Below are 120,341 nucleotides of genomic sequence, written 5' to 3'. Positions count from 1 at the left end.
TGGTGGCCTCAGTCACAGATGTCCCAAAGGAGAGTGGCTCACAGAACAAAGTTGGCTCCTCACAGCTGATAATGTAAATTCCCACTCACCTACTTGGTTTGTTTTTGTTCTTGTTGTTGTTGCTCTTTTAAACTGCCTTGCTTTCCCCACCTGCCAACCTCATCCCTCTCCTCAGTTTCTGAAACCCAACCCTGCAATGCTTTCTACTAAAAATATTTCGTATCTGCCAGGTGTTTGGGACAAAGGGAAAATAAAAGTCTTGAGAGGCACTGTCCTAGTTCACTGAAATGCCTTCTGCAATGCTAAGAGTCTGTTAGTACAAGAGAAAGCATTGGCTCAGCATAGCTTCCCCGCCTCAGCAGACCTCTTGTCCCCTGATAGTTCCTTCCCTTTCCAGGGCCACCAGCAAGTCCTTGTGGAATATTTCCTCTCACAACAGAAGACCTTGTTTCATAATGAAGGCAATTTCACCATGCTTGGAATCCTCTCTTACTGGCTTTTATAAAATGCTTGAAACTCCTCCTACATATTTTAATCCAGCTACCTGGGAGATCTGCGTAAGAAGCCTCCCTAAATTCATAGTCTTTTTTTGGTGAGGCAAGGACTGCTTTGCAGATTGCAGCGTTAGAATTCAGAAGAACTCATTTCTCCCCTCAGTTGGAAGGAAAGCCACAGGCACTGAGTACACACAGCAGTTTTCCATCCTTTAAGTGATGTGTTGGTTGAAAGCCACAATGCACTCATTACAGATAGGCGTTCCTAGAATAATGGCTTTTTCTCTGAGACCACAGTTCCTTCCCAGGCCAACAGTGAAAATTAGTAGAGAACAAATCCACTTGGAAGGCAACCTTCCTGAAGTGTCCTGCCATTTCACATTTTCCCTAACAACTCACAAAACAAGCAGATGAAACATAGAAGATGGCCTCATAGAGAAAGGACATAATCTGTACCATTTCTTTCTAATTTCCTCCTGGTGAGAACAAAGCTTGAGATCACCCTATTGCAGTCTAATACTGCAGAAAACACAGTCTCATCAGAAGATATAAACATCAAAGGACAGTACTTTTTAATTTTTGTAAAACAAGTTGAGTATCTGCTTTAGTTTATCAGTTTCATTGATAATAAGAGCAAGTATCAGCAAACACCTCCCATCTAAGTCACAGAATATTTTACTATCAGGTTTTTTTTTTTTTCAAAGATAATCCAGGCAGTAAAATAATGAACTGAGTGACTGAGGAAAACCTGAATTATCTTTAGATAGGTTTCAAGCCAAGTTTATTGTGAGTTATCTGTGTCTGACCAGCCAAACCTGTTGCTGAGTACTCACAGCTACTGCAAGGCTCTTCATCTATTTAATCCATTCAAGGGGCTCCTTCCTCTCTTGGGAGGACATTGCCCAGAGAGCTGCCACGTTGATGCTTTTGTTATACTCAACACCAGCCTTTATTGTTGTTCTTATGACCTTACGTGGAAATCGTACGTTTTTACAGGTTTGTCTCCTCTACTACACTGTGAACTCCTTGAAGACTGCAAATACATCTTATTTATCTTCACTCAGAATTTCAAGGCCTGGAGCAAAATAACTGTTTAGTGTGTGTTTGTTGAAGTGACCAAAGCGATGACCTGCCATCAGACTGAGGCCCAGTGGTTAAGAAGATGTACTTCCAATAGCAGGTGTCTGTGTGTTTCTTTTTTTTTTTTTTTTATGTCTGTGTTTTTCATCTAGGGTCCCCCACTATTCAACTGTGTGACATTGTACAATTAACCCATTTGCACCTCAATTAATCTGTTGAATGGGGTAATAATAGGATTTCCTTTGTAAGATTGTTATGTTGTTGAAGCATGTGGAAAATTGCAAGCACAATAATATTTGCTACATGTTTGTTGTGGTTGATATTGTTATTATGGCTAGGCGATCATAAGACCCCTATTAATACTGGAAGAATTTCTGGCATGGGTTCATGGGTCTTTGCCTCAGAGCCTTTGAGCAAGGAGGCAAGTCAGGAACATACCGCATGGTAGACAGACAGTAGATGATATATCAATGTTCTCTGTCATCTGTGAATGAAATGTAGCTAATATTGGGCAAGTACTCCCTGTTAGATGTTTTATATATGCAACCTCTTTTATTTTTTATTTTACTGATAGGCTTTACTTTTTAGAGCAGTTTTAGGTTCATAGAAATGGCATTGAGATTTTTCCACTCATGGAGAGCCTCCCCCATTATCAACATTCCCTGCCATAGTGCTACATGTGTTACAATTCATGAACCTACACTGACACATCAATCACTCAAAGTCTATAGTTTACATTAGGGTTCACTCTTGGTGGTATACAGTCTATTGGTATGGACAAATGTATAATGACATGTATCCACCATTACCATATCATACAGAGTAGTTTCATTTTCTTAAAAGTCTACTGTAAGTGATCTCTACATTTTCAAAAACAATTATGAGAGAGATATTACTATTATTATTCTCATTTTTAAAAGATGTGGAAAATGAGGCTCAGACAGTATAAGCGAATTGTCAGAGATTTTATACACCAGCAAGTGGATCACTGGCCCCAGAACCCATTATCTTTCTGTTCCAAGTTGCCTCCCAGTGGAATATGCAGAGAGCAGATGAATCACAGGAATGTAATTAAATGTTCCCTATACAGTCCCCCTGCCCCAACTTATGAGGATATAAGCCTGTGTCACCAGGCTTCCTCAGCCTAGGGTGCTAATGAGGTCTCAAAAACAGTAATATCCAAATAATGGCAGTTTTTAGGCCTCCCTCCAGCCCTGAATGTAGTTCACTGGATATATTTCTGGGAGTTAAAGTAGAATTAAGAAAAATATTTTTTCAGACAAGTCATTATGAAATTATTACATTGTCCTAATCAAATAATTAATAATGCATAAAATTTCTCCTGGGAGTCCTCAGTCAAAACTATGCTATGCCCAACTACAAAACTCTAGGGATGGATTTCCTATTTCCTCACCCACCACAGGCAACAGTTCATTTCCCAAAGAAGCACCAACATAACTCCATGCTTTTAAATCACAACACTACCCATAAAGTTGCAAATACTATTCTTCATTTTCTGAGTGAAGAAGCTAAACTTTTCAGAGTTAAGTGACTCCTCCAAAGTCAGAGTTAATAAAAAGCAGAAGACTGAAACTCAAACATTCACCTTCTACACAGCCTCTCTGACAACCGGCTCTGAGCCAGGTGCTGTGGAAAAGCTTTGTGAAGGGTGCTCTGCCATGTGAGGGCTGCTAGTGGAAAACAAGACAGTTCCCACCCTTGTTCGGAAGACAGACCCATAAATAATTATAATGAAATGTAAAAATGGTGATAGAACATATACATAAAATGCCACTGGAACACATGGAATTCTTAAAAAAAATAAAAGTGACATGTGAGCTGGGCGTCAGAGAGGGAGTCGGAGTTTGCCCAGGAAGGGAAGTGCACACTGTAAGCAGAAGGCAGTGCTTGGGCGTGGACTACGTGAGAAATGTGAGGGAGTCATTTCTTGATTTTTGCTGCATTTTAAAAGGTGAGACATTTTCAGTTACATTATTCATAATACAGCAGCAGTAATGAACCTTGCCAAAGTGTCCTTTAACATGGCTACTTGTTAAGTCCATCTACATATGGACTAATATATATATCATTGGAGTCCAAATATATATATTTAAAGTTACTTAATGCTGGTGTGCTTTGGGACTATTATCTTAAATTCGCCCTTTATCTCAGTGGTTCTTGTGTCTGGGGCCATTTTCACCCCCAGGGGACATTTGGTAATGTCTGAAAACATTTCTGTTTGCACAACTTGAGGACAGAGATGCTCCTGGTATCTAATGACTCTAGACCAGCACGCTGCTAAACATCCTACACAAAGGCCAGGCTCGCACAACAAAGAATTGTCCCACCCAAAATGTCAACTGTGCTGAAATTGAGAATCCTTGCTCATCTGCTTGGAAGGCCATGATTCTCTCTCAGACTACCAGCAAAGTCCAAAGCAGGAGCTCCCCTGCTCCAAACCACAGATATTTCCATTTCAGAGGAAGTAGCCCTGGAGCTAATAAACCCATTAGCCTTGCCTCCCAACCTGGCAAAACCCTGCTCTGCATTATCTGGGCAGAGAGAGAGCACAGAGAAGACATAAAAAAGAAAGTTGATCAGGGGTCCTGAGGACAAACCAACAGTATCACTTAAAAATAATTCACTAATTTTTACCTAACCAACAGAACCACCAACCTAAGTTTTAAAGCTTTGCCTCATTCTGTGAAGGGACACCATATATATATTTTTTTTTTCCTGTGTTGTTTTGTCTTTACTCTGCTTACTTCACAGTCTTGACAGCAGGTCAAGGTTACTGAGCACTTCCTGGACACCAAGCACTGAGCTGACTGCTTCATGTGAATTATCCCCCATTGCAGTATTACTTCCAGAACGTACATTTTCTCCTACTGGACACTTATCCTTATGAGAGAAAACACTGGAGTGGTTCCAGGCAGTTACATCACTTAGGAAACAGCACACTCAGGTTTCAGTTTGGGTATCAGTTTCCGCAGGGCAGGCCGGGAGGGGAAATCCAGTCATCAGAGCAGGGGGCGTTCAGTAAGCAGCTCCTGACAGCCTCTACCTGTTAGGTCGGTGCTATTCTCTCAGAAGGCTCTTACCCTCAAGGAGCTAGTGGAGAAAAAAATATGTATATTTATATTTCTTCTATTTCTTCTTCTATTTCACCACATTTCAATACCCTTATGATCGATGAGCCACTCCTATTTCTCAATGATTCCAGGCAAGAAAAGTATTATCTTGTAAGCATTAGGTGTTAGAGAACTTGGCTTAATCCAGGCTGGGTGCTGGGGTTCAGGCAGGAGGAGTTTTGTGGTGAGAGTTGCTTTGTTAGAGAACTTCGGGGTGGAAGGAGGTGGGCCAGGTGAGAACAGAGCAGAAGGAAAGCATAATGACCTCCTCCAGGGCCCCCTCTACACACCAGTCTTAGCCCTAGAGAGAGATGACTTTTCCAACATTTCTGTCTTTCACTCCAATAAGAAATGCTCCTGGCAAGTTTCATAAAACACTATTCGTAATTTCAAAAATGACACACTGATCCTTTCTGTCCTGATTCCATCCCGTTCTCTTTCATGTTGGTCTCAAACTAGTGGGTGAGTACATACATGTCCTGGTTTGTCCGGAACAGTTCCAGCTCACACCTGTTGTCCTTGTGGAATTATGAATACCACCCCCCTCCCCCCTCACTGAATTGCTATCATAAGCCAGCAGCTCATGTTTGGAAAATTCCTGCTTTAGAGAAAAAAAAAAAAAAGCCTCAAGCAGCAGGTGAAGGACCTGTTTTCACAAGGAGAAAGAGCTGCCCCGGGGCTGAGTTAGCAGAAAGGAAACAGCCCCATACTGGGCTGCCCACTCCCAGATTTCTCAACCAAGGTTTGGGGCTTTGGGAATCCAACACTCCCTTTGGCAGGGCTCACAGGCCATGGGGATTGGCGTGAGATGTCGCCCCCAAGTGGTTTCTCAATGGGTCATCAAGCGACGGGCCCTATTCCATCACTTAACAGAGATTATAAGGAAGGATTATGGGGTGCCTGGGTGGCTCAGTGGGTTACACGTCTGCCTTTGGCTCAGGTCATTATCCCAGGACTTTTGGATGGAGCCCTGCATTTGGCTTCCTGCTCAGCAGGAGCCTGCTTCTCCCTCTCCCTCTGCTGCTCTTCCTGCTTGTGCTTTCACGTTCTCTCTCTTTCTCTCTCTCTCTGTCAAATAAATAGATAAAATCTTTTTTTTTTTTTTAGATTTTATTTATTCATGAGAGACAGAGAGAGAAAGAAGCAGAGACATAGGCAGAGGGAGAACAGGCTTCATGCAGGAACCCCAATGTGGGACTCGATCCTGGGACTCCAGGATCACACCCTGAGCTGAAGGCAAAGGCAAAGGCTCAATTGCTGAGCCACCCAGGTGTCCCAATAAAATCTTTAAAAAAAAAAAAAAAAGGATTATGGCCTCAACCTACAGATTCACTAAGACGCTAAAAAAGACCTTGTAAAAGGACTTGGGGTCTATAGAATACAGATTGGGGCAATATTCAGTAACTTACAGTTATTTTTGATAATATTTAAGTCCAGAGTTTTAAGAAATTAATTAAATTAACTTTCATAAATATCTGTCTAACCAAAATATGCTAGAAATAGATTAGTTGCTTAACAAAGCTTCTTATTCATAATAAGCTATTCAAACATCTTTTAAAAACATAAATTTTTGTTTCCTTTAACTTTAAAAAGAAATTTTCTCAAAGGTATAACAGTTTCAATAACTTTCCTGTGAATGAAACTTAAATTTGAAAAGAATAGCATGGAATGCTTTAAAAGTCTTTTCTTTTAAAGAATTTCCATGTTATTTTTATTTGCTGGGGCTTCTGAGCACAGCTTTAGCCGTGCTCCAGCATAAATCCAGCAATGGATGTTGTCACATTCTTCTCATGTATCGTGCTAGGCTGTAGGCTTAAAACAACAGACAGCTTCTGGCTTTTTTTAGCTTTCCAGGCAAGGGCCCAAAAACAACTTGTTAAAATAGGTGTTTTAAGAAAGATAGAAATGAAAGAACTATAGTCCTGATTGCGTGCTTTGAAATGTCTTCAATGCCTGTGGATCCCTCCTCTAGAATACCAGACTTGCTCTGAAAATGATAAGCTGGACCTTTATTGTCAAAGTTCCAATGGGATGCAAGAACACACATGCCCTAATGCTGCATGGCATTAGGCATGGCATGGCATTTTCTAACACTATTCTAAATATGGAGATTTAAACAGTCCAGAGAACCAACCCTGATAAAAGTCCCCAAGAACTTATGCCTGGCTACTTCATTCCTTCTGTGTCTCTTCTTCAAGCACCCTGTTCACTTGGCTTCCAAGATGGCTCTCTGGCCTGGATTCTCCCATCTCTGAACTGCTCCTGCTCCGTCTCTTTTGCTGGATCCTTCTCATTTGCCCGGATTCTGAACATGGAGTGCATCTGGTTCAGTCTCTGGCTTGGTCCAACCATCACCATCTCTTACCTTATACCTTTAAGGTTACAGCCTTGTAACTGGTATCTCTGCTTCCCCCTTTTCCCTTTTGGTCTATCCTCAATAACATGTCATAGAGATTCTGGTAAAACCTAAGTCATATCATAGGATTTCTTACCTCAGGATTTTCCAGTGCTTCCTCAGTTCACTCAGAGTACAAGCAAACATTTTACAACAACTTCTAAGACCCTACATGATATGGTCACCTATCACCACTCTAATGTCATCCACTGACACCATGCTTCTCTTTCCCCACTCTTGGCACACTGACCACTTCATGCCAGGAAGACTACTACCACAGGCCTGGCACTTTCTGCTCCCCGAGTCTGGAATAAAATTACCCTAGATTTCTCTCTTCCTTTAGATCTTTACTCAAATGTCACTGTTAGGAAAGGCCTGCCTAGGCTACTCTACAATTTTAACATTCCATCCTATACTTCCCTCTGCCTCTCTGCTTTTTTTATTTTATTTTATTTTATTTTATTTTATTTTATTTTATTTTATTTTATTTCTTATTAGCACATATCACTCTCCAAAATCTTGGAAGATAGGGCAGTATCCTCCAGGATCCTGCAATAAACATTATCAGATGACTTATATTGTATTGTGCCCCCAATAAGTAGACTACACGGGTCCAGGAATCAAGGGATGAAAGCAGAAATGGCCTATTTGCTATAACTCCCAGTAATCCACTTGGAGAATTTGTGCTTACTGTCCTGCCAGTTCTGGGTTCTGCAGGTTTAGAGGTCATAATTTACAAAGGGCAAACCTTCCCCACAGGACACAGCAAGAGTCCCATAAGTTATAGCTGACACTTTGGGACCCTCTTGATGAGAGACTAGCAAACAAGAAATGGAGCTACAACCTGGCTGAGATAACCAACTCCAATCATGAAGAGGAGGTAAGAGCTACTGTTACATGATGAGCTCCTCTGTGTACTCCCTTGTTCAATTTTGATAGTAAACGGACAAATATTCAAGCCACAGCCTGAGGAGGTCATGGTCACCAGAGACAAAATCATGATGGTAGGCAGGCTGTCAGCAACCAGCAGAGAAGCTGAGAATGAGAGTCACCTAGACTGGATCACAAGGGAGCAAGAGTGAATTCCAGTTGCAGTTCTAAGACCAATGACAGCAACAGGGGCTGTCATTCACACCCCGACAATCTTCCTCTTTTAAGTTTCCCTCAGGAAAGAAGCTTAACAAAATCCTGGAAGATCTGCTCCCAGAACTTTCATAATGAAATGAATCTGAGCAGCCCAAAGGGAGGATTTCAGGGGAGGCAGTGGTGTGCCATTCAGGACCCCTTTGAGACAAAGGACTTATTCCCCCAGAATTTCAGAGTGTGGTCAGCAGAGAGTCAAGCTGTCAGCCCTCTGTGGGGATTACCTCAGCTAGAGAGTTGCCTTGCCTGAGGTCGTGCACCCTTAGGAAGTCCACATCTAATGACTGGTTAATGTACAGTATAAAGTTTCCACCTCACCCACAAAACCATCGCAACTTGAGACAACTCTGAAGGCCCACCCCAGTTTTAGAACTCCTTGTGAGGTTGGGTGAGTCCAGACTACATTATGACTCAAATTTTCTTTGTGCTCGATCATGTTCCTTTCCCTTCCTTTTGCTTCCCTTCCATAAGTATTCACTCCAAGGGCTCTCCTAAGTAAACTTCTTATATACCCATCTCCATCTCAAATTCTTCTCTCCAGGGAACCCGACCTACAGCCCCTTGAAACCCAGGAATCTTGGCTGCTTCATCATACCATATAACTATGCTGGGAAAACTAGTTGATTAGACAATGTATTATGTGTCTATATACCAAACCTAGTTATGGGGCTTGTCTAAAAACTTGTAGTGGAAGGGGAAGAATATGGAAAAATTAGACTCTACATATCCTATGAATACATATGTATTCAAAAGTAAAATTTAAAAAAGGATTTTGCTGAACATAATCAATGGCTACTGATCTCCAGCTAAATTTGCTTTTGCGTTGACTAATATATAATACAGAAACACTATGTGTAGGACCAACTACCATTGTTCATGGATAGGTAAAATGGCCTGGTAAAGATTTCACTGGTACATCACATAGCCATTGTTAGGTTACAACAAATGATCCCAGGATCTCAGTGACTAACAAAAGAGATTTGTTTCTGCCACATAAGGATATGCTGTGGCTCTGTTTCACATGATTTTCTCCCCCCAGGATCCAGATGGAAGGAGATGTTGTTCTCATTGCAGAGGGGAAGAGCAGGGAGTAAATGGTGAGGTGGCTCTTAAAGCATTGTCTTGAATGAGGCACGTGTCACATTGGCCAAAGTAAGGTATGAGGCCAAGGCTGACAGATTCAACTCCCTCCCCAGTGAGGGATTCTGTAGAAACAATGTTTTGAACAAATAATACAGTCTACCACAACTCGTAACATGAAAGTCATAGAACATGGCATTTTCAATAAACATTTGACCTCCCTGAGTTAATCCTATATTGAAATCACATGAAGAGGGGGATCCCTGGGTGGCGCAGTGGTTTAGCGCCTGCCTTTGGCCCAGGGCGCAATCCTGGAGATCCGGGATCGAATCCCACATCGGGCTCCCGGTGCATGGAGCCTGCTTCTTCCTCTGCCTGTGTCTCTGCTTCTCTCTCTCTGTGTGACTATCATAAATAAATAAAAATTTTAAAAAAAGAAATCAATGAAGATAATAAGTTCCTGTGTCAGTCATGTTGACAAAGCATTCTGCAGCATCCTGCCTGCAGATATGTACTAATTCTAACATCTCAAAGATACTAGATAATAAAGAATATAAAAGGGGGGTGGGGGGGAGTAAAAGAGAGCTTGAAATAAAACTATAAAGCAGCAATGCACTTCTAATTGTGCTAATGTGCTAATTCACCAAAATGTGTTTCCAGTCATCAGAGTCGTTTCTGTTTTGAGTTTGGCAAAAATTCAGGATGTCTGAAGATAAAGAATGGGCCCTGAATCAAGATCCTATGAACTAACATTCTCCCTGGCTTCTTTTCATATGTCATTTTTCATCACCATCATTATTAATATTATTATTATAAATATTAATAGTATAGTTTTTATTAGTCATGCTTTTCTCCTCTCATTTGTGATGATCTTGTATGAGAATGGTTTTAAATTTGTTCTAAAAGTTGCAGGACTGCTATATACATTAGTTATTTTTAAAACAAAAAAGTCTCACAACATGAACAGTGTGGAAATAAGAAAGTTGTCTCATCAGAAAGGTTTAATTTAGGAAGGAGTCTGGAGTTATCATGAAAGTAAGAGTGAGTGTAATCCTGGGAATTGAAGAAAGGGCATTACCAAAGGCCAAAATCTGAGCCCTGTTTTTGTAAGACCATGCTTATTGGAAAAACAGCCAAACTATTAATAAAAACAAATATGCAAGGCCCAGATGCAACAAATAGAAGTGAAACATCACAGAAGATAACCACCTGGAAATCCCAAGGGAGACATTCATTGAAGAGCTCCCTATTGGCATGTCTACTCTTTTCCTGTCCTTCTAGAAATCTTAATGCCAGTCTCTCAAAACTGACTGTGGGATAAGTGTGCCACATTTCCCAGCCATGGCTGTGTTCCTTAATGTCATTTTTGTAATTAAAAACATTGATATATATTAAAAACTGCACAACTTGTGAAGTGAAACCTGAATCTTCAAAGGCAGTATTTTTCCCCAGGGGCCATTGTAGGCGAGTCCACAGTTCTTGGGAGACATGTTTTCTGTCCCTCCTCTGCCACTGGGAACAAATGTGAGGAGCACCAGCCTAGGAAACCCTAAACTATGCATTCATAGAAACCATTAGAATTAATAATAACTGTAAATCTAAGGATGTTTATGCTCAAGGGTGGGTGTGTGTAGAGTTCCAACATGTAGAAAATCTTCAAAACAGTGCAATGCTCCTGAGAAATTCACTTTCTGGTATCTTGAAATACTTAAAATGTGCTTTTACAAAAGAAATTTGGCTTTGATTTAGAAAGGTATTTTACCTATTAAAATCACAAGCAGACTATTCCAGGTGGGTCCCCACACAATTGCACTGAACCTGTTTACTGGAGAGTTCTTTATAATCCCAATACTCCCACCTGGTGGCCATAAGAGCTCATGCGCTGAATAGTTTAGATCAGAATGGCAATTTGTCCCCCAAAGGGAGGCTGCCAAGTCTTCTGGTCACAGCAGAGAGCCCCGGGACCCAAAGCCGAGTGATTTGGGGACGTCATATGCTGTGGGTGCAAAGGAGGAAAAGGAAAGCAGGTTTGGGGAAAACAATCAGCATAATAACAGCACTCTCCTCAAGGGTATTGTCAGGACTGGTAACCACAAATGAGCACAGTGCCTGCTACATGGTAAATACTGAACATTACAGACACTCGTATTATCATTCCTCTAAGAGGAAGACATGTGGTGGGTGCCAGTGGAGATCATCAAAAGACTATGCAAAGCCCATTTTTGAAGGGAACTGTGACTTTTGAGGGCAGATCTAAGGGGTAAGATGAAATACTCAAGGCAGCCTCCCTCTCCTAGCACAAAAGTTTCACATATGAAAATAGAGAGGCTAGAAATTTAATGAATGTGGTGAGAAGCTCACATCTGAGGTTTGAGCTCTCGTCTTGTTATACATCATAAATTCCTACAGGAGAAAGGACTTGGTTAAGATTATACATATGGAAAAGGTGTCTATTATAATTCACAGACTCTCTACGTGAAATAAAAGCTCTAGGTATAATGAATATGAAAAACACCGCAGTCCCTGCCGCCCTTGTTCTTCATCACAGAACCTACACTGGAGAGGGCAGATGTGTGGAGACCCTGGGAGCACCTTCAGCTGCCGTGGTAGGCAGAAACCTCACAAACATAATGAGTGGATAACCCTTCAGACCCTCCCGAACATCAGAAAGTTCACACTGGAAATATTTAGAACCTAACCTTGCATCTCTCTCCTTCCTGACTACTCAGATCCTCATTATCCATGTGCCCATGTATTTTTGGCTCTTGATTATATCCAAGTTAGGTCAAAGTCTGCCAACAATGATTAAATCCTCTTAGTACTACTAACTGCTAATGGTTCATAGAATACAGGTGGAACTCTCCAAAATGTCTTTCTGTGCATTTTAAAGTTCTGGACAGAAAGCTGAAAAACCCCAGAGCACAGGATGCATTTTTATCTCGACTTCCAGATAAAAGCTGTGACTTTGCAAGATAAAGAAGGATGTGAGGGATGACCAGCCAGCTTCCTTTATGAGTAGGAATGAATTTAGATTTCTGGGACAGTGGGCTTCTGCAGGCTGGAGTGGGTTTGCATGGGGTGGAAGGAATACACTTGGCAGGAAAGTACCAATCGGACATGTGGAAGGGAAGATAAAACTATACACCTACAGAGAATAGCAGGTATGACATGAGAAGGGCAATAGCATTGGAGCAGACTAACAAGTCTTGGCAAAAACAAAACAAAACAAAAAACCCACAAGATATTGAAGTGGGGACAGTACTACAAACTCACATGTCTACATACAAATTAACAAAACATAGGTTATAAATCAACTTGAAATTTCAGCAAGGAAAAACAAATGCTTGTATTAGACAAAAGCAGCTATTGTGAGATGGGGCAATCACCTAAAATAAAATGATGGAAGAAGTATACCTTGTTGAATAGAAAGACTAGCTAACATTTGTTGAGCACGTACTATATGTCACATATGGTCACATATGTTCAAGGTATTTTGCAAGTATTATTGTCTCTACTTTTCAGATGGTAAGCTGAAGCACAGAGAGGTGATGGGCCTGGGATATAAATGCAAGAGTCTGGCTCCATGGCTTGTTTTTAAGTAATACCTCTTAAACAGGTTAGAGCTACCCAATAGAGGATGAGAGAAATTCACAAATTATCACTGGGAGATCATTTAAGTTGAAAATGAGAAAGAAAAATGAAATTCTTGGGATGCCTGGGTGGCCTAGTGGTTGAGTATCTGCCTTCAGTTCAGGTTCTGATCCTTCAGTCCTAGGATCGAGTCCCACATAGGGCTCCCTGCGGGGCGCCTGCTTCTCTCTCTCTCTCTCTCTCTCCCTATAAGATATATGGACATATTGATTCAAGATTTATGTCAAAAAATTATGTAGCATTGTTGGTAATAGCAAATGCCTAGAAACAACTAAATATCTATTAAGAACGAGTTGGATAAGTAAATTATGCTTCCTGTACACATGGAATACTATAGAACAGCTAAAAACAGGCAGCCCTACAAACAGAATGTAAGTAAGCTCCATGAGGGAAGGAATTATTTTTTTGTTGTTCACTGATATATACCAAGTAACTAGGATTGTGCCTGGTATATAGTGAGTGCTCAATAAGTATTTACTGAATAAATGAATAGGGAATATTTGTTACATTTTTTAATGTAAGATACAAAACAACATGCAAATAGTGTAGCTTCATTCGTGTGAATAAAAAGGATATATATGCATGAATATATATTTCATAAATCCAGAAGTATACATAAGAACCTAGTGACCATAAAGAAGAAATGGAGAATGGAAATTAGAGAGGGGAGTGTGATTTAGCCTCATTGTTTTCCTATTTATAAATAAAATAACATTCTCCAAGGGAATAAAAGTAAATATCAACAAAAAATCAATAAGGAACTAAAGAATGCACCAATAGGAAGAAAGGGCAAGATATGAATAGCAACTCACAAAAGAAGAAAGAGAAATTATCAATGTTGAAACTAATACCAAAATTAATGCTAATAAAAGCAACAAATAATCACTTTTTTACCTATCAAATTTGTAGATTAAAAAAATCCTCAAAACACAGAGTTGACAGGGCTAGAGGGAAATGGGCATACTCATTCATGTTGATGGCAGCATAAATTGGTGTATCCTTTCTGGAGGGCAATTCAGGCCTTAAGAATTTGTACAATAAAGTTAGTTAGATAACTACATTTACACAAGCTATCCAACTGCCAAGAATCAAACAAATGTGAACATTGTTTGTACAGAGATTTTAAAGCAGTGTAGCTTATATATATTAACATATTACATATATATACTTGTTTATTAATACAATGTTAGGTAAATAAATGTTAGTATGTGTATTCAATGAAATATTATGCATTTAAAATTATTTATTTATATACTTCTGGATTTGGAAAGCTGCTCACAACATATAGTTGAGAAAAATAAAACAGGTCAGAAAAAAAAAAAAAACAAGCATTCCCAAGAAAAAATGAAAAGGAAAAAATGATGAGAAAATATATGAAACCTGTAGCAAATATAATACTTAAAGGTTAAGCATTAGAAGTATAATCATTTAAATTAGTAATAAGATAAAAGACAAGAATGCCCATTATCACCAGTAGTATTCAACATCATGCTAGCTGTCCTGGTCCTGATTAAATGAAAAGAAATGAAATAAACTGCATTAATTCAGGTTGCAAAGAAATAAAACTCAGTATTTGTACAGTATGACTGACTACCTAGGAAATCCAGGTGAAAATCAGTGAAAAATTATTATTACAATGAACAGAAGAGTTTAATGAGGAGCCAGATATAAGATGATGTACAAAAATCAATTGCTTTCGGGATGCCTGGGTGGCTCAGCAGTTGAGCGTCTGCCTTCGGCCCAAGGCATGATCCCAGGGTCCTGGGATCGAGTCCCACACCAGGCTCCCCACAGGGAGCCTGCTTCTCCCCCTGTGTCTCTGCCTCTCTCTCTCTCTCTCTCTCTCTGTGTCTCTCATGAATAAATAAATAAAAACTTTTTAAAAAATCAATTGCCTTCTTTTATGAGCAATAACTACTAAATATCCTCTATATATTATCAACCAAAACTATAAAATGCTTAAACATAAACTTAATCGGGAATATCCAAGATTGCCCATATGAAACAAACAATCTAAGCCATCACTAAAGTATACAAAAAAGATGTCAATTTTTTTCCCCAAAATTGAGGTAGAAATTCAATGCAATCCGAACCAAAATCCAAAGGAATTTTGTTTAACGGAAATTGATAAATTGATTCTTAACTTCTTATGTGAAACACACACACACACTGCACAATAGTCAAGAAATTTTTGAATAATGAAGATAAAATTAGGGAGATAATTGTTCTACTACAGTGTATTGTTATGGAGATTAAACAGTATGTATATACAATTTTAAACTTCAGGACGATGAAATAAAAAACAAAGTTAAACTGATATAGCCACTCTGGAAAACAGTATTGAGGTTCCTCAAAAAGTTAAAAATATAACTATCCTATGATCCAGCAATTGCACTACTAGGTACTTACCCAAAGGATACAAAAATATTGATTCAAAGAGGTACATGCACCCCAGTGTTTATAGCAGCATTATCAACAATAGCCAAACTATGGAAAGAGACTAAAATGTCCATTGACTGACAAATGATGAAGTTGTCACACACACACACACACACACACACACACACACACACACACACTGGAATATTACTCAGCCATCAAAAATAATGAAATCTTGCCATTAGTAATGATGTGGATGGAGGAAGAGTATATTATGCTAAGCAAAATAAGTCAGTCAGAGAAAGGCAGATGATTTCACTCATATGTGGAATTTAGGAAATAAAACAGATGAACATATGAGAAGGAAGAAAGGAAGGAAAGAAGGAAGGAAGGAAGGAAGGAAGGAAGGAAGGAAGGAAGGAAGGAAAGAAAGAAAGAAAGAAAGAAAGAAAGAAAGAAAGAAAGAAAGAAAGAAAGAAAGAAAGAAAGAAAGAAAAGGGAGGGGAAGTAAGGGAGGGAGGAAGGAAGGAAGGAAGGAAGGAGAAAAGAAAAAAAAGAAAGGAAAAGAAGGAAGGAAGAAGAAAACTATAGGGACTTAGCTATGGGAAACTAACTGAGGGTTGATGGAGGGAGATGGGTATTGAGGAGGGCACTCATGATACTGGGTGTTATATGTAAGTGATGAATCACTAAATTCTACTGTGGAAACCAATATTATATGTCAACTAACTAGAATTTAAATAAAATTTTGAAAAATAATAAATAAATAAAATAAACAAATAAAACAAAGTTAAAACATACACAACTCACCAGGAGAAAACAATTTCAACTTTCAACTGACAAGTGACTAATAACTGTATGTATATATTTAATTATTTGATATCTATGGTCTTTTGAAATATTCATTCTATATCTGTATTATAGCCATTATATATCTGTACTATATATATATAAACAACCTATTAAAAATGGGTAAAGGATTTGAATAGACATATAGAGAAGGAGAAATTAAAGTGGCCAATAAACATAAAACATGAGAAACAGGGGTGCCTGGGTGGCTCATCAGTTAAGCGTCTGACTCTTAATTTTGGTTCAGGTCATGATCTCAGGGTGGTGAGATAGAACCACACGTTAAGTTCATGCTGGGCATGGAGCCTCCTTAATATTTTCTCCCTCTCTTTCTCTCTCTTTCTGCCCCTTGCCACCCTTAAAACCAAACAAACACAAGAGGAACAAATCCCTCATAATGTTTCAAATCAAACCTATAAGGTTTTACTGTATTTTTTATTCACTATAATGGCAAATTTTTAAAAGACCCATACTGTCAGTACTGTGGAGAGTGGACTGATATATTCTGGCACATTTAGGATGGAGACTGTCTGTATCTACTGACTCTTAAGATTTCCAAACCATTTGACCCAGAAATACTTCTGTGAATACAATCTTAGAAAAATTTGCAACAGACTTAATGTTCATCAATAGCCCATCTGTTAAATGAATTGCTGAGGATTCTCTGCAACAATTTAAAACAATAAGGATGATTCTATTTTCATGAAAAGTTTTAAAACATATGTTCCAGTTACTATTGTTGTAATGAACTCTCCCAAACTTAGTGACTTAAAACAATTAGGATTCAGACAGGGTCCAGTCTCTACTGGGGTCTGGCTGGTCTCTACTCCATAAAGTCTAGGGCCTCAACTGGGAGTTATTCATTAGCTGGGGCTCTGGACTAGAGCACCTACACAGGGCCTCTCCGCATGGGCTTCTTCAGAGAATGATGATGGCCTCAGGATAATTCAATCTTAATGGGAAATCAGGGCTCCAAATGTGGGTATTTCATCAAACAATGGGGAAATTGCATTGCTTTTCTGACCTAGCTTCTTAAGTCAGACAGTGTCATTTCTTTCTGTTGTCACAAGCCTGCCCAAATTCAAAGAGAGGGGATATAGATTCTCCAACTCAATGTCAAATCATATTGTAAGAGCGTGTGAAATGGGAGACACTGTTCTGGTCACCTTTTGGAAAATACAACCTGCCACAACATATTAGAGAAGAAAGCAAATTGTAGACTCTCAATACTCTGACATCATCTATATTAAAAAAAAAAAAACCTTTTGTGTATCTGCATGCAAATGTGAATGAATGTGACTGGATAACTATGAGTGGCAAATACACAGAAACTCATTTCAAAAGATATACCTCAAGCTGTTAACAGTTAGCTCCAAGGAGGGACTGAGATTACATAGTTGGAGATGGAGGGGACCATTCACTTTTCCTCTAATGGGTTGAGACTCTGCAGTGAGTTCCAAGTTGAGATGTGTACAGGACAAGAAGTAGTGTCTGGAAAACTGCGTGCAAGTAAAAAGGGGCATGCGTCATGGTACCAATCAAATTACCCTAGATAAATTTCTAAGACGCATGATCAGATATCCAAACATTCAAATATACCGCTGAGGTTAGGGTAAACATCAAAATGGATGTCCTAATACTGAGCCAGGCAGTTCAATCTGTGGTTAATACTATATTCATAACAAAGATGAGATTTTAGCAACACATGAATTTCTGTGCTTTGTTTTGCTTTGCATCACTTTAGCTTTCTATATGGTAGAAAATGTGGTCCCTTTTAAAAGTAGTTTGCTCTCAATTCTAAAGACAGGGAAAAAAAGATATTTACTAGTTAAGCAGGTAAGTAGAAACACAAGGACATCCCTTTTCACCACGTACTACTCCAAATCTAGAATCAGGGTAGAACTAGGATCAAGAATAAAAGAAGCGTGGTATTGGGGTGGGGTTCTCTTATTGCATTTGACCATTTTCAACTGAAATTACTGGAGCCCCTTTTTGCACGTAGACTGAGACTTTAGTAGTTTATTATTAAAGTTCAGATTCGATAACATTTTGTAGTGAATACCAAGACTGATTATAAAACGACAGTAATCAAGACAGTGTTGTAATAGATGAGAATGACCCTGTGGAAGTCAACAGAGAGCCCAGAAATATTCCCACGCTTACATGATCATTTTATTTTTTATGAGGATGCCAAAGTAATCTAATGGGGAGGGAAAAGTCTTCTCAAGAAATGGGTAGAAAAAAGAATTTTAATCTTCATCTCATTCTACACAATAATTAATTTAAGATGGGTAGCAGATATAGTAAAAATTAAAGCTGTAAAGCTTCTAGTAGAGAAAAAAAGCATAGACTATTTTTGTGACCTAAAGATAGGCAAAAGTCTCTTAGAGAGCAACTAGAAAGCAATAAACATAAAAAGGTGGATACAGGGCATCCTGGGCGGCTCAGCAGTTTAGCGCCACCTTCAGCCCAGGGCTCCGTCTTGGAGACCCAGGATCAAGTTCCATGTCAAGGCTCTCTGCGTGGAGCCTGCTTCTCCTTCTGCCTTGTCTCTGCCTCTCTCTCTCTCTCTCTCTCTCTCTCTCTCTCTGTGTGTATCTCATGAATAAATAAATAAAATATTTTTTTAAAAAGGTGGATACATCTAATTTCAAAATTCAAGCTATCTCTTTTAAAGACTTTGCTAAGAAAATGAATAGGCTAGCCACAAACTAGGATAAAATTGCTTTAAAGCATATATATCATTGGGACACCTGGGTGGCTCAGGGTTGAGCATCTGCCTTTGGCTCAGGGCAAGATTCCAGAGTCCAGGGATCGAATCCCATATTGCGCTCCCTGAGAGGAGCCTGCTTCTCCCTCTGCCTGTGTCTCTACCTCTCTCTGTGTGTCTCTCATGAATAAATAGATAAAATATGTTTTTTAAATGTACATATGCAATAAATCAATAGTATCTAGAATATATCAAGAATTCCTATAACTCAATAATAAAAGACAACCCCAAACAGGGCACTGTAGAGAAACAAGATCCAAGTGATGTTTGGCATAGAAAAACAACTAGGAAAAAATTACCCCAATACCATTACCACCCTAATATTTTACCCAAACTCTGAATATGATGAAAATATTATTTAATATTTTTAAAAGATAAATTGACATACAGACATGCCCATTAAAAAATCTGATATAAAAATAAATGTTTCCTTCTGTCCATTAATCTCATCCTCTCTCTTTAAAATTTATGGGTAAGAATAATTCACACACACAATAACTGAGTTACATATATTTTTTTATTTCACAGCCTTTTAAAAAATATAAACCACTAAGTATTTTGAAAAACACACATGGAATAATCATTTAGCAGCCACAATATTACAAAAATAAACCAGAATGAATTGTGCAACAGAGCAAAATGATTCCTGCTGACTCACTCTGACTAGGAACACATAATATTCACTAGGAATGTTAGGTGGACCAATACAACCACCATTTTTCCATCATCAATTGTCACAAAAATCAATCACAGGACCTATTCCCAGGAGATCATTCCATTTATACAGAAATACATACAATGTATAGATGTCAAGTTAACATCTTGAATTTAGTTCCAAGATTCCATTTTTCCTTTTCCCTGGGACACAAGTTCAAAGACCAAGTAGAATAATGAAGACCATGGAACATCAAGCACATGACTGGCTCAAACCCTTCCCAGGTGGTTATAAAACACAAGAAAAAGAAGGTTGTGTACTGTGCTGCACAACACAACAGCCACTAGCCACATATGGTTATTAACATTTTAATGTTTTAAAATTAAGTAAAATGAAAGTTTACTTCCTCGGTCACACTAGCCACATTTCAAGCATTCACTAGACACACATGGCTAGTGGCTACCATATTGGACAGTGAAAATATAGAACATTTCTGTCATCACAGAAAGTTCTTTTGGACAGCCTTGGGATGTGGGAAGTGTTTCTTCTTCCTTTGCTTAGGCAGGATGTAGGCTGATTATGGAATCAGCTTTGAGAAGCAATTCTTCTCCCAGGATATTCCTAGATGGGTGGTGGAGTCACAGAAGGGAGTAAAGTAGCCTTTCTTTACACAGATTACCTTCTCCTATGTATGAAAGGGATGATCCCTTTCCAGGGATCAAACACAAACTAGACGCTACCAAAAATCTGTAAGGAAAATTAGAGATACATGAAGCAGATGGGAAAGCAGCAAGGTAGCGCATTCTTTCTCCCATTCCAAACTTCTATAGATTATGTCCTTCAAGGAAGTGTACAGGTTCCCAGGGTCCTCTTCTAGGAAATCCTGATGTGGGGCAACCATACTGGCTGGCTGGGAAAGCCAGTCCTGGCAGGTGTTTCAAGAAAACAACCTAGGATGTCTTCACTCTGCTCACCCTCTGAGCAGAGCAGTGTTGCTTGGAGTACTATTAATTGTGAATGAGTTACAATTTTGTTCTCTTTCAATCATCATGTTCCTTTAAAACTGTATTTTGTAGCCAGGGCACAGATTGCTAGTTCGTTCCCCCAAAGATCCACCATCGATCTTTTTTCCTTAGATCTCCTCAGATTTTTTTGTTGAAGGCAGTCATATGTCCAGCTACAAAAACAACAGTTCTCATGCAACCTTGCAGATATGACAGTCTAGCCAATGAGATGTAAGTAAAAGTTGTCAGGCTTCTGAGAAAGCTCTTTAAGAGGAAGCAGAATCAAAATGATGCGCCCTGTTTTCCCTTTCAGTTTCCTTCAACTTCTTGGGGGAGCTGCAGCAACCATCTTGGAACCTAAGGGAAAAGCCAGAGGAACCTCAGGGGCTACCTTGACCCTGACATCTGTGAGCTAACCTCCTTGACACATGAGAACAAAACAAAACTCCTATTATACTATTCTTATATGTATAAGCTACAGTTTGGTCCAGTAACTTCCTCCTCTATTACTGAGATAGCAATCCATCTTAATTCCCAATAGGAAAGCAAGATTTCCATTTTAATGTAAAACAAACAAAACAAAACAAAAAACCCAACTTGCCTGAAGAATCTATATATATTCAATAAAGTTCAAGTAACCTCATAGAGTCATACTAATAAAACAAAAGTTAAGTAAAAAAAATTATCTTCAGGGGCTCCTGAGTGGCTCAGTGGTTGAGCGCCTGCCTTCCATTCTGGTCATGATCCCAGTATCCTAGGATCCAGTTCTGCAACAGGCTCCCCGCAGGGAGCCTACTCTCCCTCTGCCTATGCCTTTGCCTCTCTGTGTCTCTCATGAATAAATTTTTTTAAAAAAAATTTAACTTCAACCTACCCATGTCTATACAGCACAATGGTGGAAGAAATCATTAGGGTTATTACATAAAATAGCTACTATTAAAGGGAATAAGAGGATTTTTAGCTTAATTCATCAGGAAGTCTTTTTCTGAGTGCTTATTATGTTCTGACTATGGTTCTAAGCACACGTCTGCCCTCTGATTGCCCCCATTCCTACGAACTAAGATGCTAACTACTCAGATAATTAATCAGGTCATTATTTAATCTATAATTTTATTTTGTGTGGACACAGTAAGAAATGTAGAGTTGAGAATTTATTCCACTGATTCAAACCTCCCCACCAAAAAATTAACCTCAAAGATCTGCAGATCTTAATTTCTAACTTTCCCTTGTATGTGACACAGACACCTGACAGTGATTTGCTAATGATACCAGAGTTTTAATTGTGGTTTTAGCTTAAATAAGCACATCTACCTCAGAGTAGCTATAGAAATTAAAACCAAAGTACAGTACTCTGTAAATATGTTCCATGTACTGCATTAGTACCATTAGTATTCTAAAAGTCCCTAGCTTAGTAGTTATGAGTTAGAAAAAGTAAACATTTCCCACTATCCTAAATGTTTTTTTTTTTTCCTAAATGTTTTAACTAGTTACAATGTTTAAATTTGGGGGCATTTTTTTTATTTGGGGGGGCATTTTTAAAAGTTAACTCTTTTGCACTTATTTTGAAAGTATAAACAAAATTGGAAATACAAAATGTCAAGCTATAAATGGAGATATTGCATGTATTTTACTCACCTAGTTCCAAGTTTCCACCCCTGCAAATGAACCAAAAACAAATCCTGGCACCTTGTCATTCCCAGAAAAGCCAGTGCATGGCACACTCTGGGTAAATTTTATCTCTTTTTCTGTGGAACTGCACCAGATGGCATCCGTCCTGCATCTACAGCTGTGCCCCAAAATTGAAGTTCAAACATAGGAATCTACTTTATTAGACATTTCAGACTTTGCAGGTGTAAGTGTGATGTCATTCTCATTCAACTTAAAATGGTTATCTTTCCAAGCGGAACTGCTGATTCATTGCACTTACAGGTTTGGAAATCAGAGAAACAATCAAGATTATCTTAATAAAATTTGAAGTCATTTCAAACAACTGAAATTTAAAGACAACAATGAAATAAGGAAACTTGAAGTAATATACTAGTATTTCCTAATAATTGAATTATGGCCTATTTCCTTATAATGTAAGAAATTCAACTCAGCTTCTAACATTGCTGAAGAATCCCTAAAAACTGTTCATTGGAAATAGAACATAAGAATTTTCTATGATCAAGTTATACTTGTATAATGAGCAGTTATTTTAAACATTCCTGACTTTTCAAATGTTTTAATGTCTAGCCCACATGCATACCATCTTCAAAAATAGACTTGGTATAGTGATAGTCAGGATCAGAATGTGGTCAACAGATAGAGCAGCCAACACATACAAACTAGGAATCTAGACCATTGTGGGTGTCAGAGCATTATATCAAGAATACACAGATAGAAAAAAAAAAGTGAGGTCAAAAGTAGTTCTAATTTAGGAGATCGGTCTTTGCTGAGTTTTGGAAAAACGATAGTTGAATAAATGAATAGAAAAAGGCAGCTTATATACGGGTGTCCAAAATTCAAAAGCAGAGTGCCTAACTAAGCAAAGGCAAGGCAGGAGATTAACAGCAGCAAGTTCTGAGAGCAAATGAGAGGGACTTTAATTTTCAGAGTTTAGGGCCAAGTTCCAAGCAGAGATTGAATAACAGGAATAAATATTCTTTTTTTTCTTTTTTGGCTGAGACAAATGGGAATTTAGCAACTAATAATTAGATTACACGGGGGTTATAAAATGGCAGTAGGCACAAGATAGAAAAGTGACCACTCCTTTCACAGAAAGCAGAGTCAGTAGAACCATACAGGGCTTGGCTTTATACAGGGATGGCAGCAAACTACTCACCCTGAGTTCTCTAGTCTTGTCTCTAGAAGAGTAAGGGTAGGTTTAAACCTCTGGATGCCAGCTGCACCACTGGGAAGATTAAAGTATCACAAACTCAAGAAGTCAAGGAGGTAGTTAAAATAATTTGCCTTCTGGTTATTTATAAAGTATGAAGTGACTGTTTTCCATCCTTGTAAACAGCTGTAATTGCTAATAAACTACTCCCACACTCATCTTCAATGTCCATATTAATCATCCAACACAATAACTAAAAGTCACTGCAGGGGTCTCAACCAATTAGAGAACTATTGTTCAAAATACAAGATAGAGTCACTGCAGTTGATTCCAGGATTCAAACTGGAAATTCAAAACAAATTGTACTATGGCCCGGATAAAGAGAAGTATAGACAGGTAGATAGAGATATAGAATTATTTATATAGAGAGAATTACATATATGCTTCTATATATAAAGAGAAATATATATACACACATCCCTATGCTTCATTAAAAACACAAAAATGAAATAGAAGTAGGGAAAAATATCTGAATGTCTCAGCCAAAAAATTTTTCCCATAATCATTTACCAACATGACAGTATTTTTCCTCCCCTTGAATTATCAAAATTATCTTCCACTTCACTTTCATATTGTCAACTTAGGCAAAACTTAGTATTTTGTTGTTTTTATCCTCTCTACATGACCCCTGTACCTAAAATTAATAAATGTTTTCAATATCCAGTCATGACATGGACAGCTTATCCCACCTTAACATCACTGAACCGGAATCTTCCCTTACTGAAGACAAATTACGTCTGCATTGTGTATTTCAACTAACTCCAAGACCCCCTGTACTGTTTTCCAAAATGATTATTATAATTGTAAACATTCCTCACATCCCATCCTAGTTTCTATGCTCCTCTGCATAGACACTGATTCTTGCAGTTAGGAATCAGTAGGGTGCCTCAGTTCTAGTAGAAAGCTCATTGGGTTCTAACAGGGAGAGAGAGAGAGACTCCTTTCATTGCACCCACTTCCTCCATCCTAACCTCTCACTGTTTTAGGCTCTGGGTCTTTAGAAGTTCAGCTACAACCAGGGACGAAGTGAAATCAAGGAGGCCCCCCTGCTTACCATTGCAGAAAATGTCCAACTCGGGTGGTTGGGGTCCTCTCTGGGCAGGGGCGCTCCTTGCCGGCTGTAACTGCAGTGGCGGCCTTCAGTGCACCAACCCAGGGCAACAGCTCGACTCCAGAACTCGAGACGACATAAATTGAGGAAAAAGCATCTGAAAGATGAAACTGTTATTCCCCCCAGCTGACATTGCCTGGAGGATGCTTAGGGCACATTAACATGTTTAATGCTGCCTGCCAATATTCTGGCAAAGGGTCTGGTCTTACAACCTGAAACCACAGCCTCGCTCCTCCCTGTCCTCTTTTTTCCTGTTGCCCTACAATGTGTAAACAGCACCTCTTTTCACCACCCCATGGCATCTCCCAAATGACTCGCTAACGCTCACCCTCCCGCCTGCTCCAGATTCTAAATCCACCTGCTGTGGCAGCTCTGAAGGCATCAATGAGTCGGTGGCTACAAGAGCAGAGATTACGGGGAAGAAGGGCCACTGCATCCCCTCGGGCACCGTCACAGGAACCCCAGTTAGCGTCTAGCAAAGCGCAAAGACATTGGAAGCAGTATTTGGCATACTTCGAGGGGTGCACGGTTTCCTCCCGCTTCCTGTCCCAGAGCCCACACTCTCTCAATAATTTGGACATTTAGGTTGACACGCGATTTTTGGAATCGAATCTGGTCTGGCAGTGGCTGGATTGAATTAACTGAATGATTTAGTTCTCATTCTTTCCGGACAAGCTAAAACGCATGGGGCGGGGAGGAAGAGCTTGCAGGTGCCCGAAGCCATCCCGGCCCCAAGGGCTGAACGTCTGTTTCTCCCTCGCTCCCCACCCCGGAAAGGCGGAGGGTCGGTGCCTGCGGGCACAGCACCAGGACAGCACCAGCCTCGACCCCCTCACCCGCCGAGCCTGGCCGCCGAGCAGGCTTCCAGCCCAGAGCCTCCCCGAGGGGCCAAGCAACTCGCCCCACCGCCGACCCCTCCCACACCCGAACGCACCTGCCGGAGTTTAAAACCCGGCCCGGCCCCGGGACCTGGCGCCGGGGAGTCGAGGCCGAGAGCCAGGCCGGCGGCCGCTCGCGCCTTACGGGTCACACCGCTTGCTCGCGGGAGAAGCCCCAGGGCTCCCGGTGCACGGAGAGACGCCCGGGCTGCAGCGCCCCGGCCGTGCTGGCCACGGAGTTCTTCAGCTGCTTGATGACCACGAAGAGCAGGAGGAAAAGTAGGAAGAGCAAGAAGAAGAAGAGCGCCAGGTAGAGCAGAAAGTTAAGCTCCCACTCCATGCTGGAGGCGCCGGCGCTCCGTGGCAGTGCCCGCAAGGCTCGCCGCCCGCTCTCCCCACCTCCCGGTCTCCTCCGCCCGCGGACGGGCCCCCCGAGTTGGGCGCCTACTCCCCGTCGGTGCTCGACCTCCCCCAGCTCGGAGGAAACGCGCCAAGGAGCTGGTTAATCTCAGCTCCGCCTCTCCCAGCAGGCACAAGAGCCTCCCGCTTCGCTGAGATCCTCTCCTGAGCTCTTGGAGAGGAGAGCGGATTTTTCTGGGAGCCAATGTAGCGGGCGGGGACACCTGGAGAACGGGTCAAGGCTCAGGTTCCCAAGGGATGTTGGGGCTGGTGGTTTGCAAACGAGCATAAGATTTCCAACCCCAACATCCAATGGGTCCCTAGGCCCCCTCCCTTCCAAATTAACTTCTTTGATTATTTTTCCCCGGTCCTGGTTTTCCCAAAGGGAAAAGCTGCCAGGGCCCAGAAACCCTAAAGAATTAGAAATAGTAGTGAAGGTGGGGGTCTAAGGGGCTATGATGAGATGACTTAACAGTGCCAGTGAATTCCAGTTCAGGTTGCCTTGCCCTTCAGAGTTGCAGATGCACTTAAGAGAGTGCTCTTCTTGTGGACAACAACAGGTCATTTAGGAAAACATTAAGAACAAAATGCATTTCAAAAGTTATATTGTACAAAGCTTCAGAACGCTGACTTGAAATTGAATTTCTTTGGTGGAAAGCAAAACCGAAACAGCGATAAACGATTACTTGAAATGTGCCTTTAAATCCCTAACACCTCTCTGTATTTAAGATCACCCATAGCAGATCTAATGCAGCTTGTAAAGAAATTCAGTTTATCTACTGCTGTGTAACAAATTACCCAAAACTTAGTGGCTTAAGACAACATAAAAATTAGTTCTCTCACACTGTTTGAGAAACTCTCAGAGTCAAGAGTTTGGTAGAACTTAAGTTGGTGATTCTGGCCTGGGGTTTCTCATGAGGTTACAGCTGGATGTCGGGCAAGACCATGTCACCTGAAAGTTTGAATGGATCTAGAGTATCCACTTCCACCTTTCCCAGGTAGCTCACTTATATGGCTGACAAGTCGTGCTGGCTGTTGCTGGTAGGCCTCAGCTCTTTGCCATGTGGGCTGTGTGTGTGTGCTTACAATACTGTGCTGGCCTCCCCCAGAGCAAGTGACCCAAGAGACCAAAGCAGAAATTGCAGTGCTCTTTGCAGCTAGCTTAAGAAGTGGTATACCGGGGCATCTGGGTAGCTCAGTGGTTGAGCGACTGCCTTCAGCTCAGGGCCTGATCCCAGGATCCTGGGATCAAGTCCCGCATCAGGCTCCCCATGAGGAGCCTGCTTCTCTGTGTCTCTCATGAATAAATAAATAAAATATTTTAAAAAGTGGTATACCATCACTTCTGTGATGCCCTAGTAGTTGCACACATAGCCTTCCTTATTCAGTGAAGGAGTCCAAGGACATGAACACCGGGGTAAGGATGGCTAATGGGGCCACCTTGGAGTCTGGCCATCAACACTGCTAATGCAACACATTACCATTGTCCATTCTGTGGGCCTCCGATTTTATTTCATTTTTTTATTTGTAAAGATACAGGAGGGCCCCCTGGGCAGAATTCAGGAAATAAGGCCTGACATACACTTCCCAGATTATTTACTGGTCTGCCCATAATAAATGGCTGTTCCAGGGTGTCAAAGGGTTCAGAGAAACAGGATGATATGGAATACGCTGTGAACTGGAAGTCTCAGGGACCCAAATCGAGTTTCCACTCCATCTGTCAGTGGTCACTTCAGTTCTCTCAGTTCCTTCACCTGTAATATACCTTGCTTACCTTTTCCCTGGGTTTGTTGTGAGAATAAAAAATGAATGGGATGTTGAATAAGAATATGTTTTGTTAGATAAATGTCAGATACTATTATTAATCTGTTACTGAGGATCCCCAATGAACAAAAATGTACTGTACAAAATGTCCAGGTCCTAGGCCTCTCACCAAGCCTTGCGCTGTGTAAGAAATCTCTCTCTCGATAACATTATTGATCCATCTCATAGGCAGTGGTGAGCTGGTTCACAAAATTTTTTTGAAAATTTTGCAAGCCATTTGTTAAAATATAGCTATTATTAAAAATTAGATCATACAAATTTACAATTAAATAAATTATATTAACAAAAAAGGTAATAAATACTTAAAACTCATTACTTCTGAATTATTTTACATTTCCCTATCATCTGTGCCCTTGAAGTTATGTACATGTGCTGTAGCTGTATGGCTAAAATATTATATAATAGTATGTTACTGTACCTCTCTTCTCAACTGCGTTCAGATGTCATGCAGGTAGCCTGAAATTGGCCACAGTAGGAGTGTTTGCCCTTGGAAATATACAAATGCTACAAATCAGGGCCAGCGAGCCAGTTGTTATTTACCATTATACTATGGCTCATGGAGCTACTGAGGAAAATTTGAAGTCTTATATAAGTAAAGCAGAGATTTGTGATTTTTTTTTTCTATGCAGAAACACCACATGTTCCTACTGGTAAGAATTCTCCATTTTATCTAATCTTGACAGAAGGATGGATTCCAGTGACTGCTTTCCACTGCCACCTCCTGTTATGGAAACCAAGAGGGTCAAATATATCTCTTACCCACTCCTGATACAGTGCAGGGAGAAGGGCAGGAAAAGCCGTGCAAGAAACTCAACCAAACATCCTTGATTCCAGGACTCTCAAACTTGGGAGCAGATAGAACAGGAGAAAATGTTTGGAGGTCAGAAGCATCCCAGTAGCAGAGGAGCTCTGAAAGCCAGACCAGTCCCAGAAGTGACCTGGGTGTGGCTCTTGTTGCCTGCCTCCGTGGCATCTTTGACTCCTGCCCTTTTCCCAAACTTGGCTCTCTGCCTGTCTTCCATTCAGTAAGTTTCCATTGGTTTTCCAGTAGATCTCCTTATTGTACAAAGTATACTGGTTAATGGCAGCTTGCATATGCAAATACTAACTGCTAAAGCATTACTTACACACTTTGCATATATTACTCAAAATCAATGAAGTGTTTGGTAGAAAAGGCATATACCATTTGGCACATTGCCATCCAAATACCTAAGCAATCAAAGGATGGAAATTGAAACACAGAGAATTTAAGTGACCTGCTTAATGCCACACAGTTAACAGGTGGCAAAACTGGGATGTGAACTCAGGGAGTATGGCTCCAAAGCTTTCACTCTCAACTCCCATGATATACTGCCTCACAGGGTAAGCACCCCTTTCTTGTGTATGGCCATCAAATTGATGACTATATTTTTTTCCTTTGAGTGTCAAATTTAAAGAAAATAAATTTCAAGAAACCCATACCTTCTGCTTACTTGCATCTCAGCTCCTTCCTTTGAAATCTTCAAGGTCAAAACTTCAGATGAGTGAGTGTTTGCCTGCAGACATTGAGGAAAGAGGCCAACAGATGAAAGTTTTATGTCACCAAGCTCAAACTCATTTCAGCCTTTCTGACCATAACTGTTTAGATTTTCCATTTATCTAGGCAGCATAAATAGATTTATAAATATTAACTAATAAATCCTCAGTCACTCTCAATAGAATTTGTATTCAAAATAATGTTGCTATAACAAAAAGTAATGTATTACACTTATTAGATGCTTTCAATGCTTTTTAGCCTCTGATCATATTTATACAACTCATAAGATTATCTGAATTTCAGTTTCTATTATATAAATGACTCCAAAGAAATAAGATGAACTCTTTCTCTACCAAGATATACATATTAATGAAAATCCATAGAAAGAAAACCCAAGCATTTTAAAGGGCAGAAAGGACACATACCAAATATAAGAGCTTGGTTGGTTCTAGCATCTAAAAAGAAAGCCCTTGTGCACAAATGGATAAAGTAGGCAGAGGGCTACGTCATTATAATCTCATACCACTGCCCTCAAATTTGACCCCACATATGCTTCCATTTAATACGTCCACTACTCTTAATCAGACTTTATGTATCCCTCACCTTCTCAGTTTCCTCCTTACAAGTCTCAAAACAACTGTATATTGCCCAGGGCTGTGCCAGGTCCTGACCTAAAGACAGCCATGGTGTATATCAGAATAGGGTTCTCCATTCCTTGGCCTGCTGTGTTCCTACTCACCCTCTGTTAGGGATGAATCTTTTATCACAACAAGCAACAAAACTATGAGAATTGATTAAGAGTAGCAATTGGAGTTTGTCTTATAAATGTGCTTCTCTAAAGAGTCTAAAGACCTAAGAAAATACCAAGGAGGGGCTGTAAAATTCTATTGTCACCATCCCTGGGTGAAAACTACTGGGACTTACCCATTGGAGGTACCTGGAGGATGGAAGCAGTTTCTGCAAGACAAAGGAAGGACAAAACTAGGAGAATAAAAAAAAATTAAAAAAAAAATAAAAAAATAAAGATTTCCAGGTATCTTTCTAAGGCTAACTCAGTTTGGTCTAAAATGAAACAGAAGAAATATTTTGTGCCATGCTCTGGCCTCAAAATGTGCTGTTGACCATGACTGTCAACACTGGCTTGTTAAGTAACTGCATACCCTTCCAGGTGTTCTGGACCTTAAGAACCGGGTTATAGGTAGATGCTTTCTGCTCAGATGGAATCTCCTGTAAAGCACTCCTGGATGTGCTGAGGATGAGATCCATACTCTATGGAAGCGTTCAGGCCCTACAAAGCTCTGTCCTATCTAATCAGGACCTGAATTACCCCAGTGATCCTGGCAATTCTTAATGCCCCCATTATCCTAGCCAATACTGTCCATATCCCTCTTCCACCCCGTCCTTTGCTTCTTCCCCATGCACAAATGTACCATTGTGTTCACTTCTAGGTGACACAAACTGGGCTTCCTTGGAATTTCCCCTTATTTACACTCTTTATAATCCCTACAACCCTGTAGGTCAGAATTAGAAAATTTATGGGAACGTTTACTGCTGTAGAAGAGCAGAAAAGTGAGTTGTTCTACCTCAAGGAGTCATATTAAGTTAACCAAAAGTTATTGTAAGACCCCGACAATAGGATCTCTTTCTACACCCTCATCTCTTTTCCTGCTCCATCCCAAAAGGATGACTTCAGTTTTGCAATACTTCAAAATGAGATACTCTTCAAGAAATAAGTAAAATGTAAATGATAAACTGCTTAAATCTCTACATAACCATTTAGGAATTCCAGTGGGAAGGAAGGAAGGAGGGGAGGGAGGGAAATCTAAGGAAGAAATTTATTTGAGTGGTATGTGGGAGATCATCCTATGTGGGTAGCCTTTGAAACCCAGAATTCACCACTAAGAATAATTCTAGACCATGTCCTTGGTTTAGAATGTCTTAAAACACAACAGAAGATGCCCAAGTCTGTCCAATATTGAAAAAAATTAAGTGACAGATTGTGCTAACAGCCAAACATTCTTTCTTTAATTTAGACTCTTTCCAGTAAGTTAGCAGTAACACTAGAAAAAGTCAATGTGACTATGGCTTGACTCTAGACTTGATCAATACTATGTTATGTAGCAAAATAAAAAATCTGAGCATTATAGAGCAATATATCTTTTGTTTAGCACAACTTCAATAATGGCACTGGTGAAGCTGTCATCTCTAATGGAAGGTCTGCAAGCTTCTATATGAGTTGATAAAAATCAGGGCTGTGGGCTTGCAGGTGCATGTACACATACATAGGACTAAAATTGGACTGCCACAATAGAAAATGAAATTAGAAAAAAGTATAATTTGTCTATAACCCATATTCCTTGTAAAATACCAGCTTCTAAGATCTGGGGACCCCAACAACTAGGGCCTGCATTCCCAGATCTAGGGATCCAATATGCCCTCTAGATATACACAAGCAAACTGGCAATGAATAGACTTGAGTCCTAGTACCAGCCCTATATACTCTACCGTTTTAAAAAAAGAAAACTAAACCATTGTAGGTATCTAAAGCAGGGAAATTGGTTAGACAGCTGTTGAATGAATACAAGGAACAAAAAGGAGAAGGTAAGATACCATAAGGTTATAGCCCTGTGGGCTAGAGGAGCAAAAGGGACAATGGAATTACACAGAGTCGATGGTCACTGTTACCCAGATCTCACAATCACTGTTACTCAGAGCCTGTAATCTCTGTTACCATAATTTATGTTAAAGATTCTGGGAACTGCAAGCCTGCAATAGACTCTGGAGTTCCAAAATAGTTGTATGAGACAGATCCTGCTGCCAGTGCAATTGCTGTTTAGGTAGGGAGACAGATTCTTAGTGCTTGGTAATCCATCATCTTCCCAGAATCCTCCTTCTCCTTTTATTTTTAATTGTGGTAAAACATACTTAAGATAAAATTTATCATCTTAACCATTTTAAGTGTACAGTTCAGCAGTATTAAACACATGCATAATGTTGTACAACCATCATGACTATCCATCTCCAGAATATTTTCAACTTGCAAAACTGAAACTCTGTCCTCATTCCACAATAACTCCCCATTTTCCCTTTCCCCTAGTCCCTGGCAACCACCATTCTACTTTCTTTCTCTATCAATTTACTACTCTAGGTACCTTATATAGGTGCAATCATACAGTATTTGTCATTTTGTGGCTGGCTTATTTAACTCACCATAATGTCCTCGAGGTTCATCCTATTATAGCATGTGTCAAAATTTTCCTCCTTCATATGGCTGAATAGTATTCTGTAATGGTTCATTTCATTTGTCAACTTTTTTGGACCACAGGATGTCCAGATATTTGGTCAAACATTATTTGGGTATGTCTGTGAGGCTGTTTCTGAATGAAATTAACATTCAACTAATAGACTAAGTAAAGCAGATTCCCCTAGTTATGTATTTTAATAATAATCTATCTATCTTCCTTTGGTTCTGTTCTGGAGATCCCTAATTAATACATATTTCATTGTATGCATATCTCACTTTTGTAGATATCTTTTATTTTGAGTAATACAGGAGCTTTACTATATGACCTAAATCATTAAAATAGTCTACTTTGGCTATTGGCTTTAAGAAGATATACATATATAACCCTGAAGAACTATTTCTTGTAGAGTGTAAGTATGCTTAATGCAGAAAGCCACAATGCTATTTAATATATGTGAACATTAGTTTTCCTTGGGATTTTCTGTATAGAGAGACCAATTCCACAGTCATTAAGGTATTGGTTTGGTATTATTGACTCTTCAATACGTCATATCATAAGGCCTGTTGTCATCAATACTGGTTAGAACCTAAATAGAAACTCTTGGTGAGAGGGTGAGTGACTCTAAGGCCTCCACTTGAAAATATATCTGGATATTCCTTTTATAATCCTGACCATACTCCCCACCAAAGCCTCCCTCCAGTTTTTGTATCAGCTGTCTAGAAGCCACTGTGAATCTATCCAAGGAACCTTTTCACCCTCTCCCAATGAAATCATTACTTCAGACTAAAAGCTGCTGGCTTAAAAGAGACAAAGTTTCTTCTTGAGCTTTCATTTAGTTTAATGAATGTAAGCATCTAAACACCAAGACGAATGGCACCATAGAGAGAGCAACCTTTAAAGTAGTTTTCAAGAATTCAAAAGGTATAGATTGTAAATTCAGCAATAAAGAGATTGTCCTATTATTTTCTGTGATCTCAAAAACATTGTAAAAAGAGAACGCTCAAGGTGTTTGTGAATTAGTGGTACTAGAATACTAATACTGTCTTGAGGTTTTCTTTTGCTCCATCACAGTACTGTTGGCTGAACTGAGTGGTGCTATTACAGCAATTACTCAGTAATGAAAATGAAGCTTTGTGACATCTGAAGAAAATGCATATTCCTTGTAGGCTGTTGCGCACCTGGTTCTTCTGTGTGGCCCTTCATAATCATGATCTCTTCATGTGTTGTATGGCTAAGCCAGTGGGCTATGATTGAAACTTACACCATGAAGAATTTTCTTTCTCCACCTACCCCAGCTGGTGGTTGAACCATTTCTCACCTATGAGAAAAATGAACACACAACTCATTACACAAAACTCAGCACCTGCTACCTACATATTTTTTGGCTCCTCGTGTTTTCTTCTATCTTGTATATTTTGTCAGATGGAAAAAAAGTCTATCACAAGAGGAAAACAGCCATATATCAGTTTCATCATTTTGCTGATGCCTTAGCTATATTTTCCAGTATGATTTTTCCTCCTTCTCCAGATTTCTTTAGGTTCTCTGGTGTTGTGGGAAGAACACTGGTTGAAAACTTAAGAAGCCTGGATTCTCACCATCCCCTGCTAGCATGAGCCATAACATTAGGCATGTCTAACTTCTCTACGCTTCTGTTCCCTAAATCAGGGGATTGAACATAATTATCTCCATGTCCCTACTAGTTCCAAAATTCAAATGACTTATCATTTTTCCTGCCAAAACCAGGGGTGGTGGAAGAGTGAGAGTATCTGTGTGAATTGCTCCCAGCTGCCACGACGACAGGGTAGGCTTGGAACCCAGAGTGCCTTCTATCTTGAAAAGAAGGCAATTTGTTCCCAGAAGGGCTTCTGACACATTAACAGAAGAGGTTAGTTAACCACTGTTCACTGCTCACCCCCAGCCATGACATTTTTCCTTTAAGTAAGCAGTATTCACGCATAACCTACATATCAGCTGCTCCCAAAAGCAACCACTTTTTCACTATGTGCAAACCACAAGTAGGACTCAGCACAGCACAGGTTCTTCTAAAAGAGAAAATCACTCCACAAAGCATGACTGAACAACACAGAATTTACTGAAGGAAGATTGACCACAGAGCAAACATATACCCATTAAATAGCTCTGTTGTTCCCAAAGGCCCTGGTTGGCTGTTCACACAACTTTGGGTGCTCCCTCCTTTTAACACTCTCTTCCCCCAACAAAGTTATGATTTCTTTCCTTTGCTTTCATTGCTATTCAGGAAACTTAAGCAACAATCTGAGCTAGCTCACACCTACCTATCTCCTACAGACCTATCAAATTCCCTTTTAAATAAAAGCAACCCCACTGATAAGGAATTCTACAAGCCGCCAAGAAGATATTCTCCTCCTGAGTACTACACATAACACTTAGATGTCTCTGATCAAACCCAAATTATTTCCAAGTAAGAAAGAGTATAAGAGAAAGGTTGTATTAATAAGACCTCTTAGGTGGGCTGTTGAGGATAAGACTTCATACATAGTGTAACTATATCCACTGTTTATATTCTCTTTCAGATTAGAAGAAATACAACTCCACTGTGGCTAAGATCAACAACATAAGAAACAACAGGTGCTGGCAAGGATGTAGTGAAAAGGGAACCCTCCTGCACTGTTGGTAGGAATGCAAACTGGTACAGCCACTCTAAAGAAACAGTATGGAGTTTCCTCAAAAAGTTAAAGATAGAACTACCCTATGATCCAACAATTGCACTACTAGGTATTTACCCTCAAAATACAAAAACTCCAACTCAAAAGATACATGCATCCCTATGTTTATAGCAGCATTACTTACAATATCCAAGATATGGAAGCAGCCCAAGTGTCCATAGATTGATGAATGGACAAAGAAGTGGCATATATGTGAAATTTAAGAAACAAAACAAATGAACATGGTGTGTGGGGGGGTGTGAAGAGAGAGACGAACCAAGAAATGGACACTTAACTACAAAGAACACACTGATGGTTACGAGAGGAGAGGAAGGTGGGGAGATGGATGAAATACGTGAGGGAGATTAAGGAGTACACCTGTGATGAGCATAGGGTGATGTATGGAGTTGTTGAATCACTATACTGTACACCTGAGACTAATACAACACAACATATTATATAACTAGAATTAAAATACAAATTTAAAAATCAAAACAAAAACTCCATTGTACAGGCTTAAAAATGAAGCTTTCTACATCCCACCACAAGAAAATAGCTTTACTATTTTTCACCTAATCTTGAACAAAAATTGATCTCTTCTTAAGGCTTATTTAATAATAGAGAATATTGAGCATTTTTGTTATCAAGTATCTGACAATCCATTATTTTATATCTTTTGTAACATCACAATAATCATTTCACAACAGTATTATAAAGCTAGAGCTGTTTGGTATTCATGCTTTTCTAACAAGGTTTCCAGATTTACTCTGCCAAGGAAATAATGTGACAACATTTGCTCTCAACTTCAACACAAGCAGAAAATTAATTTAAAGGACAATTGTTTGACCATCACTCCATGATAAACTATTGATAATCATGTTTGTAAAGTAATTCATGCATAATAACAGTGTGTTTCTAAAACTATTGTACACACTGTGATTTTTTAAAATACCATGAATTAAGTTGTGAAGTAAGCCTGCAAAGATGTGGAAATTATACTCTTCAGTTAGTGAAATATATTAGGGATAAAACAATTCTGTTTTTTCAGTCAACTATTAAATAAAAAAGTCTTTCTCTAAAGCTTTTCTAAAGAGAAGAAAATGCACAAGTTGTTTAAACTTAGCACTACAGATACAACTTGTCAAAATTTAATACTTATTAATCTGTATATCTAACATTTTTAAAAACACATAGAAATAAGCACTGTCTCATAGCAGAGTATAGTGATTAAGTCCCTGGGCTATAGAGCCAGACTGTTTGAATTAATAAATCTTGGCTTCCATCCCAGCCAGCATGTGACTTCAATTTTCTCACTCAACTGCTCATCTGAGAAATGGAGGTCTCAACACAGGTTGTTGTGAAGATTAAATGGATTAATACATGGAAAGAGCTTAGAACATTGCCCAGAACATTGTAAATGCTCAATACAATTTAACTATTATTATTTCACAAGTCATGATATTAACACAGTTAACACACAGTGCTGATCTGTGGGCCCTCTTGTAATTACACAAACCAGTTGTTGTTTCATTGCCTACCTCACTAATCACATCTGTCACTCTCCAGATCATGTTTCTACTATTATATTTACATGGCTTTTTAATTTTTTAATTTTTTTAAATTTTTAATTGGTGTTCAATTTGCCAACATATAGAATAACACCCAGTGCTCATCCTGTCAAGTGCCCCCCTCAGTGCCCATCACCCAGTCACTCCCACCCCCTTCCACCACCCCTAGTTCATTTCCCAGAGTTAGGAGTCTCTCATGTTCTGTCTCCCTTTCTGATATTTCCCACTCATTTTTTCTCTTTCCCCTTTATTCCCTTTCACTATTTTTTATATTCCCCAAATGAATGAGACCATATAATGTTTGCCCTTCTCCAATAGACTTATTTCACAACATAATACCCTCCAGTTCCATCCACGTCGAAGCAAATGGTGGGTATTTGCCATTTCTAATATTCTGAGTAATATTCCATTGTATACATAAACCACATCTTCTTTATCCATTCATCTTTCGATGGACACCGAGGCTCCTTCCACAGTTTGGCTATTGTGGACATTGCTGCTATAAACATTGGGGTGCAGGTGTCCCGGCATTTCACTGCATCTATATCTTTGGGGTAAATCCCCAGCAGTGCAATTGCTGGGTCATAGGGAAGATCTATTTTTAAGTCTCTGAGGAACCTCCACACAGTTTTCCAGAGTGGCTGCACCAGTTCACATTCCCACCAACAGTGCAGGAGGGTTCCTCTTTCTCCGCATCCTCTCCAACATTTGTGGTTTCCTGCCTTATTAATTTTCCCCATTCTCACTGGTGTGAGGTGGTGTCTCATTGTGGTTTTGATTTGTATCTCCCTGATGGCAAGTGATGCGGAGCATTTTCTCATGTGCTTGTTGGCCATTACATGGCTTTTTTAATGTTCAAATTTTTTATGCATTCAGAACTTAATTTTTGATGAGGTGTAAGGTAGAGATCCGCCCTTCTTTTTTCCATATGACTACTCAGTTTTCCCAAAACCATTTATTTAATGAATAACCCATCTTTCTTACATTTTTCTTGTCTATTCACTCTCCCATAACCTTAGACCAGAGATCTTCAAACCAGGTTTCAGGTACATGAAAGGTATATGAAGACTTTCTAAAGAGCATACGAGCATTTAAATGTGCAATTCAATAAGATATTTCACCACAGAGCTTGGTAAAAAGAGGACTTAAACCGCTTTTTAGATTTACAGTCTAATGCTTTCATCAGCCATTTTACCTATGTTCATAAACCACTATTTTCCACTAATCATAAAGACATTGGTGCCCTTTATCTTTTATTCAGCGCATGGGCCAGTATAGTGGGTACAGCCCTTAGTCTATTCATTTGAGTCAAACTAGGTCAACCCAGCGCCCTACTAGGGATGACCAAATCTATAATGTAATCGTTGCTGCTCATGCGTTCATAATAATCTTCCTTATAGTAAAGCCAATTATAATTGGAGGCTTTGGAAACCAACTAGTACCTTTAATAATTGGTGCACCAGATACAGCATTCCCCTGAATGAATAATATAAGCTTCCCCCATCTTTTCTCCTACTGCTTGCTTTCAGAGGTCTCTCTTTCTTATTAGACTTTATTTTTTAGATGAGTTTTAGGTATATAACAAAATTGAGTAGAAAGTACAGAGTTCCCATATAACCTCTGCCCCTACATACACACGGCCTCCCCAATAATCAACCTCTTCCCTCAGAATGCTACATTTGTTATGGTCGATGAACCTATGTTGACCTACATCATAATACCCCTAAATCCATAGTTTACACCAGAGTTCACTCTTAGTGGTGAATATTCTATGGGTTTTGACAAATGTATAATGACATATATCCACCATTATAGTATCCTACAGAGTAGTTTCATTTCTCCCTTCCCACTAATCCCGGGCAATCAATGATCTTTTTACTGGCTCCACAGTTTTTTGCCTTTTTCAGAACACAGTTTTGCCTATTTCAGTTTTGCTAAAATAATACAGTAAATAGCCTTTTCGAATTGGGTTCTTTCACTTGGTAATATGTCAAGGGTCTCTCTTTTTCATACTCCTCTTTCCAAATTTCCTCCCATTTTAACAAGAAAGACTAATCTCCTACCTATTCCCAATCTTAAAATTACACATTTCCAAATTCAGAAATAATTTTTAAATATTTTCTTTAATCAAGGCATCATAATACATTCTCCCCCATCCATCTCACTTAGCAAGTTCCATAGACACTTCCTAAACAAAACAAAAGAAAACAAAACAAAGACACTTCCTTTCCAGGTGACAAGAAACAAAAACCTTTTGCTGACTAGCTTTAGTGGCTCTCTCTCCTTACCCCAGCAGGCAACCCAGCAATGAGCCAGCTAAAAAATACAGTGATAAGGCTTCTAGCTGATGTCAGCCTAGGCTCCAACTTCTTCACTTTTCTATGAAAGTCATCCTTACCTCTAGGAGGCTCCTATTGTTACATAGTCAAATAAATGCTCCCTGCCCCCTCACAATGTCTTGGGTGAGGTTCTGGGTCTAAATACTTCTCATTGCTGGGTGAGATCTTGAGAGATCCTCTATGCTCTCCTGCTGGCTCTTAGATATGAGACTTCCCAATAAATTTGCTCTATGCCTCCTCTGTGTATTGTTTGGGATATTTGTGCCAACTAATAGTCACATAATAATTGTTTATCAAAATTCATAATTTATGCTAATCAAATGTTACTTGTGTTTATAATAAGCCAATACAAAACAAATTGTTTTACATATATGGTAATAGGATATACAGTTGATGTGAAGAAGTATGATAACATAACCAATAAAAGACTTTCAACATAAAAGCCTATTAGGATAAAAATCTATAGAGAAGTGAAATAGAAAGGAAGTTGAAAGAAAAAAAAACTACTTGAAATTACTGACTGTTAGAGAGGAACTTATTAATGTTTTAAGTGGATGATAATGGGTTCAAATAACTGTGGATTTTCCATTTTCATTGAAGAGTGATACAATAACTTTAAAGTATGCCATAAACAACATCCTTGGTGCTATTTAAATTTATAATAAAAATGTTTAATTTAAATATTTAAATATTCTAGCAGAAATATAGCTTTTAAATATTCTAGCAGAAAATTTAAATATTCTAGCAGAAATATAGCTTTTTCAAAAAGCTTTTAGGGGGATTGTGATTAAAAAAAAATCCTTGAAAAGATCCTATTTATTTTCTTACATCCTAACCACCTTCTCCTCCCACCTCAAACTTGTTTGGAGTTGTTCAGGTACTTATAGGTGTGTGTGTGTGTGTGTGTGTGCTTAGGGGTGCAAAGTGCCAGGGTTATGTAATATGAGCCCATTATAGATGGGCTGCACTTCGAAGAATATAGTCCTTGGCTTTATCTTCTTTCCTTTTTATTTATTTTTTCTTAATCAACAACTTTTGTGAAGGCTTAGAACCTTAACTGCTTAAAGTGTTTTCTGTGGATCAGCAGTGTTGGCATCACCTGGAAGCTTGTTACAAATTAAGACACTCAGGCCTGAGTCCAGGCTTTTGAAGCAGAAGCAGCGGTTTAACAATTTCTCCGGGTGATTCCTATGCACATTACAGTTTCAGAAGCACTCGATTGGTGGCACCTAGTTATTTCGTTATCTCATGCCACACCCAGTGAGGTCCCAGTTCCACACAACTAAATTTATTTACTGACGACCATCATCCTTACTCATACTAATGACATATATTTATAGATCGATTAACAGGGTGCTTTCACATACATAATCTAATTTGATCCCAACTACAGTCTTCAATTTAGAACAAAGTGATTTCTGCAAAGTGCACAAATTCAATTCCACCAATGTGAAGAGACATGGGTAGAGCTTCCTGAATTGTTTTCAAAAATGAGCATACTCTAAGTCCGAAAAGTCATTTGGAGTCATTTTCAAATTTAATAACATCAACACTGGTCATTCAAACATATTTTGTTGTTATATTTCAGAAGATTTTAGAAAAAAAAAACAAAGTAGTAATTTAGGGGTGGGTTGGTTTTATTGTTATATCATAAAAATCTAGATCTGGAAAGTATGTTAATAAAACTATGTTGAGGGATGCCTGGGTGCCTCCATCAGTTGAGCGTCGGACTCTTGGTTTCCACTGAGGTCATGGACTTGTGGTTGTGGGATTGAGCCCCGTGTCAGGCTCTGTGCTCAGTGTGGAGTTGGCTTCACATTCTCTCTCCCTCTCACCGACTCTCACTCTCTCATATAAATAATTAAAACCTTAAAAAAATAAAATATAAATAAAACTATATTGAAGGAAGTCAAACAACTTGTTCTAGATAGATTCACAATCAAAAGCACATAGAAAATCATCTCATAAAACACAAAAGGTTTTTAAAGGTCTAATTGTACATGCATTGTCTCAGGCACTGAGTAAAGAAATAAAAACACTTGGTATTAACTCTATCACTGTATTGTTCACAGTTCACCCTTTATGCATTAGATAGAATACCAAATAATAAAAGACACATTCCCATCTTTAAGTAATTTTTATTTTCTGCTTAAGAAGAGACTAAACTGAGAGATCAAAGAAATAGATGACAAGTACAGGGCAGAATATGGAAAAGAACTATATATATTAATATTGTATGTATCAAAGTGATGTGGACAAGCAGAATGAGGTGGGATTAGTAAAATAAAACTGATATAAACATTTATTTCAAGGCTTTGTAGTTGGTTTCTTCTGGGCCCACTGCTTGTTATTGGGCTGACAAAAAGTTAAAAAAAAAAAAAAAAAAAAAGGACTGCAAGTGGGTGGGTAGAACAAAAAGGCAAAAGGATCAAACAGTACCCATTACCAAGGAGTACTGGGAAAAAGGCAATGAGGAAGATGCCGGCAGAGATATGACACTTAGTGGCTGTTCTACACGGAGGGTCTGTAAGAAGAGAAATAAAGATAAGGAATTAACATACTAAATACTAATATTTCATTTCTCCTGCTGGAAGATTGCTCATTTATATTTAGACATATTATTTTCAAGGGGTTATATATGGTAAATTGGTCTACTTAATCTGCTTTGGCAAGCCTGGTGGATCCCTGGAGTTCTAGGGATCTAGAAACTAACATGTTTCTCTGAAACTCAAGGAGCCCTCTTCTGGATCAGAAGTCACACAAGAGCCTCAAAATTCTAATGGGTTGCTTTTTTGTGCCAAGACTGTGCTGTCATAGAGATGCCAGGAGCCCTGTGCTAGTTTCTTAACATCCTGTGTGGCGTCAGAGTGAATCCATGAACAAAGCCCACCTTGGCTTCATTAGAAGTGTATCACTGAGCGTCAAGTACACAGCTTCTGGCAGTACATGGCAACCTTACCTCATCTGTAGTTCACTTAATACAGATTACGACAAGACACACAGAGTAGCCACTAGCATGTCACATCTCTGAGGGCAGTTTCTGCACATTTATTTCCTACCCCTCCTTGGAAATGGGCTTGTGTTGTTCCCTTTGCCTCTTTGTTCTACCCACCCACCCACAGCCATTCTCTCTTGGCAGCTGGAAACGACCTGGCACTCCTGATGTAACTACCAACGACTTTCTGCTTTGCCAAATTGGGTTCTGACACCATGTTCTGCTGCCAAGGGCCCTGCCTCGCTCCAGCTGTTCCCTTATTTCTTCTCCAGCAGTATGACACCCACTATGAGGGGTAGAGGAGAAAGCATCCGCCACCATCCCTGTTTCTATCCCTGGGCTCCACTGGAAGCTCTTAAATACCCAACCCAACCATGTGCTTCTGAGCATAGGCTTTTTACAGCGTTTGGGCTAATCAAATAAGCACAGTCAATTTTGTGCTTTGGGAGAAGAAAGCTTATTAACTGATGTCACAAGTCTTGAGCCAAAATAGACATCACAGCCTGCAGGGAGAGGCCACAGGGTGACAAGGCTGCTTTCTAAGAGTTCAGGTAGACATGAGCCAGAAGTTGCTAGACAGACCTTGTATCTCTCCCTGATTTTTGTCTATGGCACGTACAGCATCTCCACAAAATTAAGGGGGAAAAATAAAATCTCACCACTCTAAGTACATTTACTGGTTTAAGTTTTATATAATTCTTTCCAGTGCTTATTGCTATGGATTAATTTTTATACAACATTAATCAACTGGCTTATATAAAGCTGAAAGTGTTGCCACTTAAAAGCACTCCATCAACATATACCCGATCACCTTCTCTGTGAAAAACAGAGCTTCAAACAGCCTGTTCAAAATCTGATTACCAAAATATTGACTAATCTCTTGCAGAAAAATAGAATGCACTGGGAAGCTTGTGAAATGCAATTTGGATGGCTAAATATGTTGTGGGTTTTTTGGGATCCTGTAAAGATTTCCAATTCTGAACAAATTTCTTTATGCATCTTAAATTAATGGCCTGGTGCTATGAAACATTGTACTTTGCCTCACCTCAACTGACTTTGGTATCCTTCATAATATTGTAGATGATGAAAACACCATCTGTCCTTCTCTTAGTTTTTTTTTTTTTTAAGATTTTTATTTATTTATTCATGAGAGACACAGAGAGAGGCAGAGACATATGGAGAGGGAGAAGCAGCCTCCATGTAGGGAGCCCCACATAGGACCAGATCCTGAGTCTCTGGGATCATGCCCTGGGCCGAAGGCAGGCACTGAGCCACCCAGGCATCCCCCATCTGTCCTTCTCAAGAAGGCTTTGAAACTATTTTGAATAAAGGAGGGTAGTCTCATTGAAATTTTACATTATTTATATAATGTTGGAAAAGGTTCTGAAAAATAATTTTATATAACAGTTTTTTCATAAAAAGGATGAATGGCTATTTAAAATAAAATGATATTTTCTAATTTAAAGACTTTTAAAACTTGTTTTGGAGAACCTGAAGCCTCAAACTTGAAGTCTGTCATAATCACGTTAGTGGTACTTTGACGCAAAATATGATTAGTAACATATTTTGTTACACAGAGTGAACACTCACAGCTCCCCTACCAAAGAAGCGAAAGCACCAAATTAACAAATGTCTTACCTCTGGCAAGTTACCTCATTATCTAGGCATCAAAATCCTCATCTATTTAGGATTGTTGGGAAAAGCACATGTATGGAAATTGCTTTGAAAGGTGCCTGGAACACAGAAAGAATTCAAATGTGAGGGATCCCTGGGTGGCGCAGCGGTTTGGCGCCTGCCTTTGGCCCAGGGCGCGATCCTGGAGACTCGGGATCGAATCCCACGTCGGGCTCCTGTGCATGGAGCCTGCTTCTCCCTCTGCCTGTGTCTCTGCCTCTCTCTGTCTCTCTCTGTGACTATCATAAATAAATAAAAATTAAAAAAAAAAAAGAATGCAAATGTGACTGTGAAGATTACCCTTGCTCAGTAGTACAATATAGGCCTGTGGTGCCAGACAAATATATTTCCATTTTCTTGGTCTTGATTTTCTCTCATTTATTCAATATTTACTAAGTATCTGCCATGTTCAGGCCTAGGTGCAGGGGATAGAAAAGTGAATGAAACAGATTCTCCTCATGGAGCTTAATAGAGAGACCAAGCAAACAGACCGCTTTAAATGCATCCCATAAATGCTCTAAAAGCACAGAGTGGGGACTCCACCCAGTCTGGCATTTCAGGAAAGACTTCTTGCTGAAACATAAAAGAATGGTTAGGAGTTGGCCAGAGAGAAAATGTGGAAGAAAGTATTTCAAGCAAAGAGAATCCCAATGCAAATGCTTGGAGGTGAGAGAGAAATTGGTGCCTTTGAGTAATTGAAAATAATTCAATAAAGTTGTAGATAGAAAGAAAAGTGTGTATAAGTGGGACTGGAAAAATAAACAGAGACTAAATTAGAAAAGGTACTGTAAACCATGGTGTAGAGTTTGGAATTTACTTTAAAGTAATGTGAAGTCATAGAAGGGTTGTATGTAAAACAGCATGATTGGATTTGTGTTTTAGAAGCATCATATGTAATGTGGAAAATGAAGAGGAAGAAGGAAAGGTTGGAGACTGGGAGGCTAAGTTGGTGGCCAATACAATAACTTAGAGAAAAGACAATAGTGACTTGAATTATGGTCATGACAACGGGGTCTGGAGAGAACCCATTGATAGGTATCAACGGATTAGGTGTTTGATAGGTAGCCTCCACTGGACTTGGTAAGTTATGAGAAAAGGTGGATATGGTAAGAATGGAGTCAAGAATGACATCCTAAGGGGTGCCTGGGTGGCTCAGTTGGTTAAGTGTCTGCCTTTGGCTCAGGTTGTGATCCCATTATCCTGGGATTGAGCCCCATGTTAGGTTCCCTGCTCAGTGAGAAGTCTGCTTTTCCCTTTCCCTCTGCCTGCCATTTTCCCTGCTTGTGTTCTCTCTTTCCCTCTCTCCCTCTCTCCTTCTCTCTCTCAAATAAATAAAATCTTAAAAAAAAAAAAAAAGAATGACACCCTTACATACTGGCTACTGGAGTGCTACCATTCACTAGGGAGAATATAACGGAAAAAAAAGTTTGGGAAGAGTGATAATGAGTTCAGCTGTGAACACAATGAATTTGAAATGTCCACAGAACATCTAAAGAAATCTAGAATCCAGAAGAGGTCTGGATTGAGGTCTGAAATCCCACAATATCTTTGGGAGTAATCAGCATACAACTGATAATTGAAGTCAGGGAAGTGAAAACCAGGGAGAATGTAAAAAAGGGAGAAATTTTCTGAGACAGAATTCAATGAAACACTGACACTTCAGATATGAACTGAGGTAGAAAAATTCCCCAAAGAGAACTAAAAAGGAATAGTCACATAAGGTAGAAAAATCAGGAGAATTAGAAGTCATGAAAGTCAAAAGGGAAAAAAAAGTATTTCAAGAAGGCCACTAAAATCATAGGACAAAAGCATCTTAAGAAGACAAATGATATCAAATGATGCAGAAAGATCAAGCAAGAGATTCAATTTTCATTGGTTTTTAACAATAAGGAGTTGTAAGTCAATCTAAATCCACAAACACACACAGAGACACACTCATGTAAACTTTAAATTCTCAACTAATATAGGAGTGTTCCTTTGAGATCCACCAAGGGTCTGCTCTGTCTTGTTTTCCTTCTCTTACCACCTCCATCCTTTGTAGTTATACTACAAAGCTCCTCAGCTCTCTGCAGACCAAACTAAAGGAGGATAGAGGACAGGGGGTGGAGCACAACCTCTGGTCCTGTGGCCAAGGCCAAACTCATGTCAATGGTGCCCTGATTCCAACTGTTGTACCAAAACTTATCCATGGAAGCAACTTATTACCATTTTAAGTGTAGATTGATAAATAAAATACAATTTGACAAACTGAAGTTTTGTAGTTTAATTCTCATCTCCCAACAATGCCAGTGACCTTTAGAAAATTTAAGAAGGGAGACCATGCACTATACATTTCAATATTTCAAAATGTTTATACTAGCTTTTGCTTTTAGAGAGTACCATCTACACAGAAAACAAAAATATGCATAGCTTTATTTCTTTGCTATATTTAAGTAACCAGAAATCATTTAAGAAAGAAATGTATTTGGAAATGTTTGCTGCAAAGAAAATGACCTATTTTCAAGGTACAACTATAATTCAGAAATTCAAATGTATAAAATATCTAATTGGTCAAGGGGTTCTATGCACAAAATTTTTACATTTTTATTTCTTCTTTACTCCTTTAAAACATATGGTTTAGTTAAAAGAAATAGGATTTATTTAGATAGCAGAAGAATGTCAGATTATATGACTCATATCCTACCTAAATTTTCCTGTTGGAAAATTTCCTCTAACAGATGAGTAATCTAATTTTATGCTGGATCAGCCCCACAAACTGATACAGTTATGGGTTTGAAATAGAAGTGATTTGCTAGTTGTATGATTCAAATGCTTTTCTAGTATAATGCAATCATCCCGTTACTTTAGCAAAAAATTGAAAACTACGTAGAAAATTTCTAATGGTCTTCATTACTAATGAAGTATGCCAGTAATATAAACTAGATTTTCATCCTAAAGAGAACTAGAAGTTCCCCAAGTTCCAAAAATGCAAAGAAGGCAAATATGTAAATGATGAGCTTGACACTGATTGCAAGTAAAATTCTAAAATAGATTCTCAAACAGATGGTCTGTGGGCATTTAGAAACATAAGAGGTGACCAGCATGGGCTCGGTACAAACAAATTTTGCCAGGTAATCCAATAGGGTTATTAGACTATAATGGATTTGCAAGTTGATGTAATATATACAAGATTATCTAAAAACATGAAAAATAATGGAAATTATTCAGCCATTATAAAGTATGCAGACAGTCTATTAAATATGATATAATTTACTATGACTTTGTATAGCCAATCATCAACAAAGTTATTGAGCATTTACTTAGTGTCTTGCACTGTGCTGAGTGCTTACACACAACCTCTTTTAATATAGTTCTACCTATGAGGTAGAATAGTTCTCCACTATTATGGAGGCAGTAGAGTATGAGGCTTTTAAGCACACAGACTTGGAGCCCCAGAATCTATTCAAATCTTGACTCTGTCACTTAAATGGCTGTGACCTTGAGAAAGTCACTTGATCTCTGCCTCAAATTGCTCACTCATTTGTAGAACAAAGATGGTAATAGTAACCACTTTGAAGATTAAATGAGCTAATCTATGTAAACATCTTAGAAAAGTATCTGGCATGTAATAAATGCTGTAAGAGTATCAGCTATAACAACTCTGGTTTAGAGAGGTAGGATGATAGGTCCAAGACACCAATGTTTCCCAAGCCAGGATCTAAACCCAAGGCTTCCTGATGCCCAAACCACTATAAAAATTACATTTTAGAAAATGTGTGACTTTCTTAGATGATTTCAAAGAATCTTTGACACTTGCTTCTTTAGACCTTTGTTTTAACAATGGATTTTATACCTAATGTGTCTGAAAAGCTAGTTCCTGGTTCCTGTGCTAAAACTTCCCAGGAGGCCAGGAAAGCTACTTAGGAAATTGGGTTTGCAAATTTGAAGGCTAGAGCCCTCATCTTATAAGAGGCAGATCGTTGTATCTCCAGAGAGTGCTATGTGTTGACCTTATTTAATAAATAAATATTGTAATAGAGGAAGAACAGTAGCTAATGTTTATTATTACTAAATATGGGCTGAGGCCTGTTCTAAGTACTTTTTGCACATTATTTAACCCTCATGACCACTTTACGAGGGTGTAATTATTAGCCTCATTTTTTTTTCAGAGAAATTTACAACTTGCCCAAGGTCACCCAGCTAATAAGTTAGAATTGGACTTTAAACCAGGAGGTTAGCTCTACAGCCCAGGCTTTTTAAATTCCCTCTTATAAAACTATGTCCAGCTGTATATAGTACATGCCACAGAACCTCAAAGAAGTCATTTATTTGTTCCCAGCAACCTTCCTCCACAGCCTATTTGGTCATTTGGAATATGAAAGTCCACCACATTCATTCCCCACATTTCCAGCTTTCCTCAAATGCCTGCTCATCAGAGAGGCCCCTTCCTGATTATGTCATCCGCATAGTAACCTTCTGGCCACTCTCTCACCCAAACCTGGTTTTACTGTTCTTTGTATCACTTGTCATTGCCAGGCATTATTATTTGCTTGTTTGTTGATTATTTTACTGTGCCCCTGTCTCTATAACATAAGCTCCAAGGGAATATTGTCTATTATTTTGTTTACTACATATTCTAGCACTTAGAATAGAGCCTGGCACATGGTTCACTCACAAAAAAAATATTTATATAAATGACTGAATTCTTTCAAATTCCTATTTGCTACACAATCTAATTTTTATTAGTAATATTAGAAATAAAATTTAAAGTGCCACTTTAAATTTTATGTAATAAAATTGTAATAGATATCTGTAATCTCTGTAATAGTTCATCTCTGTTAGAGATGTAATAGATATCTCTGTTAATTTCAGCCTTCCTTTCCAATCCAAATACTGGTATTTCTCTTTATAGATATGTACTCATAACAGAGATTCCAATATGAATTTGCCTTTTCAGATAACATTACTGGATCAGGTAAAAAAAAAAAAATCCATTGCTGAAAGGATTTTTGCTTGCCAATGACTTTCAACAGACTACATGTTCTGGCTCAGTTTTTTAAGTAAGAGCAAAGTTGGTAAAGGCTTTTCCATCTGCACATTAGAAGTAATTTCCCATATATTTTATATTGCCAGAGATAAAAATGATAGTTCTAGTCTAGTAGGACTTAATTAACTATAGCAAGATTCTTGAGATACAAACCATGCTTTCCTTTCAGTTGACCTCTTAAAGATCATCAAAAAATTTCCTGGTCACTAAGGAAAGCATACTTTAGTGACACAGAATCAGCATTTATGTGTTACAAATTTCTTCACAAAATATTTTAGCAACATTTTGATAAAGTTGCAAAAAATGTTAAATATAGATTTTCTTTGGAGTATCAACAAGATGAGAATAGGTGATATATATATATATATATATATATATATATATATATATGAATATGAAATCCAGAAGTAATGCTTACCTAAGAGTTTGTGCTAGAAATTGCATTAGCTGTCTATTGCTACTTAGCAGCTTAAACAATAAATGTCTACTATCTCATAGTTTCTGAGTCAGGAATCCGGGCACATATCAGCTAGGCCTGCTTAAGGCCACTATCAAGCAGGGCTGGGGTGTTACCTGAAAGCTCAACTTGGGAAGGATCTTTTTCTAAGCTCACTTAGGTGATCATTGGCAGTATTCAGTTCCATGGGAGCTGTGGACTGTGGGCCTCAGTATCTACATGGCTGTTGGTTGGAGGATATCCTTACTTGCCATGTGGGCCCCCCAACATAGAAATAGAAATACGCTTCATCACAGCCAACAAGGGAGAGAAACTTGTAGGAATATGGAAGTTACATTCTCTTATAACCACGGATGTGTCATCCCCTCAATGTTGAGGGCGTCTATTGGTTTGAGGCAAGTTACTCAAAGGGAGATTATAGAGGTCTTGAAACAGGAGGTGGGGATCACTGGGGGCCATCTTTGAGGCTGCCTACCACTGAAGTACTACCTCAAAATAATACTTTCTTGCTTGTTTTTTTTTTTTTTAAGATTTTATTTATTTGAGAGAAAGAGAGCACCAGCAAGGTGAGGGGCAAAGGAAGAGGGAGAAGCAGACTCCCTGCTGCGTTGGGGGTCTGATGTGGGGCTCGATCCCATGGACCCTGAGATCATGAGACCATGACCTGAGCCCAAGTGGGACATGTAGGATGTTTGATGGACTGAGCCACCCAGGTGCCCCTACTTTATTGCTTGTTAGAGAAATGTGCCCACATGAAACCACCTTCTTGCCTCAGCTATCCACTATCACCTTTTGAGAGTCACCGTCATCTGGTATTCTCCCATTTCTGCTGACACTGCTGCTTGGAAACAATCTGAGCTTTTCTTCCTAGGCAACTTCAGGAAGAGGTACACAAAGTGAAAACAAGAAGTAGGAGCATTTCATCTTAAATCATTAATGTGGATAGAGTTGATCCATGAAATAGGTGCAGCATCCTGGGCTTTAGGGCTAACGGTCATACAAATGACATATTCTGTAAGAGTCTCTCAATCAAGAACCAACACCACTTTTGCACGTAGAAGTTCTCCTATTGCTTATTAATAAAAGCTAAATTACAATCTTACTCCTTCTGTATGCAAGCTTTGGGATTACAGTTGGTTCTCATCATGTCTCTCTGCATTAATGAGCCCACTTCATGGTTGTACTTCTAATTGCATGTCAAGTCTAAGCATAAGAAATGGAGTTTGGGTAATATAATAGCAGCTTTCTTATCTATGTATGGTGAACCTTTGAACAATGCAGAGGTTAAGGGTGCTGACCTCCCCCAGTGTCAAAAATCTGTATATAACTTCTGACTCCCCCAAAACTTAACTACTAGGAGCTTACTGATGACCAGAGGCTTACTAATAACATAATCAATTAAATATATTTTGTACGTTACATATACTGTAGCCTTACAACAAAATAAGTGAGAGAAAACATTAAGGAAACACATTTACAGTATTGTATTGTATTTATCAGAAAAAAATCACATATAAGTGGACCCATACAGTTCAAACCCATGTTATTCAAGGGTCAACTGTAGATGTCAGTAGAACTGAAAGGGGAAAGTTAAGATCCTCACAGAGAAAGAAAATAAATTGATTTGGTATTAAGATGAAGATCACATACTTGGAATAGAAATGGATTCTCATTTATAAGCAGCAGCACAGGGTAGTGGATAAATACCTGTCTCGAGACAGACTGCCTGCAAATGAGTTCTGGTTTCATGACTTACTTTTGACCCTAGGTAAATCCTTAATCTCTCCATGCCTTAGGTTTCCCCAACTGCAAAACAGAGATGATAATTTGATCTACCTCATAGGGTAATTATTAGGATTAATATTTATAAATGCTTAAATCAAGGCCTGGAACATAGAATTATATGCATGTTTGATAAATAAAAGAATTTGTTTTAAGTTTTTGGTGTTCCTCATGTGACTTCCAATGCTGGTCTAGCACACAGTCATCTTGGAAATGGTCATTTCTGCCCACATGAAAAGAAAAAAAGCTGAACTAAAAATTGACAACTTTTATTAGATGTCATAAACCAAAACACTGTCACAAAATCTGGAGAGGCAGACAGACTGATACAGAGAACTACAACTTACCAGAACAGAAACTCACATATAGAAACCTCAACAGGAACCTCTATGGTAGAACACCTGAGCAGTAATGAATGGACTAATTGCTGGAGTTCAATGCAGACAAGTCTGAGAGTTAAAAACTCTCCATTGGGGGGTCACTCATGGGATGACTCCCACTCTTTTGTGAGTTTTACCTCCAGAAGCCCTGCCAGGCTCTCACAGTGAATATTGGGGGGGGGGGGGGGGGAAGTCTTCTCATGCTTCTGGCAAGGGGAGGGGAACAGTTAGCCATTCTGACATAGGGCCAGAACACTCTGTTCTTCTTAATAAGGCTTGTCCTCAAGAGAAGCTATGTCACCAGAGCCCAAGAGACTGGGGTCCACCTAACTTGGGGGAAAAGAAAGACCCAACTCCATTCCCCATTAGTTTTCCTGTCTTACCTAAGGAGGATGGGTGGGGAACTGAGAATCACTTGTAAAGGTCACAGCCTAGGGGCCCAGGCTCACTAAAAGACTAAGACCAAATCATAGGACTACAGAATGCTTCCCCCTTTCCACACCTTACCAACACTAGGTGGCTATATATTCCAGTTACTTTTATCCAGTACATGATGTCTGGTTTTCAATAATAAGTTACAACGCATACTAATAGACAAAAATATATAGTTTGAAGACGACAGAGCAAACCTCAGAACCTGTCTCAGATATGGCAAGGAATGTGGAATGATAGGACCAGGAATTTTAAAATAACTATAATTAATATGCTAAGGGCTCTAATGGAAAAAGGTAGACAACACTTAAGAACACAAGAGACAATCTAAATGACCATGGGCTTGGGGATGATGACTTTTTAGATATAATGCCAAAGATAGTATTAAAAAAAAAAAAAACGCTGGCAAGTTGGATTCAATTAAAATTAAAAACTTCTGTAATGTAAAAGACACCGTCAAGAGAATGAGAAGGCAAGCCACGGACTGGGAGAAAATATTGCAAAACATATATTTATCATCCAAAATATACAAAGAACTCTTTAAAAAAGTTTTTTTGTTTTTTTTTTTTACAAAGGACTCTTAAAACTCAAGAATAAGAAAATATAAAACTCAATTTAAAAATAAGCAAAAGATCTGGACACCTCACCAAAGATTTGTAAATGACAAATAAGCAAATGTATTTGCTCAACATATATTAATATCATATGCCAGTAAGGAATCACAAATTAAAATAACAAGATACCACCATAGACCTATTAGAATGGTCAAGATCCAAAACACTGACAACAGCAAATGGTGGTGCAGATGTGACGCAACAAGATCTTTCATTCACTGTTGGTTGGAATGCAAAATGGTACAGCCACTCTGGAATACAGTCTGACAGGTTTCTTTACAATGCTGAACATATTCTTACCATATGATCCAGCAATTGTGCACTTTGGTATTTATCCAAATGAGTTGAAAACTGATGTCCACACAAAAACCTGTTATCTGAATATTTATAGCAGCTTTATTCCTAATTGTCAAAAACTTGGAAGCAACCAAGATGTCCTTTAATAGGTGAATGGATAGAGAAATTATGGCACACCCACAGAATGGAGTATTATTCAGTAATAAAAAAGAAAGCCACAAGAAGACATGCAAGAACCTTAAATGCATATTGTTAGGTCAAAGAAGCCAATCATTGTAAGGAAGCACAACTTTGCTGGCACAAATCACACTGTCTAGCACATATTAGGAGCTCTGTAATCCCTTTTCCGCTTTCACTTCCCTCCAGAAGTCTCTAAGCCCTCAGTTAGCAGTATTCCCTAGGGAAGGGGAGTGGGTAACATCTGCAAGCACATTTTTGCATAAGACTGGGAATCCCAGAGCTATGGAAAAGACCAGGCATATCACTTTCTCCAAGAAAGTTTGATTAGGGCTTCTCTAACTTTAGTGTGTATAAAAATCAGCTGGAGGAGTTTTTTTTAAACACAGATGGTAGGGCCCCTTTTGCAGAGTTTCTGATTCAGTAAGTCTAGGGTGGAAGCTGAGAATTTGCCTAATTTTCTTTGTGTTCAGGATTACTCACATGTTACAACTATCAGAGAACAATGCAGATCAAAATATTCCTTGCTTCTCCTCTCCCTTCATCTTATTGTATTTATAAGTTGAAGATATAATTTTTTATTCCTCTAAACATATAGAAAAATCTTAATAATGAGATCATATATTAATAGCAGATAAGAAAGAAAAGGAAGCTCTTTTAACCATTCCATAGAAGTTAGAGATGAACTTGATAATCTAGGGTTTTTAAGTTCATAATATGAAGAAAAATATGGAAAGGAAATACATACTACATGTGACTTATTAGTGTTCAATCATTTTTGTCTTAGTCTGTTTGGGCTGCTATAACCAAAAATACCACAGACTCGGTGTCTCATAAACAATAGAAATTTATTTCTCAACCATTCCTGGAGGCTGAAAGACTGAAATTGGGGTCCTGACATGACTGGGTGAGAGCTCTCTGAGTCACAGACTTCTTACGGTATCCTCATGTGGTAGAAGGGGCCAGGGAGCTCACCGGGATCTCTTTTATAAACCTACTAATTCCATTCATGAAGGTTCCATCTTCCCCTTCCTACCTCCTAATGTGATCACTTTGGGGGATTAGAATTTCAACATATGAATTTGCAGGGGGACACAAATATTCAGACCACAGCAGTTGTCAATACATAAAACGTTTTCACATATTAACTACATAGTTTCCAGTTTGAGTCTTGAAAAACAGCAAAACAAATGTCTTTGCTAAAATGTAGTTGTAAGTCAAAATCTCTTTAAATTGAAAAATGTGTCAGAACAAGAAAAGAAAAATACATTTTTATTTTTTTTCTGATGATAAAAGCTATTCATATGCCTTACAGAAGATTTGGGAAATATATAAAGAAAAAAGTTCAAAAAGAAAAAAAAAAATCCCAGAATCCCACCACCCAGAGATAAAACCATCTTAACATTTTGCATTATTTCCTTCCAGGATAATTTTTGGAAAACCAATTTCTATATAGACAAATTGTACAGCAGACATATTATATGGCAAACAAAATTGAAAGATTCCACTTGTTCATTTATTCATCCACCTATTAATTTCTTTCACCAGATGTACTATAATAGGCCATTCATCCATTGACTCGCAAGGCATACTACCAATTTCAGTGGGAGATATAAAGATTAATAAGACATGGATCCTTATAATCTAGTAGAAGTGTATTTAGTCAGGATTCTTCTGGACACCCTTAACCAAAGACCAATTCAAATGTAATGGCTCATCAACTGGGAAGTCCAAGAAATGGTGCAAACTATTTCTACATAAGGGCTCCACTTCTCTCCCTTATTTCTCATTTTACTGGCCTCTGTCTGACTTCATTTTCAAACACATTCTCTCCATGTGGTGGCAAGACGGCCCCTAACAGTTCCAGACTTGCATCGTCCTTACAGTTCATAATATTAGAGAAGAAAAGACCTACTGTCTCCCAGATTTCACATGTCAAAACTGACGAAGGGACTCTATGTAGTCCTACCTGGGTGAATAGGCAATAAGGAGAGAGGGTTGGGGCTCCATGATTAGTAGGATCTGGTTATACCCATGCCTGCTATTAACACATTGACACCAGAATAATGTGGGATCAGGACAGGGCATTCTCCAAAAAAAAAATAGAAAGATGACGGTCAGACAAAGCAAAGATGTCTAATAAAGAGGGAAAAAAGATGTGTACTCAAATATTTTGCTGTAAAGCAGGTTATATTCAGACAGATAGTCCAGGTTAATATGCTGATTCAAACCGATTCTTCTTAAAGAACAGAATGTACAATATTATCTGAAGCCCTTTTCAAACCTCAAAAACTTTTTTCCCCTGAAAACATGAAACCAAAGTCCCTTGGGTCTTTCAAACATTTCTAAAAATGAGATTGTGAAGTAAATATATTTTGTGATGGTATGCAGACGTGAGTGGACATGTGTTATACATCTTTGTATTAACTCTAATAAAAGGCAGATGCTGCAGTGTTAAAATTATGATAACATAATAGTGAAAGTAGGAAAGAAAGGTGGAAATCCTACCAAAGTGGAGAAAAGCAAAGGCAAATTAATCAAGCAACAGCAAGCTGACATGGTGACTCTGGATAATTTCAAGGGAAGCCTTTGGTAAGCCAAAAAAGGGAAGGAAACTAATATTTGAATAGCTATTTTGCCTAAAACACTGTGTTATTTTTTCAACTTAATACAAAGTAATTACTTATTTCCAAACTAAGATACAGAAGCTGAAGCTCAAACAGATTACCTCACTCACCCAAAATCGATCTGAACTGACGTTTATCTGAAGCCAAACTCCCATTTTTTTTCCCTCTACCAGGCTGTTCCCCCGGAAAGGCAAGATTACTTCAATAAAGCCCCATTTCATTTCTGATGAAAAGAGAAATTAGTAAATGCCCAAAGAAATGATGAAGTTAGCCTGGAGTCCTGTTGTGAAACTGTAGTATAAAAGAACTCATGTTGTTAAAGAGCTTGAATGTCTATACTCCGTAATCTCCTTTTCCTGTTTTGAAAATCAATCAACTGTCTGAGCACATGGACATGATTTCTGTCCACTTTCCTCTTTCACAATTTGTCACCAGGTCATGTTAAACTCATCCTATCTCATTTATTTTTTTGGCTGTGGTCCTCCTGCTTGAAACACTTTTCCTTTCCTCCAGATTGATATCATGGCTGCTCCTTGTCATCACTGACAATTCCCTTAACTCAAATGCCACCTCTACAAAATGACCTCTTCCTGCAACTACCCCTATTATAATAGCCACCCTATTCTCAGATGGCATTCAATATCTGCACTTGTTTTGTTGTTGTTGGTTTTTTTTTAAGTTTTTATTGTTTGTCTCTTCTAAAAAGAGAATAAAAGTTCCTCGAGGAAACAGGATTTTGTCCACCACTGTTCTCCAGCATTTGAATTATTCTTGGGACACAGAACCGCATCCCCACACCAAAAAAAAAAAAAAAAAAAAAGGAATTTATTGAGTACGTGGATTGCAAGTGCTACAAACTGAGACTACAATGTCATCACCCTTAGGGGGAAAAAACCTGTTAAGACGAAACAAAAGTAGTGGACTGGAACCTGAAAAGGAATCGCAGTGCCTATTACCTCTGAAGCAAATGTCAACCACACAATATGCAAACACTTGCATAGGACTTACTCGTTCCAGACACTGTTCTAAGCATTTTACATGTGTTATTTAACTCGTTTTCATCCCTCATAATAAATAGGCGTATCACTCCTACTTTGCAGATGAATAACGTGAAGCCCATACACTAACTCGGCCAAGGGTCGCAGGCCTGTTAGTCAAGGGCAGAGGCAGAATTTGAATCTGGATCGTCTGGAGTTCCTGCTTTTAACGATTTCTCGGTACCCCCTCTCCAAAAAAAAAAAAAAAAAAAAGCCAGGTGGTCGGCGCGAGCATCCGGTTCCTCTACGCCCAGGAAATTAAGTTTATCAGCTTGAAATAACTGCGGAGACTGGAAAAAAAAAAAAACAAACACACTTAGTCAAGGCTAGCGGGGATTATAACGCTGTTAGTTAGAAAGTGGTTAATATTCCCAATTCTTGTCAACTCCTCAAGTCTACGAGATTTCACCTTGAGCCCGCAGTTAATACCCCCCTCACCCCAGTTTCTCCTCCCCCCCTCCCTCCCCACTTCGCCCGTTCGCTCCGGGGTTTCTCCTCTGAAAACGCTTACAGACTTGGCCTCTGCAGCTTCCTGGCGGCGGAATCCCAACTTCTTCGTCTCTGTGAAGTAACAATACCCGTCTAGCTACCCCGTTAGAACTGATGAAAGGGTGGAATGTGAGAGCCCCACACGAATATCGACTTCTATGGCTGATAGTTACTTTTCGGTCCTTTTCTTGCCTACACCTTATGGTAGACGAGAGACCTTGACGTCAGACACCCGCCTCTCCGCAAGCGCGCTCGCCTCTCCCACCCAGCTCGGCACGCGAGCGCCCGCGGGCCTCCGCGCTTGCGCACTGGGGCGGCCCCGCCTCGCCCCTCCTCAGCCGCCGAGCTTTGATGACGTAAGTTTCCTGCGCGTCGGAGCCCACGGGGCGCGCGTGAAGGGGGATCCAGATCACTTTTCCCAGCGGATTCCGGTGCTGGTGTGTTCCGTGTGCCTGCAGCATGAAGGAGACACCACTTTCAAATTGTGAGCGCCGTTTCCTACTCCGCGCCATCGAGGAGAAGAAGGTAAATGGCCCCGGAGAGCTTCGCGGTGCGAGGGCGGTCTGGTCGCACGGCCGCCGGCAGCCTTCCGGCTTGGACCAACCGAGCTGGCAGTCGCAGGCGCGGGGGTGGGCGGGGCGGGGGGTAGGGAGGTTACGGGGTGGGCGAGTGGGGTCCGGGGGGGAGGAGGGGTGAAGCGTCCAACGGAGCTGGCCTTCGCAGGCCGCGGGGGGGAGGTTAGGGGAGCGAGGGGGTCCGGGGGGTGCGGAGGGGTGAGGGGTCCAACGGAGCTGGCCTTCGCAGGCCCCGGGGTGGGGGGGTGGGGGGTAGGGAGGTTACGGGATGGGTGGGGGGGGCGGGGGGGCGGAGGGGTGAGGGGGTCCAACGAAGCTGGTCTTCGCAGGCCGGGGGGGGGGAGGTTGGGGTGGCGAGGGGGTCCGGGGGGGCGGAGGGGTGAGGGGTCCAACAGAGCTGGCCTTCGCAGGCCCGGGGGCGGGGAGGGGGGGGACAGGTACGAGGTGGGGGGAGAGCCCCTGAGGGGAAATGCCCCAATCCCTCAAGTTTGTTTGTTTGTTTTCTTGGCTTCAGTTGGGTTCAAAGCTGGAATCACACCAGCAACTATTAGTGCTCAGGGACCGAGATCCCACTTTCCGATGGGAGGGGGGAGTGGTTAGGAATCGCCGCCGCGCCCCCCCCCCCCCCCCCCCCCCGCCCCATGTTTAGCCCGGCATAGAGTAGCTGCTCAATAAATACTTGTTGAAGGAATAAACGAATGAATGTTCTGCTTACAGCGGCTGGATGGCAGACAAACCTATGATTATAGGAACATAAAGATCTCATTTGGAACAGATTATGGGTGCTGTATTGTGGAGCTTGGGAAGACAAGGTAATAAAGGATTCGAATTAGATGAAAGCCCAACAGGGAGAAGTTTAAAAGAACCTTACTGAATCAGTTGTTTACAAAGCAGCTAAGAAGTGTGCACAGACTAAGAAACAAAGATGTTTTGCTGCCAGAATAAGTATATTTTCTTAAATGCGAGAGTTTTGGGGATATATAGTTCACATTTAAGATTTTTAACCATAAACGTATTTTTCGTCCCATGAGTATCATGAAATGTATTTTTCATCCCATGAGTATCACGTAGTTTTCTGATCTCTTCAAGTCATATGTACAGCCAGCAGTAATTGCCCTGAATTTGTTTCCCTTACTTCCCATTAAATGGTCCTACTTTTCTCATTTTTCTGACATGAGAATTAGGTTTTTAATATTCATTTGGAAGCTGTAAAAATATTGTTCGGGTAACGTTAGCCAACCATGCCATATGAAAACTCTTAAGAAATCTCAAGTTTTCATGCCATCTTGTGTTAATAAATAGTTGTTTTAGAAAAGCAAAGATCATTGATTTTTAAAAATAAAATCTATGGAATAGTATTATAGGAAGAGTTGTTTTTTCTTACCATCTTTTTGAGTACACCAATATGTGTTTTATTTCTGTATATATTCTAAACTCTATTTGTGATTTCAGCCTCTAATAGTACATCATACTGAGTGTGTGATTACTCAGAGTAAGATCAAAACTTAATTGGTATCTGTTTTAGGTTAATTTTTAATTGGAAAGGAGATATATTTAGTTAACAGATTTGTGCTTTATCTTTACAGAGTTCTTGGACAGGTTTCCTGTGAACTTGTTTCTCCAAAACTCAATAGGGCAACAGAAGGTATTCTTTTTTTTAACCTTGAACTCTCTCAGATGGCTGCTCCAGCTTTTGAACCTGGAAGGTATTTAAACCTTTTTTTTAAAGCTGCTTTAGCCAGAGGAGAACCTAACAGCAGTGAGCTATTGTTTTAATGCCTGGTGTTATATTTCATGACATTAGCCCATTCCTATTTTCATAGGCAGTCAGATCTCTTGGTGAAGTTGAATCGACTCTTGGAAAGATGTCTAAGAAATTCGAAGTGTATAGACACTGAATCTCTCTGTGTTGTTGCTGGTGAAAAGGTGGGGAATATGCCCAAAATTCTTAATCTTAGGTTGAGTATTGTTGATTCATGGATTCCTGTATCTGTACTTTTATTCTCAGAGCTTCTGTTAACTTAGTTTTATACTGACTCACTTCACTTAAAATGTTCCTGAGTGCTACCGATAGAATTTAATGTCATCTCTCTCTGAAGAGACAATAAACCTCAGTGAAAGTATCAATCTAGATGTGTATAAAAATGTGTTATTTAAAGAACTTGTGGTTTTTCATATATTCTATTTTCTTATGTTCTTTGGGTTGATAGAAGCAGGTAATGTGTTCCCTTTTTACGAATGAAAGAACTGAAGAACCGATTAAATCCTTTTGTGTAGGTTTATTGACTTATGTAGGGCTACACGAGGAGGCAGTGACAGACTAACATTGGAAATACTGCTCTCGGGGGATCCCTGGGTGGCGCAGCGGTTTAGCGCTTGCCTTTGGCCCAGGGCGCGATCCTGGGGACCCGGGATCGAGTCCCACGTCGGGCTCCCGATGCATGGAGCCTGCTTCTCCCTCTGCCTATGTCTCTGCCTCTCTCTCTCTGTGTGTGACTATCATAAATAAATAAAAATTTAAAAAAAAAAAAAAAAAAAAAAAGGAAATACTGCTCTCAATGAATTGTGTGCATGATGATGTTTTAGAACTTTACCCTTGATTAGGGTATTTTGACTATCTTTTTTGTTTCTGGAGAAGTCACTTTCCACATTCTATCCTTGAATATAATACTTTCTATTTGAATTACTTGTAGTATTATTATAAATATTGTCAAGTAAAACCTAAGAGTTTGAGGTTTTTAAGTTAGGAGACACAATAAAAATATATTTAGGGTTGGGAAAATCTTAGTACTATTGTGTAGTGGTTCTGTTTATTTAGAGAGTATATTTTACTGTTGTCAGATGACTCATAGAAAGGTGAACTATTGGTACTTCAGATGTTGGCCTGGCTTAACATTTCTCTTAATACATCTTATTGGTAGAATAGGAGTAACTGCATGTTTTAACAGCAAGAGAAAAATTTGCACACAGTATTACTTTGCTTATAACTACCCACTGGTTGTGATCAGTTAGGATTTATTTTTGTTTTAAATTCACATTCAGGTTTGGCAAATACGTGTGGATCTACATTTATTAAATCATGATGGGAATATTATTGACGCTGCCAGCATTGCTGCAATTGTAGCCTTGTGCCACTTCCGAAGACCTGATGTCTCTGTCCAAGGAGAAGAAGTAACACTGGTAAGCTCCCGTAATTTAAGCCAGTTTTCTTCCTATAAATGAATGAGTATCCTTGATGTGTAGGCAACTTGTTATTAGTGAATTCTTATTGTAGATGGTAATTAAGTATGTTCTAATATTTGTTGATAAGGCAAAAATGATATATGGTCAAAATTGTCCTTGAAATCTCTTCCATCTCTTGTATTAAAGTATCTGTCAATAAAAGCACACCCTGTCTTGGTTTTCTAGGATAAAACTAGATGACTTTTTCTTGGGATTGAGCATGAGATGAAGTGGTTGATTTATGTTGAGGAGCCACATGTGTGAGAGATACATGATTCGCAGCATGTTGAGATACTTGTGCTTACTCTCTGGCGAAAGTCCATCAGAAACAACTAGAAGACTCATTAAAACATACTGCTATGCTCTACCCTCAGAGTAGGGTAGGGGTAGAACCTACAAAGTACTTCTAACAGAGTTTCTAGGTGATAATGATGCTGCCACTGTTAGGGCTACATTTTGAAAACTGTTGACATATAGTCTTTACGTTGCCCCTCTCTTTTGTGTTCAGTATGTTAATTTCAATTTATATTTGAATTCATGCTGGAATAATGAAAGTACACTTTGGATAGTTTGAGTCTTACAGTTGTGAAAGGAAACATCAGATGCCCAAATTTCTGAGCAGTTAGGTGTTCATGTGCTGCTTTTAGGCAATAGGCTAGGCTCTAACGACTTAGTGTACAGACAAAGGTTTCTTAACTACAGAGACATGTTCCTTTAGAGAAGGGAATTGGTATGAGGAAGTAAAAGAGAGAGTGATCAATTTAAAAATATTGTAGAGTTATTGCTAGTGGTAACCTAGACTATATAGCCACGTTGGAAGAGTTTGGCAGTTTCTTAAAAAGATAAGTGTCAATTTATACAGCCCAACAATTCCATGCCTGGGAATCTACTCAGGAGAAAAGATAGGGCATTTTCAGTCAGAGACTTTCATGGGAATGGTGAATGACAGCATTAGTCATAGCACAAAACTGGAAACAATCCAAATGTTCATCAACTGCTAAGTTGAAAAACAAATTGTGCTATATCTATGCAGTGAAATAGTATTCAGCAGTAAAAAGAACCAAAGTAGTGATACATATACAAGATGGATGAAACACGCTAACTTCAAAAGAAGCACATGTAAAAGACAAAATTACTTGATTCTACTTGCATGGAATGCTCGTGCCCGGGAGTGGGAGAAGTGACTGCAAATAAGCTTAAGATTTGGTGGGATAATGGAAAAGTCAAAACACTGGATTACAGAACTATAAAGTACTACAAACAATATTTATCCATAATATTCATTCATTGTTAATGGATTTTATGTTATTTATACATTAAAAAACCTTTTTGACGTATGTATCAAGTTCTAAGGAACATGAGTGGCAAAGTCAAATAGGTAATTGTAAAAGAGTTATTTAGGTACTTAACTGAGGATTAAAGGAATTTTTATTTTCAAACAGTATACACCTGAAGAGCGTGATCCTGTACCTTTAAGCATCCACCACATGCCCATCTGTGTCAGTTTTGCCTTCTTCCAGCAAGGGTAAGTCTCATTCTTGTCATGGGCTGAAATCGTACATACAGCTAGGAACTTTTTTGTTCTGTTCAAATGTTCCCTGGACAAAGGAACAAATACCTCCTTTAATATTAAAGCACCTTTTTTCTTTCCTTGGAAGAGCATTAGTTGGCAAAGAGCATTCTCAATAGAAGTGACAAACTCTTCTATAATGAAGAGAGTTCACAACACTTTTCAAAGGATACTTATAAAGTTACTGCAGCATGGTGGTGCTAGAGATGCATAGATGTTAATAGAGTTGTGTGCTAGACTCTAATTTGGGAGAGTAGGGTGAGAATTACTGTAGGTTAATGAAAGATGGGACTTTGGAGCATATTAGATGGAGTGGTTGTAGGAGCAGGTTACAAGGAGTAATGGTTCACAGATGGGATAAATCTAGTTTTAGCTCTTTAGTAGTTTCTTCACAGTTCACTGCTAACTTTCTACAGCAGAAAAACTGGAGGTTTTTATGGTTCATGTTATGGTGCCTTTAAATGAAAATTTGAACCTTAAATCTCTTCAGAAACAAAGGGAGGTATAAATCAGATGTTTTAACAATCTTATGACTAAAAACAAGGGAACTCTTCAACTTTTAGTCATTGTAGTGCAGAATTTCATTAGTGGGATATAGACCAGCACTCTCCAGTAAAAACACAACATGAGCAGTACATGTAATTTTAAGTTTTCCAGTAGCCACATTAAAAGTAAGAAGAAAGAGGGAAAATTAATTTTTATATATATTTTACTTTACTTATGTGTAAACTATTACCTTAATATTTAATATAAAATTATTCATGAGATATTTTACATTCTTGTATTTCTACTAAGTCTTTGAAGTCTAGTTTTTTTCACTCCTGTACATCCTGATTTGGACTAGCACACTTCAGAGGCTTAATAGTCACATGTGACTAAAGGCCAATAGTATTTTTTTAATGAGCCATTAGCTAAACCTAGAAGAACTTCATAATCTGCAACACACTAGGTAACATTTAAAATTTAAAAATTAATGTTATCTAAGTTTTCAAAAATATTTTAAAATTTATGAGAATGCTTGTGTGCACTATTGGAGGGGGGCAGTGGGAGAGGGAGAAGCTGACTCCCTGCTGAGTGGGTAGCCTGACCTGTGACTCAGTTTTAGGACCCTGAGATCATGACCTGAGACGAAGGCAGATGCTTAACTGACTGAGCCACGCAGGCGCCCCATCTAAGGTTTTATTGATAAGCCACAAGTCATTTAACCAAAGTGATAGCATTAGGTTTAGATTATATATTATTTAAAAAAAAAAACCAATATGAACTTAAGTGATTTTCCTGTAATAGCTAGTGATAACCCACTTAGCATTTATTTTGTTCATAAAAACTGTAATTCTCATTTCTTCTCCCATTAAAGGGATTCACATCTATAGGTTCAGACCTTCACCACATTGACTTTATTAATACTATCTTTTAAAAATATTATCTTAAGATTGATAAGCATTCAACCTCAGATTTGCTCAGGTCCATTTAACATTCATTTCAGCACATATTTATTGGTGGATCCCAATGAACGAGAAGAACGTGTAATGGATGGCCTGCTGGTGATTGCCATGAACAAGCATCGAGAGATTTGTACTATCCAATCCAGTGGTGGGATAATGCTGCTGAAAGATCAAGTTAGTGCTTTGATTAATGTCCTATTAAGGATAGGTCTCTTCTTTTTAGAAGCTTGTTCTTATTTTTTGTTTTGTTTTGTTTTTGCTTGCTTTTTAACTAAAAGCCATCAAAGATATTTTCAGTGATTGATTCCAGGTGATGTTAGAATCTGGTTTCAATATTATTACATTCTGTTGACTGATGGCTACCAGTCTTCCTTGCTGCTCCCATGTATGGCTCTCCAGGGTATGACCCTTCAACATAAAGGAACACTTTTCTTCCCAGTGAGGAAAGAGATTTGTATTCCTATTCCAAAAAAGGGGAAGGAAGGAAGGAAGGGAGGGAGGGAGGGAGGGAGGGAGGAGGAAGGAAGGAAGGAAGGAAGGAAGGAAGGAAGGAAGGAAGGAAGGAAGGAATTAGGTAAAAAGTTAATTTTATTTCCAGAAGTTGGGTTCAATAAGCAGTAGTTCTCAAATCCAGCTATGTATCAGATTCCCATGAAGGCTTCTAGAAAATAGATTAGCATATAGCACAGATGGGGCACATGGCTGCTTTAGTTGGAATTCTAGTTCTGCCTTATACTAATTGACCTTTTGCAAATAATTTCATATCTTTGTGCCTTGGGTTCTTTATCTGCAAAACCAAGAATAATGTTATTGTCGACACCTTGTTAAAGAATGTAAGGATAAACACATGGGTACCTTGCACTGGGTAGTAGCATATATTAAGTATGCCGTAAAATGTTAGTTTCTATTACCAGTATTATGACCATTACCAGATCCCTATTTGCAGAGATTCTGATCCATTAGATCACTGAGGCCTGGGAGTCTTTGCTTTATAAAAATTTCCCAGGGGATACTGCAGCCATGTCTTGAACCAATGCTTTGAATCACTCACATAGAAAGGTAGTTAGTGTATCCCTGAGTATATAATGTATGTGTGTGGCCTTTTCAGTGGTATCGTTTGCACTGTCAGGGAAGTTTTTGAGTCTTTTTTTTTTTTTTTTTTTAAAGATTTTATTTATTCATGAGACACCCAGAGAGAGAGAGGCAGAGAGGGAGAAGCAGGCTCCCCATGGGGAACCCAATGCGGGACTCGATCCCAGGACCCCAAGATCATACCCTGAGCTGAAGGCAGATGCTCAATCACTGAGCCACCCAGGATCCCTTGAGTCTGTTTTCTTAACATGATAATCCTTCAGACATTTTAAAACAGCTCTCACATTTTGCATTAATTTGTGTTTATACTGTATTTTCATATTTGAAAAGGTCAGGCTTAAATTATAAAAGTAGAAAAACTATTCTCATGTTTATAGCTTTGTTAGAGAAAGCTGTGTGGTTTGTTGTCTTTAAATAACAGAATGCACTTTTATAAATAGGTTTTGAGATGTAGTAAAATAGCTGGTGTGAAAGTACTGGAAATTACAGAACTAATACAGAAGGCTTTGGAGAATGACCAGAAGGTTAGGTAAGTTTAAAACTAAATGGTCTTTTTATTTTTAACAGATTTTTCTGTTAGGGACTTTTCTTGCACAAGGGTAACAATATAATTTTCGCACTCCCATTTTTCCTTATCTGTTAATCTAAGTTGAAGTGTTGTATTCCAATTTAAATATAGTCTGTATTGAGAAGCCATATATTTTTCTTTAAAAAAAGTATCATTTTCTTCAGGAAAAAAAGGGATCTGGTAGCTCAAATTAACAGAAGAAACACAAAGTGGGTTGACACTCTGCTGCTTCTATAACGTAGCACTTCCAAGTCTTCTGAAATATGGGAGATAAGACTTACTTGGTAGGGCTGACTTAAGGATTAAAGAATAATATACTTAGAGCACTTAACACTTGCTTGGCACATGGTTCAATAAATGGTAATTATAGTAACTTTCTTTTTAATTATTACTTTTGATAAGCATAATAAATTGGTTGAGGTTAAGTTAGTTTTTTTCCAATGTTTCTCCTCCATCAAAAGGATGAAATAGTTAACTTTTCCCTTCCTGTTTTCTCTTCCATTATCATACCCCCCTCCTCCATGCCTCCCACTCCCAAATAAAACCCACACAGGAAAGAAGGTGGAAAATTTGGCTTTGCAGAGTCCATAGCAAGTCAAAGAATCACAGCATTTAAAATGGAGAAGGCCCCTATTGATACCTCCGATGTAGAAGAGAAAGCAGAAGAAATTATTGCTGAAGCTGAACCTCCTTCGGAAGTGTATCTTTATTGGATGATTTTTTCAGTAACATGATTCATAACACTTTTGGCAGTATTAGGTATATGTGAAGGGTGTACATACTGAGGTTTACCTTCTGAAACACTGCTTTGATAGAGAACACATTTAAGATACAAGACAGTGACTAGTCTTAAGTCTGACATAATATCCACCTCTTCATCTATCCTACAAAAACAGAAAATTTTCTCTTAGCCAATTTACAGCATTTTATTTTCCTTTGGAAAATTATTCTTTAATCTCATTGGCATAATCAAGCATTATATATACTGTTACACATTGTTCTTGGAAATTTTTCATACACTTGCCAGATTTATGATTGGAACTGTTGAGAGCCAGTATGTCTCAGTATTTCTCACCATTGTTTCCATAAAATCTTACCTCAGTTACATGTTTTTTCTTTCTTTCTCATTGTTCAGCCATCCATAGCGCAGCTATTAGTGAAATTTTGCACAAATGATGCACATTTCAGTCTTAAAACTTTTACTCTCATCTTTTTTCAACACTGCATCAAATCACAGCATTTGTTATTCATAGTTTTCTTAACTTGTTAAGTGTTTCTAATCCTGTGCTTTGGACTCCTGGAACTGCCCAAATTGGAGAGGGAATAGAAAACTCCTGGGGTGATCTTGAAGAGTCTGAGAAGGAAGAGGAGGATGAAGATGGCACTGATGAAGCTATCATTCTTGATACTATAAAAATGGACACTGGAGTAGAAGTCTCCAATATTGGGAGCCAAGGTAGGTAACACTTTATGGCTTTTATGTAATATATTATGTGTATTACAGCTCTTTTATTAGCAGTTCCTTTTTCAGAGGAGCCAAATATTTTGTGGTTTGAATCTGTTAATATTTAACCCCAATTCTTTTCTAAAATAATGTGCTTATCTTTGTGGAGTAGTGGTACTCTTTTGTATGTAGTGGCATTTTTAGTTTAAAAATGTTTTGTTCTTTTTTCCTTTTATATCTGGCCAGTTTTAAAGGGATGGGTTTCTTAAGGATTCATTCCTGCATGCTATTTTCTCTTTGTAATTTCTAGACTCAAATATAAAAAGCCCATATAACATGTATTAGAGCTGTCCAAGTGGAACTGTCTGTAATGTTAGAAATCTTTATGTACACTGTTCAGTATAATAGCCACTAGCCACATGCAGATATTGAACATTTGAAATGTGGTTTGTGACAGAAAATTAAATTCTAAATCTTAATTTTAGTTAATAGAAAAGTAAACAGCCATGTATGGCTGTTAATAGAGCAGTATTAGAACATACAAAATTCTAGAATTGCTTAGAATACTGGTAGTCCTGGATAAGATATTCTTTGCATTCTGAAAGCCGTAGAACTGGAGAAAATTGTTTTAACTTTTACTGTTAGTAAAACCAAATTCTTGCTTAGCCCATAATAATCATGAATTGGGCTTTTTTTATGTGGTAAAACTTATCCTACAAGGTTGGATGTAGCAAGTAGGCTGGCAGAGAACTAAAGGGTGTAATTATTAAAATCTGGCTAAAAAAAATTAGGTGATACCGTTTAGGTATGGAATGCACATACCTGCCTACCTTCAAGGAAAGAAGTTATAATCTATACACATTACTGAGAGGCTGCTGGGGTGGTCTTTTTTGTTTTGTTTTGTTTTTTAAGATTTTATTTATTTATGAGAGACACAGAGGCAGAGACACAGGCAGAGGGAGAAGCAGGCTCCCTGCAGGGAGCCCGATGTGGGACTCCGTCCCCGACTCCAGGATCATGCCCTGGGCCAAAGGCGGTTGCGCTGAGCCACCGGGGCTGCCCTGCTGGGGTGTTTTGTGAGGAAAAATAATTCCCATTGATTGGGAGCCTTATTCAGCTTTCCCAGTGGTTACTTCTTTTGGTATTATTCTTCCAGACCTTGTTCCATGTATTTATTTACTGTGTATTTACAGCAGAATAAGCTGCTTAAACACAGGGACTGTGAATGAATCCTTAGAACTTTTTCATGTCATCAGCCACATTTTTAAATGCTGCATTGAATTCTAGCTTTGACGTTAACTAAGTTGGCTTAATAAAATTCCCTTGTTGATAAATGTTACCATTTTCTGTTACAGTGCTAGAGTAAAGCATCTTTGCATGGGCCTCTTTTTACATATTTTTGAAATATTTTTCTAAGATTAGTAAGATTAATAGCTAAACATTCAGTTACTGCTTGGAAGAGTAATATTTTCAACTGAATGAAAGTAGACCTAAGATAATTGGTAGGATAAAAACAGGTAAAGTCTTTCTAAAGCATATAAACACTAAAAAGAAACTTAACTGAAAACTATAAAGAATTGATATGCCAACTAGAAAGAGGGCTAATCCACATTGTATATATATTATTAAGGCTCAGGAGAAAAATTGGCAAATGATACAAAGTAATTCTCAGATATAAATGGCCAGTAATATATTTAATGGGCAACTCTAGTGGTAACAAATAAATTCAAAGGAGAGATTTCTAGTTACTATCAGAATAAATTCAAAGCAGAGATTTCTATCAGAGAATATTAAAAATTGGGGCACCTAGTGGCTCAGCAGGTAAAGTCTGACTGGTTTTGACTCAGGTTTGGGATCAAGCCCCATGTGGGACTTCATCCTCAGTTCAGAGTCTCTCTTCCTCTGCTCTTAGATAAAATCTTAAAAACCACCATTGGCAAGGGTGCATATAGGAAAAACAGGTTTTTCATTTAAATTGGAACAGTATTTTGGGTGGATTTAGCAATAAATTTTTTAGAACGCATATACCTTTGACCCAATAATTGTTTTTTTGTATTTTCCTTCCAGAATAGAAGATACAGATTTTGCCCCATTATGACATGTACAAAGTAGTCATATAATTACAGAATTTTTAGGAAAGAAGTATGTTATTTTTCAGAGCTCCAAGGAGTTACTTTAGGGAAGGAAAGAACCAAGTAGTTCTGTAAACTCCAGAATAGTTGGGGCTATTTGTATGCAAACAGAGTATCAGAACTGCTGACATAAACCCATATAGAAATTTTCCACGTGATTATACTTATATATATATAGTTTCCTTAATTTCTTAATTATTTTCTTAAAGATGCCCCTATAGTACTCTCAGACAGTGAAGAAGAAGAAATGATCATTTTAGAACCAGACAAGAACCCAAAGAAAATAAGGTAACAAATTTCTGGTTTATTTCAAATGTATACACATACTCAAGACTTCTGTGGTTTTATTCTCATTCTACTATAAACAAAGACACCCCTATTTTATTCAAATTCCAGCTGTTCTTACTGAAAAACTGGATGGATGCCTTTAAAGTTACCTCATTTTATTCTCATAATTGGCAAATGTTGTATGTTCTACTAGGAAAAAAAATAAGGCCTTCTATTTTGGTGGTCCAAAATTTAATGAGCAAATGGTGTAAGTCTGGTAAACCATCCATGGTCTCAGCTTTATAATGCTAATACTGTTAGTAAACTGTTAATTATTTTATTCACAGAACACAAACCATCAGTGCAAAACAAGAAAAAGCACCAAGTAAAAAGCCGGTGAAAAAGAGAAAAAAGAAGAGAGCTGCTAATTGAAGTGCATAGAGTTGTATGTTTGTATATATAACTATTAAAAGGATATTTATTCAGTGCTAATAACTTTGGGTATTTTTCTACTCACAAATCCATTATAAAATCTAGTTGATTCTTTACATAGCGTTTTACATTATGCTTTAAAATATTAACCTTCTGGACAACTTAACAGGTTTTAAATAATTGTAAAGTGTAAAAGTTGAGGAAAGAAAAAGCACTTTCATAGTGTGTTCAAAGGGCTGAAAGATTCTCAGGATCATCACAACCGATAAATAAGCACAGATTTATTCCAGATATGCTTAATTATGCTCAAGTCACAAAATTGATCCAGTTGCTTAGGAAACTGAATATTAAAACTTCAATGTTTTGCTAAAACTATTTTTAATTTCAAGAGAAGCCTTCCCAGTCCCCTTCTATAGTAAATCACATTAATTCTTCTGAGTGGTATCTTAAAGTCAAACCAATTTGACTTACAAACCAAATTTTCCAAATCCATTTATTAGTTCTTACTCTTATTGTGCTGACAGGTGGCATCATTAATACTTTAACAAAACCACTTAAAATTAGCCAAATAACTAAGATAGTTACATGTACAAAAGATATACAAATTAAAACCATTTAAAAAGTAATAGATACCATAATTTGTACTTGACCATAACTATTCAGAAATGATTGTAAAATTAAAACCTTACAAAAACTGTACACCATATACGTTGAGTGATTTACATCTTGGAAAATAAAGGCAGTCTTTCGCTGTTAGACATTTAGTGTCTCTGGTGGGTTGAGGAGAGAAACACCATGATACCTGTAAGTAGGGAAAAACAGTAAATGTTAATCAGATAAGATCATGGAATGATACATATAATAAGGAACTCAAAAATGCTATTTCTATTCTGAATTAATGGTTATTAAATCACTGGTCCACAAAGCATGCATGCATGTCCCATTCCTCCCTCAAATGGAGAACATAAAGCCTCTAACTACAACTTGCTCAAAACAGTTGGCCTGCTAAGAGGAGGCTGTGCCTCTTTTGAATCCTTTGATAAAATGTCAAGGATCTCAGAATCCTACAGTAGCCAGGAAAAGCAAGCTTCTTATAATACCTATTTGTTAATTCTTACTTTGAACTTTTATACTTTTCTCTTATTGACTGTTGTGCATGCTGTGGTGCTCTGAGGTAGGTCTGGTGAAGGTCCATGAGACAAGGCTTAAGACTTTCCAAGGTATATCCAGTCTTTTGAACTAAAGATTCAGGCTGCAGAGAAAGGAGTAGAGAACCACTGAGTTTTGTTTTTAGCAACACTAAACACAATGAGTAGTTGGTATTAAGCTTGAATTTCATTAAATTTAGGACTAACACCTCCAACTAACAAATCTTCTAGTGTTCTCAAGCTGTAAATCCATCTTTTATGCTGACTTTGATCAATATTTACTACTTTACCTGTCAGTAGCAGGTCACATCTTCCAAATCCAAGCAATAACTAAGCTTTCTATGTAACAAACATATTACTAAACAGGTAAACTTTAAGCAGCTTAGATTTTTTTGAACTGTTTTTCCAGGTAGGTACCTCTAGACCAGCAACACTTGTACAATTATCTAACTTATCTGGCCTAAATATTCAAGTTGCCAGGTAGACATGTGAAGCATGGCAATACATACCCAGCTCTGTCCTGTGACTGTGTAGAGTGCTAAATGAAAGGCTGCTGCAGCAATAACTGATGGCAGATACTTTAGATAGGGGTCAGCATCGATCAGACTTAATTCTCCCAAAAACTGGAATGAAAAAGTAAATACACTTGATGATTATAAGAGCTCTAGAATTCAAACCTCAAATTTTTGCCTTCTGCCCTAACATTTTCCACTCTTTAAGACTGGCTCTATGGCAACCAAAGAAAAAACCTCCCATAGCGTTATCCATTATCTTTTGCTCCATTCTCATCCTGTACTTTTTCCTCTTCTAATAATTTTTAAAACAACTCTTCTGGCTACCATTTCCTAAGACTTCATCCTTATACCACTATACTCCTGGTACTTTCCCAATTCATGTTCTCTTTTGCCAATGGTAGGCTCTCTTTATGTGGCAACACTACTTTGTCCCTGAAATACTAAATCCCTTGACCAAAGCTATGTAATTAAACTATGTAACCTAAAAATCTTCATTCAACAAAATGAAAAGAACTTACCATTGCTAAACTTTCAACTTTGCAGTTGGCAGACTCCTGGTGCAGAAAGTATTGGGTAAGAAACTGATTTACTGTTGGTGCAGCTAGGTCAAAAGCAAGCACTTTCAAAACTAGGTGCTCCATTCTCAGGACCTGTTTCTTGGTATAGGTATCATCTGTAATGTACACAAACTCTGCTACTTCTGGGGGGTATATTTCTTCAAACTTTCTACAATGAAAAAAGTTTTGAGTAATCAGTTCTTCCAAAAAGAGAAGCAAGCTGTTTATCTAATTCTGAAATCCCTTTAGCAGAATACATGGAATGAATCCAAAACCTATACTCCACCACAATGCCAGAGTTCACCAAGTAACTAAAAATTTAGGAAATTCTTAGAAAAATAAACATTTTTAGTTTTTGAATTTAGTTTCCATGTCTTAATGGTGAGAAGATTTTATGCCAGAAAGTACTTTTTGATGGAAGGAACCACTTTTAAACTTGGTAATCCAGTCCTATCATATTAAAATGTAGCCCGTCTCCCATCTTCATTCAAGAAAATTCCCTGAAATCTAGATCTGGGAAAATTAATGTCCTACATTACTTTCTTACTCTGTTTCATACTGCTACCCCTTAAAGTAGTCACTCTCTGCCTTGTGTATATTAAAATGTCACAATGTTAAAAATCACAACTTCTTCCCTACACAAGAAGTTATCAATCCAACAAACCAGGTTGGACTTACGAGGCCAAGAGCATAGCAGCAGTGCCCACAAGCTGAAGTTTTCCTCTCAACACAGACATCGATGAAAGGAACCTATCAATGTAGTTCACAGCCAAATGCAGGGTCTCATTCTGTAGTTTATATTCTTCTCCTACTTCAACTAACCAGTCCACGAGGATAGCCCTCATACTGTTAGTGATGTCTGGCTGTTTCTTCATGTAACCCACTTTAGGCTTACATTTAACCTGTTGAGAAAGTTACTTAGTATAATGTTAAAATTACAATTAGATTATTCTACTATTAACAAATACAACAGAATAATCCAGTAGCAGTTAAAAAACTTAAAAACATCCTCTTGGTTTCATTTTGCCACAATGAATAACAGTATAAAAACTGGATTCCAGAGCTGTTACCTCCATTTCCCTAAGGTATGTGTGAATGTCCTCATGGTAGTCTGGAACTTCATTGACACTCAATGGCTTTTCATCTTCTAATACAATTGATATATCCATAGTATGTGGTGACTCTGGGAGAATATAAAAGTATGATTAAGTTCATCGTTTAATTTTCTAATTAATAGCCAAACTGATTGGCTTTGTAAGGCATCCCATTCAAAAGCATTTACTTCATCCAACTAAAAAGGGCTTCTCAGGCCAAAGAAACAGAATATTTCACTCTAGTTTTAGTACCTCAGTCCACTTTTTTTTTTAAGTATTTATTTATTCATGAGAGAGAGAGAGAGAGGCAGAGACACAGGCAGAGGGAGAAGCAGCCTCCATGCAGGGAGCCTGACGCGCGACTTGATCCCGGGACTCCAGGATCACACCCTGGGCCCAAGGCAGGCGCTAAACCGCTGAGCCACCCAGGGATCCCCAGTCCACTTGGTTTTAATCAACAAGAGAAAATACTGCTAGGCCACTAAAAGAGTGTGCTTGAAAATGTATTATTATGTTTAAGTATCAATCATATTCCATGAGAGAAGAGCAAATGGCACAGTGATTCTGCAAAGACCGTTAAAATCCAAGTTTTGTGGTATTATGTACTATTTACCCTAAGAGTGCTGACCCCAAAGTCTGACATATTCAAAGAACAATGTAGCAATAACTAAAAGTGGGGTTAATGTTAATTAAAATTAGGTTTGTTATGAGCAATTCAAACAAATTAACACTATAATTACCAAAATGTTTCATGTTTTGTTATTTTAACTTACTTTTTGAGGCAAAGAATATCATTCGTTACTCTTTTCAAGTTTCATTGTGAGGTTAAAATTTGTTAGAAATTGTCAATAAAAATACAAAAATTACTTTATTTCCAAAGGATTTTCCTGCTATTCCCAGACCACTTCTCAAAACAGAACTAAAACCTAAATGAGATGAAACGAACGAATTATCCAGTGACTCAACAGACCTACATATGGTAAAGAAGTTGCACGCATAAACTGTTGGCAGAGCTTGCTTTATAGCAGCTACTTCATTTTATATGTGGTTAGCTGCAGTCATGATTCAACTCTTGCCTCACAGGAGGACAGTGTCCCTCTCTGGTATCAGACTGGATTTACAGAAAATTTTAAACTGTAAGAGATGTTAGATATCACAATATTGAAAGCTGTATCCTATTCAAATACTCTCAAGTGGTATGTATAAAGTGAGTTTTATGAATACGGTTCAAATCTATTCTCCCAAGCAGGCAAACATTTCCAGGGTCAGATTAAAATAAGGGTTTGAGATCTAATTAAATTGATGTGATTGGCGGTAATATGGGAAGGAAGGAGCACCCAGTTACGATTTATAGGTCACTAGGTCAATGTATGAGCTGTGAGATCGGAGATGAATCATACCCTTTCTAAACTTTGTTACATTACACCAAATTCATTATATAGTAAGGGTCAGGTAAAATAATGTCTTAAAATGAAACTATCCTTAATCCATAATCACTTTAGGATTACATTTATTTGATACAGATGTTCTTTAAAACTTACCAAAACTACCATCCATTGGATAATCAAGAGGTACCAGTGGTTTTCTTGGTCCAGGTAGAGTAATAGCTGAATTAAAAGCCAGGACATTTTCATGTTCTGTTTTTTTAGATTCGGCTGGCCTCTTCTGAGTCTCTTCTGCTTCATCCACATGAATGGTAAATGCAGGCTGTTTACTGTTTGCTTTCCAGGGAGGAACAGTGACTTGTTCATCATTTATAGGAAGATCCTTAAGAGGTGCAACCTAAAAAGAAATGAATAGCTAGCTTTGAGCCTATTAAATGGAGTTCTGCTTGCTTTCTTCCCCTTACGGTTCTCAGTTTCTGTTTTCACTCCCAAATACTCTCAGGAAATTAAACTATCTGGGACAAAATCCAGGCAGTAAAGTTTGAATAGCTGAAGAAAGGGATGTTCAAGTTCGTTAGCGGCATTTCTACATAAGTTATAGAATCACACTAAATGCATTTATGCAAAACTAATCAAGGCCACAAGATGAGTGGGGTGGCAGGCTGAATGATGACAAGTTTAGGAGAGCCGGCAAAGAGGTGTTGGTTCACCGCTTTGGCCCCAGGGTGGAGCAACAGAGCAAATCCGGTAAAATGGCGGAATTTAGTAAAAGCAAATTATTTTTTATACTCTTTCCTAAAGTAAAGGTAATCTTAACCAAATGGCGAGCAGGAAGGGGGTCCAGATCCTAGGGCAGTGCCTGGGGTTTAAAGCGGCGAGGAAAGCGCGGACATACGTCGTGGGGCTCGGTCTGACCCTCATTTTCTATCGAAAAATATGCCAAATAAAGAGCAGACAGGCAGCAAAACACACAGCGCTGGCGAAAAGAGCTATGGGAAAGATTTACGTGGCATCCCCGGCGCCAGAACACTAGGCATCAAGGGGACTGCAGACCCAGGCCTCCCTTACAACAGCTCGGAAGATGCTTTCTCGCCACGCTCCCCGGCCTGCTTAAACCTCGTGCAAAACTCCCGCTCGGCCCTCCTCGCCTGCAGATATCGTTCATCTCTTTACCCGCCGTGTCTTGGGCCTCTGCTGCGGCGCTGGGACGCGCTGGTTCCCGGCCTTCAGGACCGCCAACCCGGCCCGGGTCCGGGGCTGCTGGGCGGGCGCCGCCTTCTCGGGGTTGATGTTCTCCTGATCCTCCTGGAGCGCCGTATGCTGCAACGTTAGCAGCGACGAGCCCGCCTCGCGGGCCTCAGGCCCAGGCTCCGAGCTGCCCAACATCACTGCTCCCCGGGTCGCGGCGGGATCAGCCTGCGGCGCCAAGCAGCGTGTACTGCGTCCCGCCGACCCCGCCGAGAAAAGCTCCAGCCGCAGCCGCCCGCGGCAGTCCGGGCCAGCCTGCTCGCTCGGGATCGCGCAGCTCCGAGGACGTTGCGAAAGGCTCAGGCAGGAACTGCCGGGCGTGGAGGGCTAAAGACGCCCCCGAGATGTAGCGAGCAGCCCGCCGGAGCGGCGGCTGTTCGTGCAGTTCAAGTATCCCGCGACTATTGAAATGGGCCAATGGGAAGGGCCGATGCCCGTGACGTCACTCAAGGCGACACGGTCGCAGACAAACGAAGGAAGCCGTGAAGGCCACGGAGCGGGGGCGGAGAAACGCCGAAAGGCGGCGGGAGGGAAAACGCCTGCGCCGGCCCAAGAGGCGGGGCCTGAACTTCTAGTGACTCTAAACTGGGCCACTTGGTGACCCGAGGGTGCTGGGCCACGGCTGTCTCTAGGACCGACGGAGTCAAACTCCAGCAATTGTTAGTGGCCGCGCCTGCCTAACGCTGGCCGTGGGGCCCTCAGTTGGCTGGACTGACTGGTCTCCCAAGCTCGGATCCGACCCAGCCGCGAACCGGCCTGGTAGGCGGGCCCAGTGATGACAAGTCTCGGATTCTCAGTGTTCTCATCTATTAATTGGGGGTAACAATGCTACATGTCGTATGGCTGTTGTGATTATGTAATGTGCATAAATCATTAACATGCTTGCTTACTGATACTCGAGTGTGGACTGTCCTGTCATTTATCATTTAGGGGTTTCTTCAGTCATGCTTCCGAATTCACCTCATGAAGATGTGATTAGGTAGGTGCTACCTTAACTACTGTTGATACATATATATATACAAATGGTAATGTACTGGAAGAAATTCAACTAGACAGTCACTAATTTTGATGCTTTTCCCAGCTGTGCTAGCCAACAAAAAGCACCCAGTGAAATTTCTAGTGACATAGATACAGAATTTTGTTCCATTTAGCAATGAAGGCTGTTTAAATATAATAAAAACATGACCTTTTAAAATAAAACTCTCAGTGATATGTGCCTTTAACAAGTTTTCAGATTTAATAAACAAGGCTTGCATATATTAATATAATGGTAAAGAATTAAGAGACATTGTTTTCTGACAAATTCATGAGGGTGCCCTTCTTGAAAACATGATTATATAATCTTTACGCCATTTTAAAACAATCTTCAAACACAATATTCTCCTGAGTATGAAGAAACATGAATTAACATTAGTGAATAAAACTTCTGTAGCTTTAAAGTCTTATTTCCCTCTCTACATGATAAAACAAGTCAGTGGACACTAGTGCAGGAAAATCTAAGAGGCCATCACTATTTCTGCACTATTCACATGTAGTACCCTTGTACAGTTCTACTGGTTACAGGACAGCAAGTGAAGATCCCTTCAATCTGTGCAGCTCTGCTCATTTCCATGGCCAAAATTTATAGCACTGAGCATACTCAAGCTCACAAACTGAGCACAGGTCACAAAACATTACCTAGCAAGAGTGAAATCAGTTGCAAATTGGGGGATCCCTAGGTGGTTCAGTGGTTTAGCGCTGCCTTCCGGCCCAGGGTGTGACCCTGGAGACCGGGGATCCAGTCGCACATCAGGCTCCCTGCATGGAGCCTGCTTCTCCCTCTGCCTCTGCCTCTGCCTCTGCCTCTGCCTCTGCCTCTGTCTCTGTCTCTGCCTCTGTGTGTGTGTGTGTGTGTGTCTCATGAATAAATAAGTAAAATCTAAAAAAAAAAAATCAGTTGCAAATCAATCTCAACTCCTAGAAAAAATAATTAGTAAGTTATTCTCACTGGTTAACAATATATAACTGGTCCTTATATAGTAACCAGGACACAAACCAGGCACCAGAACTTGGAATCTGGTCCCAGCTTTACAAAATAACAACAGCATGTCCTCTTCATCACTTAACCTCACAGAGAATCAGTTTTCTTATACGACTTGACAAAATAACAATAAATATATATTGTGAAGCTCAGATGAAGTACTATATGTAAATACACTTTGAAAACTGTAAAGCAGCTTATATGTGCGTGTAGCTTGTTAAATATTTGAATTTATTTTCCAAATATTTCTCATTTAAAAGTTAAAACATCCACTAGCAAAAAGTTCATTGAAATTCCTTATAATCATTCCACTTGTTCCAAAATAAAAATTCTCTTTATTTTTAAAAAGTTCCCATTTCTCAAAATAGAAGCATTAGTAAAGGAAGTCACATCTTAAATGTTTTTAGAATATATTAAAAAGCATTTGAAATACAAGTATGTACAGTTAGCTTGTGCCACAATTCTGTTTTAAAATATTTCATTTAAAAAGACAACTTCTTTGGAACTTTACCTTGTGTACATTTCATGCAGCATCAAAGAAAGCAATCAATGCATTTTGGTCGTAACTGTCCAGAATCTCCAGTAAAAGAGGCACTCTGGTTTTTACATTGGTGCCTTTGAACTTGAACTTATCTATGAAAAGATCAGTGATCATGCCTATAAAGAAAAATGTTAATTTCTTGTTATTGATTAGTTCTAATTAACACAGTTCTTAATGAAAGTGATACCTGAGAATCTATTTCTAAGCACTCATTAACTGCATTTTTAAATATATACAAAACTAAAAGTATTGATATTTTTAAAAATATTTATTTGGGGGGATTTTAAGGCAAGTTTCAAAACAAATAATTTGGCTAGTAATCCTCTTATTAGTTAAAAGCTACTAAATTCAGACAATTAACTGCGGACATGCTGTGAACTGCTATTGGTATATATGTAACATCACAAGTGGTTTTATTTTTCTTCCCAAGCTGACCATTTTGACAAAATGTAGAGAGATTGTTTTTTTTTTTTTTTTTTTTTTAAGATTTTAATTTATTTGAGAGGGAGCAAAAGAGAGCCTGAACAGGGTGAAGGGGGAGGAACAGAAGGACAGGGATAAGCAGACTCCTCGCTGAGCAGGGAGCCCCACTTGGGGCTCAATCCCAGGACTTCAGGATTATGACCTGAGATAAAGCAGATGCTTAACCAACTGAGCCACCCAGGTACCCCAACAGATCTTGTTCTTAACAGTTCTATTTGAATTAAAATATTCAATTAATATGATGAATATTCTTGGAATTTATCTAAGACGTGTTTCAGAATTTTTCGTATTTTACAAAGATAATAAAAGGAATACATCATATATGGCATAATATCCAAGGGAAATGAGCGGCAGCATCTGAGAACAAAACACAATAGTGGGACGCCTGAGTGGCTCAGCGGTTGAGCCTCTGCCTTTGGCTCAGGGCATGATCCTGGGATCCGGGATTGAGTCCCACATTGGGCTCCCTAAGGGGAGCCTGCTTCTCCCTATGCTTATATCCCTGCCTCTCTCTCTGTGTTATTTATTTATTCTTTCATGAATAAATAAATAAATCTTTAAAAACCAAAAAAACACAATAGTGTTTTTGTAGCAAAATATATGGATAAATATTCATACTAAGTAGAATAAAAATGACTATAAATAACCTCAATTGTCAGTTTAAGTGAGGTTTTATCATTAAATTATTAATTTAGATCAAGTCAAATTTGCTGCCAAATGATTTATGAAAGTTTTAGTTTTCAAAGCTTTCTAGATTTTGGAACTTGTGATAAGAGATAGTTTTGTACCACCCATCTTCTAAGTTATTGTAAGGATAAAAGATTATGTGTTTGCCATATAATCAATACTAAGATACTAGATTTTATTGTTATAGTTTGTGAGCAAGTCCCTGGGTATAAAATTCATTATGCAGGCTCAAAGATCAGTGTGGATTGATGATACCAACTGACTCTACAGATTTGGTATAGTACAAAAACCAAGCATTTTGGGATGAGGAAATTATAATGCAGGCTGTGCTACTACCTATGTGACAACAAACTTTTTAGTCTCAGGTTTCAGTTTAAAAAAATGTGAAAAATAACGATAACACCATCTACCTTGCAGAACTGTCGGAAGGATTAAATATCTGATTAATGAAGATATTATAAAGAAACGTGCTCTGCACAATAGGTATTATATAAAGATCACAAAAAAATGTTTTCCTTAAGCTGTTCTATCCTTTCTCTCTCTTCCTATATATCTCTCTTGCTCTCGATGTTTTTCAAGACAATTTGTGAAACACCCAACTTGTCACCATCAAAGCAAAACAAGTTTTCAACTGTAAATTGACAGCACATATATATCCCTTACATTTTGTCTAAAAAATATTAAATGTTGCATTTTGATATTTCACATTATCATAATAACCTAAAAATTATTTGTGTGAAATACAGCCTACATTTTAATACTTCATAGGTTATATTCATTTCACACCAGATTTCTTCATATACAGATTAATTTACTGCATTACATGTATTTCACTTAACTTTTATTTTGTCAAGTAAAAATATTAATTAAAAAAATTTGACAAAATATTCAATGAAATAAATTGGTTGTCACTGGTTCATGATTTTTATAATCTTCACTTATCTTTCTGCCTAGCTTCTCTCACATGATCCTTCGCAAATAGCCAGCAGAAAAGAAATATAGCAAGATTTTCTAGAATAGTCTACTAACCGTACAGTCTTTCAAGATGTGCAGGTTGCTTTTTGTATTCTTCCTGTAGGTGATCTGCTTCTTCTAGAATACAGCGATATTCTGGTATCAGAAAGTCTGTATTTCCCTCGTGAACCTGCAATTCCTTATTTAAAATAAAAAACAAAGGACTTTAATGTTCAAAGTTAAATCCATGTAACTTTAAAGTCTATAATTTTAGAAATCCCATCACCATAAAGTAATGATCATGAGTCCATGTAAATGTATACTTACTTTTAAAGCATCAATTAATTGCACTTTCTTAGCCAAAAGCAACTGGTACTCCAGCTTTGGGTGGATTAGCTTTAAAGTGTGTTTGACTGATACTTCATTTATCTCTAGAAGAAGGTGAGCCAGGCACGATTAGCTAAGTCACTTTGATCAGAAACATTCTTATTGTAACAACAACGAAAAACCAATATCCCAGAAAGAATGATTTATTTTTCTTATTCTTTTTTTTTTTTTTTTTTTTTTTTTTTACCGTATGATATGTTGAGGTTAATTTTCCTTTTGGTAGCTTCTTTAGACAGCACATCTTTGAGGATGGATATGGTAGAAATGTTGTCAGATTTAAAAATTCCTTCTCCTTTTCTATAAAATTAATATATTTTTAAAAGAACAACTTTAGAAGAAAATAAATATAGTAAGTAGGTCCAGTAAATACAATATTTTATAACCAGTACTTGGTGTTTAGAATTCATTTGATTTTAGATTTCTTTATATACATATCTCATTATTAATATAAAGCATACTTAAAATGTGTAATCTTTTACTGTTATACAAAGTTTTCATGTGAACAAAATTGTGAAACTAAATAAAAGATATTAGATATATGCCTCCCAAACATACGTCAATATATATAAGTCCTTCATTAAAGCATCTTTTTTCTTTACTTTGACTAATAAAATTTCCAACAGCTAACTCTGTATGTATATGAAATGCACTTAGAATTGCTTATTACACATAAGTATATTTTTCTTTGACGTACTCACATAAATTACAACATGACTACATTCTTCATTCTTAAAAGAAAGCTGATACTAAACATAAGAATAATAGCTCTGTTTTTCCATGCCCATCATCCATTGCCATTTCTTACAGACACAGGACCCGTCATCTTCTTTACAGTACCACTTCTTTTTTCTCTAACCCTCCTCAATCCATATAGTTGACCCTCGAACAATGTGGGGGGTTCGGCTGCCAAACCCCTGCAGTCAAAACTCTGCATATAACTTTTGACTACCCAAAACCTTAACTAGCAATAGCCTACTGCTGACCAGAAGCCTTACCAATAATATAAACAGTCAATCAACACATATCTTGTATGTCATATGTATTATATACTATATTCTTACAGTAAAGTAAATTAGAAAAAAGAAAATGTTATTAAGAAAATCATAAGAAAATAATTTACAGTACCATACTTTATTTATTTAAAAAAAATGTATATAGGTGGTCTCTCACAGTTTAAACTTGTGTTGTTTAAGAGTCAACTATAGTTTCACTGGCACTGGCCTCAACCCTTTTTGTGAGACTTTAGGAGGAAGCATTTAGCAATTTGTCACTAAATGTGACATTCCTGACCACAATGGTTCATGGCTCTACAATGACACTCAATCCTGGGACTTTTATTGGAACCAGTGGGAAAGAAAGGCTCGATGTTAGCTGAAAAGATAGAAAACTGGATAGAACTCCTGGTGGCCACAATGATACTTAATTGGAAAGCCAAAAAGAGACAAGAACAGAGCTGAGCAATGGAAAGGGATAGTCTTGATGACATCAGTTAAGCCAGTGACCCAGTTGTGCCTAAAGCAGATTACTCTGGACTTTTAAGTTATATGAGCTTTTATTTGGTATGTTGGTCTACCTGTATTTGGTTCCTTTTTATGATAATCAAAAGTTTCCTAATCAATATATATACCATCTTTCATGTATGAAATGCTGTCTTTTTGTTTGATTTTCACACACCCTAATAATTTATATTAACTACCTGTAGACAAATGCTAATTCTTTTTTTTCTAGGAAGATGACTCCTATATTATTTTGATTCCAATTATGTTTTAGAAATCATGATATTTTCACTAGTCTTTAATTTTAACTGATGATATTTAATATTAAACACAGAGTACCTAGCACTGTGGCATGATTCACAAGATTTACAATCTTTAATCAATCTTCACCACTCATTGAAGTGCTATTATTTCTATCCCTCAGAAAAGAAAACTGAAATCAGTGAAATAATCTAGATAGGTCAAATAGCTGGTAAGTCACAGAGTCATGATTCAAACCTAATGTCTGCCTCTAAAGCACACTTTCTCCATATTACATGTATTTTTAAGTACCCTAAAAATATTTGATCACTACTATGTTCAAAGCCATGTAGTAGGTACCTGGAGGAAACATACAAAGATAATTAAGAAATTGACTCTGCCCATAAGGAGCTTAAAGTCTAATTTGAATAATTTGAAGGGACAAGCTTATATAAAAATTACTATTTACTTCAAACAAATAACAATAAATACCTAAGACAGGTAAGAGGTCATTTCACATTCCGAGATAGGAACAAAGGAGAAGCAAAATTTAGCCTCTACTGTATTCAGACAGAAATTATGGAAGCCTGTGGGAGATGAGTGAGTAGCGACATGAAGGAGCAGGAGTGCAATGAAGAGCTTAAGAGTGTAGAAGAATATGACCTCGAACTTTTAAACATGATAGCTTCAAAAACCTAAGCTCTCAAGTTCTGAGCCATTTCCTATTTTTGATAAAGAAATTTAACCAGAATTTTTACTAGAATCAGGATCAATGTCTGAAACAATTTGGGAAGGTCTGCCATGTTTACAATATCGTCATACGGATGACTATAGAATATATTACTCCATTTAATCAAATCTTTTATGTCAATAAAATTTTAAAGTTTTCCTCATGTAAGTTCTGCATATTTCTAATGAATAGTTCTACAGATTTTACATGGATATTTGTTACTGTTATTGTTATTCTGATAGTGTCTTTTAAAATAATTTATTTTCTAACTGGTTATTGTTGGGAACAGGAAAGGTATTGATCTTTCATATTTGTCGCGCGCGCTGGGGGCGACAACCATCCAGGGATGAGGGTAAGGGAAGGAGGAAAAGAAAAGAGACATAAACAGAGTGGGAGCAGGAGGGACATATGGCCGGATTCAGCCACAATGCCAACTTTATTTGTATTATTCACTCTTTTATAAAGCAGGTTGTTTAACAAGCAGGATATTTTAAGCTTAGTTCTCCAGACATGTCCTTTCACAGTAGACAGCAACAGTATGCGCCCTTGAATAGATAGCTATAGTATGCGTCCTTGAGCCACAAGCCTTCAACAACAAGGGTGAGACAGGTGGGCCACGGTTGGAAGAGTCAACAGAGAGCCATTGCTCGATCCATTAACCCCTTCCTGGCACGCGGCTTCCAACACATATTCATCTGTATTCAATCATTTTTTAAGCTCATTAATTCTACTTGTTTTTCAATAGATTCTCTTGAACAGTATAAGCTTTCAATCATATTATTTTCAAGTTATTCCTGCCTTAAAACAAATGAAAAATTAGAACTCCATTTATATAAAAATATTTGCAAGCCAGTAATAAGTTTTATTTACCTGTAGGTACTTTCAAGTTGCGTATCCAAGAAGGTGTTCTGAAAGTAAAATGTCACACATTCTCCTGCTGGAGGTTTTTCAGGAACTTCAGGTAGGCAAAAAACCACCCAGGAGTGAACTTCAGCAAAACTGAACTGGCCCGTTAAAGTCAGTGTATTCATAGGTCTGTAATTTAATAGTGGGGGTACAGATTTATGTGTGGGAATATGTGAAGGTATTTATGTGCATAACACATGAACAAGCAGAATTCTGCAATAGTGGTTCAACAGTTTCTAGCTGTTTACTAGCTGTAAGGCACTGGGCAAGTTAGAGAAAAATACCTGCTATCTTGCAGGGATATGGAATACTTCTTATTTTGCAAAATCACACACATACATATGCACATGTACACAAAAGGTTGTAAAATAAATCAAATACATTTAAAATAAATAGATAATTGTGAACAGTTAAGAAAATGCAAGGAATTAAGGATTCAGAGGAATTTTAAGAAGACACAGAATTAAAGAATCTAAGAACAAGATGGGACCTTTGAGAGCATCCAGATCAACCCTCTCATTTGCAGATAAGAAACCTAAACCCAGAGAGATTAAATGCTTTCCCCAAAGTCAAAAAGGAACATTAGATAAAATGTAAGATTATAATCTTGGTCTCTTGATTCCCAGTTTGCTGTTCTTTCCAGCACACCATGCATGCTACCTCCATTAACAACAAGTTAGACTTTAAAACAGGAAGAAAACCATAAAGAATCTATTCTCTTTAATGTTTTCTCAAAATCTTCACTAAGAATATTTCTCCTTATATCTTATTTAAATTACAAATCTTGGGGGATCCCTGGGTGGCGCAGCGGTTTGGCGCCTGCCTTTGGCCCAGGGCGCGATCCTGGAGACCCGGGATCGAATCCCACATCGGGCTCCCAGTGCATGGAGCCTGCTTCTCCCTCTGCCTATGTCTCTGCCTCTCTCTCTCTCTCTGTATGACTATCATAAATAAAAAAAAAAAAAAAAAAAAAATTACAAATCTTTAAAATTACCAACTGCAATATAAAAAACATGGGCTTTGGCCTCCAACCATAACTGTTTTCTGTAAACAAGTTAGTTAACTTTTCCAAGCCTCCATTTCTCATCTATAAAATGGAGACATTACTACCTGTCTTGCTTGCTGTCAGACTTATATTTAAGTCCATGGTGTCTCATCTTTAGGAAAGAAAATGAAAAACTACCAACAGAAGGATGCTTAACTTGAAATGGAATCCAGAAATAAGGGACTATCACAACCAATTGCTTTACCAGTATTCCCTGAGGTAAAATAGAAAATATAATGTTTGAGACTAATATAATAATGATAAAGGATAGCTGAAGGCAAGCAGGCAGGGACAAGCACCCCCCCCCCCCCCCCCCAAGGAGACTAAACCACACTTAAAAGGATTTTACACCTCCCTGGAAGGAGCCCTCCACCCTTTCCCACGTGATAGGGGACAAAAACTTGATTGGATGACAGGCACAGGGATGATTAATCAGATTAAAACAGCCCATAGAAACCCCCAGACTTAGAAACTCCATTGATAACCCTCTCAGGTTCCCTCCTTCTTTGGGAGCTTTGTATTATAGTTTTGCTATTGCTCAATAAGCTTGCTTTGCTACCCACCACTGTCTGGTCTATCTTTTCATTCTTTAAAATGGCATGACAAAGAACGGCAGGCACCCATGTAGAAAGAAATCCTGTAACAGTAAGAGCCTATTCAGAGAGAAATTGAAATGCTAAATCGTATTTATTCATCATAGGTGTTTGGGAGAGAGAACTATTGCTCTGCTGATATCAGAATGGTAATATTTGAGAAAGACAGGAGAATTCACCTTAAATCAACCTTTAAAAGAAGACAAATCTTATATTAAAATTATGAATCCATAGTGTTTAAATATTTAATTTTTAAAATGTATAACTAGCTACCAGAATTTGTACTATAAAAGTGAAAAGTGTATTTGCATCATGTAATATCCTAAAAAATAAACTGCTTCTTCCTTTGTCCTACCTGTCATGATCAATAAAGTGAGTTCTTTGATGGAGTGAAAGCGGTTTGATAAGGTACTGGTGGACCTGACAGGTTTTAGGTTGAATCCTTGGAGTCACATATGCTTGAAGTGTGCCATATTGGCCTTCAATTGAACGAATCTGATTTAACACAAAAGAGAAAAGAAAATTTTAAAAATCTAGCAACAAAACATAAATGTCATCTTTAAAATGTTCAACACAAGTAACCAAGTAATTAGACCTTAATCTCTTCTGTAATATTCTGAAGTAAATAATGACATTCTATTTAACAACTGCTTTTTATCTAGAGTAAAGGAAAATTTAAAAAAGATTTTGGCGGGCACCTGGGTGACTTAGTGGCTGAGCATCCGCCTTTGGCTCAGGTCATGATCCCAGGGTCCTGGGATCGAGACCCACATCAGGCTCCTTGCAGGAAGCCTGCTTCTCCCTCTGCCTGTTTCTGCCTCTCTCTCTGTGTCTCTCATGAATAAATGAATAGGATCTTTAAAAAAATTTTTAAAAATAAAAAGATTTGGGTAGTCAAAGGTAAACTTAATCTATCTATAGAAGTTATCTCCATGACATACTTTTAGGTGATTTGTCTACATTTAGCAGTGCTATGCCATTCCAAAAAACATAGATTCTCACATACTACCCTATCACGATTCACATAAAAAGTGGTTAAAATTTAAACATTTTCATTGAGAGGATAAGTTTTTCAAATAATTAAAACTTAAATGGAATACTTCATTTTCTCGTTAAGTAAGGGTATTACAGCATAAAGCTATTATAAAAATCTATTGACAGAGGGGCACTTGGGTGGCTCAGTAAGTTATGCGTCTGTCTTTGGCTCAAGGTCATCTCAGTCCTGGGGTTGAGCTCTGTGTTGGGCTCCCTGCTCAGAGGAGAATCTACTTCTTCCTCATTCTCTGCATTCTCTGCCCCTCACCACCACTCTACTCTCTCCCAAATAAATAAATAAAATCTTTTTTTTTTAATTTTTTATTTTTGATAGTCATACAGAGAGAGAGAGAGAGGCAGAGACACAGGCAGAGGGAGAAGGAGGCTCCATGCACCGGGAGCCCGACGTGGGATTTGATCCTGGGTCTCCAGGATCGCGCCCTGGGCCAAAGGCAGGCCCCAAACCGGTGCGCCACCCAGGGATCCCAATAAATAAAATCTTAAAAAAAAAAAAAAAGCTATTGACAGAAAAAAATCTAAGAACTTAATTCTTGATTTTCCATGAGAATAGAGAAATAAACACCATCTAATTATTACATATTTGAATTAGGAAATTCTTTTGAGATATTTTAAATGTCCCTGGTTGGACATCCTGAGAATTCAAAACACTTAACAGAAAATAATAATTCATTAAACTGTGAAGAACTAATTTTAGAGGGGTTGGAAAGCCGTCCGGCTTCTCCCTCCTGGCCCACTTTCTGCTCCTCTCAGTTCAAATTCATGAGATGGACTGTAGTACCTCTTGTATTACCATGGTAGCTTCTCTAAGCTAGCTGATATTTTAATTCACACTTTTCCTAGCGTGTTGGGGGGTGGGGGCAGCAGAGAATCAATGTTTTACCTAAATGGGAAACATAAAAGTTTAAAGCAAGGTTTTTTGCAAATGTTATACTGCAAATATTGCTCTAAATGGAAAGAGAGGAAAGATAAAAAGATAAAAGATACAAATACAGATAGGAAATAAAAAATATATCTGATACAGCTACATTTCAGGATTTGGTTCTAAAACATAGGCTTACACTGGCACATAATTGTTTCCACAATAAAAAGTCATACTGCCTTGATTATATAATAATTCATATTCACTATTAAAAATATAAGTAAAGAAAAATTATGATGAACATAGAAGTCACCTAAAATCCTCCCACCCAGAGATGATTATTACTGCTATATTGGTCATGCCTTCACACATTTCTCTATGCAGATGTATAAAAATAAAAGCGTAATTGCATAGGAATAAATTCTTTTTATATCAGACATCTTTGTTTTTATTTCTAATAATTACTTTTTTCCCTTATCTCTGCGTCTCCAATGCCACCCACTCCCATCCCACCCATGCTTTCCCTCTATTTCATAACCTGTTATATCAGACAGGTGTGTGAATTTTCATCTTTCTTCATATTTATATCACTATAGGTAAAATGTATTTACATATACAGGGATTTCATTCACGTTTTATTTTTCATGGAGTTTACTCCATGTTAATAGGAATAGTTCAATGCATTCTTTATTGTACCTGTGTTACATTCCATGGAATGCATAAACAGCTATTTATTTAATCATTTAATTACTGAATGTCCACCTTGGTTCCATTGCTGTGGTTAATGAAATATACATCTGTGTGTATGATACTGTGATTTTGTTGCCATAAAATAGATTCTTCCAAATGGGACTTTCCCAGTTTTCCAAAGTAGTTATAATAATTTTTATTTCCTCCAGCTATGGTTGAGAGTGTCCTTTTTCTCATCCCTGTCATCTGGTGATGTTCCCTTTTAAAATTTTTTTTGCCAGTCTCTTAGATAGCAAATGTTTTTTGTTTATTTTAATTTGAATTTCTCTAACAAATAATAAGGTAGAACATCTTCTTTTAGTATTTGTTAGCTATTTTGACTCCCTTTTGTGGAAATCTTTTTTTTTTAATAAAAAGTTATACACAGTCTTTGTATTTTATTGATATTTACCCATTACCTAGAAGACAACTAAATTTCCTTCTTTTTAAAAATAAAGTACTTAACTCATCTGAATTTATTTTTTAAATATGGCATTAAGATAAGAATCCACTTGATTTTATTCCGGATAGGTGCCAGTTGTGTCAACTCAATTTTTAAATAGAAATAGTAATTTAATAGAATTTTCCCTTACATAAAAATATCATACATTAAATTTCCGTAAATGTATAGTGGGCTCTATTTCTATTATGTTGCTCTGCCTATTTAGGTCTTATAAATACCCTACACTATTTTCATTATAGTAGTTTTGTGTTATGTTTTAGCATATGGCAAGATAAGTTCCAACTTTTTCTTCTTTTTGTAATTTTTTCACATCTATTATTGCATCCAATTTTTAAAAAAAGAACACAGCTTTTTAATATTTTTAGGCCTACTTCCCAATTTATTGGCACAGTGTTGTTCAGTGGAAATGTAACTTAAAATGTTTAATGAAGTTACACAAAATCTGTTTTAAGTATATTCGTTTAGAAATAAATTTATTCTAGTTTTCAACTTTGCTTTCAAAATCCACAAGAAGGAACTTATGCAGACTAAAATAAATTGTTTAGAAAAAAAACCTACATTTAATTGGAACTTCCTTAACTAGACGTGAAAAAGTTATTGTATAACAGCATCTCTCTTGAAAAAAACAGGCTTTGAGTTTCTGAACATCAGCAACACAAGGAAAACAGTTACAACCCTTAATTTTTAGATCATAAATGTATCAAAAATAATTTTTTTAAAACCTCACACAAATTAAGTAACTAAAATAGATTTGTGTGCTATAATCAGTATTTAATTATAAGAGATATTACTAAATTACTAAAGAAAAATTAAAATATTTTCTTTAGAATATATGGTAATAAATGACATTATTGGAACACAATCAGAAAAATCTGGGTGGTAGAAAAATATAGGGCAAATACTCCGATACTTCAGTAACCAAATTACCATATTTGGACCTTGACTGGATCAAACTATAAACATTAAAGTCAGTGAAATCTAAATACTAAATATTTGATGATAGTAAGGAATTATTGTTAATTTTCCTTAGGTGTGATAATAGCAGTGTGCTTACATTTTAACAAATAGTATCTTTTGGACATATATAATGAAATATTTACAAATGAAATTACAAAAATATCTTGTATTTGCTTCAAAATAATTTGGAATGGACAATGACAGTATAAACAAGAATGTTATGAGTTGATGACTGCCGAAACTAAAGTCATTACTTTTATGTACATTTGAAACTTTCATAATAGAAAATTAGAAAAAAAAAAATTCCACTTAGAAGAAATTCAGGATGGGTAATTCTAGAGAAGCCAATAGAAGAGATGATGGTTGGCGCTAGTTAAAACCTAACTGGTCATCCAAAAGTCATTACTCCAATTCATTTCAGGGCGAAAAAAAAATACAAAGAAATGAGATCATATGTTGCAAGATATACCAGAGGGAAAAAAGTTCAAGTTTTCAATTAAAGGTAATTTCAAATGTTTTTACCTTGAGTTCCAGCCTTGTGGTATTTGCCTGGCACCGATAAGTGGCGAGAAGAAAGTTGTCATTTGACTGGGAAGAATTCAAAGTTGAGGAAAAAGGATGAATTCATGTTTTTAATAACAAAAACATCATCAACAATAATAATGGCTACTTAACATTTACTAACCACATATCATTTGGATGACACTGTGATAAGTGCTTTTTTCTTATTCTTGCAAACAACCCTATGCAAAGTTTTATTTACTAAGTAAGTTTTAGCAGACGAAGAAACTGCAACATCATAGGTTAGGAGAATCTCCCAAAAGATAGTAAGCAATGAAAGTGGAATCCAAATTCGTATCTTTTGAGACTCTAATGCTCATGATCTTTCCATCCTGAGCTTCTACAATAACATTTAAATATTAATTGTCCTAAAACTTTAACTGACAGCACATACTCCTAATGTTTATAATATTAAAAGACAAAAACATCAGTGTTTGGTATTGACTGTCTTTAACTTTCACAAATACTTATAGAGGACAAACAGCAAATAGCACAGTGCCTGGGATACTATAAGCATTCATTACAGGTTTGTCAAATTAAATTGGAGAGCTTACTTCAAATATAACTTCCTGAAACAATATTAAACTGCTAAAAATAGAGAAATGTTGTGTGCAGGAATTGCAAAAACAAAGCAACATGAAATATTAGCATGCAACTTTTGTATACTACTATTTCCCTATTTTTAATAAGTAACTGAAGAAATTAAAAGGATGCCAATATCAAAAAGAGAATTTGAATATTTTAATTTCAAATCATTTAAACTTAGTAAACAGAATTCTGTGAACTTATACTTTTATGTGGTTAAGAACAAATATTATATATTTAAATATTTATGGATAAGATGATAAAGATTAAAATATATGAAAAGTCTGGGATTAGGCTTGGGATGGGAGAAGGAGAAGACCATAAAACAAGACTGGCCATATATCAAAGTTAATGAGTTCATGGAGGTTATTATATACTATTGTCTCTACTTCTGTATATACTTGGAATTTCCATAACAGGTATATTTTTTTTCTTTTAAATCCATCATTCTAGAAAATGGGTTCTAAATTAGCATAAAATACTCATTTCAAAGAATCCTGCAGTGGTGTAAATAAAATTGGTTAATCTTTCATAGCAACTTAGAATTAAGATTTTTAAGATCAATTTGATTTTTTAAATGAAAATAAAAAGTGTTAAGTCCCAATCTTTTATGTTTTATTCTCAAACAGGGATGAAAAACCATAAATATTGCATAATATAACTGTTATAAAATCTCTTATCAAAAAAACCTTTACTATGTAATTATACTGAAAACTATTCCCTATAATAGGCACCAATTTTGTCCTTCATCTACTCTTTATTCCTCCCTTTTTTATATGTATAACTACCTGCCAACTCTAGTCACCATCTCCTGCTCTAGCTTGTTGTTTCTCCAATACAACTACTCCAGACCCTAACTTTACCCTAACCTCTCTTTAGGAGCCACACTTCGCTCTGAGACTGCTAGTTAGCTAGTACTAAGCAGAAAGAAGTGATATAGTACGCATATCCAAAAGCTCCGACACAAGCTCATCCAAGGTACTTTGCACATGGTGAGTACTCAACAAATGTCTACTAAATGAAAGTTAAGCAAGATCCACCAAGCCCAGAAAAGGTGAAAAAGAACAGACAGAAGGAAGAGACCATGTTCAAATGTAGGATGTGTGAAACTATATAGCATTTTTCAAGAAATTTAAAGAACTTCGGGTTGGCAGAAATATGTGCATGGGAGGAAAAGTAGCAGCTGGCAAGAGATAAGCTAGAGATATAATCAAGAGCTGAATCATAGGAAGTTGTTATGCTACAAAGAGAAATCTAGACTTATATGCATCAGGTAATAAGGATCTTTAAAGGTTTTAAGAAAAGAAATGACACAGAGACGTTTATACTCTAGGAAGACCTCTCTGGTGGCAGTATACAACAGAGCCTAGAGGTGAGAGGCAATACTGGAGGCAGAAAAACTGATAGAAGAGTAGTTCAAGCAAACATGATAAGGGCCTGGAAAGTTAAAAGAAGTGGAAATGAAGCGGCACCTGGGTAGCTCAGTCAGCTAAGTGTCTGCCTCAGGTCATGATCTCAGGGTCTTGGGATTGAGCTCCTTTTAGTTGGGCTCCCTGTTCATTAGGGAGTCTGCTTCTCCCTCTGCCCCTCCCCTTGTTCATGCCCTCTCTCTCAAATAAGTAAGTAAGTAAGTAAGTAAGTAAATAAATAAATAAAACCTTAAAACAAAACAAAAAAATAAATAAATAAATAAAACCTTTACAAAATTAGTAAGATAAGAAATAAATGAAAAAAAAAAAAAGTGGAAATGAAGCAGAATAGAGGTGTAAGAGCCAAGGAGATAGAACTGGCATAAACTAGTAACTAACTGGACTTAAATCAGAGAAAAGAAGGAATCTAGGATGACACCCCAGTTTTATGGATTATCTGAAAATACAGGAAAAGAGCAGATGCAGATTTTGAGGGAAAGGTTATGAAAAAAGATTGAAGAAGAAATATCAAACCCTAGTAGCATTCACAGACTTAATTCAAAATGGTGTCATAGAAATGAAAGTGTCTGAAAAATTCTTTATACTTTCTACTCACCTCAGAATCACAGCTGCTAAAGCTGACAACAGCAGAATTTTTATCCACATCAAGTAAGTCTATTGGAACATCACTCTACAGTCAATTTAAAAAAAACAAAAAGGTTCAGATGGAAAAGTAGAAATTTTCACAAAATATTTTCTAAGTATTCTCTTTAATTCTATTTCATAGTCATCTTTAAATTTGAACATGTGAATTTTTTTAATTTATATATGATGACAAGGTATACTTCTAGAAAATAAATGCAATAAAGAATAAATGTTATATCCCAATGACTTATTTCTTTCTTATTTGGATTACCAGAGATCATAGACTATCATCTCTTACCACCCCCTTAAAAGTTAATCTTCCTAATGCGGCTATTCTTACTATATCAGTTCATTTTTATGAATTTTATTTTCACCTGTAACACAGAAAGGAGATAATATTCAATCTCCTCTGGAGAGTAGTTTCTTGGACACTGCTGTTGCACTCAGTTCAAAGTAAATGTATGTACCTAGAGCTGTTTAATGCAAGCCTTAAGCTAGCATTACTTAAGACAGGTTTCAGCCTTTAGATTTAATTAAAAATCTGATCTCTCCCCAAATCTTTTTAAACCTTGTCTTCTTCCTCATGTTTTTTTTTCTCATTTTCTGATGGGTTTTGATCTTTTGCTTGTTTTCCATTCATCCCACTATCATCCTTCTCCACTCCCTGAATATCATCCAACTTAAAGAAAAACTAATTAAATATATTGTTGAGTGGAGTTATATATTTTATCCCTCAATTCTACCTTTGGGATTATCCACTTTGTCTACTGACCTACCTGGAAACTAGTGGCTAATGAGCAAGCTGTACTGTAAGCTCCCATTTTAGGATCTGGAGCTTAAAAAAAAAGGTTATAATAAGGGTATTAAATACTGAAATTTTCTTTCACATCTCTTAAAATTCTCATAAAGGTCAACCAAAGAACAAAACCCTTAACGTTCTTTCTGATGTTTCCTGAAACTTAAGTACATCAGTCTTATTTAGTGCTCATAGGATAAATAAAAACTAAAGATATAATTTAGGTAATCTATGACCAAACTGATTATCTACTTAAAGATTAAGATAAGCCTTTAAAATTATCTAAACTAAATGCAACATTTAAAAGATGAACACTTAAATAATAAATAAATAAAAGATGAGCACTTAAAATTACTGTCTAAAATTAAAAGTATTTAGTAGTAATTAGTGCATATGACTGGTCTGCAAAATAGATCCAATCATAAAACAAATAAATTAGCCATTTTGCTTACCTGTATTAAGACGTTATCTATTGCTGTCTGCACCTCTAAGATGAGACTATAGCTGGCATCATCTTTATTTAATGTAAACTTGTCATTTACACTAAATGAAGGTACTGCTGATTTTGCCTTGCTTGATTGAGAAGACTGTTGATATTTTTCTCTTTCCTGTAGTACCTTATACTGCAGATGTTCCAGCTCACTCCTAAAGGAAAATATATACAACTCTATCACCTATAAGTATACATATTTGAAGTTCTTAGAATGATTTCAAGCATTTGAGACATTTACTTCTGCAAAATGGACTTTTATTAGTTGAACTAGAACTATGATACTAATAGGAACAAAATTTTGCTTCTGTGACTGACCCATTCCACATTATTTATCTTTAATTTAAAAATTAAAGCTCAGTACTATACCAGCATTATTAATAAAGAGTTATAAGTATCAAAGCAGCTTGCAAATAATCAATTCTAACACACCAGTCTAGGTACAGTTACATATAACACTAATCAGAAGAGAAATGTATTAGATTTAATTTGAAGAAACAAAATGTGCAAAACCAGAAACATTACCTTTCAATAAGAATTAGGCAAGACAGACAAAAGAAGGAAACAAAAGAAGGAGGAGGCTGCAGCGTATTCACATTTAGGGGACCACAAAATGATCATGAGCCAGTGCTATAGCTGAAGTTCTATAGACTGCACTACAAAGGCATTGCTTCATTGCTTAGAGCCACTCCAATTAAAGGGAAAAGCATATACAAATGAAGCAAACATTAACTGAGAAACAACAACATGAGGCTTAGCCAACCCCAAGTTAGGGGGAAAAGTCTGGGAAGAGCTTGGAAGAGATTTGTGCAATAAACAAAGGAAAAGATTTATTTGTCCAAGCAATATCTACTGAGTGCTCCATATGTACCTATATTGCAAGTGCTGAATAAACAAAACAGACGTAAGCTTCTCATTCAATATTCCGCTGGAATCAGGAGGGATAGACTGGGCTATAAACGGATGGTATCATACTGATAATGTGAAATAATAGACATTAACTTTACTTGGTTTTCTTGTACAAACACTGGAGCTTGCTTTCCAGGTGGCTTTGCTAAACTGGCTTGTGGTAAACTTGTGGTGTGGCTTTAGTGAATCAGTACTTATGGCATTTTGCTGCCTTAAAAACTTCTGTAGCCCTTAACTACCACCAAAAAAAGATCGGCCCTCACTGCCCCAAGAGGTTGGTAAGAGTTGAAGTAGGGACAGTAGTTATTAAAGTTTCAGCAATTCCCACTTCTTCATTATATGAAGTAATTTTACTTGAGTCTGGGGTCCCTTTTCATAGGACTTGTCAAATTAAATAGGCCACAGAAGCAATCCCTGTGTCTAAAGGAATCAACATTACTCATTTTCAGTAAGAAATCTGGTCTGTCCATAGGAGCAGTAAACATTACAATTAATGAGGAATACAGCCATCTGTGTTGGTTTCTTTCTAATGCCTGTGAAAAAAACAAAACATTACCACTATCTATAACTAAACGAGTGAAAAAATATAATTTTTGATATAAGAAAATGTCAATATAGAATAAGGCATATAAAAGTATATTTCTAACTTTAAAATATTAATTAGCACTTACTGCTAATTTTCTCAAACTGATAAACTTTCATTTAAAAAGGTGATAAATGGATTAAGGTATAATTCCTTCCAATAAAATATTCTGCATCTATTAGTATATGTGCTGCCAAAGTGAGCACAATATTCTGCATCTATTAGTAATTAAAAAAAAAAAAAAAAAAAAAAACAGGCACTTCATGAAGTGAAAAAAAAAAAAAAAAGCAACAAAAAAATCCAAAATTACCTTAAAGAAGAAATTTTATTCTGCATCTCCTGATTAATTTTTAGTTCCTCTCCTGGCCCACTTTCCTTATGTATAGGCTCTGTTGTCAGACCTGTAACCCAGCCTGTAGAGATGAAATTATAATCATGCACCATTAAGTGCTGCTAGTGTTTAAAAAAACCCTAACATACATGTATCTTTGTCCACGAAGAGCAAACTCATTTAGTCCTAGGACTTATTCCCCAAAAAACAAAACAAAATGAAGAACAACAGAAATCAAGCTGGAAAATATTCAAACGATAAAAAAAAAAAAAAAAAACTTAAGTATTCTGAGATACTAGTTATTTTGCCTGAAATACTATAATACTATGATTAAGGAAATCTTATAATGTTAGTTTTCAAGTATGGAAAAAGCCAAAACATTCTAGCAAATACCTGATGACTTAAAACAGTCTTTTAAAATTCATTTTCATGGAAAGTTAAATTCTCCCATTGGCTATTTTGAAAATATAAAAATGACCAACTCAAAACCAAGGAAATTTTTATAAGAAATGTATACAATAAGAAAACATAAAATAATTTCAGTAAATACTTATTTTTAACCAAAGACTATCATTTAATTTTCAAAGATACTAGAGGATGCTAAGTACTCTCAATTAAGTAGTATTCAAATATTAACTTTTTTATAAATATTTTATAAATCAATAAATCAATACACCCATTCCTTACCTCATTTTTTAACCAATATAGAAAGGTTTGAATGCTCTTGGTTAAGACTGATTTACTAATGACACTTTTTTAAAAAAGTAGTCATCAAAAATAATGTATTAAATTTCTATTTTCTTATTGATTCTTTCTTTACCTATTACTGTTTACCTTACCTGAATATGTGGATACCACAATTTCATCATAGCCATCTTTCCCTATACAACCACCCTGGATAGATGTGACACTTTCGGACAACATCTAAAATAAATTTAAGATCAAGCAGTTCATTAGTACCTGTAAATAACTGTAAATAAAAAGTTGTCAGACATATAAAATAAGCCATAAAACTTATTTTCCCATTTCCAGACATTCAACATACATTTACTGAGTATTTATCATGTGGAAACACTGAGGTTGGAAGGCAAAAATCCTGCACAAATGGCAGAAAATCCCAGTGCTTTCAAATTTGGAGAGAGAAGATTAGAAATGACTCATATATTTGTGTGTTGTACTTAGCCACAGCAGTCACCTAATAAGCAAAAAGCATTTATTTATATGTCACCTAATGAGCAAAAATCCTTTATTTATATAAAGAAAGAAATTTTTGCTTTCTGTTTTTAAAGATGTATTTATTTATTTTTGAAAGAATGAGTCCACATGGGTATAGCATAGGGAGGGAGAGGGCAAAGGGAGAGGGAGAGAAAAACTTAAGCAGACTCCTGAGTGCAGAGCCTGATGTGGGGTTCAATCCCATGACCCTGAGATCATGACCTGAGAGGAAACCAAATCAGATGCTCAACCAACTGTGCCACCTAGGCACCCCAAGAAAGAAGTTTTTTAAAAAAATTACATAAGCAAAACTCCCAATATGTTTAGCCTATTACCTGAATGCCATATACCACCTCTCATGTGTTTTTCCAAATAGTTTTTTAAATGAATTAAGAAGATGATATGAAGCCTTTAGGGAATTTTTATTCCCATATTATCTATGTAATATACTTTCTCTATACATCAAAACATCTATATTTGCTGATGTGCAGTTAAAGCTGGAACTGAAAGGTAGCACTAGTAGAGAAATTAGGGAAAATTGTTACTGAGTTGTAGTTTTGTTGTTTCTGTTTTTTAAAAATGCCTCAGTGAATCCCGCCTGAGGCAAAATGGGACACCCTGGACTGGCAAATACCACTTCATGAAAATGAAAAATGACATTTACACCAGAATGATTCCCCATGTAACTATCTTAGGATAAGCAAGCTTAACTACATTCAAAATTTGTGAACTAAAATTACTCTTAACTAGTAATTCTTCTCATATAGTAAACTCTTGGATGCCTAAAAGTGAAATTGCAACTTTTCTCTCTCTGCTTAAGGATATTTTGACATTGTCCTAACAATATGAGTTTACTCCTAAAACATTATTATTTTCAAACAACAGTTTTGCTTATGTTACCAAACATGTTACTCCTGTACTCTACTATGCATTATAAAACTAAAACACAAGATTTTAATATATTTAATAAAACCCAAACCATCCTAGTCATCTCTAATTATTTGATGAATAAGTGTATTTAGTCTTTTTTTAATGAACTGACCTGATCAAAACGTAGAACAGGCTCATTTGCATTGTCAAAACTGTATACTTCCACCATTCCATCATCTCTCCCAACAAGTAAATCTTTAACCCCATCACCCACAATGTCAAAGCTATCAACACACAAAATACCTTTAAAAAAGATGATAGAGGTGACAAGTTATTAATAAAACTAACATTATGTCAAGTATATACTAAGTTAAGAATGAAAAAAATGTATATACCAAATCAGAATGGGAAAAAAACAAAAAACAAAAAAAATGGGAGCACTATCAGGTGTCCTCTTTTCCGTCCACATTCATCTATTTCTAAGACTTTAAATATAATCTAAATAGAAATGGATCATAAGTTTATATCTCCACAGCTCTGGCCTCTCCTCAGAGCTTCAGACTCATGTAGCCAAGTCTCCATTCAGCATTTTCTTTGAGACATACATTTGCATCTCAAAATTTCCATGCCCCAATGAAAACTCTTCATTCACCTTTTTCACACCCTTTCAGTGCTTCTTCCCCAATTTTCCTCATCTCAGTAAGGTATCACCTAGTTCCTCAGGCCAAAAATCTAGACCATTTCTTTGATTCTTCTATTTTCTCACTGTCCAGACCAAATCCCTTAGCAAATCTTATCAGCTCTATCTCTAAAACATATACTGAAATTGCCTCCTTTCCATTTCCAACTACCATCAGCCTAGCCCAGGTGGCTTATATCTCTAGCCTAGACTAAAATAAATTATAACAACTACAACGATGACTTCCTAAAGGTTTTTAATTTTTTTAAATTTATTTATTCATAGAGACACAGCTAGAGAGAGAGGCAGAGACACAGGCAGAGGGAGAAGCAGGCACCACGCAGGGAGCCCGATGTGGGACTCGATCCTGGGTTTCCAGGATCACGCCTCTGGCTGCAGGCAGCGCCAAACCGCTGCGCCACCGGGGCTGCCCCAACAATGACTTCCTAACTGATCTCCATGCTTCCAATTTTTTTTTTTTAATTTTTTATTCATTTTATGATAGCCACAGAGAGAGAGAGAGAGAGATTGGCAGAGACACAGGCGGAGGGAGAAGCAGGCTCCATGCACCGGGAGCCCGACGTGGGATTCGATCCCGGGTCTCCAGGATCGCGCCCTGGGCCAAAGGCAGGCGCCAAACCGCTGCGCCACCCAGGGATCCCCCCATGCTTCCAATTTTGATCTGCCTCCCCCCAGATCCATTCTCCCTGGTAGGTTTTTTTGTTTTGTTTTGGTAGATTAGGTCATGTCATACTCCCACTTATAATTCTCCAAGGACTTCCCACTGCACTTAGATTAAAATTCAAACCCTTCTCCAAGGCCCACAAGGATCTACATGATTTGGCTCTATGCTACTTCCCTGACTTCTTTGCTTGCCATGCTAATGCATTTAGCCACACTAGTCTTCCCTCTGTTCTTCACATGAATCAAGTTTACCTCTGCCTCAAGTCTTGATTTTTTTTTCCTCTTCCTGGAGCATAATTTCCCCTCAAATTTTTATATTACTACTCTTTTTCTTATCAATCAGATCTCAGCTCAAATTTTACCTCTTAAAAGATGCCTTCCATTACCACACAGTCTAAATATAGTCTTCTTCCTTCACCCATCACTAATACATCACCCGCTGATATTTCTTTCAGGTGACTGGATGAAGCTATCTTATTTATTTATTTCTTTATTCTCTGTCTCTCCTAATAAGTGCTTGTTGAAGGAATAAATGAATAGAATTACTTTTTTAAAAAGACTTTATTTATTCATGAGAGAGAGAGAGAGAGAGAGAGAGAGGCAGAGGGAGAAGCAGTCTCCATACAGGGAACCTGATGTGGAACTAGATCCTGGGACTCCAGGATCATGCCCTGGGCCAAAGGCAGGCGCTCAACCACTGAGCCACCCAGGCTTTCCTGAACAGAATTACCATACCTATAAATAGCCATCTTACTAACTTCTAAGTCAGATATAAATTCCCTCAGAAAGTTATAAATTCCTTAGGAAACAGAAATATTCCCGTTGAACAGAAAAGACCCGTTGGACTTTCTCCTTGCTTCATATCGAATACTCTCAAATTCCAATGAATTTCCTACACCAAACAGTGAATAAAGGATTTGACCACAGAATGATGTTATAGATGGACAATAGCCCATAAAAGCCTATCTATACTAAATTACTATTAGCATTTCTTAATTAAAGATTATGCCAAAATATGACAGACCTGATAAATAATAAGGTGGCTTTGTGAATTACTAAGTCTACTACGTACTATGAAAAATTAAACAGAATGAACTATATAATTTAGGATATTTAATAATCAATGAAATTTCAGAATCTAAACTATATCACGAACCTACCTCCCCGCTTTTTCTCATTTTGAATTTCCCACTTGTGTATTGGTTTGGAGGTAGTGATCTGAATAAGCCCAAGTTTTCCATCTGATGTTCCAAACAAAAGTTCTTCTCCAGAGTCTCCTGATTATAATTAAAGTCAACATATTATATTTATTCCATGACTCATAATCTCTTTATAGCTGAAATTTTTTAATATCACATAAAAATCTCATTTAAAAAATATAAAAAAACACTTAATTTGGAAGTTGGTTACATAATCACAGAATTTTATAAATATAAGGGATAAGACCCTTCCTCATCATCTAATTTTAAGATGAGGAAACTGAAAATTAAAGTTCAATAATTCATTACTGTTAGTTACTGGCAAGTTACCCAAAAACTGTCTTAATTCTAGTTCATGCTCTTTCTACAGTTTCCTATTTTCATTCACTTTATTTATAGTTAAATGATTAAACCTGAAATATCTAGACCTAACACAATACACTCCCTTGATTATCATTACCGCCATTTCCGTTATGTAGTGCTAAGACAGTAGGTGGGCCAGGCACTTCAGTTTCATACATCACATCAGACCCCTGAAGGAGAACAAGTATTTTAAAACTGAAACAGAATACAAATTTAAAACATTGACACTAATAGATAAACATCAATATTCATATAAAGAACTGTAGAATAAAAACTGCCAGAAAAAGTTAGATTGTGATTAACTTGAATTTGTTAGCTATTTTGTGTATGTTAACTCATTTTAAAATACATATAAAATGTAAAGATCAAGAAGAAATACATATAATATTCTACACTTCAAATAATTTTCATTTTAAATACTTTGCCTGAAAACTTAACCCTGGTAAGTTTTACTATCAAAGCTTTCCTGGAACAAGTTGTTTCTTTTGTCCAGTTTAACTTAGAACACATTCAAACATTTAAACAGATCCAAAGTTACTTCCTAAAGGAGAAGGTTGGTCCTGCATTTGGATATTTCCAAAACCGACTCCAATGAGAGCCAGTTATTTAGACAGGAAAACAAATTACGCCCATTTATTTGTCTTTTTAAAAATTTTGCCACTTGTAATGTTTTCATTTAGTATACATAATTTGTGAAGCTGCTAAAGAAGGAGGTAGAAGTACTCATACTCAAGTAGAAAAAATATCCACGATAGATCATTCAACAAAGAAACCCATGAAATTATAGTAAATATGGAATGATATTTTCCTTAAAAAATTAAATTTATATAGAACATGTTAAAGTCATACTTTATTTTTTTATTTAAAATTACACCTGAAAATTCATACATATCAACTATATAAACACAAATACACATAAAAACTTTTTAAAAAGGCTGCCTCTGGGGTAATGATTGCTTACAAATGGGGAGTCGATGGAGAGTAGGAATATGTGACTAGCAAGGCAAAGTTTTAAGTTCCCACAAATCCTTAGTGATTTTTTTTATTTTTACAGTAAGCACATCCATCTCTTCTTGTTAAAGCAGAATCCTAGAATCAGCCAGACCAATTCCTAATTGAATATTACCCAGTTCCTGTTAAAAGCCTTATTCAGACAACTCATATTTGTGAGTACAGACAATGGGAGAAACTAATTATTCATGCCCCTAGAATGAACCTTGAATGTCAACTTTGTTTTCCCATAGAAAAAAAAATAAAACCTCACAGAACTACTGGATTTTCCCTTCCATTTAAAGAACTGATGTCAAGAAATGGCCATCTAGTTATGAAATTCCAGAGTGAGAAAGTTAGTAATGGCAAAGAATAAAGTGGTAGATGTTTTGTTCAACTGTACCAATATTAGTCTAACTTTCTGACCCAAATAATCTATCCGTTCTAGGTTATTTGCATGTGTAGTTTATTTGCATAAACTTTATTTTATGGATCCTGGCATGTGTATGTATGTGTATTTTACTGAAAGTCACTTTGAGAAGACATAGTTGTAACTATTATTACTAATAACAATGTCTTATGCAGTTGTTTTAAACAATCATGTTTTTAATAGAAATGTAAGGATGATAAAATGATTTTTCCCTCTATCATTCATTTACTTCTATAATATTTACTGAGTGCTTATTCTGTTCCAGAACTGTCATTAATGTGGAATAAGTGCAAATGATACAACTCTGATCACAACTATCCCTTCTTTGTTAAAACCTAACATCCTCTCCCCAAACCAATTTCCTCCATTAGTTTGATTCTGGGTAGAGGAAAGAGTAATGGAAGAAGAAAGAAAGAAAAAAAAAAAGGTGAAAAGTGCCCTTTGTAGCAAAGACTCCACTCTGACTGAACTAACTCAGAAATTATGCATGGGGACAGAAAAGCATCCTTTTTCCCAAATATGCCTCTCTAAAAATTTGCCAAAATTCTCAATACATTTGTCTCAAGCTAAAAAAAAAAAAATTAGCTTACCAATTAAAAAGTATTTTTTACAAATATAATTTTAAGTAGGACATTTAAAACAGTAGTAAGTAATCTATCTCAAGTACACATTGTTCAGCTATATTCATTTACATAAATTATGAAAAACTATAAAAATGCAAATAACAGAAACCTGTAAAACTCTGAGCACTCTGTCCTGGCAGGCCAATATCGGTGTAATACGAGGTAATCTTTCCACTGGAAGGCAGATGACGTCATTGATTTTGTCCCCAGAAAGGTAATAATGTTGGTCTTTGCAATCACAATAATGGTTATAGATGTAACTTGCACTGAGAAAGAGATCTGAGCCAGATATATACCTGAGAACATTAAAAGTAATTTAAAACAACCATATTTCCAAAAAGAAATATAGGAAATTCCTGAATTCTTTTGAGATGAAAACAAAAGTTTACTTAATTTCTATCATTTTATCACAGACTTAAAGAATAGTTTTTTCCCCTCATTTCCCCCACTTAATTTCTAGCCTTTTGATATAACACTGAAAGCTGAAAATTAGGATCTTAAGTCCTTAGGCATCTCAAAAATTATGCTCCGTAAAACTGAAAACAAAGACCATGATAATTGTCTGTATCTGAAGACAATTAATATGTCAAAAAACCGGGGGTGGGGGTGACTGGGTGATGGGCACTGAGAGGGGCACTTGATGGGAAGAGCACTGGGTGTTATTCTAGATGTTGGAAAATTAAACACCAATAAAAAATAAATTTATATAAAAAATAAATAAAACCACTTGATTTATTCTTGAAAAAAATGTCAAAAAACTTTTTCTGAATGTGCACTATGTGCTAAGCACTGTCCTAATGGATTTACATGTATTACATGTATTAGCTTAATCTTCATAATTCTGTCAACTAGGGATCATTATTATCCCTTTTTACAGAGAACAATAAAATGTCAAGTAACCTGCCTAATGGCACACAACTAGTAGTAGAGTAGATTGCAGCTCAGGTAGCTTTTAGCTCTAGAGTTAGCTTTCTTACTACTACATGAAATTGTCCGGAAAGACTATTAAAAGCAAATCTACTTTAAATGATAAACAGTGGGAGAAAAATTCATTAGAATTTTATCCTGAAAAAGGGAATGAAGACAATTGCACTTCAAATTACATTGAACAAAACTTAGGCAATAATCATAACTATGTTCTAATTCTTATATTGAATCCAGTTTCCACTGAGGGAGTTGCAATTTGACAAAAATTATATACTAGTGTATTACCTTTCATTTCTAAGTTGCTAAAACCACGTAAGCATAAAGAAGGTAATTTGAAGGTTTCATCTATTTCTCCACCATTCTAAAGTCTACTTAAAAAATTTTGGTACTAAAATTATTTCCTATGCTATTATGATCTTCACTGACTTTCTCTTCTTCAATTATTGCTTAAGTAGCCTCACTTTGAGGCTCTGGATATTATTTCAGTAGTCCTCTTAATATAATTTTTATTAATCTAATGAAATTCTATCTTTTTCAAGATTTGAAGTTTCATCTTGAAAGCCATCTGCATTACATTTGCAATTATATTGCAGTTACACATTTTCCAAAGTAATAATTGGAATCACTGTTGTTGACAAGAGTGGAAAGGACGGAAGCATTAAGCAGGGAAAGATGTGTGAGTGGTAACTAACTTTGTACATGCTGTTTCTTACTGAATATTTTCAAGTTATAACCTTGATTTCCTGTGCACCCTTAAAAATCTGGAAATTCAGACAATAAATTTTTGAAAATTGAGTAAAGATCCCCGCCCTCACACCTCTGCCACTCCAGTAAAAACATTTAAGAAACTAGCAAAAGAGACTATTGGCTGGGAAACTCCTGATCCTTCTCAAACATCTGTCCACATACTTTTCCGAATGTGGAGTTATGCAAATTACTAATTTATTACTTTGATTTTTAGTATTTCACAATTATAATTGTCCATTTCAAAAATAATACATTCTTACTAAACCACTGAACTCACTCCCAATTGCCATTGTATAATTTTTATCTAATATCACCAAAACAGTCTTACAGCCTGGATACTGGATTTGTAATGTACATTATATAGAATTATACAGGACAGCTGTGTATCACACAGAACTCTATAAATTAGTAGTTTTCAAACCAAGGTCTGGTTGCTTAGACAACTTGGCTGCATCACAGTCAAGTGAACATTTCTCTTTTAACCACTCCTAATAATTCTGATTCTGCAGGTATAAGTAAGACAAGAAATCTCTTATGTTTCCAAGGGATTCTCCTAAGTGGTAGGTTTGAGGACAGTGGATTAGATAAACCTTAAAATCCTTTCCAGTCTCCGTATGACTTAAAAAAATTAAAATTTTACTTGCAAAATCTCATATATCAGGAAGCCATTAAGGGAGTCATTTTTTTTTCTTATTTTATTTAGGGTCTTACCTGACTTACCTGAAAATATATCCTATTTGTAGTTACCAACTTTGACAGCCAGTTTTTAAACAAATGATACTACCTCACAACCAAAATGACCAGAGACAGCAAAGGAACAAAAACCTAAATATCTCTAGATATCTTTTACTTTTTTCTTTTACACTTTGTTCATGAATCAACTGAACCAATCAGTCAATAAATGAATGTGTAAATACCATAAGGGTCTTAAGAAAAAAACATTTCAACAACCAACTGATTTTGTACTGATTCTATGTTAATTAACTTCTGACTAATAAGGTACCTTTAGTCAATTTTATTTCCCAGGAAACCTATTAGGATATGATACTCCATCTGATGCTTGTCAGCTATCCAAAATATTGTAAATGGATATGTAAAAATAAAAAAGGATAAACATACATAGCTTTTATGCTTTCAGTGAGGTTGGTTTCAAAAGAGAGGAACTGTTTTCCTCTCTTTGTGAAGCCTCTAATCTCAGATCCTGCAGCAATAAAAATTTTCTCCTGGGGTGTGTTAAGAACCCCTCCTAGCTCCAATCTTGCAATCTTCTGCCCTGGTAAGGTCTTGAACACTGCCTGCAAAAATCATTGGAGAAAAAATTAAGTACACAAATTTACTGTAACCATTTTCCTTTACTGTAAAAGATGCTGTGATTTCAAACAGAAAAAATATTATAGTTCTATAGAAACATCTTTAGATACAAATATATTTACTTCAGTAAGTCTTCAAGGTTTCTGGCTAAATATCTTCCAAATTTAGAGCATTTATTGCCACACATACATCAGCCACATCATTAAAATCTAAACTCCTGCATCTATAAGTACAGTTCATTAAGCAGTGGTATCAGTATGGTTAAACCTTATTAAAAACATGTATCCTAAATTATTTAAGAGAAGATTTACTTGCTGGCCTGAAGAAGTAGGTCACCATGTTAGGGGAGAGCTTGTGAGAAAACCACAGGGCAAGGAATTGTGGGGACCTCAAGATGCTGAGAACAGGCTCTGGCTTACAGATAGCAATAAAGTGGGGACCTCTGTCCTACAAAAGCAAGAATCTGAATCCTGTTATTTTAGCTTGGATTAGGACTCCCAACTCCAGAAAGGAATAGAGCCTGGCACTGTAGCCATGTGAGACACTGAGCTCCGAATCCTGATCCATAGAAACTGAGATAATAAATGTGTGTTGTTTTAAACACCAAAATTTGAAGTAATCAGTTACACAGCACAAAAACTATTACATCACCCCTAGGCTGTCAAAGGTGTTTTACAGCTATCCTAGCACATGACTCCTGTGTTGTCTATAGCAATACTTCATGTAACTACTTCCCTCACAATGCATTTTTTGGACAACTTTAAACTAAAAGTATTCAATAAGTAGTGTGTTTCTCTTTAGAAAATCATTTTTTTCTCCTAAAAAAAAGTTATACATACCACTGCTTCTCCTTTTTTCATGCCAAAGCACATAACTACCCCATCATGATCTCCAATAACGACCTACAAGAGATTGAAGAGAATCTAAAATTATTATTATGTCCTATTAACTTATATGGGGGAAACACAATTCTCAACATATAAATTATGACTTTAAATGTAGAGATCAGAAAATCTAGGAAAGTAACTCCCATAAAAATTACTACTATAAGAAATTATAAGAAAAGGGCAAATTGGTGGTATGGAGAGTCATTATGGAAGTAGCTGACCATATATTTTGTTCCTATAATGTAAACAGAACAAGAGAACAGAGAAAGAAATGGCAGGGAGGTAATTTTCTTTTTTTCTCAACTGGAGCATAAGAACATGTTAAAATTATCTTTCAAAACAGATTATCAATTAAAGTTGTGACTTACCATTTTGATATTTTTAAAACCTTTGTTAATAGAAAAATTTTAACATATACAAAAGTAGACAGAATATTATAATGAATTTCCATGTATCCATCACTCAGCTTCAATAATTATCAACATGTAACCAATGGATTATTTTGAAATAAATAGAGGGAGATTTCATCACTTCTTTCTCAGGAACTGATAATCAAGCAGACAAAAGATAAGTATATAGATTAAAAAACAATTACCTTTGATTTAAAATAATACACATATGTATACTTGCATGCACATACATATAGTGTATGTGTGTAAACACATGCATAAATAAGTAATCACTTATCCTAGGAATTAAATTATAAATGTTCTTTTCAAGCACACAGAAAACATTAGAAAGGTGACCATGTATTAGGACATACAATAAGCCTCAAATATGAAAAAGTTGATGTTGCATAGAGCAGATTCTTAGGCCCTTGATTCTTAACTTTGGGGTTGGGGGATCACAAACCCTTTTGTGCATTTGATGAAAGCTATGGACTTTTTCCCCAGAACAATGAACATTTACAAATAATTATGCACACGCTTTCAGTTATAGAATTTTGGTATTGGGGCAGCCTGGGTGGCTCAGCGGTTTAAGCACCTGCCTTCAGCCCAGGGCGTGATCCTGGTGTCCTGGGATCAAGTCCCACATCGGGCTCCCTGCATGGAGCCTGCTTCTCCCTCTGCCTGTGTCTCTGACTCTCTCCCTCTCTCTCTCTATATATATATATCTCTGTCTATCATGAATAAATAAAATATTTATAAAAAAGAATTTTGGTATTGGCAGATTTCTATTCAGATGAAAAAATACATAAGAATAGCTAAGGTTTTGAGTTTTTTTTTAACACTACACTACTCTAATAATTTGTAAAAACAATTATGTATTACAGGGTTTCCCAAAGTGTGATTCCTTGACTCCTGGGGTCAACAAGAACTTTATAGGGTATCTGGCAAGTGAAAACTATTACTCTAAGTAAGTCTTTGTTTTCCTTTTTCTCTAGGTTGATATTTACAAGATGGTACAAAAGCAATGGTGGATAAAATTGGTAGTGTCTGGCAAGAACCAAAACAATGACAACAAACCATACCAGTGGTCACTGTAATCTTTATCACCACTTGAGAGTAAGGAAAAAAAAAATCCAACTTCATGTAAGAATGTTCTTGATGAAGCAATAAAAAGTATTATTCTTGTTAAATTTTGGCCCCTGAGTCATGTCTTTTTAGTATTTAGTGTGAGAAAATAGAAAATATGTATAAAATTGGAGTGTCTGGGTGGTACAGTTGGTTAAATGTCCACCAGACTCTTGATTTAGGCTCAGATCATGATCTCAGGGTCCTGAGATCTAGCCCCACATTGGGCTAGTACTCAGTGTGGAGTCTCCTTAAGACTCTTTCTGCAGCCCCCCCTTTAAAATGGATGGATAAGAAAGAAAGAAAGAAAGAAAGAAAGAAAGAAAGAAAGAAAGAAAAGAAAAAAGAAAAGAAAAAAGAAAGAAAGAAAGAAAGAAAGAAAGAAAGAAAGAAAGAAAGAAAGATGTATAAAACACTTGCTGCATACCAAAAAGCACTTATATAACTGTTTCATTTCAAGCTGAACTACTCATTTTTCAAGAAACAATTTTTTTTAAGATTTATTTAATTTTAGGGACAGAGAGAGAATGAGCAGGAGGGGACCAGCAGAAGGAGAGAGAAACTCAAGCTGACTCCACCCTGAGCACTGAGTTGGACATGGGCTGGATCTCAAAACCCTGGTATTAGACCTGAGTTGAAACCAAGTCAGACACTTAACCGACTGCACCACCTAGGCACCCCAAGAAACACTATTTTAGAAATGAAAGAACAACTGACAACTATCAACAGTTAATAACAAATTGCTATTAACATTCGGGTATTTGTAGACATTAAAATAAAAAACTCAAAAAACTGAAAGAACTGAGCTTTTCATTTTAAAGGAAAATAATTGACAGTATTTGCTCCCAATGATAAAATTTGAGCTTTCAGGTGAAAATAAGTACTTTGGAAGACTTGTATCTACTCCTACTGTGACCTTGACAGCTACTCCATATTTAATAACTTTTCTGATGAAATCACTAGTGATATCAACAAATGTGATGTTTGATATTCTATAATAATACCTGGAACAATCAACATTTGAACACTCAACATTTAGGAGATCTGCATAACTGAATGAACCAATATATCTCAAATGACCATTTCAAGATACTATAAAACTATGCATGAGTAAAAAGATCCATTCAAAGTACAAATGGAGGGATCCCTGGGTGGCGCAGCGGTTTGGCGCCTGCCTTTGGCCCAGGGCGCGATCCTGGAGACTCAGGATCGAATCCCACATCAGGCTCCTGGTGCATGGAGCCTGCTTCTCCCTCTGCCTATGTCTCTGCCTCTCTCTCTCTCTCACTGTGTGCCTATCATAAATAAATAAAATAAAATTAAAAAAAAAAAAGTCCAAAGTACAAATGGATTTGGGGCACCTGGGTTACTCAGTGGTTGAGCATCTATCTGCCTTTGGCTCAGGTTATGATCCAGGGGTCTTTGCATCTGGTCTTAAATGGGGATCCCAGTGAGGAGTGGGGAGACTGCTTCTCCTTCTACCTATGTCTCTGCCTCTCTTTATGTGTCTCTCATGAATAAATAAAATCTATAAACAAACAAAAAACCCAAAAAAACAAAAACAAAGACAAAACAAAGTACACATGGTTTTTAATGTACCATGAAAAGCTAATCAATGAGGTTTCATATCCCACATTGCAGCTAATGTTTAAGAAACTACTAGTTGTCAAGCATCTGTGTCATATATATGAAGAGCCGTAATTATCTGGGAAAGCCATTTCAATAACTCCTATTTTCAACTGCATGTCTGTGTGAGCTGGATTTTCTTTGTATACTTCTATCACAATAGACTGTAGGAAACAGACATGAGAAGCCAGGTGTCTTTGCCTATGCCAGATTAGAGATTTGCAAAAGTGTAACACAATTCTCTTTTCATTTTTGAAAACAGTTATTTTTCATTAAAATGTTATTTATGTAAATGTAATGGGTCTATTGTTTTAAAAGATAAAATAATAAATATTTTAGACATTTCTCAGTTTTAATCTTAATATAATAATATTGATAGATATAAACCAAATAAACAAAAGTTGTTTGGGATCCTCAATAATTTAAGAGTGTAAAAGGGTCCCAAGACCAAAAAAATTGAGAAATTCTGATCTAGTAGACCAAATACAATAAATGACAATCAGAGATCTGATGATTTATCTTAACAAAATGTTATTATATCAGGATATTGTATTTATTTTGCAGCTATTAAAATATCCGGCTAGTCTACTAAGAAATTTTAATTGGCTTATAGAAATCATAGGATCAATATTTCTATAAAAATATTATTAAATAGAAAGTTCAAAATCAAAGTACTTAATTACTTTTATTTAAAGATTTTATTTTTATTTATGAGGTAGAGTGGTGGTGGGGGGGGGCGGTATTGTAGAGACAGAGGGACAAGCAGACTATGAAATGAACACAGAGCCCATCAGCAGGCCCAATCTCAGGACCCTGAGACCAAACCTGTGCCAAAACCAAGAGCTGGACACTTAACTGACTGAGCCACCCAGGCACCCCAATAACATTATTAATACAATAAAGCTTAAAAAGTATTTTCTCTATATCCTATTGTGCTTTATGTTCCTTTTTTCATATACACAATCTGGTACGCACAAATACTGAGTAGGTTATTAACAGGAAAATTGAACATATTTTTCAACAAGTTTGCTTATCTATTGCAGGTTGTACATAAAAATTATAACATCCAAGTAAATTTCTGTCTGTAAATGTCCTTGGTATTCCAACCTCTGTTCAAATTAAAAGAAATTTATTTATATTTTAACATTAGTATTTTTAAGAGAAACTTATCAATAAGGAAAAATAAACCTCTCCTCTATCAGAGCTACAGAGATGGGGAGAAATCAGTACCTCTACAGTACCTTTTGTGTAGCTTTATGCCTTGAGGCAGGAAGTAGTTTCATAGTCTTCTGAGAGGTCACTCCCACCTAAGGAAACACACCAGTCACCTAGTGAATATTTTCTGTTATTCTAACTTGAAATTAGTACATCAGAGATTAAAAGGACCAGCAGATGCTGATCATAGTGAGTCTTATTTTTTACTGCAATTAGTGATATAATTATGGTCAGTGATGAAGTTATTTTCTAATACAATATGCCACAAAAAGTCAAAATACAGGACACTCAAAATAGTAAAATTCAAGCTAAAAGTTGTCAAGCCAAAAATAATGTGACACTAGTGGCAAAATACTTATCAAACAAGTATTTCTAGAAGACTTCATAAAAAAAACTTCATATAGGGATCTCTGGGTGGCTCAGCGGTTTGGCGCCTGCCTTTGGCCTGGGATGCGATCCTGGAGTGGAGCCTGCTCCTGGCGTGGAGCCTGCTTCTCCCTCTGCCTGTGTCTCTGCCTCTCTCTCTTTCTCTCTACGTCTATCATGAATAAATAAATAAAATCTTAAAAAAAAAACCACTTCATATAGTTGTTGAAGAGTTTTTGTAACGTGATTTAAAAAATCTTTGGAAGTAGATGACAATTATTAATAATCCAACACAGAAGATTTTTGCTAAAATATCAAACTGGCAATACCATCCAATCTGATGATCAAATTATTTCACAAAAGTAATCGAAGATGAAAACAGCATGGCATGTTCAGCAACGAATTATCACTGGCGGTGCACCATTAGGATAGGAGGTGGGAAGGATGGGGCCAACGTGAGAGAACTTGGAAAAAACAATAAATCATGAAAGGATTTAGGGAGTGTAGAACTACAATTTTATTCATTATTCTAAGGGGTAGTATTAAAGTTTAAAGTATCTCTTTAAAAAAAAAATAAAAAATAAAGTATCTCTTTTGACTTGCATTTGTGAAAGATCACTCTAATAAGTGATGTTAAGGATGGCTTGGAGGGAGGTGAAGCTGAAGGCTAGGAGCCCAATCAAGAGGCTATTGCAGGGCAGCCCGGGTAGCAAAGCGGTTTAGCGCAGCCTTCAGCCCAGGGTGTGATCCTGGAGACCTGGGATCCAGTCCCGTCGGGTTCAATGCATGGAGCCTGCTTCTCCCTCTGCCTGTGTCTGTGCCTCTGTGTGTGTGTGTGTGTGTGTGTCTCTCATGAATAAATAAATAAAATCTTTATTAAAAAAAAAAAAGAAGCTATTTCAATTCTTGGAGAAAGAGAAGATGAGAACCTGAACTGGAGATGGAAATGGAAAAAATGGGACAGAGTCAAGAGATATTTAGGAGACAAAAGCAGTAGCAAAAAGTGGTGACCAGTTCAACATGGAAGGGATTAAGGTGGAAAGTAACGAAGCATAACTTCCAGGCAAACTGACGGGTAAACTTTTGTACAATTAGCCAAAACAGGATTACTGGAAAAAAGAGATGGAAAAGAGGTACAGAATATGCAGAGCTGAAATAAGGAGAGGCAGGATGGTGTAACCGAGAGCACCAGCTCCGGCGTCAGAGACTTTGTTTCAGATAGGAACTCCATCCTTTTATTTTGCTGTTAAGCCAGTTGCTTTATCCGAGTCCCTGGATTCCCAAGTCGTAACATCACCTCCTAAGAGAAATGTTTATGAAGATTAAAGCACGTTAAGCTCTTAGAACAAAACTGCGGGCACAATCAACGGTTGCCGCGTTTACGACCTGGCTGGTTGAGGTCGAGCTCTGGCGCTCCGGAGGAGGGGCTGGGTAGAGATGGAGCTCCGGGACGTCGGGGCCCACAGGGAGCCGCAGACGCGAGGCGACGGGCCCCCCGGAGGAGCATCGGGATCACGTCATGCATTCTAGGCACCTTCAGAAGCTGGCAGGCGCCGGCGACGCGGGGGCGTGGGCCGCTCCTTTCCACGTCCCTGCGGACCCTCAGGAACGAGCAGGAGCTGCCGGTGACCGGGACTCGCGAGCGCAGCCCCCCGCCCCGCGGCACCTAGGCCGCCACGCCCGCTCCGGGCGGCCCCGACCCTACTCGGCGCGAGGGCAGAATCACCCCCGCGGCTCCCGCCTTATCCCCTCAGGTTTACCTGTAAATAATCCGCTCGATTTAAATTTAGATCCATGACGGTGGCACCGACGCGCTGCGCAGCGCCGAGCCGGCACCGGAGCCGTGACAGAGGCTGCCAGCCCCAGGCCTCTGAGGAGGGGTACCGGACGCTGGCGTCCCCCCAAAGAGCAACCTCAGCTGCCTCACTAGGGGATGCGAGGGCGTGGCGTCAGGGCCGCGGCGTCGGCGTGACGTCAATACGTTCCCGCGAGGCGGGCCCCGCCCCTCTCCGAAGGACCGCCCACTGACTTAACTTGCGTCCAATCAGAGGCAGAGAGGAACGGCGGAACGATCCAGGAGACCGAGGAAAGGTGGTTTCCCGGGAGACTGGAGACGCACTATTGGCTCCACCCCCACCGCCTCTAGGGCGGCACCTCTAAGTTCTCCGTGTAGACTCCTGATGTGAATGAAGCCTGTGTCGATTCTATTTTACGGTCCCCGGAAAGGGTCCTTCAAAGAATTAGGTTCTACAAACTTTTGGCCTTACGACCCCTACACATAACTCTTACAAACCATTTTGGAGGACCCCCAAAGACCTTTTGTTTAGGAGTTATCTGTTGATATTTACCATATTAGAAATTAGAACTGAAATTGTTAAATATATTTTAAAAACCTGTCACATAAATATTTAGTGAAAATAACTGTTTTCGACTGAAAAAAGAGGTAAAAAGACTGGTGTTATTTGCAAATCTATTTACTGTCCACCTGAATAGTAGACAGGCAAGTCTCAGATCTAATACTGCATTCAATCTGTTGGTATTTGGCTTTTTTTTTTTAAGTACATGAAGAAAATCTGGTCCAAAATCAACAAGCAGTAGTTTCTGAAAAGCTAATTGCAAACTGGAATGTGTCTTCATTATACAACATCCAAGAAATCCTATGTTAATGTCACCATGGATTTCATCGGAAAAGTTTTGAAGTATTGGAAAGCTATCAACCCGAGACATACAAATTTTGCAATATTCTAATTTGTGCTTAAAATTTTAAGCATCGACAACAAATGTCAATTGTTTTCCTTGAAATAATACAATCCCTGCTTGGATTTTTTTTTTTTTTAAGATTTTATTTATTTATGAGAGACACACAGAGAGAGAGAGGCAGAGACACAGGCAGAGGGAGAAGCAGGCTCCATGCAGGGAACCCAAAGCGGGACTCAATCCTGGGTCTCCAGGATCACACCCTGGGCCAAAGGTGGCGCTAAACCGCTGAGCCACCCGGGCTGCCCACCCTGCTTGGATTCACAAGAAAGTGTACGCCAAATATCCAACTCTGAATAATCATAATTTCTGTCATATGTGCTTTTAAAAAGCAGCTAGCAATTCAAGTAATCACACAAAATGCTTTTCCTTGAGACAATACCCTTCTATATTGAGTAAAAATGCTTTATGTTTACTTCCCATTTTATCACACAAATATTTAAAATGTATTCAAGAGACTTAAAATTAACAAATTTTATTGCTTCACAAAAGGCATTTTTTAAAAGGATTTTATTTATTCATTTGACAGAGACAGAGAGAGCACGAGTAGGCGGAGTGGCAGGGAGAAACATTCTACTGAACAGGGAGCCCAACTGGAGCTTGATCCCAGGATCCTGGGATCATGATCCAAGTGGAAGGGAGACACTTAACTGACTGAGCCAGGTGCCCCAACACAAAAGGCATTCTATTTTTTTAAAGATTTATTTATTTATTTATTTACTTATTTATTTATTTATTCGTGATAGACAGAGGGAGAAAGAGAGAGAGAGAGCAAGGCAGAGACACAGGCAGAGGGAGAAGCAGGCTCCATGCCAGGAGCCCGATGTGGGACTTGATCCCAGGACCCCAGGATCGTGCCCTGGGCCAAAGGCAGGCGCTAAACCGCTGAGCCACCCAGGGATCCCCACAAAAGGCATTCTTATATAGAATTTTGTTTCCTGACAATATGTGGCATGAAGAACACATGACTATTACTACAGTTTGAAGCCACTGCTTTGATTCATGTTTAAATAACAGCACCGTTAACCACCATTGTTTATTAGAGTAATGAAAATAATTTCAAAATCACAGACCCCCTGAAAAGGCCTCAGGGATCTGCAGACTACCATTGGCCTATAGACTTAGAGCTGACATTCCCTGATTCTTAGGTCAGCCCTTCCTTAATTCACATAGTGCTCTGCCTACAAAAATACTATAGATGGGTGAGTAAGATACAGCCTATTTCCTGATTTCTTAGGTCTACTAGGGGAGAGTTCACAAGTGATTGTGGAACAAGAACTGAAACCCTGAGAAGAGGTGCTTTTTAGGTAGACAAATTATTTCCTGCAAGGGATCTGGGAAGGTTTTTACTTGGTACCAGAATGTTCCAGACAATTCTTTTTTCTGAGGCTAAAATAACTCCACATTGAAAGCAGACAACAGTGCCTGGAGATAAAGTAACTGTGCAGCAATTTGGGAAAAATACACATCAATTTAGATTCAACAAAAATACAGATAAATTTCAGAAGTAAATTGAAAAATAAAGCCATAGAAGAGATATGAGAACATAAAGTTGTATAGAATTTAATAGAATTTAGGGAATTGGAAGACATATTAGTTAGCTAGGGCCCAATAACAAAGTACCACAAACTGGATGATGTTAAACAACATAATTTTATTTTCTGACAGGTCTCACAGGCTAGAAGTATAACATCAAAGTATCAACAGGAAACCAAATTAATCTTCTGAGGCATCTCAGCTTATAGATGGTCATCTTTTCCTTGTATCTTCACAAGGTCTTTCCTCTTTGTAAGTCTGTGTCCTATCCTAATCTCTTCTGATCAGGAAACCAGTCAAATTGGATTAAGGCCCACCCTAATGAACTGATTTTAACTACCTCTTTTAGAGGTCCCATCTCCAAATATAGTTGCATTCTGAGGTACTGGGGATTAGGACTTCAACACATGAATTTAAGTGGGACACAATTCAGCCCATAACAGAAAGGAACTGTCTGATCTTAAGAGGAATAGAAGAAACCACAAAGAAAAAAAAATATTAAATATAGATGAAACATTTCAATATGTGACAAACATTTACATGTAAACAAAAATTTCAGATATGTACAAACTTAACACCTTTATAAACAGTTCATACAAATTCATAAAAACATAAGATTCCAATAAGTAAACAGTTGAAAATATGAACAGACATTTCACAAAGTGGCTACTGAACAAACTTATAAAACTGAATAAACTTATAGAAATCTATTACCTTCATTTGCAATCAATACAATTAAAGCAAGATACCTTTTTTATTTTGCCTTTCAGATTTAGAAAAAGATTTAACACTATGTTGGAGAGATTGTATGCGCTCATCAACTGTGATGCTTTTAACAGGTAATAAAACCCTTTCAAAAGCAATGTAGCAATATGTATCCAAACCTATAAATATGTGATCACATTTTTAACGCATAACTCCAATTATGGATATTTAGCCTACAAAAATATGAAAGTAACAAAGCATAATTGAGGATCCATTAAAAATAAGGACCTACCTATCCAATAAAATGGGAATGGTGCATCCACGTTATAGACTACTACACAGCGACTGAAAGTGAAAATAATGAAGGCTGTATAGCAATGTGGGAAGTGTTCAGGATAATAATAAAAGGAGAATATAAAATAGTGTATATACAATGATTGCAATTATAGTAAAGAACTTGTTATGAAATGAATCCAAAAATTTTTAGTTGGTTATAGATTAAAAGATTATAAACTTTCTCTTGTTTTGTGTTTTCCTTAAGATTTTTGCATTATTTTTAATAAAATTTTGCAATTTAAAAATAAAATTGTTATAAAATAAAGTTAAAAAACCAAAAGATTCTCAGAATCCTTGCTTCACTCTGCGTGGTTTCCGAAGTGGGCATTCTTCTATCTCTATGATTGCAAGGTTCTGATAAAGGGTTATCCAAAATAGTAAGTACCAAATCTTCCCACTATTTTCTTACTTCCCTTTTCAAGTCCTGGCAATGCATGTTAATAACTTAAGGAAAATGATACTGATACTATTATTGCTATGTTTTTGCATTATTACAAACAAATAAAAATATTGAAAATGTGATGAAGTGGGCAGGAATTATCTTTTTAAAAATTACTCTGGGAAATTCAATAAGTATTCCAGGTCTGGGCAAAATCTTAGAAACCATTAATCCAATGTTCTCATTTTCGGATCCACAAACCACTTTCATAGTAGTATATAATCTTTCAAAGTGCTTAGGAATCTTAATAATTATTTCATTTTTTATTGTGCAATTTTGTAATTGTGTACAGAAAGAAAATGTGTAGAAATGTAACTTTAAAGAAAAGGCATTTTATGTTAGGTTGCTATAATTATTTAAGGAGGCATTATAAAATTTCATCTTCATGCAATCTTTACAATATTTGTAGTAAAAACATATACTGGCAATGCTTATTTTCCATTTAACAAGTGATGCCCACTGTTTATTTTACTTTAAGCTAATTGTGTAAAAGAAAAGAGTTCATTTTGAAGATGAAATTTATTTTAAAACATTGAAATGAGGCTATGATATAGAATCAAAAATAGACAAAAAGCTTGCATAATATGATGTTTGGAATTCTTTCCTTTTGCATCTAGAAAAGGCAAGTGATTTTTTTTAAGTGCTGTGTTTTGTTTCTAAATGGCAAAGGTTTCAGAGTACTAACTTTAAATACTTCTTATATAATTAACAGGGTGGGAAGTTTTTATTCACAAAAATGAAAAGCCAAGTTAGACAAAATTGCCACTATAATTTCTCTTTTTAAAGATATTTTAGGGTACTAGAGATATCTTGGTGGGTTACATTAAAAAATCCAAAATAAAAACAACAAAAAATGATATCTCAGATGTGATAAATATTGCCTTGAGACAAATTTACAGAAGTATCATACACTTCAGTAACTTATAAGCCTTATGTTGTGGTCTTAAACCAATCATTATGAATATAAATTAAGCAACTTATGACTAAGATAAAAAACAATTTAAAACTGCATTAAAGTTAAAACCATCACACAGCTAGCGGTGGTTGACTGAGTGACTCATGAGTACATACATTGGTCTCCACTAACATGGACCAATTTGGAAACTCTCAAACTCTCATTTTATAAAAAAGCAATAGGGCACCTGGGTGGCTCAGTGGTTGAGGGTCTCCAGTTCTGATCATGATCCCTGGGGTCCTGGGATGAAGTCCCACATCAGGCTCCCCATGAGAAGCCTGCCTCTCCTTCTGCTTAAGTCTCTGCCTCTCTGTGTCTCCTATGAATAAATGAAATCTTTAAAAAAAAATTTAAAAGTAATAAAAAACTCTATTAGATTGATTTAAAAAATGAAACATGGGGAGAGATATCATTACCACCTTGGATGATGAGATCAACCCCTGAAGCAGCTCTGTGACACCCAAAGACTAAGAACCTGCTTGTAGCATAACCCTGTTTGACTGAACAAGGTATAAAACGAGATTTGTCCCAGGGCACATTATTAAACCAGCAATGCGGCTCCAGTTCTCTTTAGATGTCGTTTCTAAAACACTTACTTTCCTATTTACAAAAGCTTCTTTCAGTTGGCTTAACACATTTGAAATTGAAACATATTGGACATGATAGGGTTAAAGACTTATCCTAAGTTGTACTAAATTTGCTTTTAATAATCACAAAAAATATGTCATTTTCAAGTTTTTACAGTGCAAAGAACTCTGAAAACACTGGATACTATTGTGCTTTTTTCCCTCTTTTATTTCAAGTCTATGAATATAAGCTTCTCGACATATTGTGAAGTCCATTAAGTCAAGGGTCTTCAATAAATTTAATACAGAAACACAAAGTGTCAAAATTTTTAAACAGTAAGCTTAAGAAGCAATTCGAGAGTTGCCTCCTTTCCTTCATCTGTAACTGAGGAAAAAACTAAGAACAGCAGAGAAATTGAAAAGAGATATAGGACTTTGATACTTTTCTAATTAATCATAAATACCTAGTCTTTTGCTAAACAAATTGTTTTTTGGTCCTGTTAAAATGTTCCCTTCTCCCAGGTGCCCCACCAAGCCCAATGTATCCTTTAGAACAGTGGGTGGGACAATGACTTGCTGGCCCAGAGCTATCATTAACCTCAAAGAAACATTATTTTGACAGTAATCACCTAGGGTAACCCTTACTTTGTCCCTATATTGCCACAGTAATACCCATGTCTTAGAATGGGCTCACTGGGGACAAAGCCTAACAAGATTTGGTTGTGGTGATTTATTGAAGGTATGTGTTCAGCAGAAAGGGAGAAAGGGAAACAGGGTAAGACAGAGAAAAAAGCTAAACACACAGATTTGGTCTCAAATGGAGTCTGGCTGAGCCTAACCCTTCCTGGAGCTCTAGAACATGAACTACACCAAAAAGTTGGCCCTACCTTGAAACAAGGGCCCAGCCTTTTTGTTTCCACCCCAGTCAGTTGGTCATTGGCATGAAGAAGGGGAAGCATAACATCCAGGGCAAGGCTGCTTCCTTTCACTTGAGAGCAATTCCCTGGGGAAGGGGATACTTGGGAACTGCTAAGGAGCCAACCCTCACAGAATACGGGAGATGCCTATACACTGGCCCATTAAAAATGATCTGGGCAGGACATCAACAGTATCAACAGTATCCACCACACCTTGACATCACATCTTTCTTCTTGGCTACCACCTAGAAACTATGAAGGAAAAAAAATGAAAT

At 37.4% G+C, this 120,341-nt stretch overlaps 4 protein-coding genes and 1 long non-coding RNA gene across 11 annotated transcripts; 1 reads left to right on the top strand and 4 right to left on the bottom strand.

Annotated features, from left to right (window-relative positions):
• Nucleotides 1-19,471: 19,471 nt before the first annotated feature.
• Nucleotides 19,472-25,982, bottom strand: SMIM43 (small integral membrane protein 43). Of its 4 annotated transcripts, none has more exons than XM_072755327.1 (3): nucleotides 25,555-25,982; nucleotides 24,564-24,730; nucleotides 19,472-20,988 (listed from the first exon to the last, which is right to left on the bottom strand). In XM_072755327.1, the coding sequence occupies exon 1, from the start codon at nucleotides 25,836-25,838 to the stop codon at nucleotides 25,647-25,649; it is 192 nt and encodes a 63-aa protein (XP_072611428.1). In that variant the 5' UTR covers nucleotides 25,839-25,982; the 3' UTR covers nucleotides 19,472-20,988; nucleotides 24,564-24,730; nucleotides 25,555-25,646. The 4 variants fall into 4 exon arrangements, with proteins under 4 accessions (XP_072611428.1, XP_072611429.1, XP_072611430.1 ...); XM_072755328.1 differs by having other exon boundaries at nucleotides 24,564-24,717; nucleotides 25,555-25,980; XM_072755329.1 differs by lacking the exon at nucleotides 19,472-20,988 and adding an exon at nucleotides 23,454-23,524 and having other exon boundaries at nucleotides 25,555-25,980.
• A 27,754-nt stretch (nucleotides 25,983-53,736) lies between these two features.
• On the bottom strand, nucleotides 53,737-57,413 carry LOC140598502 (uncharacterized). Its single transcript, XR_012000942.1, has 2 exons — nucleotides 57,083-57,413; nucleotides 53,737-56,861 (listed from the first exon to the last, which is right to left on the bottom strand). It is a non-coding gene; the product is annotated as an uncharacterized lncRNA (long non-coding RNA).
• Nucleotides 57,414-57,443: 30 nt separating this feature from the next.
• Nucleotides 57,444-69,870, top strand: EXOSC9 (exosome component 9). Its single transcript, XM_026016809.2, has 12 exons — nucleotides 57,444-57,585; nucleotides 58,353-58,447; nucleotides 59,222-59,341; nucleotides 59,459-59,561; nucleotides 60,678-60,815; nucleotides 62,300-62,382; nucleotides 63,914-64,046; nucleotides 65,405-65,493; nucleotides 66,086-66,232; nucleotides 66,804-66,988; nucleotides 69,318-69,396; nucleotides 69,723-69,870. Exons 1-12 carry the CDS (start codon nucleotides 57,520-57,522, stop codon nucleotides 69,805-69,807), a joined length of 1,323 nt encoding a protein of 440 aa, XP_025872594.1. The 5' UTR covers nucleotides 57,444-57,519; the 3' UTR covers nucleotides 69,808-69,870.
• On the bottom strand, nucleotides 69,393-76,469 carry CCNA2 (cyclin A2). Its single transcript, XM_026016810.2, has 8 exons — nucleotides 75,680-76,469; nucleotides 74,663-74,903; nucleotides 73,098-73,210; nucleotides 72,706-72,929; nucleotides 71,989-72,196; nucleotides 71,465-71,578; nucleotides 70,926-71,059; nucleotides 69,393-70,609 (listed from the first exon to the last, which is right to left on the bottom strand). Exons 1-8 carry the CDS (start codon nucleotides 75,890-75,892, stop codon nucleotides 70,561-70,563), a joined length of 1,296 nt encoding a protein of 431 aa, XP_025872595.1. The 5' UTR covers nucleotides 75,893-76,469; the 3' UTR covers nucleotides 69,393-70,560.
• Nucleotides 74,824-113,834, bottom strand: BBS7 (Bardet-Biedl syndrome 7). Of its 4 annotated transcripts, none has more exons than XM_026016806.2 (20): nucleotides 113,616-113,834; nucleotides 111,516-111,581; nucleotides 107,087-107,149; nucleotides 106,056-106,231; nucleotides 103,372-103,558; nucleotides 101,317-101,389; nucleotides 100,818-100,934; nucleotides 98,467-98,597; nucleotides 97,049-97,133; nucleotides 96,189-96,291; nucleotides 94,349-94,541; nucleotides 93,072-93,146; nucleotides 90,423-90,488; nucleotides 86,192-86,331; nucleotides 84,163-84,327; nucleotides 81,014-81,123; nucleotides 80,767-80,870; nucleotides 80,515-80,638; nucleotides 78,286-78,431; nucleotides 74,824-74,903 (listed from the first exon to the last, which is right to left on the bottom strand). In XM_026016806.2, exons 1-19 carry the CDS (start codon nucleotides 113,649-113,651, stop codon nucleotides 78,298-78,300), a joined length of 2,148 nt encoding a protein of 715 aa, XP_025872591.1. In that variant the 5' UTR covers nucleotides 113,652-113,834; the 3' UTR covers nucleotides 74,824-74,903; nucleotides 78,286-78,297. The 4 variants fall into 4 exon arrangements, with proteins under 4 accessions (XP_025872591.1, XP_025872592.1, XP_025872590.1 ...); XM_026016807.2 differs by lacking the exon at nucleotides 74,824-74,903 and adding an exon at nucleotides 76,465-76,560; XM_026016805.2 differs by lacking the exon at nucleotides 74,824-74,903 and having other exon boundaries at nucleotides 76,969-78,431.
• Between the last annotated feature and the right edge of the window lie 6,507 nt (nucleotides 113,835-120,341).

The sequence above is a fragment of the Vulpes vulpes genome, chromosome 4, assembly GCF_048418805.1.
Source record: "Vulpes vulpes isolate BD-2025 chromosome 4, VulVul3, whole genome shotgun sequence".
Taxonomy (NCBI): Eukaryota; Metazoa; Chordata; class Mammalia; order Carnivora; family Canidae; genus Vulpes; species Vulpes vulpes.
The sequence above is the reverse complement of the archived record's forward strand: the minus strand, read 5'-3'. Positions and strand labels throughout refer to the sequence as shown.

Coding starts and splice junctions, on each gene's coding strand:
- SMIM43 (XM_072755327.1), bottom strand. CDS start 25,838: ATGGAGTGGGAGCTTAACTTTCTGCTCTACCTGGCGCTCTTCTTCTTC.
- EXOSC9 (XM_026016809.2), top strand. CDS start 57,520: ATGAAGGAGACACCACTTTCAAATTGTGAGCGCCGTTTCCTACTCCGC. Junction 58,448..59,221: donor GTGGAGCTTGGGAAGACAAG/GTAATAAAGGAT, acceptor TTATCTTTACAG/AGTTCTTGGACAGGTTTCCT. Junction 64,047..65,404: donor TAATGCTGCTGAAAGATCAA/GTTAGTGCTTTG, acceptor TTTTATAAATAG/GTTTTGAGATGTAGTAAAAT.
- CCNA2 (XM_026016810.2), bottom strand. CDS start 75,892: ATGTTGGGCAGCTCGGAGCCTGGGCCTGAGGCCCGCGAGGCGGGCTCG. Junction 72,930..73,097: donor CATACCTTAGGGAAATGGAG/GTAACAGCTCTG, acceptor CTTTCTCAACAG/GTTAAATGTAAGCCTAAAGT. Junction 70,610..70,925: donor GAAAAGTATAAAAGTTCAAA/GTAAGAATTAAC, acceptor CCCTACTTACAG/GTATCATGGTGTTTCTCTCC.
- BBS7 (XM_026016806.2), bottom strand. CDS start 113,651: ATGGATCTAAATTTAAATCGAGCGGATTATTTACAG. Junction 106,232..107,086: donor TGAAAAAAGGAGAAGCAGTG/GTATGTATAACT, acceptor TGATTTTTGCAG/GCAGTGTTCAAGACCTTACC. Junction 98,598..100,817: donor AAATGAGAAAAAGCGGGGAG/GTAGGTTCGTGA, acceptor TCTTTTTTAAAG/GTATTTTGTGTGTTGATAGC.